Source organism: Dipodomys spectabilis, unplaced genomic scaffold, assembly GCF_019054845.1.
Source record: "Dipodomys spectabilis isolate Male_0828 unplaced genomic scaffold, ASM1905484v1 ptg000017l, whole genome shotgun sequence".
In the NCBI taxonomy this organism is placed as follows: domain Eukaryota; kingdom Metazoa; phylum Chordata; class Mammalia; order Rodentia; family Heteromyidae; genus Dipodomys; species Dipodomys spectabilis.
Window position 1 is genome coordinate 20,909,254 of NW_024870694.1, and position 104,849 is coordinate 21,014,102.

Here is a 104,849-nt window from a genome sequence, read left to right on the forward strand (position 1 = left end):
CACAGTCCTGTTCCGAGGACAGCAATCAAAGAAGACGTAGCTCCAGACAGCTTCAGCCTCCTAGATCCAAACTCAGAAGCCAACTGCCCCTAATGTTCACGAAACCCTTCCCATCCTCCAAATAGATTCTGTTTTTGGCTAACCTTACTAGGGATGCTGTGTTACTTATGACCCAAAGAGCAAGATAACTGCAATCACTAGCTGTAACAGCTAGGAAAAAGCCTAAATATTTTAATTACATGATGACCTTAATAGTAGCCATTTCTGGGTATTGAGATTTTAGATTCCTTCTTTGCATGTTTTTAAATTGTTCACCTAGGGGCTGGGAAGGTGGCTCAGTGGGAGAGCGCTTGCCTTGCATGCATGAGGCCCTGGGTTCGATTCCTCAGCACCACATAAGCAAAAAGAAGCCAGAAGTGGCTCTGTGGCTCAAGTGGTAGAGCGTGAGCCTTGAGCTGAAGAGCTGAGGGACAGCGCTCAGGCACAGAGTTCAGGCCCCACGACCGGACCCAAAAAAAATTAAATAAATAAATAAATAAATTGTTCACCTAAGTTATATTTTCAATAAACATACTTTATTGATATACATAGATATGTTTATAAGCAAATACCAAATATTTGATATAACAAAGTCTGTTCAGAAAAACTACAAAAGTTTTTCAGCAAGAATCCTGTACTCAGGGCTGGGAAGGTGGCTCAGTGGTAGAGCGCTTGCCTTGCATTTATGAGGCCCTGTGTTTGATTCCTCAGCACCACTTAAGCAGAAAAAGCTGGAAGTGGTACTGTAGCTTAAGTGGTAGAGCTCAGAGTTCAGGCCCCACAACCAACAAGAAAAAAGAATCCTGTACTCAGGGTTTATGGTTATTAACCATTTGGCTTGTTACATTTAATGAACACACATACACACCCACATACACGTGCGCACACACACACACACACACACACACACACACATGCATACATACACTGTGCCCTTTGAAATTTTGAGTTATACCACCTTGAACAAATTGTCTAATTAGTAAAAGGTGATATCATTCAAAAGATGTGGTTTCTTATTAGTATAATTTATGATGGGGGAGGTCTTTCTTCTTTTTGCTCTTCCTTATTTATTTGTTTGTTTAATTATTTATTTTGGCCAGTCCTGGGATTTGAACTCAGTGCCTCATGCTTGGGTGGCTTGCTTGACTATAGCTGGCATACTACCACTTGAACTACACCTCTGGCCTAATTTGTTGCTGGCTAATTAGAGATGGACTTTTCTGCCCAGGCTTCAAACCACAATCCCCCAGATCTCAGCCTCTTGAGTAGATTATAGGTGTGAACTACTGACTATCACAGGGGTTCATTGTAAATTTTCCATACATTCATACAACGTGTCCCCATCAAACTCACCCCTCTACCTCCTTCCCCTACCTCCTACTTCCTAAAACCTCCTCCACTTCCTAGTTCCTAAAACAATTTCAACAGGTTTCATTGTTCTGTTTTTTGTTGTTACTGTTGTTGTTTTGTGCCAGTCCTGAGGACTTGAAATCAGGGCCTGAGCTGTCCCTGAGTTTTTGTGTTCAAGGCTTAGGCTCTATCACTTGAGCCACAGCTCCACTTCTAGCTTTCTGGTGGTTAATTTAGAAATTAGACTCATGGACTTTGCTGCTCTGGCTGGCTTCAAATCACAATCCTCAGATCTCAGCCTCCTGAATAGCGAGGATTATAGTACCTTGCTCATTGTTCTGCTTTCATACATGCAAATAAATTCTTCATCCTCATTCTTACCCTCTGTTGCTCCCATTGGCATCCACTCCCCAACTGAACCTATTTTACTATCTTGTCATTCTTTTTCTTCAGTGTATATTAATTACACCAATAGATTTCACAATGGTATTTAAGACATGCATATTTTATACTTTAATTAGATAACTTTTTTTTTTTTTGGTCATGGGGCCTGCACTCTGGGCCTGGGCGCTGTCCCTCAGCTCTTCAGCTCAAGGCTTGCGCTCTACCACTTGAGTCGCAGCACCACTTCCACCTTTTCCTGCTTATGTGGTGCTGAGGAATCGAACCCAGGGCCTCATGCATGCAAGGCAAGCACTCTACCACTGAGCCACCTTCCCAGGCCCTAGATAACTTTCTTTATTGCTTTCTCTTTCTCTGTGCCCCCAACTCCCTGATGATCAACAGCTTTCACTGAGATTCCTTACACACAGTTGCACCATAATTTGAAATTATTCACTATCTTTCTTTTTTTTTTGGTCGGTCGTGGGGCTTGAACTCTGGGCCTGGGCGCTGTCCCTCAGCTCTTCAGCTCAAGGCGAGCGCTCTACCACTTGAGCTACAGTACCACTTCCGGTTTTCTGGTGGTTTATTGGAGATAGGAGTCTCACGGTCTCTCATGCCCGGGTTGGCTTTGAACCGCGATCCTCAGATCTCAGTCTCCTGAGTAGCTAGGATTACAGGCGTGAACCACCAGCACCCGGCTATTCACTATCTTTCTTTTTTTTTTTTTTTTGGGTCCAGTCATGGGGCCTGAACTCTGGGCCTGGGCGCTGTCCCTCAGCTCTTCAGCTCAAGGCTAGCGCTCTACCACTTGAGCCACAGCACCACTTCCGGCTTTTTTCTTTTTGCTTATGTGGTGCTGAGGAATCGAACCCAGGGCCTTGAGCATGCAAGGCAAGTGCTCTGCCACTGAGCCACCTTCCCAGCCCCTCACTATCTTTCTAAAAGATATGTTTTGCACCCATGAAAAATAATGTGAACATTAATCCCATTTGAGATCACACAGACATACAACAATAATACATTATTGAAAGCCAGGCACCAATAGAGACCTGGGGATTAAGGTTCATAGCCAGCACAAGCAGAAAAGTCTGTGAGACTCCATTTAACCACCAGAAAAAGCCACAAGTGGAGCTGTGGCTCAAATGATAGATCACTAGCTTTGAGCAAAAAGCCTCAAGGACAGCGCCCCATCACTGAGTTCAAGCCCAGGATCGGCCCCAAAACAACAACAACAATGATAACAATAGTAGTAATAATAATAATACATTAAAGCCGGGCACTGGTGGCTCATGCCTGTAATCCTAGCTACTCAGGAGGCTGAGATCATGGTTGAAAGCCAGCCTGGGCAGTAAAGTTTGTGAGACTCTTATCTCCAATTAACCACCAGAAAACCAGAAGTGGCACTGTAGCTCAAGTGGTAGAGTGCTTGCCTTGAGCTGAAGAGCTCAGGGACAGCGCTCAGGCCCAGAGTTCAAGTCCTGAGACCAACAAAATAATAATAATAATAATAATGATGATGATGATGATGATACTTTATTGGGTAGATGTGGGGATGAAGCGGCTCAGTGAAAGCTCATAGCAAAAGCAGTAACTGGAACTCCACTGTGAATGAGGAAATAGGTGAAATTCTGCTACAGTTGAAGGTCGGGGCAAGCAGTGAAATCAAGATGGCTTGTGAGAATGCTCTCAGACACTTCAAACTTACTTCCTGGCTGGAATACTGATCTCTGAGGTTAAAGGGCATGGGGAAGCCAGCACCAAAAGCCTGACTGACAGGTGTTGGCTGAGAGGGCAGGAATTAGCCAAAGACTGACAGTCAGAGATGACCAGCAAATATCAGGAACAGAGGACCATGCAGGGAACTGGGAGATAGCAGAAGATGGAGCAATGTTCTTATGGACTATTCCTGTCAAAGATTCAAAGTAAGATGGGCACCAGTGGCTCATGCCTATAATCCTAGTTACTCAGGAGGCTGAGATCTGAGAATCATGGTTCAAAGCCAGACACTGAAAAGTCATGAGACTCTTAACTCCAATTAATCAGCAAAAAGCCCAAAGTGGAGCTGTGTCTCAAAAGGTAGAGCTCTAGCCTTGAGCAAAAGAGCTAAAATGCAGAGTCTAAGTCCCTGAGTTTAAGCTCGAGTATCTGCTCGCTCTCTCCCTCTCTCTCTCTCCCTCTCTCCCTCCCTCTCTCTCTCTGCCTCTCTCTCTCCCTCTCTCTCCTCAAACTAAAAGATAATCAAGATCAACCAAGTGTGGTAGTAGATACCTGTAATCCTAGCACATAGGAGCCAAGGCAGGAGGAAGAAAAAGCCAAATTCGGGCTGGGAAGGTGGCTCAGTGGTAGAGCACTTGCCTTGCATGCATAAGGCCCTGGGTTCGATTCCTCAGCACCACATAAGCAAAAAGGAAAAAAGCCAGAAGTGGTGCTGTGGCTCAAGTGGTAGAGCGTTAGCCTTGAGCTGAAGAGCTGAGGGACAGCGCCCAGGCCCAGAGTTCAGGCCCACAACCGGACCCAAAAAAAAAGAAAGAAAGAAAAGAAAAAGCCAAATTCCAGACCATCCTGGGCTACATAGCATGATCCTATCTCAAAAAGAAAACTACAATAAAAAATAAAAATAAAAAGCTATACTTAGCTTTCAGAAAGCTAAATTAAATGTCACTATAAGTAGGCAACAAATAAATCTAGATTGTGAATCATTCTCTAGAGACAAATAATCCAACAATTTCTCTGCCAAATTAATAGCATTAAATACAGTCTGAAGGGACTGCCAGGCTCCAGTTGCTCCTACTTAAAATCCTAGTTATTCAGGATTATAAGATCTGAGAATCAAAGAGACATTTCAGGCAGACAAATCTGAGACTCTAGCTCTAATTAGCCAGCAAAAGCTGTAACTTGAGGCTGGCTCAAGTGGTAAAGTGCCAGCCATGAGTGAAAAAAGCTGAGAGTAGGAGACGCTGAGTACAAGCCCCAGTCTATCACACACACACACACACACACACACACACACAGAGTGAAGGGACTATGACAGAATAAAATTATTTAAGAAACATGAACAAAAGATGTTGTTTGACATCCAGAGTATTCCTTTTTTATTATTTTTTTTATTGGTCATGGGGCCTGAACTCTAGGCCTGGACACTGTCCCTCAGCTCTTCAGCTCAAGGCTAGTGCTCTATCACTTGAGCCACAGCACCACTTCCAGCTTTTTCTGCTTATGATGCTGAAGAATCGAACCCAGGGCCTCATGTATGTAAGGCAAGCATTCTACTACTGAGCCACCTTCCCAGCACTAGAGTATTCTTAAAGGTAGTTAAAGAGCAATTCCAAAATTAATTATAGCAATTTTACTAATAGATGTATACCCAAAGAATTAGATGCAAGAACTTGTGTGTGTGTGTGTGTGTGTGTGTGTGTGTGTGTGTGTGTGTGTACTGGTCCTAGAGCTTGAATTCAGGACCTGAGCTTTTTTGAGCAAGCCTGGTACTCTAACACCTGAGCTTTTTGGTGATTAATTAGAGAGAGGAGTCTCACAGGGTTTCCTGCCTGGGTTGGCTTCAAACCACAGTTCTCAGATCTCAGCCTTCTAAGTAGCTTGTATTCCAGGTATGAGCCACTGGCATCTGGCTTATAGCACCATTATTAGTAATAGTCAAAAAGTAGAAACAATACAAATGTCCATCAAAAGATATATGGGTAAAAAAATACGGCATATGTAAGACAGACAGACATGTATATAACAGAAAACTACCCAGCCTTTAGAAGAAATGAACTCTGATGCATACTACTGCATGGGGAAACTTGCAAAGATTATGCTACATGAAATGAGCCTAACACAAAAGACCAAGAGTATACAATTCTTTTTTTCTTTTTCTTTTCTTTCTTTTTTTTTTTTTTTTGTCAGTCATGGAGCCTGAACTCTGGGCCTAGGCGCTGTTCCTCAGCTCTTCAGTTCAAGGCTAGCGCTCTATCACTTGAGCCACAGGGCCACATCTGGCTTTCTCTGATTATGTGGTGCTGAGGAATCGAACCTAGGACCTCATGCATGCAAGGCAAGCACTCTACCACTGAGCCACCTTCCCAGCCCACAATTCTACTTATATAAGTGTGTAGAGTATAGAATGCCTAAACTCCTGAGACAGAAAATGAAATAAAGAGTGGGGTACTGGTGGCTCATGCCTGTAATCCTAGCTATAATGGAAGCTCAGATCTGAAGATCGCAGTTCCAAGCCAACCTGAGCAGAAAAATCCCTGAGACTATTATATCCAATTAGCCAACAAAAAGCTAGAAATGGAGCTAAGACTCAAGTGGTAGAGCACTAGCTTTGAGTGAAACAGCTAAGTGGAAACACAAAGCCCAGAATTCAAGCCCCAGTACTGGCACACAAGCAAAAAGAAAGAAGTGGGAAAGGTTACCTTGGGGAAGTTACACAGGTCAGTTATTGTTTAATACTGCAAGGTTCTGTCTGGTAACATGAGAGTCCTCATAATAGACAATGGGGGTGGTTGTACAACATTGTGAATATAATATACTTTTTTTTATTATTTCATGCTGCATTGTGCTTATTAGTGGCTTAAAAGACTCCACAGAACCAAGGGTGCAAATCAATCCTTCCATTGTCTCTGTCTGAGATATCCAGGAGAAAAAGGTGTGATGGAGTTATAGGGATTCCATTTGCTCTGGACCTTTTCCCTAGCCTTTCTGTACAGTTGTTGCTGACAACAACAACAAAAAAAGGGCAAATGCCAGTGGCTCATGCCCACAATTCTAGCTATTTAGGAGGCTGAGATCTAAGGATCCTGGTTCAAAACCCGTCTGAGCAGGAAAGTCCATAGAGTCTTGTCTCCACTTAACTACCCCAAAAGCTGGAAGTGGAGCTGTGGCTCAAATGGTAGAGCACTAGCAGGCCCTAAGTTCAAGCTTCAGGACCAACACACACACACATACACACACACACACATACACACACACAAGCAGGCAAACCAAGGACAAATCCACACCTATGACAGTCCCTTCTAATCTCCAGAATCAGAGGTGTTCCATTAGAGCTGAGCTTTCCTTAGATAAACCTGAGTGTGACTTTTCTCCACAGACCCTGTGGAGCCATCTATGGGTGGCTTTAGCCTAGAAGCTAGAACATGGCTTTATGGGGAAACCCCCAAGACTGCCTTCAAAGCCTCATATGCATTGGTAGCTAGAAACAAATGAGGGACCCCAGGGTGCTGGAGGAAAGTCCCCCACCCTCTCTCCCTTCCACGGTGAATGTAATGGATGTCACTAAATTATACAGTTAAATATGGTTTAAAGGTAAATTTTTCTATTGTGTTATAAATTTTGCTACAAGAAAAAGGAATTCCATTTTTTATTCATCTCCTGAAAGATATTGAGGGACCATGAACATAAGCTATAGAATCTCTGTTCTCAGCCCCCAGAAACCTGGCCATACTTCCCCCAGACTCCTCCAGCTCCAGATCCTTCACTCGGGCACAGGCTCTCCCTTTCCCCTCCCTCACCTTCTCTCTTCTCCTCTCTCTCCCTGTCTCTCTACTTCCTTCTTCCTTCCCTCCCTCTCTCTCCCTCTTCCTTTGCATCTTTCCCCTCTCTCTCTCTTCTTCTCTTCCTCCTTCCTCTCTCTCCTTTCTCCTTACCCATTCTCCCGCTCCTTGTTGATTTCTTTCTCTCTCTTTCTCCTCTCTCTCTTCCTCTCTCTCTCTCCTGCACATAGCTCCTTTTCACTATTCTCAGGGTGGTAAAGGAGGGCCAAGGATTATCCGGCAACAGAGGATTCTCCTTCACAGAACGTACAAACTAGAATAGAGAGCTATGGTCCCAGCCACAGAAGTAATGTTTGCTCTTTCCATCTCCTTCCCTACCCAGAGTACTTCACACCTCCCTAAGGGTTCTCACAGCCTTCCTCAGACCCAGTTACAGTCAGAACATCGCTAAGGAGTGCCAACTATATGCCAGGCACCTTACATACCGTCCTTGCAACCACCATGCAGGTGGCTACCATTTTCACCATTTTGCCAAGCTAACCAATCAGATCTTGGATTCAGATCTCTCTATTAAGCTGCTGCCTGTTCCAGGCTCACCATATTTCTAAGAAGTTTTCACAAGTAGGTAAACTGAGGTCAAGTGATCTAAAGGATCACTAGCAAAGTCGGATTTTCAGGAGGCTTCTGAGCCCCCAGATGCCTCTTCCGGGTACACAACGTCAGTGTTCTGAGACCAAATCCACTCAGCTGTGTCTTCTTGGCAACCAGAATGAATACACATGTTGCAAACTATTAAGGTAACCACAGCTATGTGGGGAGAGAGTGCTTCAGGGGTTTGGACTGAGCTCCAGGCAGCCTTCGGCCCCCCTCTGGCTACAGCCACCTCTTGGAAAACCAACCAGCCCTTGCCTGCTCCTCCTGATGGTTTGTGCGGCTCCAACTGTGGTTCATTTTGGGTGTCCAAAGTCCTTTCTCCTTTACTCGAAATGTGGTGGCCAAGTATCTGCTCTGTGGTCAAGGAGAAAGCCGAGTCGGTCCCAGCAGGAAGGCGCCCTGCTGCAGGGCCGGCTTCCTCCAGATGTTCAAAACCAGCAGCACCCCACCCCCATCACTCACAGCCATGGCGAAAGCTAGGAACCATGGAGTAGTAGGGCCATGCTGAGAAAACAGGGTAAACTCAACAAAACATGGAGAAGAAAGAAAACATTTCAAAAGACCTGTATTCTCTAAAAAGAATTTTTCCTGGTTTTGTTTTGCTTTGTTGTATTCTTTGTTTGAAAAACTTTTAGGCAGTTTTTTTTTTTTTTTTACTTCAAGCAAACATCTTTATAATTAAGAAGGTGATTCAGCCAGGCATGATGGCAGATTCCTAAAATCCCAGCAATGAGGCTGAGACTGGAGGATCCAGAGTTCATGGCCAGCTTAGCCACATTTGAAGATACTGTCTTCAGGAAAAATGCCATTTAAAACTTTGAGAGAAAGGCAAGCACGTGGCTCATGCCTGTAATCCTAGCTACTAAGGAGGCTGTAATCTGAGGATTGTGATTCCAAACCCACTCAGGCAGAAAAATCTGTGAGAGTCTATCTCCAATTAACCAGGAAAAAAAAAAAAAAGCTAGAATTGGAGATGTGGCTCAAGTGGTAGAGTGCTAGCCTTAAGCAAAAAAGCCAAGTGAGGGGCTGGGAAGGTGACTCAGTGGTAGAGTGCTTACCTTGCGTGCACGAGGCCCTGGGTTCAATTCCTCAGCACCACATAAGCAGAAAAAGCTGGAAGTGGCTCAAGTGGTAGAGCACTAGCCTTGAGCTGAAAAGCTGAGGGACAGCGCCCAGGCCCAGAGTTCTGGCCCCATGACCAAAAAAAAAAAAAAAGCCAAGTGAGAGTGTGAGGTCCTGAATTCAAGCTTTAGTACCAGCACAAAAAAAATTTTGAGATAAATCATAATGCATTGGATATAGGTGTATATTGTATATGTATATTTTCCCATATATATATATATATATATATATATATATATATATATATATATATGGAGACAAAAAATCAACAGTAAAACTCAGGATGACTAGATCACTCTAAGTTGTAGTTTTAATTTTTATTAAGTAATTAACTTAAATTTTTCTCCATTTTATACGGCTGTTTTCCAGAACTTGTTTTCTCAAAGTGAAAGATCTTTACATTTTTTATCAAATAAAAATAAAACACTATTTGTTTTATCCCTGTCAAAAAAATTCCCTTGCTCACCTATCACTGGGAGTTGGTAGGGAGGGGGGAGAGGTTAAGCTACTTCTGAAGAATTTTTTGGTGCCACTTCCAATGATGCCTTGGTTAGAACCTATAAGAAAAAATTTCCTTCACAATGATGTCAGCCTTGCTTTAAAAAAAAAAAAAAGTCTCTAAAACTTATGAAAAACACAGTTGATGTGAATCATATGTCTGAGTGGCAGAGTTCCCGCTAAGCTGGGCGAGTGCGCAGATGTGCAAGGCAGAAATTCTTCTACACCCAGTGACTATTGCTCCTTGGAGCTGTCAAAGGTAAATAGCCTGACCCTTGTCAATGTCAAGCCTGCAAGCTGGCTGTGAGTCCCATGTCCCTGCCTCCTCCCCCCCACCAGTCACCAGTCTTTCTCTAACCTCTTTGCAAAACAAAAAACAAAACAAAATTCGGACAATAATTATGCCCACTAACTGATTATACTTTCACTGATGATGGCATATCATAACCAGTCATTAGCACTTCCAAACTCCCATCTACTGGTTTCAGAAGGTAATAAATACATTTACTGAAGAATCTCTGACATCAGCACAGCACTGATGAGTCACACCTGTAATCCTAGTTACTCGGGAAACTGAGATCTGAGGATCTCCGGGTAGAAAAGCCTGTGAGATTCTTATATCCAATTAACTAGCTAAAAGCTGGAAGTGAAGATGTGGCTCAAGTGTCAGGGTGGCAGCCTTAAGAACCAAGAGAAAGTGTAAGGCTAGAGTTCAAGTCCCCAGTACCACCAGCAGCAGCAGAAGAGGAAGAGGGGGGAGGAAGAGGAAAAGGGAGAGGAAGGGGAAGGAGGGAAGGAGGGGGGCGGGAGAGGGGAGGATAAGGGAGAGGGACAGGGAAAGGGAGGAAGATGATCAGTTAGCAGGAGCAGTAATGCTTTGGCCAAAGTTGGGTAGTCCTGGAATCCAGGCAGAGTGGAGGGAGGAATGAGAAAGAAAAAGGAGTGCCAAGTCTCTTCCTAGGTGAGTTGTTTGGTTTTCTTGGGCTGGTCTAGATCAGCTCCTGGGGAAGAATGAGGCATCTTTGGTCTTCCAGGGCCTGGGGTCTTTCCTTCCAGGTATTTCCCCTCTCTGTCTTTCCTTTCTTCCTCGCTCACCCCTTCCTCAGAGTTTGCAGGGATTTGCTCGTGTCTCCTGGCATGGTGCTTGCTTCTGTAGTATTCAGCCAGGTTTTCAAACTGCACCCTGCCCTGTCGGCCAGCCTGGAATCTCCTTATGCTTTCTGTGGCATGTCAGCCTCTAACATTGCAGACTGCCTAAATACATGCTTGAATTACAACTCTTCCTTAGTGGAGATTTTATGATAGGTTCCTTCCTTAGTTCTGAATAATTCTGCCTTCTTTTTCTGCCTTTTCCAGACTCCCAAATGCCTAGGTGGGTTGTGTCTTGTAAGCAAACTCATGCAAGCAGACTGACATATTCATGTATGTGACCTAGTTTTGCCAGATAATGGTATTTCTTCCTCCCTCCCTCCCACCTTCTCCCTCCCCCTCACCTTTGTGCTAGTAGTATTCAGGGGCCTGGGTACTGTCCCTTAGCCTTGTGCTCCACCACTTGAGCCACAGCTCCATTTAAGCTTTTTGGTAGTTAATTGGAGATAAGAGTCTGGCAGACTTTTCTTCCCAGGCTGGCTTTGAACATTGATCCTCAGATTTCAGCCTCCTAAGTAGCTAGAATTGCAAATGTAAGTCACTGGTACCCATCTTCTGATAATAGTTTTTCTTTCTTTCTCTTTCTGTGTATGTGTATGTCGGTTGTGGGGCCTGAACTCTGTACCTGGGCGCTATCCCTCAGCTCCTCAGCTCAAGGCTAGTGCTCTACCACTTAAGCTACAGCACCACTTCCAGCTTTATCTGCTTATGTGGTGCTGAGGAATCAAACCCAGGGCCTCATGCATGTGAAGCAAGCACTCTACCACTGAGCCATCTTCCCAGCCCTAGTTTTTCTTTCTTTAACTCCCTCTGGAGTCATAGTTCATCTTTCTAGGTTGTACAATTTATTTTTTTTTGTCAATATAAAAAGTTTGGGGGCTGGGAAGTTGGCTCAGTGGTAGAGCACTCGCCTTGCATGCTTAAGGCCCTGGGTTCGATTCCTCAGCACCACATAAGCAGAAAAAAAAAAGCCAGAAGTGGCGCTGTGGCTCAAGTGGTAGAGCGCTAGCCTTGAGCTGAAGAGCTGAGGGACAGCGCCCAGGCCAAGGGTTCAGGCCCCACGACTGGACCCCAAAAAAAAAAAAAAAAAGAGTTATGGGCTGGGAAGGTGGCTCAGTGGTAGCGCGCTTGCCTTGCATGCCTGAGGCCCTGGGTTCGATTTCTCAGCACCAGATAAGCAGAAAAAATAAAAAAGCCAGAAGTGGCGCTGTGGCTCAAGTGGTAGAGTGCTAGCCTTGAGCTGAAGAGCTGAGGGACAGTGCCCAGGCCCACAGTTCAGGCCCCACGACCGGATCCAAAAAAAGTTTGAACTCAGGGACTTGAGCTTGCTCAGCTGGTACTGTACCACTTGAGCTACACTTCTAGTCTGTCTTTTTGCTGACTATTTTGAAGATTGAGTCCCTCAGACTTGCATGTATATGTGTATTACTAAAGTTTGAACTCAGTATCTCAAGCTTGCTAAGCAGGACTCTACCACCTAAACCATGCCCCGTCTCTCAGACGTTTTGGCTCAGGCTGACTTTGAATTTCAATCCTCTGAATTTCAGCCTTCTGAGTAACAAAGATTACTCATGTGAGCTATCATTGCCTGGCTACAGTTTAAATGTTTGATGAGATACAATGTCTCTGAGATTTGTATACAACTGGATGAAGATTTTTGTCATATGAATCTCACAACTATAATAGTACCCTTCCTTCATTTCTCCTGACAAGGAACTTGGCCACATTTTGAAATGTATGTGTGTGTGTGTGTGTGTGTGTGTGTGTGTGTGTGTGTGTGTGTGTATGTAAATATGTATATATATGCATATATACATATATGTATAGATATATGTATGCATATATACATATATATGTGTGTGTGTGTGTGTATATATATATATATATATATATATATATATATATATATATGCCAGATACTGGTGGCTCATGCCTGTAATTCTAGCTACTTACTCAGGAGGCTGAGATATGAAGGATCAACACTCAAGGCCAGCCCAGGCAGAAAAATTTGCTATATTCTATCTCCAAAATAACCAGCAAAATAACCAGGCTAGAGGTATGGCTCAAGTGATAGTGTCAACCTAGCAAGCAGTAAAGCCCTACATTCAAACCCTTGTACTGAAGGAAAAAAAAGAAAGAAAAAACCTTGTTACATACTCCCAAGGCTCATTTCCTCCCATTCTGAGTCTTTAATCAAATGTTACCTTCCTGTGGTATTTTTTAACTATTCTGTCTGTCTGTCTGTCTGTCTATTTATCTAACTTCTATCTATCTATCTATCTATCTATCTATCTATCTATCTATCTATCTATCTATCTATCTATCTATCTGTCTATCTATGGAATGATAAGTGGTGACTATGTAGTCCAGCCTGGTCTCAAAATATAGATCCTCCTGTTTCAGGTTCCCAAGTACTGGGACAACAGGAATATACTACCATACACAGCCAGGCCATCTTCTGTGTGTGTGTGTGTGTGTGTGTGTGTGTGTTCTTTGTACAAAGCCTTGTGTGTGAAAGACTTGGTCCCAAGCCTATGGAGCTATTAGGTAATGCTGGAGCCTTCAAGAGGTGGGGCCTAATGGGAGGAAGTTAGGTCATTGGTGGAGTGTGCCTTTAAAGAGCGGCTGGGACCTCATTTCCTTCATGTCTCTCTCTTTGTTTGCTGGCTGACATAGACAGGCCTCCTCTACCCTGTTCTCACACATGATATATACTTGGCCACCACAGACCCAAAGCAACAGGGACAAGTTCATGGACTTTGGCTCTGAAACCATGAATCAAAATAAACCTTTCTCTTTTTGGGGGGGGGGGGGAGCGGATCCGGTCGTGGGGCCTGAACTCTGGGCCTGGGCGCTGTCCCTCAGCTCTTCAGCTCAAGGTTAGCGCTCTACCACTTGAGCCACAGCGCCACTTCCAGCTTTTTTCTTTTTGCTTATGTGGTGCTGAGGAATCGAACCCAGGGCCTCAAGCATGCAAGGCAAGCACTCTACCACTGAGCCACCTGCCCAGCCCAAACCTTTCTTTTTTTTTTTTTGTCGGTCGTGGGGCTTGAACTCTGGGCCTGGGCGCTGTCCCTCAGCTCTTCAGCTCAAGGCGAGCGCTCTACCACTTGAGCTACAGCGCCACTTCCGGTTTTCTGGTGTTTTATTGGAGATAGGAGTCTCACAGTCTCTCCTGCCCGGGCTGGCTTTGAACCGCCATCCTCAGATCTCAGCCTCCTGCGTAGCTAGGATTACAGGCGTGAGCCACCAGCGCCCGGCTAATCTTTCTTTTTTTTAAAGTAACCCCAGCTATTTTGTTACAGTGACAGAATGCTAACACATTTAGTGACTATCTTCTTCCACAAATTATATATTTCTCAGGAAGGGGTGTCAGGCATGGTGGCACATGCCTGTAATCTCAGTACTCTAGGGGCTGAGGCAGGAGAATCTTGAGTTCAAGATGAGCCTAGGCTATATAGGGAGAATCTCTCAAAAGTTCTATATGAGCAGAGTTTTTGTTTTGCTTTGTTTTTGACATTATAAATCACTCCCCAGCACCTAGAACAGTGCCTGGCACAAAGTAGACACTAAATAATTATTTGTTGAGTGAATAAATTTACATGACCTTGGTGGTGTGGCAGACATTACTGAAAATATGAGGTTGGGGACAGTGAATCCCTGTACTCAGTATGTCAGTGGACCAGTAGAATCTGGTCCACCCCAGACCCTCTGATCTACACCTGCATTTCACCCAGGCATGCCCTTCATTAAAGCGGTCTGTATCACAACAAACTGGGCAACTTAGATTTTGATCTTAGACTCTTCTCTAAAGGTTTTTCTTTTATGTGAGAAATTAGCAACAGTGTTCTGTTTTTCCAGTGGATCTAAATGTCTGAAGGTTGGCCTGGGAGGAGAAAAAAGATGCTCTAAATCTCATTTTGCACCTGTGGCATGAAATTACTAGATTTTGATTAAGTTGGTAAAGTATAAGATAGTTAAAAATCCCTCCAGCTACTTTTCTGTGGGATGCTCCTCCCTGACTTTCTTTCTTAGCAGCCTCCTGTCTTCCTGTCTAGCTGCTTCTTAGCCCCAGTGCACCTCCCTCCAGAAGTGTGGAAAGCAGAAAATACTATTGAAGTTTTGAGTTTTAAAGAATAAGTTCTAGTTAGGCATTGGTGGCTTATGCCTGTAATCCTAGCTACTCAGGGGTTTGAGATCTGAGGATTGCCAGCCCAAGCAGAAAAATTCCTGAGACTCTTATCTCTAATTAACTACAAAAATAAATAAATAAACAAATAAATAAAATTTAGAAGTGGAGTTGTGGCTAGTTCAGGAACAGTACTCAGGTTCTGAGTGCAAGTCCCAGGATGGGCACCAAGAAGAAGGAGGAGGAGGAATGGGGGGAGAGCAGAGGGAGAAAGAAGAGGAAGCAGGAGGAGGAGAAGGAAAGAAGAAGGAGGAGGAAAAGGAGGAAGAGGAGGAGGAGGAGGAGGAGGAGGAGGAGGAGGAGGAGGAGGAAGAGGAGGAGATGGAAGAAGAGGAGGAGGAGGAGGAGGAGGCGGCAGCGGCAGCAAAAGAAGGAGAAGAAAGAAGATGTTGTTGCTCATGGCCAGGTGTTGTCATGACACCTGTAATCAGAGCTACTCAGAGCTACAGGAGGATCTAAAGTTCCAGGTCAGCCTGAACAAAGTTAGTGGGAACCAATCTTAAAAGCAAAATAAAACAAATGGGATAGTCTAGAATCAGGGCTCAAGAGATAGAATGATTGCATAGCATATGAAAAGCCCTAGGTTCAAATTCCCAGTACCCCCCCCCCAAAAATTTAAAGCTCTTTACTTTTTTAATTAATATAAAAGAAAATACCCTAGCCAGGCACCAGTGGCTCAGGCCTGTAATCCTAGCTACTCAGGAGGCTGAGATCTGAGGATCATGGTTCAAACCAGTCCAGGCAGGAAAGTTCATGAGACTCTCATCTCCAATTAACCATCAGAAAACTGAAGTGGTGCTGTGGCTCAAGTGGTAGAGTGCTAGCCTTGAGCTGAAGCGCTCAGGGACAGCGCCCAGGCCCAGAGTTCAAGCCCCATGACCAAAAAAATAAATAAATAAGAATACCCTGACCTTGCTTCTCAGGCCTTCATGTCCAACATCCCAAGCCACCAGCAGGAGCAGGAGCAGGATCAGGCTGTGCGTACCATCTCTGGACCTCCCCCCAAAAAAAATAAAGCCCAGGGACAGTACCCCAGTCCCAAGTTCAAGCCCTGGGACTGGCACCTGCACACATGCACATGTGCATGTGCACACACACACATGTACACATGCACATGCACACACAGAGTGAGCCTCTGTCCCTAAAGTGCAGCAAGGGACCTCCACAGAGTATGAGAAGCTTCAAAATAGGAGAAACCATGCTGGTGGGTCAGGCCTGCAATCCTAGCTATTCAGGAGGCTGAGAGCTGAGGCCACAATTTGAAGCCATTCTGGGGGGCTGGGAAGGTGGCTCAGCGGTAGAGTGCTTGCCTTGCATGCATGAGGCCCTGGGTTCGATTCCTCAGCACCACATAAGCAAAAAGAAAAAAGCCGGAAGTGGCGCTGTGGCTCAAGTGGTAGAGTACTAGCCTTGAGCTGAAGAGCTGAGGGACAGTGCCCAGGCCCAGAGTTCAGGCCCCACGACCGGGACCCAAAAAAAAAACAAACAATTTGAAGCCATTCTGGGCAAAAAAAAAAAAAGTCCATGATCCATGAGACTCTTATCTACAATTAGCCAGCAAAAAGCCTGAAATGGAGCTGTAGCTCAAGTGGTAGAACATCAGCCTTGAGTGAAAAAAGCCAAGCAAGAGTGTGAGGCCTTGAGTTCAAGCCCCAGTAAGGGGGAAGGGGGAGGGAGGAGAGAAAGAGAGAGTCTCATAAGAAAGTTGTGGCTCACCAGCCTGGCGGAGGGAAGAAGGGAAGAAAATACATGTCCCTAACTGTCCCCTCCCCATACACAAAGCAGGGGCCCTGGCTGCCAAGAGACACCCCCACTCAGCTACCTCTGCTACCTCTGTAAGCATAACCCCTAGACTCACTCCACATCCAGCTAGGACCCCATTTTTAGTTCTAGTCGATTTGCTGAAAAATCACATCACTGAATGCCAATTTACCAAATTCCCTAAGCTGTTGAGTATTTTTCCAGCTTTCAGTTTCCGTGCCTCTCCAGCCATATTTCAATGCCAGAGAGTTCTCTTAAATGTCCTCCCCAGACTGGGAATCTGGCTTAGTGGTAGAGTGGTTGTCTAGCATGCATGAAGCCCTGAATTCAATTCCTCAGCACCACATAAACAGGAAATGCTGGAAGCGGTACTGAGGTTCAAGTGGTAGAGCACTAGCCTTGAGCAAAAGCAGCTCAGGAACAGTGCCCAGACCCTGAGTTCAAGCCCCGGGCCTGGCTAAATAAATAAATATGCTCCCCTGCTGTCCCTCTCAGATCTGCTCTAGCTCCAGAGCCCAAATGGGGACATGACAGCTACTTCATAGGTGAAGTGAGGATGGGGGTACTAACTGAATGAGGCAGAAGGCAGGGCCAGCAACTAACTGCTTAACTAGTTGAAACTTTAAAAACTACTCTGATTTTTCTCTTTTTTAGTCATTGTCAGTGTTTAGAGAAACAGGTGAATTTTTCTTTCTCACACACTTGTATATTACCATAATTATTCACAAATGATTTGTGTGTGTGTTGATTTTGGGGCTTGAACTCAGGGTCTGAGCCCTCACTGTACTTTGAGCTTTTTTGCTCAAGGCGAGTTAGTACTCTACTACTTGAGCCACAGCTCCACTTCCAGCTTTTTTTGGTAATTAATTGGAGATGAGAGAGTCTCACAGACTTTCCTGCCCAAATAGTTCTAAACTCAATCCTCACATCTCAGCCTCCTGGGTAACTAGGATTATAGGCATACCCATAGGCACCGAGGTATTTCAGTTTGCATCCCAGCTAGCCTATCTTCCCGGGTGTGTGGGCCTTGAACTCTGGACCTGGGCGCTGTCCCTCAGCTCTTCAGCTCAACGCTAGAGCGCTATCACTTGAGCCACAGTGCCAATTCCAGTTTTCTGAGTGGTTTATTGGAGAGTAGAGTCTCATGGACTTTCTTGCCCGGGCTGCCTTTGTAACCATGATCCTCAGACCTCAGCCTCCTGAGTATCCAGGATTACAGGCCTGAGTCAGCGGGGCCCTGCTTAGCCTATCTTTTTTTCCAGCTTAAAAATTCATCCTCTGACAAAGGCTTTACTGACAACTTTCCATGCAGTCACAAAATTAAAAATTTAAAAATGCAGCAGACAGAATCTCATATACTAGAAGCCAGGGTCACAGAAATCCCTTCTCGTTGTTGTTAAAAAAAAAATCCCACAAGTCTAGGGTCTTCTCATCTTTAGTGGTAGACGGGACCTTCACATGAACCAAAATACCTCAGAAAGGGGAGGGTTCAAACCAAGTGTTGGGTAGAGCAGTGATCAGATGTGGAAAGACTGCTCTGGCGACACACAGCTGGAAAGGACAGGTGTGGACCAGGTGGTGTCTCTCACTATCACTATCACCATGTGTTCTTCTTCTAGCTTGCCTAACATCCTCAGTGCTGACTGCAAGTTAGCCTTTAACTCTTCCTAGATCAGCCTCCCCAGTGCTGGGATTACAGGCATGCACCACCACACTTAGCCATGATGGCTTACTTTAATGATGAGCCATTTTGGCACTCCCCTTTGTGTGAAACATGTAGCAAAAGTAAACATTGGGTATTCCAATGCCCACACAGGTATTGCTCTGGTGACTTGACCAAAAGTGAACTGGTGGCTATGGGCATTCCCACCATGACATAGTTCTAAACTGGTGGCTGTTTGTACTCTGACATGCCAAAACCTGGACTGGACTAGCAAATAAAACATGGTAGGAATGTCACCAGGAATACAAGTGGAACATGGCAAAGTAGAACACTGTATGCAATGTTGTCCCTTTGAAAAGCAGGTGTATTAGAACCACCTCATTTGCCCAGATACCCAGCTTCTATGTTCCATCTTCCTGCCAAAGATACCCATCGATCCTGCCAAGCCCTCTACAGTGTAGAATGCTTGCTTGGCCCTGGGAATACAGACCAAGATTTGTGGTTTGGTTTGTTGTTGTTGTTTGTGGTTTGTGTTTTGCAGCACTGGGGTTTGAACTCAGTGTCCCCACACTTGCTAGGTAGATGCTCTTACAAGACATAGGTCTGTTTCCTGCCTGGTTGTAATCCATCTGTTAGATTTCCTGTCATAGCTAGAATAACTGGGTCTTACTCTCCATTGGGGGGGGGGGGCTCGATAATTTTTCTGCTTTGACTGGCCTCAAAACCACAGTCTACCCAATCTTAGCCTCCCAAGTAGTAAGAATTACAGGGGTGAGCCACCAGTGTCTGACTTAGAAACCAAATTCTAAATCCTACTAGTAACGGTTTTTTGAAACACTGAAATACTCTACCCAGGAAAACTGGACCTCTCCTTGGCTTTTGTTGTTTGGGTGGGGGTTTTGATGTATTTCCTTGCTTATTTGGCTTGGTTTCTTTAAGGAAGGGAAAGAACCCTCTGATGTCTTGCAGTCACTTGCTTAAAGACGGATGGCTGGGGTGCCCTCTGGAGGTTTCTACATGCCAGGCTTTGACGTACCTCTCACAGAGTTCACCAAGTCCCTTGCCCAGGTGTGTACCTCTGAGATTCCTGGATACCCTACCTCCCTGAGGCTGGCATAGGCCCAGAACTGTCAGCTTTAGTTAGAATGCAGGCTACGGAAGGGAGGCAGTCTGAGAACCTTTGTCTAAAGAAGACCTTGCTCTGCCTGGACCTAGTCAGTTCATACCCACTGAGGCCTGCTCTGAAACCTTGCTGTGTACCTCAGCATGGGAACTATGGGAGGAGCAGCTGCCAAGCCATCCTGTGAGGGACTTGTCAAACCAAGTCCCTGATCCTTCCCAGGGGAGAACAGTACCACCAACACATCCATTCTGAACCAAATGTTCTATCATACCACACCTGGTGCTGTGCTTAGTTCTCTGCACTTAGCTCCACATGGAATCTTACTGCTTTTTGGTCCCTCTCTGGTCCTCCTGATCCTTGTACTGTGGCTCTGGCCCTGGTCAAGTTTTATGAATGTTCTGTCAAATGTAATGGATGCCCATGTTCACCCCACCCCCCTCCCTGCCTTTCTCACTGCTTCTCATTTCAAACCAGTTCCGGAAATCCCACCACAGCTAGACGGCCTTTTCCAACAAATGCATGCCCAGCACTGAGCAACATAATGCAGCCTGATTGTGTCCTATGAGAGAGATATCTGTCATATAGAAAGGAATGGGGCTCATCAAAGTGAGATAATTCAGCCAGTTAGCAGCAGGACTCAAACTTGATTCTTTAACAGGCTAAGCAGTAAGTGCTAACCACACAGAGTAGGCCTAATGCTAAATCCAAAGGCTGATTTCTCTTCCCCCTGGCCTACCAGGTGATAAAATCCCAGATTCATTTTGCCCTGCATCGTTTATATAAAACAGGACTGCAGGTGCATAGATTTTCTGGTAACCTTATTTCCCTGGAGCCTGTGGGATCCATAAGAAGGCCCAGGACTTGATGGCAGGAATGAGGGGTGGGGGAAGGGTTCTCATCCTATTCTGTCTATCCCATCACGAGATCTCAAGATGAGTTCAGTCAAGAACCCAACATCAGCTGGTTCTAACCCACTCTGACCAGGACTTGCACCCCAACTGGTTCAGAATACAACTCATTTCCAGAAAAGAACAACAGGAAGAAAAAAAAAAGGCCAATGACTCACTTTAGAAAAGGACAGTAAAGGCTGGAGACACTTTCATTTCCCTTTTTGGAGCAAGTTCAAAATATGGAGTCAGCAGAAACACCAGCCCTGTTTGACTGAACTTGAGTCTAAATCCTGCTTTGAGTCGCAGGGCCCAGGAGCTCCAGTTTGTCTGAAGGAGAATCCCAATTCTCTCTGTGGAACACAGACATTGATGCCAGCCAGCGATTGTGCCATCCTGCAACCTTCCCAAGAGTCCTCCGCTCCCCACGGGTGAGCGGGGAAACTCCTGAGCCAGAACTCTTTCCTGTCACCTCCTACTCTCAGTCCCTTCTCCACCGGAGATCATTTAACTTCTTTGTCACACAGATGCTGGAGGCATGGCTCAAATGGTAGAGTGCTAGCTGTGAGAAAAAAAAAAAGCTGAACAAGAGTGTGAGGCCCTGGGTACAAATCTCAGTACCAGCACAATATAAGTAAATAAAATAATTGTGTGTGTGCTTTTTTTTTTTATAAGAGCCCACCTTGAGCCCAGAGACCAAAAAAAAAAGTTTTAATAAATACAAAATTTTCCAATAATGACTCTGCTCAGCTCAGGGGCAGCAGGAATGGTATCAGGGAACCCTTGGCGCTGAGTGAGGATAAATTAAAAATCACAATAAGCCAGTGATACTATGTACAAAATGAAGGGATTTGGGCTTCCAGGGCAGAGGCCAGAGGGTAGCAGGGCAGAGTTGGAGCGGATCTGGCCTTGCTGTGGCTGGACCACCCCTTCCCCTTGTGAAGTTCTGCTTCCCAGAGGTAGTGGGGAAGGGAAAAGAGGCAGAATAGAGGAGCCAAAGGCACAGAGTTTTCCCACTGGAGGATGCAGGGTCCTCAAAGCCACCTCTTCCCCCAGCTCAGGCCCTTCCTCTTGGTCGTGAGGCCTTCTGGCTGCTCCCTAGGAGCCTTCCGCTTCTTTCTCTAGCTGTGGAATCATCCTGGTCTCAAGTCCTGCTGGAGACAGAAGGGAGTGATAGTTGTAGGAGTAGAGACAGAGTGTCATGGAGGGAGATACAAGCCAAGCCTCTCCACTCTAGCTCCAGAAAGGCCCGACTTTTCCAAACAAGGTGAGTTCCACCAGCTACGTAACCTCCATCTGGATTCTTAAATGTTCTGAGCTTCAGGCATCTCATTTGTAAAGAATTGAAATTAAGTGAAAACCCTGCCAGAGTGGACTAGAAAAGCACGATGAGGCAGACTGCATGATTCCTAGAGGGAAGGGGCTCCCTCCCTCCAGGCATCCCACAGCCAGCCCACGGCTGCTGCCCCTGGCCTCCCTCACTTACGCCGCCGTGGTGTGCAGTGGGAACAGCATTGACCCTCCTTCCCTGAGCCACAGGACAGTGGTAGTGAACAGTCATTGCGCTCACAGTGGGGCACCCCTGCCTGGTGCAGAATAGAGCAGATGGTAAGAGTTCCCAGAGACACCTGGGCAAGGTGGCCCTTAGCCTCTTCAGAGAAGTTTCACCCACCTGTCTGGAAAGGTCTTTCCCTGGAAAGGTCTCACCACCCTGATGACAGGCCCCCTTACTTATCTCAGACAGTCCCTCACTTACTTACCCCACATCTACAGGTGATACAGCTCATCTCCCCAAAGGGGGGCACTGATGGATGCCAGCTCTGGCTCTCTGGGAACCACTGTCCAGCAAAACGGCAGCCCCGGGGCCCATCAGCCTGCATGGGGTCCCCCAGCTGGGGGTGGGCCACTGACCCTACTGCTGGGAAGGAAGTGACAGGAGTCAGCCTTAGAGAGTCCATTGGCTTTGATTTCTCTTTGAATCCCCAGAATCTAGCAGTTCCTAATACTTAGTGAATGGATGATGATGGATAGATAGGGATGGATGGGTAGATGGATGAATGGATGATGAGTGGATAAGCAGAAACCTTGATGGATGGATAAATGGAAGCATCTGGCAGGATGGATGATGGATGATCGATAGATGGAATAATGTGTGGATGGATTGTAAATGGGTGTATGAATAGATGATAGATGGATGTGTGGGCAGTTAGATGGACAGACAGATGATGGACAGATGAGTGGATAAATGAATGGATGTACAGAAGCATGTGTGGGTGATGTGGGAATGGATGGATGGATGAGTAGATGCATGGATGGAAATATGTGTATGGACAGATGGGTAAATAGATAAATGAGCGAATGGATATGTGATGGATGGATGGATGGATGAGTAGATGCATGGGTGGGAGGATGTGTAGACAGATGAGTAGGAATATAAATAAATGGGTGAATGGTGAATGAAGGGATGGGTGAGTAGATAGATGGATAGAAGGATGCGTGGAAAGATGTGTGGTGGGACAGGAACTACACCTATTTCACCCCACTATACATATGCATTCTTTCCACTGTATTTAGAGTGCTGGCTCCAGGCTATGCCCAGTGCAATACTCAGTAAATGCTGAATTGTTGAGAAGACCCTCTCTCATCCTCATCTTGTATGCCTTCACCTGCCCCAACTCCAAGGGTGAGTACCTCTTACCTGGACACTGCTTGCAGCAGTCAGTGGGGTTGGCACGGACAGGATGGGCACAGGCCAGCCGGGGGCATTGCACCTTCTCACAGTGCACCTCTCCAGTGCCCCCCTGTGGGGAGTCAAGTGAGGTGTCAGAAAGGAGGAGGACATGGTAAGCCTCCTACTCCTCCTTCAACTTCCCTCAGCCTCAGGTGAAATATATTTGTGACTTTTAACTCTGAGGCCTGGGCTTCGCTTACATAACTGAAGTCAGCCCTCATTATGCCCTGCAAGGTAGACAGATGCACCCTGTTTGCTCACAGGAGGAAAGGGGGGCTCAGAGAGGTTCAGAAAGTGTTCAGGGTCACATGGAGCCAGTCAGATGGCAGAGCAACAATTTACCACCACATCAAGTCCTCTCCCCACTCCTATAGGAAAGTGGGCTCCCAAATCCTGAGGGACTTTCTCTGTTCTCTCCCTGTGTCTCTCTCTTCTCTCTCTCCTCTCTCTCTCTCTCTTTTGGTTCCAACCTTGAGCCCTTCTCAGCTAGAATGGGCTTTGCTCTCCAGGCAGCCCCCTCCCCGTCTCTGCAGACCCCGCTGGGTGATGGCACCAGAGAAAATTGGCCAGCCATACCTTGCAGGTGCAGACAGCACACTTAATTAGGCCAAAGGGGGGTACCACGGGGTGCCACCGGGTACCTGCAGCCCGCCAGCTCCGGTCACCATCAAAATAGCAGCCTGGTGGGGGACAGCGCCCAGTTGCCATTAGTACCCAGCTCCTCTGCCAGGCCCACAACTAAGGCTTGAACCTCAGGCCAGCCCCACCCTGGCCTAAGCCCAGGGCCCACTCATGGGCCAGCAACACTAATGAGGCCTGCCAAGGGTAATGCAGACCCCGGGCAGCTCAGCCTCCCCACCACACTCTGGTCCCCCGCCTGGCTTCCTCCTGGAGGCACTCTTCCAACTCACCCTCTCCAGGGTCCCGGCTCCTTGGCAGCCCTGGCAGGTCTCTGCCATCTTGTTTCTCTGTGGAGCCAAAGAAATAGCGAGGTGGATGCCGACCCTGTGCCCCTCGAGCCCCGCCCCCGTGCCCCTTGCCCCGCCCTCCCACGGGAACTCACGAGGACACGTGGGGCAGCACTGGTTCTGCGCCTGCACCGGGTGCGGGCAGCTGGGCGGGGGGCACACCACTGGGTCACATATCACCGTTCGTCTCTGTAGAGTGGGGTGAGAGCTTTGACAGGGTGCCAGCCCGGCGCCCCAGACCCAGGACCCACGGGCACCGGCCCTTCCCAGGTCTCCTACCTGACAGGTGCAGAGTGAGCAGAGCGGGTCATAGTTGGGGGCCCAGCGAGCCCCATGGGGGCGCTGCTGCCCCTCGAAGAAGCACATATTGGGGTCTCGGGGCCGCCCAAGGCCTCCAGGTTTGGGTGGTGCTGGAGCCTCAGGAGCTGGGCCGGCGGGCAATGCTGGTAGCACGACTGCCACTGCATCCGGAGCCCCGGGCACCCGCGCCCGCGCCCCCTCGGCCCCGACCGCCGCCAGACGCAGGCCACCCACCTCGCATTGGTTGGCGATGTGCACCTGGGAGGAGAGGCTGAGGCTTCGGTCTCCACCAGCCCGCAGAAGCCGCCGCCACCCTCCTGAGTGCCCCAGCCCAGGTCATCAGCCACCTCGCTCATCCCAGCCTCCGGGCCTGGGTGGTGAGCTGCCAGCCTCCTTAAGCACCTGGATGGCCTCTTCCTCGCCACCCGCCAGAGTTGGAGATTCTGCGGATGAGGGCGCCATCCCCACTGCCCACGGCCCACCTACCTGCCCTCTGAGCTCCCCGCGGGGGCTACCCTTGGTAGTGATCAGCAAGGAAGCGGTGCCCTGAGCCAGGTGCCGCAGCAGCTCCGGCTCCAGATCCTTCACCACACCCTGGGCCTGAGGAGAAGCAAGACAAAGGATGAAAACAAGGCACTTCAGCGTGAAGCCTATTGCCCCCAATTTGCAGATAAAGAAACTGAGACCCAAATAAGGTCTGTAGGATAGCAGAGTCCCTTTGGCAGCTCTTTGGTGTGGAGCTTAGAAGCCAGATCTCTCTGCCTCTAAGTCCATGAGAGTCTGCGCTGCTTCAGGGGTCTACCCCACCTACCTCTCTAGGGACTCATTATCTTATATAGTATCCACTGAGGATGCAAAGCTGAGAATGCATAATAAAAGCCTGACTCAGGTTCATACCCACGCCTATCTGAACCCCAAGCCCATGCTGGCTCTGTGATACCACCACGCTGCCCGCCTTCTGCTTCCCCAACCACAGCCCCACACAACCCTTCCAATGTAAAAGCAGAGTGCTGGTGGCTCAGGTGATGGTCATCAGGTCATCAGAGTTCAAAGCCTGACCAGACAGAAAAATCTGTGAGACCCTTATCTTCAACTAACCAGCAAAAAGCCGAAAGCACATGTGTGGCTCAGGTGGGAGAATCCAAGCTTTGAGTGAAAAAAAAAGCCAAGCAAGTGCATAAGGCCCTGAGTTCAAGCCCCCAAGCAACTCTTCCCCCCCAAAAAAGGAGAGATTTTCCAAGTGCCGCCTACCATCACATCCTTACCTCTGAGCCATAGAATCCTTTCAACAGCCGCCGGGGTGATGGCATCCCAGGAGGCCCAAGGAGGTGAGCAGTGACAGTGCCCTGTTCTGAGCCTCCAAGGCCAGCCAGCAGCACTTCGTAGTGTAAGTGGCAGTGTGTATCCAGGGACAGCCAGGCGTGCCCCGCTGCCTGGCTCTGCACACGAGGCAGCACAAGGGCTCCAGCCAGGGGCACAGGCAATGCTAGGTCCATAGAAAAGGAAAGATGAGACAATGGTCTTGAGCAGCCCTAAAACTCAACAGCTTCCCATCCCCACCCCCGTCATCCCCAACAGAGACTGAGACAGAGGCCCAGGGTGGAGACAGAGGGAGGCTTTCGGCCTTGAACCATGCAACCAGGTTGAGTTAGCTATCAGGACCACTCTATCTACCCCATCTTCCCCAACCAGTAGGAAGAAGACAGCAGGACTGCCCTCTGGTACCATCCCTCCCATGCTTGAGTCACAGGTCAGAGGACACTGAAGGGCAGGCAGACTGTGGGGCACTCACTATCATGGCGGGCACTGTGCCCACTATAGGGTAGGGCAGACACATGTCCCCGCAGCTCTCCTTCTGGGAAGTCCTTGGTGCCCACATTCAGGAACAGCTCATTCTGCAGCAACATATGCACCCCGCGGGCACCTATTCCTGAGCAGACACCCACAGTCTGGGGGACAGCAAAGGATTTCACACAAGCCCAGATGTTAAGGCTTTTCCAGGGTTCACATCTCACCCCCCCCCACACACACACACCATCACGACCACACACACCCTTCTCCACAACACTAACACTGGGCTTGGCAGGACCTCTTCTGCTACTTCCTTGACACATGACAACCTTAGAGAGATACTTATCCTCTCTGAGCCTTCAATTCCCTATCTACAAAATGTATACTATGAAGAAAAAAAAAGATGTACCTAAAGCAACCAATGCAATACCTGATGCATACAAAGGCCCAGGCGGTAGCAGTCATCTGACATTACTTTTTTTTTTTTTTTTTTTGTCGGTTATAGAACTTGAACTTGGGGTCTGGGCACTGTCCCTGAGCCTCTTTGTGCTCAAGTCTGGTGCTCTACCACTTGAGACACAGTGCCACTTCTGGTTTTGAATGGTTAATTGGAGATAAGAGTCTCACAGGGACTTTTCTGCCTGGGCTAGCTTCAAACCATGATCCTCAGATCTCAGCCTCCTGGGTAGCAAGGATTATAGATAGGTGTGAGCCATTGGTGCTGGGCACTCTGATATTTCTTATATGGCCTATTGCACTATTTTTCTTAATACCTTCCACTGTCCCTAGCCTGAGGTTCACTAAGAGTGTCGTATGAATAAAGGAATCAATGAACGAGCCTGTGAATGATACTTTATTTCCCTGTTCAACCCCCCTCACTTCCCACAATGCACACATTGGCAGTTCTGGCACATGGATCCCAGAGTTCTCACCGTGTGTCCTCCAGTCTGGAGTCCAGCCAGGTGGCACAGGACCGTGCGCTGGTCCCTTCGCTGAGGCTTGGTCTCCAGTGTCATAGCTACCACCTCACTGCTCGTACCTACAACTTGTATCTGGACAGCAAGTTAGACAAGGGCAAATTGGAGTGGCAGCCAAGGTGTGAGGCTTGAATCACTGTACAGCAAGGCCCTGAGCTGCAGCCTTTCCCACCTCCCACAGGCTTGACTCTTACCTGGTAAATCAGGGAGCCATTTCCTAGCAGTGTGAGGCTGGCAGAACCAGCTGCACCCGTCTGGACTGGAATCAGGGCATCAGCCCCACAAAGGACACTTTGCAGGACTGCAGGGGGCAAGACACGTGGTGACAGGATCACCCAGCACCCTTAGCCCCCAGGATCTCTCTTCCTCCCTCCCATTCCCACTTTGGCCTCTTCCCTGGCACAAGCCTGTGCCTCAGTTGTATGTACCCAAGGTGCCAGGCCAGGCCCCTTCCTGCCTCACCATCACAGCTCTGCCTGGCAGCCATGTGTCCACTAATGCGCAGCTCTGGCCCACCTGCCCTTTCCAGGGCAATCTGCAACTCCCCCAGTGCCAGCCAGTCCATCTCCTGGACTGTCAAGTGGGGCAGCACCTCAGCAAATCCTGGCTCCTGATGACAGAACAGAGTGTGGTGGGCAACAGCAAGAGGCCAGAGCAGGTGGTAGCAAGAACCAGACCCTCCCTCACCTGGGCTGAGACATTGGCCTGGAGCTCTCGAAGTAGCTGCCCGTGGTGGAGAATCTGGAGCCTCACAGGAACTTGGGCTGGTGCTGGAATGGCCACATACGTGGGCATTTGAGAAACAGGCACCCTCCCTGCCCTCTCACAGGCTTCCCCCCACTACTTACCCCCATTCCTGGGTTCCAGCAGCCCCCGGAAGAGTAGTAAAAAATGCAGAGAGTCCTCTGTGTCACTAAGGGTGAGCAAGGCAATACCCCCTATACCCTGCTGCTGTGAGCCTTCCAGAGTCAGAATGGCACTGAATGTCTCTGGGAAAAGGAGAACCATGAGAAAATCCATCAGAAAATCCTCTCCTGGGCCAACCCCACTCCCAGGAAAGAGAAAGCTCAGATCTTCATGCCTGGGGAAAGGGAGCTGCTGGCCCCCTTTACCTGCAGCCAGGGCCCGGTGCCGGATGAGAGGACCCCAGACCTCCCCTGAAGGGTGTGTGGGTGTCACTAATGCCACATGCAGCTGTTCTGCCCTAAGAAAGCGCAGAGATAATCGAGGCACCGCCCGCCATACCCCACAGACCTGGAGCAGAGAAAAAAGAAAGTCCACAATCAGATAGCACGAAGGACAGTCCAGCTAAGAGATCCAGAACTGATGAGAAGGGAATATGGAAGAGAAACAAACTCCAAGCCAAATGTTTGGGTTCAAATCCTAGCTTTACCACCTATTAGCTGTGTGACCTTGAACAAATCAGATTCTGCTCCTGAGTCTCAGTTTCCTCATCTGTAAAATGGGCATCATAATGACAGAGCCATCCTCTCACTGCTCTGATTTGAAGACCAAAACAGGCAACACAGAGCATGCTCTCTGTACAGTACCCTTACTTAATAAGCACTCATAAATGGCATCATCTCACCAGGCCATCTTGGGCAGGGGCTGCAGGGTGTTCAAACAGGACACTACCGGTGGAGTCTGAGAATCGGACCCTACTGGGGCGGTCCAGTCTGTGAATGAGAAAGTCTGGTGAAATTGGATCCAGAACCCTGACTGGAAGCAACAAGCTCCCTCTTCCCGTTTCTCTTCCCGAGCCTCCGGCTGGCTGCTCCTCCCTCCTTCCCTTTCCTCACCGCTGGTAGGAGATGGAGAACCGTAGGCTGGAGCGACGCAGCGAAACGCGGGCACGTGCCACAGCCTGCGACCTCGGCCCTGTCAGCAGCGCCACGAAGTCTGCAAGGAGAGGAAGATGACCTGAACTCCATCAACGCGCTGCTGACGGCCCGCCCCGACGAAGATCCGACCCGCGTCCCCGCCTACCCGTGTGGCCGTCAGCGCGGGCCCGATCCTCAGCCCCTGGCTCCCCGCGGTTGCTATAACTGCGGTGCTCCGGGTCCCTCGGATACTCGAAGGACAGGCCTGGCGTCTGCTGCTCCGGATTGCTGCTCTCTGTGCCCGGGGGGGGGTGGGGGGGGGTAAGAGGCACTGGCTTCAGCTGACCACGTGGAGGGCCAGCCTCCTCCCCAAACAAGTGGCCCAGGACCTGTTGGTGCTGCCCTGCCACCCTGCCCTCCCCTCGCCTCGCCGTGCCTCGCCTCGGAGCGGGCCTTACCCGGGGGGCAGGTCTGGCAGCAGTGTCCCGGCAGCTGGAGTGGCTGCCCACAGGCCAGGGCTGGGCACTCTGGTTTGATGTTCTTGCAGCTGACCCTGCCAGGGCCCCTCCCACGGCGACCCCACTGAGGCTGATCGCAGAGCACAAGGGAAAATCAAGTGCGTGCAAGATGGCAAACGGGTCAGACTGCGGGGTCGGGGGGGTTAAGGAGGCAGCGTCTAAGGACCAGGGTAAGATCTTCAGCTGGCATCAGACAGCTCTGGCACTTAAAAGCTGCAAGGCTCTAGACACGTTTCCTAACTTCTCTGTTCCTTGGGATCCCTGTCTGGAAACGCGGGTTACTTGCTCTGTCTCTTAGCAAGGTTGCAGCGGGAGTTAAGTGAGAGACGACGAAAGGCAGTTGGCCCCACGGTGGGCGATCAATAATTGTCAGCACCTGACACTTGAAAAGGGGCTATCCCCCCTACCTCCACCGCAAAAATATCCCAAGTATCTTTCTCCCCGGCAGATCCCAGGACCCCGGCGCTGCCCTGTCCTCAACAGCCCGGCCCGCGACCGTGGGCTCCACTCACCGCCTCGCAGGCGCACAGCACGCAGCGCATCACCCCGAAGGGCTCCCCCAAGTCGGGGTGCCACGTCTCGTCCAAGGCATAGACCTTCCCGCCGAAGGAGCAGCCTGCAGGGATGGGCTTGGCTGGCGGCCGCTGTCCCGCTCGTGCGGCATGCCAGCCCTGGGCGCTGCCCCCGGGCCCCGGGGCCCCCGGCCCCGCGCACCCCTCCAGCCCGCGCGCGGCGCCCAGCCACCTGCGCCCGGGGCCCCCTCTGGCGGGCGCAGACTTGCCGAGAGCCGGACTCCCCGCCCGCACGTCCCCTCGCCAGGCGCCCACCTACCTGCCGCTCCCCGAACCGGCAGCGGCTCCTTTTCGGAACGGATGGGCAGCGCGGGGAGCTCGGGGCCGGCGCCGCGGGCCGACCGGGAGCCGAGCAGCAGCAGCAGCCCGAGGACCAGCAGCGGGGCCGGCGGGGCCGGGAGGCTCGGCATGACGCGAGCGGGACAGCTGGGGAGGCGGGCGGGGAGGGGGAGGCGCGGAGGAGGGAGGCGGGCCGGGCCGGGGGCGGTCCAGCGGGAGGGGGCCGGAGCCGGGGCCCGGGCTGTGCGGCCAGGGGCTCGTCGGGCGGCCGCGGAGTCGGCGCCGGGCCGGGCCGGGCGGGGCAAGAGGAGCGACCGGGAGGGGCGCGCGGGCGGGCGGGCGGGCGCTGACCCGGGCCGTACGCGGCACTCGTGCCTCGGGCGCCGGCGCCGGCTCGTTTTATGCCCCTCGCCCGACGCCCCGGCCGGGGGCCTCCTCCTCAGCAAACGGGGCGGCGGCGGCGGCGGCTCCGTGAGGGGCCGGGCTGAGCCCGGGGGGTCCGGCCCAGCCGCGGCGGCCCGGATCGCGAATGGGGGGAGGGGAGGGAGGGGCTGGGACCGGGCAGGGGAGGAGGGAGGGGCTGGAGGGACAGGGGGAGGGGAGGAGAGGCGGGCCTGGAGGCCCCCCCCCCCCCGCCACACACACCCCTCCCGCACTGCCCGTGGCCACCGGGCAGCTGGACCAAGAGGTGCGCGTCTGGGACCAGGGAGAGGCAGAGCCGGGCCCTAGGCCTGGACCAGTCACTGGGCGAAAACCGCTGGAAGGATGAGGATGGCTTTAGGATGACTAGACTCTGGGCCCGCAGCACCCCTCTCTCTTCCTTGTGTGTTTCTACCTGCACTCTCAGGTCTCTCTCATGCTGGAGTTCTCCAGGTCAAGGACCTAGCCAGAAACAGGCCGTGTACCCCCTTCTGTGGTGTGACGACGGTTTCCTCTCCACTGTAACCTGTGCTCAAGCCTATCCAACCGTTACTCTCGCGTTCCCACCCTCTTCCCTCATCCAAGGGACCCATTTCCTCTCCAGCCCATCCTCAACCTCCTTTGTCTTGGCCTTCTGGTCGTGCCTCCCTGTCCCCTCCCACCCCTACCTCCCCCCCCCCCCCCATCCTCCCAGCTATCCCAGCACCCTCCTTTCCTAATCTTGGGAGGCATCTCTTCTGACTGAACTGGAGAATTCCGGGATCTAGGCCATACTCCTTAACAGGGCCCATCCTTGCAAGAAGGCACAGGAGAGTGCCTAAGGAAGAACAAGGGGAGGGGGAGGGGACAAGGTCAGTCCAGGAGGCCCAAGGACAGACTGTGGGGAGACTGGGACCAAGGGGAAAGCAAAGGAGCTAGGGCCAGGGCCAGAAGAAGAGGGGGGCCGGCAGGGAGGTATTTGCGGGGGAGGCTCAGCAGCTGTCTTTCCTAAGACAGGGACACATGGGCCTGGTTATTGCTCTTGTCATGGAGAGTGGTAAGAATGAAAGAGGGCAAAAGACAGGGCAAGCAAAGGAAGGTACTGGCACAGAGGTTAAGTAGGCTTAGCTGTCCAAGCCCCTGGACCCTAGCACAAAAGCTTGTGTTAAATCAGCACACAGCCAGCATCTTCCAGTCCCCTCAAACTATCTGTACCTTTTCCCCATAACAGGATCCCTAACAAGATCTTTTTCTAACATAGACAATACCAGATTTCCACTTGAAAGAGGGAAATGGCAGGAAAAGGATTCCCCGGAGTACCAGAAAATAGAGTCTTGTGGGGTTTCTACAACAGGTGTGGTGTCCAGGGAAAAGAAATTTGGATAGCCAGGAACTGAAAAATCACACCTGTCTAATATAGGACCTCTGTATCTCTTCTCCAGCAAACATGCCTTGACGGATTTTCCCTCTGATTCTCTCCCATCTGTCCTCCAGCTAGGTCCCAGGTTCCCATCTCCTAGAAAGAGAGATCCCTATGTAAATCCTCCCGGTGGTATGTGTGGGTGGAGGATCAGGGCTCTGTTAATGGACCATGGTCCAGGCAGGGGCTCTAGGTCCAGCACCCGTAGGAAAAATCGTCACTTCCGGGGGCCTTTGCTAGTGTCTAGTGGCTCTCTGCTTTCTGATTGGGCAAAAGTGGCCTGGGCAGGCGTTTTGATCCCACTGCAGTGGAGGGGCTGTGCCCCAACGCATGTCTTCCTACTCATCTGCCCCCCAGAGTGCTGTCTGCTGTGCACCTGGGTGCTGGAGCCCTTCTCCACCGGGTGAGCAAGTGGCAAGCAGGGTCGGGGGTTAAGTGAGGGTATGGTATGAAGGACAGGAGAGAAGGGTTAGACTCTCCGCGGGGGGAGGGGAAGAAAACTGGAACCTACAGGCACTGACCTTTGTCGAGAAAAGTGGAGCCTTCCCAGAATGGGAGGAGCAGGACAGAGCAGGGGTAGGGGGTTGGGTGCTGGTTTCTGAGCTACTGATCACAGACTTGGTGGAATACAACACAGTCCTGGCTGGCCCTAGGAAAGGGGACGTGGGCCCAGGGAGAAAATAAGAAAGGAGGTGTGTAGCGAGTTTGATCATCCGGTACCAAGATGGACATAGCCCTAATTTCTAGTCTCACCTGGTCATTCCTTGCTAGTTTAAGGTTCTGAATCCTGGGACTTGGGAAGCTGGGTTAGGCAAGCTAGGACACAAGGAGCGGGTGGTGGGAGGAGGGCTCATGTATGTTGACAGACCTACAGGAAATCCCAATATTGAATCAGGTGCAGGCTCTTTGCACAACTTGTGAAAGGAGGAGGAAGCCATGTGGGGGGTCCTGGGAAGGGACCGGAAGGGGTCTGCAGAGGAGGTGGGGAAGCAGGTGCAGCTATGAGATAGTTATGTTGGTGGGTGTCTGAAGTGAAGTAAACTTTGGAAAGTGGGCATCACCTTGCACAGCAGGTGCCCAATCCTGGGCCATTTACCTCAGGAAGGAAGTCCTAGGACAGTTAGGCCATCTTTTTTACTTGGATTACAGGGCATCTCAGAATTTGGAGTACAAAGAAAAACTCTAGGGGGCTTTATATGTAGAGTAAAAAGGGAAGGAATGAGAAGCTGATGTCTTTCACACTAAATGTTAATCCCTGCCCCTCTGCTGGTCCCATTTATATCTTAGCCCAAGTTGTCTCCTCCACTCCACTCCCCAACACTGAAGCTACACCTCAATACTTTATGCATGCCCTGCATGTTCCATCTCCATTTTCCACTCTCATCTTCAGGCTTGAACCATACATTACTTCCCTTCCCTATACCTACCCCAGATTTTCTCCCACCTAACAACCAAAATTTGGGGCCAATTAAGATGTGTATGCATGCTTGTCTTGTTCAGCTCCTCTCAGCAGGGTGGAGAGAGTATGAGAGTCACTAAAGAGCTCTAACAAATAGGAGACACCATATGCCATAGGCCCAGGGAAACATGGGAGCAGTCAGAGCTTCAGTAGCTCTGGGTTGGTCAGCAGCTCAAGGCCTGTTAGCATCTGTTCTCCTTCTGCCAGGCGTCTTTTTATCTTAAGAACATGATGAAATGTTCACTATTCATGTCACTTTCAGGATAAACTCCAGATCCTCTTCCTTGGCCCACCTGTGCCCCACCCCACTCTGCCCAGAAGCCTAAGGGCCAAGCCGCCTCCATGGCCCCAGGAAGGATTCAGGGGAGAGGCCCCACACAGGGAGCCACTCCAGTCAGACATCCCGGCCAGAATGGGGCTGACTGGTAATAAAACACTTGAGGGACTAGGGCCAGGAATATGGAGGGGAGGGGGGGCGGGGAGGCTTGCTGGGGTAGGGGGAGGAATAACCCAATCCCAATCTCCCAGGAATACAGGGTCCGTCTGAACAGCAATCCCTCCTCCCATTTCAGTGGGATTTTCTGGATCATTACCTGATCATTTCTTCTTCTTTGTCCACCCCTGTCATCCTCACCTGTTCTCACCTAAGAATTGCTCCTCATGGTCATGCTTCTCCTTACTGCAAGACTAACTCTATCCAGCCCAGCTCCTCCTGCCTGTGATCTCCGACTGCTAAATAAACTGCTTCGTGACTCCTATGTCCTTCACAGCAAACTGGTGAGATTTCCCAAGCACTGCCCCTCGCAATCCACCTAACTGGTAAGGGACCCTCCTATCACTTCCTCTCATTCCCCAAACAATGACTAGTCTTCAGTATGGTCTCCTGATGTCCTCTCCCTAGCAAGAATTATGATTTGCACTAGTGAGTCTTTTATAAGCTCTAGTCTGAATATAGTGCTCACAGATTATCCCAGTCACAATCACCTGCCCAAATTGACCCAGATATTTCATGGCTGGGAGTTTAAGTTACTCAAGTTCAGTCTGTACTTGAAATGTTAGAAGCTACCTTATTCCCTTCTATTTCAGCTCCTTTCTTCCCTTACCCATCTTTCTCAACAGAGCCAGTGCCCAGACGTCAATCCCTTGTCCACACCTGTCCTATTGCCTGCTGTAGACTTTAGCCTGGGAGAATGGAAAACCCAGATGGTAAGAAAGCCATCCTATCTGGGCACTGGTGGCTCATGCCTATTATCCTAGCTACTCAGGAGGCTGAGATTTGAGAATCAGTTACAGGCCATCCCCAGGTAGACAAATCCATGAGACTCTTATGTCCAATTAATCAGCAAAAAGCCAAAAGTGGAGGCATAACTCAAGTGGTAGGGCAAAAAGGCCCACCAAGGAAGTGGCACTATAGCTCAAGTGGTAGAGCTCAGGGACAGTGCCCAAGCCCTGAGTTCAAGCCCCATGACCTAAAAAACAACAACAAAAACAAAAAGGCCCAGCAAATGTGTGAGGCTCTAGTGTGTGCACGCACTCACGCATGCACACACACACACACACACACACACACACACACAAATGTACATAAAATACCTCAGTAGAGAAAGCACTTGACTAACATTTTTTTTCTTTTTTTTGGTCGGTCGTGGGACTTGAACTCTGGGCCTGGGTGCTGTCCCTGCACTCTTCAGCTCAAGGTGAGCACTCTACCTCTTGAGCCACAGCACCACTTCCGGTTTTCTAGTGATTTATTGGAGATAAGAGTCTCACGGACTTTCCTGCCCTAGCTGGCTTTGAACCGCAATCTGAAGATCTCAGCCTCCTGAGTAGGTAGGATTACAGGCGTGAGTCACTGGCGCTGGGCTATTGCCTAACATTTTCAAAAGGATATGTTTGATCTACAGCACTACAAAAATAATTTTTTTTTAAAAAAAGGAGCTGGGCACCGGTGACTCACACCTGTAAGCCTAGCTACTCAGGAGGTTGAGATCTAAGGATCACAGTTCAAAGCCAGCCTGGGCAGGAATGTCTGTGAGACTCTTATCTCTAATAAACCACTAGAAAACCGGAAGTGGCGCTGTGGCTCAAGCGGTAGAGCGCTTGCCTTGAGCTGAAGAGCTAAGGGACAGAGCCCAGGCCCAGAGTTCAAGCCCCACGACCGACAAAAAAAAAAAAAAGAAGAGGAAGAGAGAAGAGAGGAGAAAAAAAGGGAAGAGGAAGAGAGAAGAGGGGAGAGAAGGAAAAAGAGGACAGATAGACAGACAGACAAAGATTTATGCTTCCCCAAAATCCTTCAAAATTGTATAACTCCCTAAAAATCTTACTTTTACTTTGGCTTTGCTAATCCAATCTATGATGATATTTTATTGACAAGATGATAGCTTTCAGGGTCACTATTTCAAATAAACGCTAGGCTAAAACCATGAAAAGCTGAATAGAAACTTTTGACATTTCATGCCAACTTCTAATCTGCTATCTATAGATGACCCAAATCTAGGAAGTATCACTAGAATGACAAAAGCCAGAATCAAGATTCAGATCACTACTGGTCATTGTGTCACATGCCTGTAGTCCCAGAACTATGGAAGCTAAAGCAGGGGATGACAAATTCAAGGCCAGCCTAAGCTGCATTGCAAGTTCAAGGCCAATCTGAGCTATAGCCCCCCTACCACCAAAAAAGTATATATAGCAAGGGCTGGGGATATAACTCCATGGTAAAATAGTTGCCAGACATAAGCAAGTCCATGGCTTCCATCCCAGCACCATATGACAAAAACAAAAGCTAAGGTGAAATTTAAGAGAGCTGTATATATAATTCTACACGTGTAATTCCTATTCCAGCTTTTAAATCATGGCATATTAATTCCCTCATTTAAACATCTAGCTCTAGTACTTCCTACCAAAAAAGATTTGAGTATTAAATAGACCCCAAAGTAGCTACTTTTATTCATTCTCTTCCCTCACCTCTTTCTCTTTCTCTCCCTGCATTTTTGTGGTGTAAGGACAGAACTCAGGGTGTTACACATGCCAGGCAAATTCTCTACCCATGAGATACACACCCAGTCCAAAAGAAACTAGTTTTAAATCTAGTAACTGCTTTGACTGCTTTGGATGTTTAGCATCCACATTACAGAAACATCCCTATAGAACTCTATAAAATTATTGACCTGAATACTAGACATCTCATTCCTCTGAGACATATGTTAATTTATTAAGAGGAATCATATTCAACTAACATGTGTTCAGAAGCAAGCAGCAAGAAGCTAGAAAATGTTATACAAGCAATGGTTGAGAAAACAAAACCACAAAATTGTCTGATTGGCTTAGAGAAAAGAGGTAGACAAGAACTTGGGACCCAGAAGAAACTACTAGAAGGAAGCATTCTCCTACCTCTAAGATCCCTGGAATCCATTTCTTTCCTCAAGTTCTGCTAGGGACACTGGCCCAGGGGAGAAAGGCAGTTCCTATGAATTGCTTTTATTTCTAGCCCTTCCATTCATTTTTATGATCACTTCACTTTTATGATCATTCCCTTCACTTTTATTATCATTATAGTAGTTTTGTCTTTACATTTAACTTTTAAAATGCCACAGTACTAAGACTCTGTAGCACTAGAACCTAGAACTACAAACTAATAGGGCAGGACTTTCTGACTCAAAGTCAGTGTGAGACCAGGCTGGGTTGGCTCTACACTGGAGTTATTGAAGCAGAGGCCGATGACCAATTGTCGGAAGACTGTGAAAGAATTCCTGTGCTGGGTGGGACCGTGGTCCTGTCCAATTCTCAGCTCCTATGATTCATCCTGTTGGCTACTCCTGAGGGCACCCCACCCACTATTAGCACACCCTTTGAAGCAGATTCTCTCTTCATCCATCTCTTCCAGGAGCAGAGCAAGGCACAGGACATTCTGGGAGCTGTGACCCTTCTGCTGGAGGGAGTGATGGCTGCACGTGGACAACTTGGTCCCACTTGCCTCTCGTCTCTTCTGGGACAGCTTTCTGGACAGGTCCGTCTCCTCCTTGGGGCTCTGCAAGGCCTCCTTGGGACCCAGGTAAGTCCTTAGTGAAGGATCTAGAGAAACTGAACTTCTTTGACTCAGTCTCTAAAGTCTCTTCTTGAGGGAAGAAAGAAGATCCTGGGATATCTTTGGGGTACATGAGCTGGCCTAAGTCATAATGCCTGGGTGCTGAAACCATTTTTTTGTAGTCAAGGAAGGGCTGATGTGTGGGCCTGCTCTCTGGCCTCAGGCCCATCCTCTGCCTACAGCTTCCTCCACAGGGCAGGACCACAGCTCACAAGGATCCCAATGCCATCTTCCTGAGCTTCCAGCAACTGCTCCGAGGAAAGGTGCGTTTCCTGCTGCTTGTAGGAGGGCCCTCTCTCTGCATCAGGCGGTCCCTACCTGCCACAACTGTCCTGAACAGTACCTCTCTACCCCCCACACTGCACAAGCTCTCAAACAGGACTTTTGGATTGCTGGAGACAAATATCAGTGTCTCTGCCAGAACTACTGGCTCCGGACTTCTAAACAAGCTGCAAGGATTCAGAGCCAAGATTCCTGGTCTGCTGAACCAAACCTCCAGGTCCCCAGACCAAATCCTGAACAAGACACATGGACCTCTGAATGGATCTCATGGACTCTTTCCTGGAGCCTCACCCAGGACTGGAGAGGTGCCAGATGGTCTACCTGGAGCTTTGGATACAGGCTCCCTGTCCCCCACCCTCCAGACTGAATATTCTACTTTCCCAACACATCCTCCTACTGGACAGTATATACTCTTCTCTCCTCCGCCCACCCCAGCTTCACCCCAGCTCCACCCCATGTTTCCTGACTCTTCTGCTATCGTACCCAACTCTCCCAGCTCTCTCCCAGTATCAGCCCACCCTCACTCCCAGAATCTGTCCCAGGAAGGATGAAGTCGTCCAGTCCTGCCAGCATCAGCAGTGTCTCTCATGTTCTTTTTCTGAGAGACAATTGCTGCTACACCAGACATCCTGCTTTCACTTGAAACCTAAAGCCTTGTAGAGAAACACAAGAAAGAAAAAAGGAATATTTTTCACTGTACATCATAAAACTTCAGAAGCTATTTTAAAAAAAAACTATCTCCAATATTTGGTCTATTTTCTGCACAAATATGCAGTGATCTCACTAATTTTCTATATGTTCTTATTCATATGATTGTTCAGCAAAGTCCTGGCCTGGCCTTTGAATAGAGGAAGGGTCGTTTGCTTCACTTCACGTTTAAGTCCTTCCACTGTTTCCACCCTGTTTACTATCGTTCTGTGAGAGTCTGTTTGGTCCTCTATTCTGAAGATATCCTTATTCTTGATAAATGAGTAACAAGGGTCTCTTTAAAAGGCTGTTCCTAGAGCTCCTTGTATTGGTGCATGCCCAGTAATCTTCAGACTCAGGAGGCTGACAGGAGGCTGACAGGAGTCTGAGGCCAGTCTAGGCTACATAGCAAAATCCTAGAAAGAAGAGAGGCTCCACATAATAGGCAAATGAAACTGTGAAAGAATGAGAATGCCCAAAGCAAGCTAGAAAGCCAGAAAAAGATGTTCTTCATAGGGGCAATAGACACCCCCCTCTCCCCATCCAAGAAAGCTAACAGGAAGCCTCACACCCCAGGTAAGGCTGTGTAATACAGTTCAGTGAAGACCTAGATGTGACAGCTGAGCAAACAGCTAACACATCAGCAACTCAGCAGGAAACTTCACCAGGCCTGGGCTCCTGCCTCCCTCCTGTGGAGGTCAGGGGGAAGTGCAGGAAGTGGCATGAATCGGGCTCCTTGAGCCCACACAGCAGGAGGACAAGCCAAAGAGCAAGTTGAAGGCTCATTTCCCATCCCCACAAGTGCATCTGAAAAACAGCCCTGTGTAACTACCATTAGCTCTGCTATGAGAGCCCTAAAATGAAGCCAGCTTCTAAGACTTTGCAAATATTGTCAAAGTGCTAACTCCATAGGTTGCTGCATGAATATTAGTGGAAACTTTTTCCTCTCTTCCAATACAAAGCGGAAAGGCTATCATATAGGTAGAGAGGATCCCAGAGTTCATACACTACCACAAATAGCCCAAGGTCCTCAAAGGCAACAGGGTGAAAGCTAGGAGTTTTATATTAACTTTTATTTTTAATGCTGACACAATTCTATAAGATAGGTACTATCCATCTGTATTTTGCAAATGAAGCAACTAAAGCTCAGAGAAGCCAGGTGAATTCCTAGTGGTCCCATAGCCTGTGCAGGAAAAGAAACACCTTAGTGAGACTCACTCTGAAACCCATAATCTCCCCAGTGTGATGCATCGTCTAGCATATTGTTCACTGATTCTACTTACTGTGAAAGACCTCTTAAGCCCTGAGGGCTTAAATACGTAAACTACTAAAAAGCTTTGAGTAGAAAAACCAAACATGTTGGTAGGAGGTGACCAATTTGGACATCTCCATGTGTTGCTCTCTCCTTATTATAGAGGAAGAAATCAACAAATGCACAAAGCTCAAGAACTTCATATGTCCAAATCTCAGATAGGAAAGAATTAGATCATCCACACTAAATTTCTGGATGAAGCTAAGGGAGGGAATAACAAGTGGAATTTATAATTTATTCAAATAATAAGTAGGTTAAAGCCAAGCCCTGGTGGCCCATGCCAGTAATCCTACTCAGGAGGCTGAGATCTGAGGATGACAATTTGAAGTCAGCTGAGGCAGAAGTCTGTGAACTGTTACCTCCAGTTAACCATCAAAAAGACTAGAAGTGGAGCAGTGATTTAAGTGATAGAGCACCAGCTTAACCAAAGAACTAAAGAACAGTGCCTAGGCCCTGAGTTAAAACCCCAGGTTTGGCACCAAAAAAAAAAAAAATTTAATGATCAAATACCTGTGGGCACATGAAGAACCAGTATCCATGACAAAACATACCAAAGAGCCAAAGAATAATAGGTTCTCAACAAAGTCACACAAGTGGTAAGGATGGTAAAATTGCAAAGGTAGCCAGAAAGTTCCAGAATACTGGCATCTGAACCTACTACAGGTTCAGAGCAAATCCAAGTAACTCATGATCTTCTCCCAAATGAACTAATCTTCCCTTCTTAAAACTCTAATCCAGGGATGTAGCTCAAGTGGTAGGGCCTGAGTTCAAACCTCATCTCACACACACACACCTAACACACACACACCTAACACACACACACCTAACACACACACACACACACACACACACACACACCTAAATTAAGGTTGAATATGGAGAAGTAGAATTCCAAGTATGAAGCCAGCCTAGGCTGTACAGTGAGACCTTAAGTGTTTTGGGGGGGGGGGGGGGGGTTGTTTTGTTTTGTCCATTGTGGGCTTGAACTCGGGGCCTGGGCACTGTCCCTGACCTCTTTTTGCATAAGGCTAACACTCTACCACTTTGAGCCACAGCACCACTTTCACAGCCTCTCCCGCCTGGGCTGGCTTGGAACTTTAGCCTCCTGAGTAGCTAGGATTACAGGCCACCAGAGCCTGGTTGAGACAAGAAGGAAGAAAGAAAACGATGAAAGAAGGCAGAAGAAAGAATTCAACCCACTCTCAAATTATTTTGCTTGATTCTATCCCACTTCCCTTTGACACACAAAAAAAGCACAAAACCTTAAGTGAGGCATAGTAGTCTTTATAATTCTAGCATCCCTGAGACTGAGGTAGGATCTTGAGTTCAAGACCAGTGTAAGCTACATAACAAGTTCCAGGCCAAACTGGGTAAACCAACAAGCCTATCAAAAAAGCAAAAACAAGTTCAGTGTGATGGTCCATGCCTATAATCTCAGCACTTGGGAAGTTAAGGAAGGACTATAATATTGAGGACAGCCAGGACTATATTGTGGGACTCAAAAAACAAACCTCCCTAGGGCCAGAAGTATGGCTTAATGGTAGAGCACCTGCCTTAGGAAGACCCTAACCCCAGTATAGGCAAAAACAGAACATTTTTACAACCACAACACTCATGCCTATTCAGCTAGTTAGGTATTTTGTTTTGTTTTGCCATCTGGTCTACTATGACAGCCTAGACACTGTTAGCTCTCCTACTCTAAACTCACCTTTGTCTAATCCCTCAAGAAATCTGACCCTATTAAAAAAAAGTACTAAGAAAAAAAGTGCTATGATTCCATAAAATTACATCCCAATTCTCAATACAACCCCTCAAGGTGAAGAAACACGTTTTCCTCCTCCCTGCTGAGGGCCATTTTCAACACATTTCTCTAAATACTATTTCTACACCTCATGTAAAGACCTGAAAATTATGGGGAAGGAAACACTCCAGGCATGCCAGCAGGGGGACCAGCATCTGTGACAAAATCAGGACATTAAAACAAACAGTTTAAAACACAGAAAGATACAGCACTGTCTTCCCTGGGGAAAACAGAGTCCCATACACTTTCCCAGAGACCTCCAAGGGCAAGAGGAAGACCTAGCTCACATGCTGAAGACTGGGTAATCATCACTATTTCCTTAGCCTTTTTCTTCCCCCACGAGTGACTTGAGTCAGGCTACTGTGTTGTTCTCACTGGCACTGGATCACCAACCTCATTGGTATTGGTGCCTTGTCCACATCACTGGTCTGTGCAGCAGCTTCCTGTTTAGTGTCACTGGTGAAAGCTACCACTTACCCTCCCTCTCAAGTTACCACCAGAATAGAGAGCAGCCATTTCCCCTACCTGCTTCCATAACCACCAACTCCCCTCTTCTGTCATAGTCCTACCCAAGGGCTATGTCTAAAAGCCTTCACCCCAAGCTTCCACAGAAGTGAGCATTTCCAGGCTATGCAAACGACTCATTCAAGTCAACGTGAACTGACTTTCTAAGAGACTGCGGGAGTTGGAAGAACACGAGCAGGGCTCCTTGCCAATTCAAAATTCTATGCCAAATGGGTGGTATCTTCCGGGCCTGGGGTTCTACCCTCAAGAGCCAAAGCACAACACTTTCTCCCAGAGAGAAGACCACATTGAGGAATAAATACTGGAACAGCCAAGAAACTGAGCCAACTCAAGCCAGATAGCAAAAGACTGGGGAAGATCCTATATTGATAGGGGTTGGCTTTGGGCCAGAAACACAGCACAGATAAATTGGGGGTGGGGGGGGGGGAAAGAATCACAACAAAGAAACCAGTTGAATTTGTTTTAAGAAGGGGGGAATAAGCCGGGCGCTGGTGGCTCACGCCTGTAATCCTAGCTACTCAGGAGGCTGAGATCTGAGGATCGCGGTTCAAAGCCAGCCCGGGCAGGAGAGACCGTGAGACTCCTATCTCCAATAAACCACCAAAAAACCGGAAGTGGCGCTGTAGCTCAAGTGGTAGCGCACTCGCCTTGAGCTGAAGAGCTGAGGTACAACGCCCAGGCCCAGAGTTCAAGCCCCACGACCGACAAAAAAAAAAAGAAGGGGGGAATAAGGATAAGGGAAAGTGATTTTTTAAAAAAGTATATTGTATGTGTGTATGTATGTATGAAAATGACCCCTCCCCCAGGTAAAAACTAATGTCTAACAAAAAATCTTCCCCCCAAAAATTAGATTTTAAAAACAATGAAATTTCCTTAAAGGGAGAAGGAAAACTGGGCATAGTGATGCAGGACTATAACCCCAGCACTAGGAGGCAGAGGATCTTCAGTTTAAAGTCAGCCTGTGTTGGGCTGGGAAGATAGCTCAGTGGTAGAGTGCCTGCCTTGCATGCATGAGGCCCTGGGTTCGATTCCTCAGTACCACATAAGCAGAGACGTGGAGCTGTGCCTTAAGTGGTACAGCACTAGCCTTGAGCTGAAGAGCTGAGGGATAGCGCCCAGGCCCAGAGTCCAGGCCCCATGACTGACCAAAAAGAAAAGAAAAAAAAGAAAATCAGCCTGTGCTACACAGTAAAACTGAAACAATGGAAACAGTGTCTCAAAAATAAAAATAAAAACAAACAACAAAAACCTACCAAGGGTGGGAAAGGAATCTGAAAAAGTAAAGTTTAATTTTTTAAAAAATCATATACATAAAAAACAACTCTGGTTCATTTTAAGCTCTCCCATAGGGTCTTTCACAGTCAAGTGTCAGTTTCCCATTGAATCCAGACTACCTAAAGTTTCACCCAAGGTGGACATGAGTCAAACTCTCCTTAACAGGTGAACAACAGCAACTTTTCTTCAGACTTGAATGGTGTCCATGATATGGCTGATGAGCAGTGTGGCTGGCTTCCCAGGACATTCAGAAGGCCAATTTCTTCATCAGCAGATAGACTCTGGAATCCACCTCAAATCCATGCAGATTGTTGGCATCCCCCTGTAGCCTCATGAGTAGGCCCCCATAGGACACATAGGCAGAGCTGAAACAGAAGGTCCCCATCCTGAGTATGAGCTCTGGAGCAGCTGCTACCAAGCTCTCCATCCCAGCATGTGGTAGACAAGAGGCACCCCTTAGTATTCTGTCATTAGAAACCAAAAATTCAAAGCTGATGCAAAGCAGTGTATTCTGCTTTGTTTTATTTTTTTTGTGCCAGTCCTAGGACTTGAATTCAGGGCCGGGGCACTGTCCCTGAGGTTTGTTGCTGTTGTTTTGGCTCAAAGCTGGTGTTCTACAACTTTCTTGAGCCAAAGCTTAACTTCTGGCATTTTTTTTTTTTCTAACCAGAACTTTATGGAGTTTCTTGCCCAGGCTGTCTTCTGCAACCCTCAGATCTCAGCTGCCTCAGTAGCTAGGATTAATGTGAGCCACCGGTGCCTGACAAAGCAGTGTATTTTTTTATCAGCAAAGATGAAAAAGGGAAGGGGTGACATTATCTTAAAAGAAATGTATTCTTGTTTTTTTTTGGGTCCGGTTGTGGGGCCTGAACTCTGGGCCTGGGCGCTGTCCCTCAGCTCTTCAGCTCAAGGCTAGCGCTCTACCACTTGAGCCACAGCGCCACTTGCGGCTTTTTTCTTTTTTGCTTATGTGGTGCTGAGGAATCAAACCCAGGGCCTCAGGCACGCAAGGCAAGCGCTCTACCACTGAGCCACCTTCCCAGCCCAAGAAATGTATTCTTTACCTGATATATTTAACTGTAATCCTTCTGTACATCACCTTTATAATAACAATTTTAAAAAATTTAAGGAGAAAAATATCTATGTGCCCAAAATTAGAGAAATAGGCAATAAATTAAGGCATAGTCACTAGAATGTTAAACAGCTATTAAACATTTAGGAAACATTTTCATCTAACATAGAAAAGAGATTAGAAAGCTTTATCATGAAGAACATTATCTCAAATTCTTAAAATTCTCAACATTAATGACAGGAAAGTAAAAGAAGTTCTGTTGGAGGATAGGTACTGAAGGAAGGGGGAGAGCTAGCAAAGAAGATGAATAAAGATGAATATGATCCAAGGCATTTATTTTTTTCATGCATGAAAACTGAACAATAAAGCCTGCTGAAATTGTTTTAAGGGTGAAGGGGAGAAAGAAAAGTGATAAGGGGGGAGGGGAGGAGTAAAGTTGACTGGATACAATGTATACACATATGTCACAGTGAAACTCACCTCACACAACTAATGTATGCTAATAAAACTTAAAGTAACATCCAGATGCTAGAGGCTCATGCTTATAATCCTAGCTACTCAGGAGGTTGAGATCTGAGGATCCAGATTAGAAACCTGCCCAGGCAGACAAATCTTGAGAGATACTTGCTTCCAACTAACCAGCAAAAAGCTGGAAGTGGAGGTGGTGTGGCTCAAGTAGTAGAGCGCCATTCTTAAGCAAAAAAACTACAGAAGGCCCCGGCTCAGTTCAAGCCCTAGTACTGGCACATGATAAAGAACATCTCAAAAAAATTAAAGGGGCTGGGAATGTGGCTTAGTGGTTGAGTGCTAGCCTAGCATGCATGAAGCCCTGGGTTCGACTCCTCAGTACCACCGAAAAAGCCAGAAGTGGCATTGTAGCTCTAATAGTAGAGTGCTAGCCTTCAGCAAAAGAAGCTGAGGGACAGTGACCAGGCCCTGAGTTCAAGGCCCCGAATGGCAAAAAAATAAAATAAAATAAAATAAAATGTACACATTAAAAAAAAAACCATAGGTTGGGCACTGGTGGCTCACACCTGTAATCCTAGCTACTCAGAAGGCTGAGATTTGAGGATCACAGTTCAAAGCCAGCCCAGGCAGCAAAGTCTGTGAGACTCTTATCTCCAATAATCCACCAGAAAACCAGAAGTGGCACTGTGGCTCAAGTGGTAGAGGGACAGTAAAAACTGAGGGACAGTACCCAGGCCCAGAGTTCAAGCCTCAAGACTAACAAACAAAACAAAGCACAACAAAACAAACAGCAACAACAAAACCCCATAGAATATTAAAAAATGTTTATACAAAAGGTTTCCTCTTAGTGAGGCTGTGGTTCAAGTGGTAGAGCTTTTGCCTTGAGCTGAAGAACTGAGGGACAGCGCCCAGGCCGAGTTCAATCTCCACCACTGACAAAAAAAAAAAAGAAAAAAAAAGTTTCCTCTTCCTCTGGATATACATGTATAGGTAACACATTTTCTTTCTTTCTTTCTTTTTTTTGGTCAGTCGTGGGGCTTGAACTCTGGGCCTGAGCACTGTCCCTCAGCTCTTCAGCTCAAGGTGAGTACTCTACCACTTGAGCTACAGCGCCACTTCCAGTTTTCTGGTGATTTATTAGAGATAAGAGTCTCTCGGAGTTTCCTTCCCGGGCTGGCTTTGAACCACGATCCTCAGATCTCAGCCTCCTGAGTAGCTAGGATTACAGGCGTGAGCCACTGGCACCCAGCTACAATTTTCTTATAAACATATCTTATTTTAATTCAATTTGTAAATGAAAAGAGTAGGCAGACAAACTAAAGAACTAAAGATTGGGTTAGAGTAGTAGAACACACTCATATACACAAAAACGACAAAAGCCTAACAGTTTAGTCACTTAATGCTGCCAGTAATTCCACTCTCCTTTGCATTTCATAAAGCAAGATTACCAATTTCTCATCTGGATCACTAACTATTGGCAATGAGTTCTCAATATTGCAGGATGGAGACTATTCACAGATTTCTTTCTCTTTTTATTTTGTTGGTCATGTGGCTTGAACCTAGAGCTTGAGCACTGTCCCTGAGCTTGAGCTTTTTCACTCAAGGCTAGCACTCTACCACTTTGAGCTACAATGTCACTTCCAGTTTCCTGATGGTTAATTGGAGATAACAGTCTCACTGACTTTCCTGCGGACGGGCTTCAAACTGCAATCCTCAGATCTCAGTTTCCTGAGTAGCTAAGATTACAGGCGTGAGCCACCAGCACCTGGCTCTCCCAGATTTCTTTATCTCTAGGTCTGAGGTGATTGAGAAAGACCAGCACAGGAGTCAAAAGCATGGTCCAAATTCTCAGAACAGGAAGTGTGAAAAGGTAGGAAGTTGGCTGGGAAGGTGGCTCAGTGGTGGAGTGTTTGCCTTGCATGCATGAGGCCCTGGGTTCGATTCCTCAGCACCACATAAGCAGAAAAGGCTGGAAGTGGCACTGTGGCTCAAGTGGTGGGGCGCTAGCCTTGAGCTGAAGAGCTGAGGGACAGCGTCCAGGCCCAGAGTTCAGGCCAACTGACAGAAAATAATAATTCTCACCAGAATATAGAACTTACAGGCGTGTTGCTGCTTCAGTAGAAGTTTCATCTCCCTCAATCCTGTACACTTTCCCATACATGACATATTCAAACTGGTCAGCCCTGTGAAACAAGTGTGGCAAAGTTATTTCTCCATGATAATTAACTACATATGAGGTCCTTTTAAAATGGCAGCTGATGGGGCTGGGAAGGTGGCTCAGTGGTAGAGCGCTTGCCTTGCATGCATGAGTCCCTGGGTTCAATTCCTCAGCACCACAAAAACAGAAAAAGCTGGAAGTGGGGCTGACGCTCAAGTGGTAGAGTGCTAGCCTTCAGCTGAAGAGCTGAGCAACAGTGCCCAGGCCCAGAGTTCAAGCCCCATGACCAACCAAAAAAAAAAGGCAGCTGGTTACTAAATACCAGCATTATAACCAAACACCTTAGAAACATGAAGTCATTTAGTTTTCACAGCAATTCTGTGAGCTAGGCATGATCTGCTCTACTCTCCTGATGAGGAAATGGAGGCTGAGGTAACTGAGGTTACAGGTACTCAGCAAATAAGTAGAGCTGAGAATTGTACTCAGTAGGCTCCAAAGCTTTTCCATCACAAGACACAAGGCCTATATAGCCAAGGTCACTCAATAGTCATTTCTTTAGCCTTTAAAAAGCTGCATCGCACTGGGCACCAGTGGCTCATGCCTGTAATCCTAACTACTCATGAGGCTGAGATCTGAGGATCACGGTTCAAAGCCAGCCCAGGCAGAAAAGGCCCTATGAGACTTTTATCTCTAATTAATAACTAAAAAACTGGAAGTGACACTATGGCTAAAAGTGGTAGAGTGCTAGCCTTAGCAAAAGAGCTCAGGGACAACACCCAGGCCCTGAGTTCAAGCCCCACAACCAACAAAGAAAAAGCCACATCTCAAACACACAATCAACCATTTCTTCAATATATAATAAGCCCGTTTGTTGTTCAAATTCCTTTTTGTAACTAAGATATTTATTAGCAAACAGAACAATAAAACCTGTTGAAATTGTTTTGGGAAGAAGGAGGGAGAGTGGAGGGACTAAGATTGATAAGAATATATTGTAGGGGGCTGGGAAGGTGGCTCAGTGGTAGAGTGCTTGCCTTGCATGCACGAGGCCCTGGGTTCGATTCCTCAGTACTACATAAGCAGAAAAAGCCAGAAGTGGCCCTGTGGCTCAAGTGGTAGAGCTGTAGCCTTGAGTTAAAGAACTGAGGGACAGCACCTAGGCCCAGAGTTCAGGCCCCACAACCAAAAACAAAAAAAGAATATATTGTAAACATGTGGAAATCTCCAATGAAATCCTCCGTGTAATGTCAAATTTTTAAAAAGATCTCTATTAGAGAGAGAGATCTTTCCTGTGATTGTTTCTAACATATTTATAAGATTATGTCTTTGTTGCCTTGTATGTCCCTCCCCCATGGTACAACCCCTGCTTTCACTATATATGATGTTGGTATATGTGGAGGGGAAGGGAAAAAACAAATTGTTAAAACAGCAATACAGGAGGACCCATTGCAACAATGAGATGTACAAGTCGTTATGTCGAAAAACGAACTTTACAACTTTGGTGGGGGGAATGGGGAGGGGGGAAGGGGGGAGGATATGAAGGGATGGGAAGGGGAAACAAAGCAGGAGGCTACAATGCTTGATAAGAAATGTGCTCATTATCTTACCCATGTAATTGTAACCCCTCTGTACAGTATTTTCACAATAAAAATTAAAAAAAAAAAGATCTCTATTACTAAACACAATATATCCCCTATCAACCTCATCCCCACCTTTCACTTTTCCTAATCTCCTTCTTAAAAACAATTTTAACAGGTTTCATTGTTCCATAGAACAATGAACAGAAAGTACTTCAACCACATTCTCACTTCCACATTCTCAACAATACTCACACCTCCAACTAAGCTGTTTTACTTTCCTGTCATTCATTTTTTAATTGTACTAGGGATTTTCACCATGACGGTTATGAAATTATTTTCGTTTTTTTTTTATTATCTTTAGGTAATTGTACAAAGAATTTTCAGTCCAACATACCAATTTATGTTGGTTATAAAATTCCTTTTTTTTTTTTTTTTTGGCACTGGTCCTAGGGCTTGAACCTCGGCCTGGGCATTGTGCTCTACTTCTGGGTTTTTTCTGGTTAATTGGCTATAATCAGGTTAATTGGCTAATCTCAGGGATTTTCTACTCAGGCTGGCTTGGAACTTTGACCTTCAGACCTCAGCCTCTTGATTAGCTATAATTACAGGCGTGAAATATCCATGCCTAAAGGCTGTAAAATTCTTAAGTGTGCCAACTTTCTTCCCGTTACTCAGATTCTGTTGATCATCATTTATTCCAGGAATAAAATAAGTCAATCTATAACAGTTATCTACTTAGCCCCTTCTCTCACCTGGAAGGTCTGTCATCTGTGGGGTTATATTCACCATCATCCAGGGTACCATCTTCATATAAGGTACTAGCTATGACCAATCTGAACTTGTCACCTGAAAAAAGAATATCTAAGAGTGAAGAATAGCTGAAACAAGACACCCAAAAATTTATTACCTGTGATCATCTGTGTTCAATACTTACCCAAGTCTACAGGGTAAATCTGAATGTTTACATCCAAGATGAGGTCCATCTTGAAAGACTCACTCTCACAATGTAGTCGAGATACTGGGGAAAAGTTTAAAAAAAAAAAAAATGAGGCAGATGTTAGAGGCTCACACCTATAATCCTAATCCTAGCTACTCAGGAGGCTGAGGTCTGAGACTCAAGGTTCAAAGTCACCAAGTAAATAAATCCAATGGGCTCTTATCTCCAATTAACCAGCAAAATGCAGGAATCGTAGAGGCATGACTCAAGTGGTAGAGTGCCAGCTGTAAGTGAATAGAGACCTTGCATCCACATACCAGCTCCAGCAAAACAAAACAAGACAGAAAAAAATCTCAGTTGGGGATTAAATGCTACAGAACATTTAATCTACCCCCATGTATACCCATGGGATCTGTTTTGCTTTCACAGGAGCACAGGATCAGGGGCTGGAAGGTGGCTCAGTGGTAGAGTTCTTGTCTCACATGTATAAAACCCTAGGTTAGATTCCTCAGCACCACAGAAGCAGAAAAAGCCAAAAGTGGCGCTGTGGCTCAAGTGGTAGAGGGCTAGCCTTGGGCTGAAGAGCTAAGGGACAGTGCCCTGGCTCTGAGTTCAGGCCCCACGGCCGACAAAAAAGAAAAAGAAAGAAAAAGGAACACAGGCTGAATCAAAACAAGAAATGCAAAGAAAATATGGCAAGTGATCAGGATCTCCAAGAATTGAAGCTCTGGGAGCAAATAACATCTAGGTTCTAGCCCTGTATGAATGATTTAGAACCTAACTCTGGGCACCTCATTCATCCATCCAATCGTTTCTTTTTTCCTGTGTGAGACACTATGCTGAGGGAATTATCAGGATATATAAAAACTGGTATCTAGGCTGGATGATATAGCTCATGCCTGTAATCCTACCTACTCAGGAGACTAAGACCCAGAGGACCATAATTCAAAGCTACTAGCCTGGTCAGCAAAGTTATCTCCAATTAACCACTACATCCAGCCTGGAGGTGTGGCTCAAGTGGTTGAGCAAGCAAGTTGAGCAAGTGGGAGGATCTGAGTTTGAACCCAGATACCAGCCCCTCACTCAAAAGAAAGAAACTTGTGGGCCGGGAAGGTGACTCAGTGGTAGAGTGCTTGCCTTGCATGCATGAGGCCCTGGGTTCGATTCCTCAGCACCACATAAGCAGAAAAAGCCGGAAGTGCCCTGTGGCTCAAGTGGTAGAGTGCTAGCCTTGATCTAAAGAGCTGAGGGACAGCTCCCAGGCCCCACACTGGCCCCCCAAAAAAGTAACTCATTTCTTTACTGAAAATCATCTCAGTCTCTAGGCAAAGAAAGCCAAGGAGAAACAATTACTCATCAAAGGCACTGCAGAGGTGTGAGTCAAGCTGTTAGCTTTAACTTAGAGAACTTCACAAAACGCTAGGATTCCAAGAGCAACACAAGGATGTTAGATTTGGGAGCCAGTGGCTCACACTGGTAATCTTACCTACTCAAATGGCTGAGATTTCCAGGGTTAGAAGTCAGCCTGGGCAGAAAACTCTGAGCCTCCATCTCCAAAATAACCAGCAAAAAGTCAGGCTGGAGGCGTGGCTCAAGCAGTAGAGCAAGCCCAAGGACCCGAATATTAACCCTAATACGGTTAATAACAATTATAACAACAACAACAATAATATAGCCCAGGAGGTCAGATAACTTGCTGCGCAGCTTTGGGCAGGTTATTTCATCAGGAAGGAGGTACCACCACCTACCGCACTCACTCCTAGAAGAACAGGGCACAGTGTGGGGCATGCGCACGGCCCGGCGCGTGATACAAAGCAGGCAGCGACAACAATGATGCCCAGGAGTTTGCCAGCATGCTGGGTAAGGGCCGCCCGCGTGAAGCCAGGGAACGCTGTTTCAGTCTTCCCAGCCTTGAGATGTTTCCCGAACCTGCTGGCTTCGGCCGGCCAAGAGCCGAGCGCGGGCAGGCAGCAACCCAGCAGCGAGCCCGCAAGCTCGCCTCTCCCCGAATGCTCCCCGCGCCAGGCACATCTTACTTACCACGGTCAAACTTTTTACCCTCGGGGTCAATGTCTTTCACATCAAAAATATCCTCAAACAGGATGCCCGCCATCGTGAGGGGGCCACAAGAGCAGCAGAAGAGATAAGCCCGCCGACACACCTAGGGGTCCGAGCACCTCATCGCGTGGAGCACAAGAAGACGAGGGGGGAAAAAAGTAAATTCAAGAAAGCGTCTAGGAGGGAGGATGGCGCGTGCGCACGGACTGGCCGTGACGCAGCCACTTCCGCCGCCTCCCTCTCAGGGCGTCTTAACTTCCGCTCCCAAAGGCTGCTTCGGATTGGCTAAGAGATGGAGGGTGGGTCTCGGATCCAGGTGACTCCGCCCAGGGCGGGGACACGGTAGGCTCCACCTCCGCCGCCGGCGGCCGCGCGGCGCGGGTTGTGGCTCTCTGCCGGGGCTCCACTGCGCCCTCTTCAGAGCCCGGGTTCTGAACAGTGGAATGCGTAGCGGCCTAACCCAGGCAAGGACCTTGATCCTTGGCCCACAAAAGCCCAGCCCTACCCTGCTGGTCCGCGTGCCCTCCGGGCACAGTCCGCTCCGGGGACGGGTGAAGCAGAACCCCGCCTCCAGAGAGCTGGCGGCGCAGGACGCCAGCTGGCATCGCGCCTCCCCCCCCCCACCCCCCCCACCCCCGCTCCCCAGCGCGGGCCCGGCCCAGCCCCGTCCGGCCAGGCTCTGCAGGTCGTTACCCGAGCCGGGTCCGTCGGGTTTGGGAATTTGCCATGATGTCACCTCGAAGAAGAGGAAAAGGAAAGGCTGCACTGTCTCCGCCCCTGGTGCTGGACCCTTCCCACCACGGCGCTCTTCCCCGGGGCCCAGTGGTCTTCCCCCACACTGCACCTTCAGCCTGGCACTGAGCTCCGCACACCGCGCTCCCCCTCGGCATTGCTCCCCTCCACTTGGTACTGTCCTCTCCTTCTGGACACTGATCTACGTGTACCTTGATCCTGACATTGTCCTCCCTGTCGGGGAGCAGAGGGCAGGCCTTCGCTCATCCCGGCTCCTCTCTCTTACGGCACCCTTTCTGGGCACTGCCTCTCCCAAGTGCGCCTTCATTCCTGCACTGCGTCTTCCTACACGCGCTGTCCATTTCCTGGACACTGACTGCTCTGTGTCCCGTGCCACTCTCTGTGGTCACCCCATCCTGTTTTCTCCTTCCAAGGACCCTGATAGAGAACGCGGAGCCCCAGCAGGCCATTTTCCCAAAGCGGCGAGACGTCAGCAGCTACTCGGGTTTCTCCTTGGGCCCTGCCAGGGAAATGCGACCTCTGCTCCCCCCCACCCCACCCCACACCCGCCTCCCAGGAGTGGCCTCCCCAGCACCAAGAGCTCCCTTCCCTCGGGCCTCACCTCTTCCCCGCCCCTCCCATCGCCACCCCTTGCACACCCGGGCAGGTCGACCAACTCCAGGTGCACCTCCCTGGGGGAACCTGGAGGAAAGGGTGGGGATGTGGAAGACCGCCCACAGTCCCTCTCTGAGTCGCCCCCAGCCTTGCTCCGCATTCCCGGGCCGATAGCGGAGCCTCCTGCCCCCTCCCCGAGGGCCGCCTGAGCCTCTCGTTCCTCAAGGGATGCCGAGAAGGGGCAGTTCCTGACAGGTTGGGCCAGAACAGCTTGATTGAGACAGTTCTGCAGCCCCAAGCGAATACCACCTAGTCCCGGCATCTCCTGGCTCTCCCCGCCCCGCGCGGGGAGCCTGGGGCCGGGCCCGGCCCATCCACGTGCCAGCCAGACCCGCCCTCCCCCGGACCCGGGTGCCTCCGCCTCTGCCCCCCGGCCTCCACGGCCAGTGGGCACGGGCTCGCGCGTTCCAAGCGCCCCCTGCAGCTTCTCCCGAGCCCGGAAGGCGGCCCCAATGCGGACCCTGGCGAGGCTGGGCCGGCCCCTCCGCGCGGGCCGGCAGGCGGAGCGGCGCAGAGGGTCCCGCCCTCGGCCCGCCCGCCGAGGAGGGGACGCGAGCGGGAGGCTGCGCCTGCAGCGCCCGCCCGGGACCCGCGGCACTCTGCACTCGGCCGTCCCGGCTACGGGGACCGGACGGGTGCCGGTGCGGGCTCTGCGGGCCGGGAGCCGAATCCGAGGCAGAACCCCGGCGACCGAGAGAGGCGAGAAGGCAGTGTGCGGAGATGGCGGCCGCGGCGGCCACGGCGGCGGGGGAAGGGATGGAGCCTCGGGCGCTGCAGTACGAGCAGACCCTGGTAAGGGAAGCCGGTCTGAGCCCCCAAAGGGTGCGCTCGGGCACCGCTGCTCCAGGTGCCCCGGAAAGCGAGAGGATCGAGGGCTACCCTAGCCCTCCCTCGGCCTTCTGAACTGGGGAAACTGAGGCTTGGAAGTCTGAGAGGCTGCAGGGCCAAAGGGTTGGAAAGCTGCTTGCTGGTTTCTAGCACAGCCTGGGGGTCTGAGGAGGACAATGACACCAAGTGCTTGTCCCAGGTGTCCTTCCTTGGCTGCCCCCAACACACGTTTTCTTCTCAGCACCTCACTACCCCCATTCACACCCGTGAACTTTCTTCACACTCCAGTCTCCACCATTCAAGACATTCCGTGTCTGCCTTGTCCACAGCACTGGGGTAGGCATAGGAGTCAAGAGTGTGTAGTCAGACAGATGATCAGATCCAAACCCAGCCCCAACCCCTTGTCTTTGGGGGCTTAAAATCGAGCATTGGCAAGAACCCCTCAGTTGATCCTTTGAGGGGAAAGGTGACCTACCACCCTGGGGGACCGAAGCTTTAAGGAGGATGGGTGAAGCAGGACTGGGTGTGGGAATTGGGACCTTTGTTCATGCTGGGTCTGGGCAGGCAGCTCCACCTGCCTTAGGGGTGTCCCTTGACCCCATTAGAAGCAGGGGTCCTATGCTCAGAGCTGACTCAGAGCCATTACAGTTACTTAGTATTTAATAATCCATTTGGCCCTTCTTAATGTGTGGGGTGGGGGACACAAGTAAAAGCAATGGGTCCTGTGGCTCCTTTTTATCAGCTTGGTCTGGAATTTGCCCCTTCAGGAAGGTGGCAGGGAGGAACCACTCTAGGAGAGGGCCTGGGTTGTAACTGAGGGAGGGAGGTGCCCAATTACCAGAGAGAGTGACTCTGAAACTGGATGACGGTAGAGGTGGTAGACGTGAGCGTAGAGCCAAGGGTAGAGGGGCAAGCCCTTGGACTCATGCGGGGGATAGCTGTCAGACTGCAGAGGCCTAGAAGAGGGCCATTGTCCACTGGAGGAAGCCAGGCCACCTGTGTTCCGAAATGGTGTCTCTCCACCAGCAATATCTCCATCGCCTTCCCTGTGTCTCTATCTCTGGAATGAGCTTTCAGGGTCAAGCTCTCTTCTGGCAAAGCGCTCTGCTCCAGCCTCTCCCTCTTACCCCTTTGTCTCTCCCTCACCCCTCCCACTTACTGTGTCTCTTTACTCCCTACTCTCTTCCTTCTCCCGGCGCCACCATTCATCTCCCTCCTATGTTTTGCTTTCTCGTACCTCTTTTCTCTGTTACCCTCCCTCCTCTCTAGTTCCTTTCCCCTCTGCCTCTCCCATTCTCACTATCTGTCACCCTCTCTGTGTTTCTCTATCTTTCCCTCCCCCCCCCACACCCTAGGCCCAACAGGAGCCCTTTGTGTCCTGAAGCTCTGCGGGTGGCAGCCGGAATCTACTCCTCCCCACCCCCCAACACATGCCCAGCTTGGCAGGTCTAGCCTTAGCTTTGCGACTCTCCCATCCCATCACCCCACCATCCCCAGTCCCAGCCTTGCCATCAGCAGCCTGTGCTGCCCCTGGGCCTGGGGCAGTATAGCTAAAGCCACTACCACATACTCTCCACTCATGCAGAGAGGCTTTCCACTCCCAGCTGGGCTGGCAGGCTAGTGGGGGGGGGGGGGAGGTTAAGGGTGGAGAATGGGGACAAGGGGATTAGGGTGGGTAGGAGGAGTGCAGCTGAGTTGGTCACAGGCCAGAGGCCCAGCAGGAACGTGATAAGGATTGGGGCCCCGCCTGCTCCTAGGCCCATCTTGGCTGCCCTCAGCTCTACCAGGCTCTTATTGTTGCCCATATGCCCTTGACCATCCCTCATTCTCTGACCTTTCCTCCTCCCACCTTCTGTCTGTGCCTTAGGTTTTTCCATCCTCGGGGCTTTACCTCCCACTTCTCCTCAGGGCCCCTCTCCCTCGCCTGGGAGAAGACTGATTATTCCGCCACCCCCAGAGCTGTGGCCCTGTACCTTGGCTGTCTCCATCCCTCTGACCAGGACAGCCCCCACAGTCTGCAATGTGCATTGTTCCCACACTCTCAGGCAGAGTGGGAACTGTGGGTTCAACAGGGGGTTTACAGAGTGGAAGCTGGGAGAAGGGGATGCCCAGGCCCCAGGAGTCCTCTCTGTGTTCCCACTGAATCCTGCACACTGATGCCAACATCCTCCCCCTTGCTCCAGATGTATGGCCGGTATACTCAAGAACTCGGGGCCTTTGCCAAAGAAGAAGCTGCTCGAATTCGCCTGGGAGGACCTGAGCCCTGGAAAGGGCCCACTTCCACTCGGACTCCCCCAGAGCTCCTGGAATATGGACAGAGCCGATGTGCTCCGTGCCGCAGTGAGACTTGAATTGGGGCAGAGGACTTGGCTGTGCTGTGCTGAGTGGGGCACAGACCCTTAGAGCTGCTGATGGGGGAGGGGGCGAGTCAGAGAAAGGGATAGGAGAATTTTGGTGCCACCCTCCCCATGGCTCTTCCCTTTCCTGCCCTAGTCTGTTCCGTACGCTGCCACAAGTTCTTAGCGTCCAGGGTTGGTGAAGACTGGATCTTCCTGGTCCTGCTGGGACTCCTTATGGCTTTGGTCAGCTGGGCCATGGACTATGCCATTGCTGTCTGTCTACAGGGTGAGGGAGCCAGGGCTGGTGTGGGGGAGGGGAGGCCTGGGATGGGGGCCTAGTCTGCTTCCTCCATACCACAGTTCTTGGGGTGTCTTGGTTGCTTGGCTGCTGAGCACTTTCCCTAGCCAGGCGTAATCAACTGCTACTCCCATGGATCACCACTTCTTGCCTCTCCTGTCCAGCTGCCCCTTTTACTTATGGTGGGCTTCGTCCCAGGGAATGCCCTTTAGGGCCCTTATCTGGCCATCTGCGTCCAGGCTCTGTGCCTGGAGAGAGCTTGTCTTGTCAATGTGTCCTGGGGGCCGGGCAGGGAGTGGGTGTGGATTGGGGGTCCAGCAGCATGTTGTCTTCCCACAGCTCAGCAGTGGATGTCCCGGGGCTTGAACACCAGCATCTTACTCCAATACCTGGCCTGGGTCACCTACCCAGTTGTGCTTATCACTTTCTCAGCCGGATTCACACAGATCCTGGCCCCTCAGGCTGTCGGTATGATAGGGGAGGAAGGCAGGGGTGGAACCTCATAAACAGTACATCGAATGACTGTTCTGGGCATGTACCTCCTGCAGGATCGGGCATCCCTGAGATGAAGACCATCCTTCGGGGAGTGGTGCTAAAAGAATACCTCACCCTCAAGACCTTTGTTGCTAAGGTCATTGGGCTGACCTGTGCCCTGGGCAGTGGGATGCCCCTTGGCAAAGAGGTAACTCAAGGAGTCCCTTGAAGTGGAGGAAGAGGCCAGGCTAAAGTCGGGGCAGGCCACATCCCCACTTACCATGCATCCTCACCCTCCAGGGCCCTTTTGTGCATATTGCAAGCATGTGTGCTGCTCTGCTCAGCAAGTTCCTCTCCCTCTTTGGGGGTATCTATGAGGTAAGGGAACCCAGAGGGAGGGGAAAAGGGTGGGTTGCTGAGTCCGGGCTGATGTCTCCCTGCCCCCACTCTTGGCAGAATGAATCTCGGAACACAGAGATGCTGGCGGCTGCCTGTGCTGTGGGAGTGGGCTGCTGCTTTGCCGCACCTATCGGAGGTAGGCAGGGCTCTGTGGTCAGTGCCACTCCCGACCCGCCCTTGGCCTCTCCTCCCTCCTCTTGCTGTTCTCTGGGTCTGAGTTCTTTGGCCAGGTCCAGGCCCACACCCAGGTCCAGGCCTCCAGCCCAGCTCTCCCTTGCTCCTTGTAGGCGTGCTATTCAGCATAGAGGTCACCTCTACCTTTTTCGCTGTGCGCAACTACTGGCGGGGCTTCTTTGCAGCCACCTTCAGTGCCTTCATCTTCCGGGTCTTAGCAGTCTGGAACAGGGATGAAGGTAGGGACACCTGTAGGATGGGGGAGGGGGGGCAGAGGTCGTTCAGCTGGGGGACCCATGAGGCTAGACCTGCCTCCCCTCTATTCTTCCCTTCAGAGACCATTACTGCTCTCTTCAAAACTCGGTTCAGGCTGGACTTCCCCTTTGACCTGCAGGAACTGCCAGCCTTTGCTGTCATTGGGTGAGGAGCTAAGGGGTGGGTGACAGGTGGAAAAGAAGTTTCCTTGAGAAGACTCCCCCCTCAATACCCTGATATTTCCCCCCCTCTCCAGTATTGCTAGTGGCTTTGGAGGAGCCCTCTTTGTCTACCTGAACCGGAAGATTGTCCAGGTGATGCGGAAGCAGAAGACCATCAACCGCTTCCTCATGAGGAAGTGAGTTAGCCATAGACTCTTCTCCAGGACACACTGGGCTGTGTGAGGGCTTCCCAGGGTGTGGGTCAGTGAGGGGCCAGACAGGAGGCCAGGCACTTCACTGCGAAATCAGCCAGTGGTGTCTTTGGGCTGACTGTACATTATGATGTATATGTGAATTACCTGAAGATGGACACTTGAGATTTTAGTCAATAACAGAGGGCATTTTGTGATGAAAGAATGCAGCTTTCTCCAACTTGAACCAGATAGCAGTGCTTCCCTGAAGAGTGTTTGAGCCTCAGTTTACCCTGTGGTCTGTGAGATAGATGTACTTTTTTTTAATCCTTGGAAACATAGTTCTCTTACTTGTGACCTAAGGGTTGTGAGGAGAAAAGCCCAAGATGTGACTTCTGTTGGGACTGAAATCCTGAAGAGGGGGTGGGGGTAGGAGTCAACTGCTGTGACCCCAGATGCCTCCACACTGATCTTCACTCTAAGTGACACTCTGAGTGACACAGAGACACACAGAGAGGTGGAAATATCTCTATCCCTCACACAACCTGCTCTTCAGCAAGGGCTCTTTGAGGGCAGAGGTGGAGTCACAATTCAGAAAGGACTGCTGCTGCTACCTGCTATGGAGTCAGGAGAGACAGAAAGACCTTTGGGTCAGATCTCACACACACACACACACACACTTATATCTCCCCATTCCCCATCTACCATTGTCTTTGGCACTGCCATGTCATAAGTAGCAAAAGGGAATTTCGCCTGGGACTGTGTGCTTCATGTAAGAGCCCAGACTCTGCTCTGGCCTTGGCCCTGAGATATGTGCCTACAGGTGCCCAACCCTCCATACAAGGGAGCCACCCATGTCTGATACTGTGAAATGTACACCTCTAGGCGCCTGCTCTTCCCAGCACTGGTGACCCTGCTCATCTCCACTCTGACCTTTCCCCCTGGCTTTGGACAGTTCATGGCCGGACAGGTAACCTTAGGCAGAACAAAAACGTGTTTTTTCCCAAAGCCAACTGCCCCAGCATGGCCATGAATTCTTGTGGGCCCCTTCCCAACATTCTGTCTGAGCCCTGGCCTGATATACACCTGTTTGCTTTAGCTGTCACAGAAAGAGACACTGGTCACCCTGTTTGACAACCGGACATGGGTCCGCCAGGGCCTGGTGGAGGATCTAGAACTTCCCAGCACCTCACAGGCCTGGAGCCCACCGCGCGCCAATGTCTTCCTCACTCTGGTCATCTTTATTCTCATGAAGGTAGAGCTTCTTATATATTCATTCAAATATTGATGGCATCTGCCTAGGTCACTAGGTAGGGGTTCTGTTTGAAGGACTTGCCATGTATTAAGTCCTGTGAGCCTCACAGCAAAGCTTCAAGAGAGGCATTTTCCCTGTCTTAAAGGTAGGGAGTCAAAGCACAAGAGGTTAATTGGCCTCAAATCACACATCTAGGTGGTGTGAGGATTTAAGCCCAGGCTATCTGGTTCTAGAGTCCTGCTCCTTCCTTTTACCTCTTGGGATTAGGGGATATGAGGGAAGACTCTATCTGTCAATGCCAAGTATGGTGGCATCTGCCTGTAATCTCAGTGCTCAGGAGGCAGAGGAAGGAGGATTGTGAATTTGAGGCCAGTCTTGACTAGGACTATATAGCAAGACCCTGTCTCAAAACACACACACACACACGCAAAACCCAGCCAAGTGCTGGTGGCTCACACCTGTATATAATCCTAGCTATTCAGGAGACTGAGGTCTGAGGATGGAGGTTCAAAGCCAGCCTGGGCAGGAAAGTCCATGGTACATGATAACTTGTTTCTCCAATTAACCACCTAAAACCTGGGAGTACAGCTGTGGTTTAAGGTGGTAGAGTACTAGCCTTGAGCAAAAAAATCTCAGGGACAGTGTCCAGGCCCTGCGTTCAAGCCCCATGACCAGCAAAAAAAAAAAAAAAAATTAAGACGAAATTGTAACTGCAGTTCTGGATGTCTGCACTGGCTACCACCATCCCAGTGCCCTGTGGGGCCTTCATGCCTGTCTTTGTCATTGGTGAGTCTGGGGCTTCTCTGGGGCGACCTGTCCACCCAGCCTGCACCCTCCCTACCCTCTGGCCATCCTTTGGCTGTCCCCTCTATGCCCAGGAGTGGGTTTTGGTCCAGCCCTAGCCCAAACCCCCACCCTTGCAGGGCTGACCCCTGCACTGAGTGACCCCCTGGCCCCTCCCCTCCCCTACCCTCTGACCCTCTCTCTTCCTAGTGCCCCCTGCCCTCCCCCTCCACTACCTCTTTCTCTTCCCACCCCCCTCCCTGAAGGAGCAGCATTTGGACGCCTGGTGGGTGAAAGCATGGCTGCCTGGTTCCCAGATGGCATTCACACAGACAGTAGCACCTACCGAATTGTGCCTGGAGGCTATGCAGTGGTTGGTGAGTGCCTGGGTCTGTCTATTGGTTTGTTTTGCAGGTCTTGCTCATGCTCAGCAAGTACCTACCCCTTCGACAATGACCCTAGTCTGCCCCTGCCTTCAAAGCCTCCTGACCTAATCAGAGTCTAGGGCTCTGGTGCCCCCTGCTGGCAGATGCAGACACCCCATACAAAGGACTACACAGGACAGTGTGGGGTGGGGGTGGGGGGCTACCTGGGGAAAGGAAGGTCTTCTAAAGGCTGGGCCCTGAAGACTGAGTGTGGCTGTTCCCAGGGGCTGCTGCACTGGCAGGAGCAGTGACACACACAGTGTCCACGGCCGTGATCGTGTTCGAGCTCACAGGCCAGATCGCCCACATTCTACCTGTCATGATTGCTGTCATCCTGGCCAATGCCGTTGCCCAGAGCCTGCAGCCCTCCCTCTACGACAGCATCATCAGGATCAAAAAGCTGCCCTACCTGCCTGAGCTGGGCTGGGGCCGCCACCAGTATGGAGGGCTGGGTGCCAAGGGGGTATGGGAGTGAGGGGCAAAAGGCCTCCCAGGACCCCTCAAAACCACTTGGATCCAATAAGGCTGGGAGACTGGCCACCTTGCTCCCTCCCTCTTCTGAGAATCCCTCATCCTGGGAGCACAGTAGCTGGCCCTCACTGATGGGAAAGACGGGTGGAGAGCACCATTAATCCCTGTCCTACTGGGGCCCTGGGTTCTTCCTCAGTGGTGCTCTGGGTGATCTTCCCCATGCCAACCTCAAACTCTACTCTGCCCCCAGGCAATACCGGGTGCGAGTGGAGGACATCATGGTTCGGGACGTTCCCCATGTGGCCCTCAGCTGCACCTTCCGGGACCTGCGGGTAGCACTGCACAGGACCAAGGGCCGTATGTTGGCCTTAGTGGAGTCCCCTGGTAAGGCCAGGAGGCATCCCAGGGGCCCTGCCCAGCAAAGGACAGGCAGCTCAGGACCAGACTACTTGGTCCAAAAGGGGTGACACTTGTCAAGCTGGGGTCCCCCTATGGTGTGTGGGTATGAGAGTACATGGGTGGGAAGGCTTCACCCCTACTCCTGAGTCCTCTACTTGCTCTGTCCAGAGTCCATGATCCTGCTTGGTTCCATCGAGCGCTCACAGGTAGTGGCATTACTGGGGGCCCAGCTGAGCCCAGCTCGGCGGCGGCAGTACATGCAGGAACGGCGGAAGGTCCAGACATCCCCGCCCTCTGACCAGGAGAGTCCTCCCAGCCCTGAGTCCTCTGTCCGCTTTCAGGTGAGGGAAAATAGCTCCGCAGCCACACACACCTGTCACTAATTATTAAAGGGTGTCTCTGGGCCACAGCCTCCTCAGCTCCTCCCTGCCCCCAGGTGAACACAGAGGACTCCCGTGGGGAGATACACAAACCCCTGAAGCCTGCTCTCAAGAGGGGGCCCAGCAACACCTCAAACCACAAGGAAAGTCCCACAGGTGAGCCACTCCCTCCACCTCAGACACAGCCAGAGCCAGGCCACCACAGTCCCTTGGCCCCTTCCCAATTCCTTTTTGCTGGAGCTCATCCCAGCTGGAAAACTCTGCCCAGGTGGGAAAACTGGGATGCCTCCTCCCACCTCTTGCCTTCTCCTTGGTCCTATTCCCAAACTTGATGTGGCTCTTCCTGGGCCTTGTGTTTGGGAACACAGGCAGTGGGGAGTCTACAGGCATTGCCCTCAGAAGCCTCTTCTGTGGCAGTCCACCTCCGGAGGCTGCTTCCGAGGTGAGTGGTTGGAAGGACTCCTCCTGATTACCTTTTTTTGGGGGGAGGCGGGGGGATATAGTATTGGTGCTTGAACTCAGGGCCATCTACTCACTTGTTCATGGTTGTTGCTCTACCATTTGAGCCACACCTCCAGCCTGGCATTTTGCTGATTAGAGTTGGACTCTCTCAGACCTTTTCTGCCCAGGCTGTCTTCGAACCATGATTGTCAGATCTCAATCTCCAGAGTAGCTAGGAGTACAGGTGTGAGCCATCTATACCCAGCTCCAGCTTGCCTTCTACTAGTTCTGTTTGATTCAAGAGACCCTTTCTATTAATCCCGTGGTGCCTCCCGTTCTCAGCTTTCCTAGATGTCTGTTCTGGCCTTGCATGTTTCCTTTCCCCGTGGACTCCACCACTTCTTTTGCCTGTCATCTCCCTTTAACCTAAACTCCTCTCTGCCTTGGCTCTGACAAAGCTGGAGAAATCTGAATCCTGTGACAAGCGCAAGCTGAAGCGGGTCCGAATCTCCCTGGCGGTACGTGTCCCCTCTCTCCTTGCAGTCAGGAACAGTGGGTAGGGAAGGCCCCATCTAAATGAGGAAAGCCTCGTAGAGCTAGTTCACCTTATTTCTTCCTTCTTCCCTTTCTCCCTCCCTCCCTCCCAGAGTGACTCCGGCCTGGAAGGAGAGATGAGCCCTGAGGAGGTAGGTGCCACTGGACTCTGGACCCTGTTTCTTCCTAGGTGTGGTCAGTCACCATTTGGTGATGGGAGGAACCACAGGGTGAGGGAAAGGAACCGGCCAACTTTCAGGGAAGTGAGGGTCACTTCCTCCCTGACTCTTAGTCTCTTCCCCTCAGATTCTGGAGTGGGAAGAACAGCAGTTAGATGAACCTGTCAATTTCAGTGACTGCAAGATTGATCCCGCCCCCTTCCAGCTGGTAGAACGGACCTCTTTGCACAAGGTACCTGCACCCCCATCCCCACCCCACACACGTTTGGACTCAGGCCAGTGGGCAAGGAATGGGGAGAGAGTAGGCTCTGTCTGTACAGAGATGTTTTTTCAGACACATTGCTTTAGACAACAGGGAGACTGGCCCTTAGCCTTGTCCTGCTCCGTGGTGGAGCCACGAATCACATCGTTTTTCCTCTGCTCAGCCTCGCCCCCAGGGAACTGTCGACCAAAGCAACAACAAAGACAGAGATTGAGCTGGGTACAAGCCAAAAGGCCAGGCCACGGTCAGAGCTAGGCAGGAGGCTGCCAGAGCCCCACGAGGCTGATACACCCACGCTGAAAAAAATGGGTGAGAAACAGGCGGGATAAGAAAATCTAACAAACAAGCTAGCAAACAGCCAAGCAGGGGTGGGGAGACTGCAGGGAAGAGATAAACAAAGGAGAGGAACGCCCGGTGGGGGGCTTGGAATGTCAGACCCCAGAAAGTCTGATTTCATGTAGGTCAAAGGAACACTGGTAGGGACTCAGGAAGATAGCTCAGCAGAAGGGCAGAAGGGCCCACAACTGCTGCAGAAGTGCAGCACTAACAGACCGGGATGGGGGAGGCACACATTGGAAGTTGGGGGGAGGGGGAGCTCTAGAGAGCACTGCAGGTCAGGTGAAGGCATAAGCTGATGTATGGGAGAGCTGCCTTTCCGACAGTGTACATACAAGCCTCCATTGGAGGGAGAGGGGCTGGGCAATGAGTAAATACTCCCAGGGCCTGTAGCCTTAGTAGCTTAGACACAAGTTTTACCAAAGAGCGAGAATAATGCACACAAGCAGAGGGTGAGGCAGGAAGGACAGAGGACAAGATAGAAACAAAAAACAAAGGATAATAAAGGAACTTGTAGCCTTTAGATAAAGACTTCAGATCAAAGTGAGTGGAGAAAAGGAGATGGGCCTGAAGACAATATGTTTGCTTTTCTCTAAAGCCTTTCTTTCTAAGATCTCTTAACGATTTTTCCACAGTAGTCAATCTTATCTTAGTCCTCAGACAGCCATACTTGGTGATGCTCACGATACTGACTTTTTTCTGTGTGTGTGCTTATAATGTTCCAAAGCTCTTCATGTGTAATTTAATTATTACAACCACATAGGAAAATAGATATTATGATACCCCAATTTTTATAGACGATTCAGAGCGATCAAGCAAGTTGCCCAAAGTCACACAGCTAGTAACAGAACTGGGCCTGGAATGGTAGATAGTCTGAATCAACACACAATGGGCAGCTGAGTGCCAGTAGCTCACCTGTGAGCTATTCAGGAAGTTGAGATCTAGAGAATTGCAGTCCAAAGTCAGCCAAATCAGAAAAGTCCACAAGACTCGATATCCAAAATAACCATCAGAAACCCAGGCTGGCGGGAGGTGTGGCTCAAGTGGTAGCGTGCCAGTGGAGCAAGCAAAGCCCTGAGTTTAAAGAAAAAAAAAAAAAAAGCCAGTGGCCTAAACCATTTTACTACCTAGGGAAACTGAGGCATGCAATGAGGAGGTCATTTGCTTGAGTCAGTTTAGCAGTCAAACCCAGATCTCCTGGCCCTGCTCCCAGGATTCTTTCAGAAGGCCATGTTGTCCCTTTCCCTGTGAGTTCACTGTTCCCAGGCTCAAGAAATTTGGGCCTTCCAGTAGGCTCCCTGGTGTCTAATTAAATTAAAATGAAAAAGAACAAAGTAAGCATTTGTTACAAACTTAAAAATCAAAGGAAGGAGAAGAAGCCTTTGAGGGACTGACTTATACAAGTACAGAGAACTAGAATGATAAGAACATAAAAGATTAGAATTTAAAATGTTGTTACAAGCCTGAGAAACCAGTAAGTGGTAGCCCAACTCAGTTCAGAGGGGAGCTTTGGAGAGGAGGGAGAGTACACGGAGACCATTTAGAAACTGTGCAGCCACTGGCCACCATGCCAGCTAGCTACCTCATTTATTAAAGGTGAAGAGCGTCAGTTGGGGGGCCAGACTTGTCCAGCCAGTGACTTCACTGGGTAACCTCATCAATACCTTAGCTGCTTGCTTTCAGCTTCACCTCCTTATCTGTAGTTGTGATCATGCCTCATTGAAGAGCTCAGACGTGTGAAGGATTTATAACAGTGCCTGACACATAGCAAATATTCAATGTTAGGAACTACCACTCCACTTAGACTGAAATGAACAGTGGAGGGCGTATAACAAGGGAAGGATGGAAGTGTGGGAAAAGATAGGTATTTTAAGGAAAAAAATGAGAAATTATGTAAGACTGGAAGCTGTGGTTCAGGGCAGAATCTAAGACTGGAAAGCCAGCCTGGGGTTGGCTTTGGGAAGATTCCAGGGGCTATCCTAAGGAGCCTTGGTGTTCCTCAAGTTTGAGAAAGTCCACAGGACGGCAGAGTCTACCTGGAGAGAAGGGAAGCAGAAAGTAGGAGAACCATTGTTGATGGTTTTTGTTTTTGTTTTTTTTGACATTGTAGCCCAGTCCTGGGGAACACATTGAGGGAAGCTGTCGGGGACAATGCTAGAAACGCAACTAGTGGATTGGCAAACTGGCAAAGTGCCACAGACAAGTGGGGTGGAAACCTACAATGCACCTGCCAGAGTTCACTGATTAAGATTGTAGAGAAAAGGCTGAGCACCGATGGCCTGTAATCCCAGTTTCTCAGGAAGCTAAAATCTAAGGATCATGGTGTGAAGCCATCTGGGTCAGTAAAGTCCATGAGGCTCTTATCTCCAATTAGACACCAAAAAACCAGAAGTGGAGCTATGGCTCAAGTAGTAGAGCCCCAGCCTTGAGCACAAGGGCTCAAGGACAGCACCCAGCCCCTGAGACCTAGGACTGGCACCCAAAAAAAAAAAAAAGATTGTAGAGGAAAAAAGTCCAAGGAAATTATTTTTTAATAGGCTTTTTGAGAGAAGATGAGAAGAACAATTTGACCATAAAAAGACATGGCTAGGGCTGGGAATGTGGCTTAGTGGTAGAGTGCTTGCCTAGAATACATGAAACCCTGGGTTTGATTCCTCAGTACCACATAAACAGAAAACGCTGGAAGTGGCACTGAGGCTTAAGTGGTAGAGCACTAGCCTTGAGCAAAAGCAGCTCAGGGACAGTGTTCAGGCCCTGAGTTCAAGCCCCAGGAGTACCAAAAAAAAAAAGGGGGGGGGAGGTAATAAATCATGTTTTTACAACCCTTACAATAAAGATTTCCTTCTAGAACAGACAAGGAAATGAAGGCTAACTATAGTATGTAGATATGATTCTAACTAATGGATAACTATGGGAATTAAAGGAACACAGAAGAACCTAAGTTCAAAACATAACTTCTTGTCTAGGTACTGGTGGATCATACCTGTAATCCTAACTACTTGAGAGACTGAGAAATTGGGATGATTATGGTTTTAGGCCAGCCCATTCAAAAAAAAACTGCAAGCTGGGCACTAGTGGCTCACACTTGTAATCCTAGCTACTCAGGAGGATGAGATCTGAGGATCACAGTTCAAAGCCAGCCTGGGCAGGAAAGTTTGTGAGACTCTTATCTCCAATTAACCACCAGAAAGCTGGAAGTGGCACTGTGGCTCCAGTGGTAGAGTGTTTGCCTTGAGTTGAAGAGCTGAAGGACAGCACCCAGGCCCAGAGTTCAAGCCCCACAATAACAACAACAAAAGTTTGCAATACTCATTCTTTATTTTGTTGCTGTGGTGGTGGTGGATCTTGAACTCTGGGCCTGGGCGCCGTCCCTGAGCCTATCAGCTCTTGAGCCACTTGAGCCACAACACCACTTCCAGTTTTCTGTAAGACTCATTCTTAACTGAGATCTGGGTTCAGTGGTCCATGTCTGTTATCCTAACTATGAGACATAAATCATGGCCCAGACAGGGAGACCCCATCTCAAAAAACCACCAGTGCGACAAAGGGCTATAGATACGGTTCAGTGATTGAGTGCTGCCTATCTAGCAAACGCAAGGCCCCTGAGTTCAAACTGCAGTAACACCCCTTCCCCTCTACGTTTTGACTCTTTTCATAAGTGCAGTCATGCCTTAGATGGAGAAAGTTAGAACATTCTGGAATTCCCTTCCTATTTAATTTCAGAGTATAAGAAAAAGTTTCAAGTTCTAAGACAATTTAAGTGAGTTCAAGAGCCAAAGACCTGAGCTGTTTACATATAGAATGCTTGTGCCCAATGGCTCTTGTTCTTACCTTGGGTCCTCTTATCTGCCAAAGCCTACAGGCTTCTAATTCTGCAGCCTCGTACCCTCCCCACAGCTAGTGATTCATCCTTTACATGAAGAGGCTGCTTACAAGCACTCGGAATGCTGAGATAAATGATAGGCCAAAATTCCAGGAACTGCTGAGTCAGGAGACACATTTTGAAGCCATCTGGCCCAGGAAAAGCCACTCCTCAACAGGGGGCCTGACCATGTCTAGAGCTTTAGTGGTCACATTTCATTATCTGAGAGGGGCCCAGGGAAAGGAAAATAGGGGAATGGGAAGGCCCCACTACAGCAGCAGAAGGATTTTGGCTTACAGGTTTCTGAAGCCCAGGGACACAGTAGCGTTCCCACGCTAAATTTCCCTTCGGCTATCCTGTCCCTTCTCACCACATCTGTAGAACCCCTCCACCACACCCTTTTGGCCTGTGATTCTGAGACACCCCACCTTTCCTCCCGGAACTTCCAAGCCCAGTGCATTTTCTCTCCACCCGCAGACTCATACCATCTTCTCACTGCTGGGGGTGGACCACGCTTATGTCACCAGCATTGGCAGACTCATTGGAATCGTCACCCTAAAGGAGGTGAGGTGACAAGACCACCAGAGCTACTTCCAAAAGGGCATGGAGTCTTCTGCATGGCTCTCCTGGGGAGCAGTCTGAGCAGGGAGCTCCGAGTCCAAGCATCTCCCTCTCACTTTTCCAGCTCCGGAAGGCTATTGAGGGCTCTGTCACGGCCCAGGGTGTGAAAGTCCGGCCACCTCTTGCCAGCTTCCGAGACAGTGCCACCAGCAGCAGTGACACAGAGACCACCGAGGTGCATGCACTCTGGGGACCCCGCTCTCGCCACGGCCTTCCCCGAGAAGGCAGCCCTTCGGACAGCGATGACAAGTGCCAGTGAACCCCTTGATGAGTAGCCTAGCAAAATAGTGGCCGTATTCCTTCTGCCTTGTAGGAGGCAGCGGCAGCCAGAGCCTGGAACCCCAGGTGCCAACTGCTCCCATGCCATCCTACCTACAATCTGACTCAGCACCCACTGCAGCAGGAAGTACTGTCCCGGAAGGGTGGGTTGGTATCATGTGACCCTTGTTTCCCTTTTGATGGGGAAAGGGGCAGAACTAAGATGGGTTTATACTGGAACCTACAATGACCAGATGTATATAGAGATTTACAAAGATTTTTATATTAATTTAATAAAACAAATTCTTAAATAGAACAAAATAAACACCTAATGAGCCACTTATATATAGAATGCTTGTGCCCATTGGCTCTTGTTCTTACCTTGGGTCCTCTTACCTGCCAAAGCCTATAAGGCTTCTATTTCTGCAGCCACATACCCTCCCCACAGCCATAAAAATCCAGAGTCCAGTATCCTTGGAATGTAGATGTCCCACAGGGCTCCACTGCCTGGCCATTAACACCCTAGCTGGGGCAGGGGCCCTAGTACTGCGGCTGTGGCTTTCCATTAAGTCAAGAAAGGCACTACCTTCTCTCCCTAAGGACAGGCACTCCCTCCTCTGACTATATCACTCATTGGCACAATTCTGGCCAGACACAGACATCCATTGACAGCTTCCTGGCCATTTCTGAGGCCCCCTTGTGGCCTTCTCTAGAAGAACACCAAAGCCGCAGCTCTAAGCAATCAGAGCCATCCCTTCTTCCAGCTGCACACTCAAGAGAACTCTGCATGCACCCACACATCCTTGGAGGGCTGGGGAGGGGCCCCAGGCCTCAGGTGGGGGATCAGGAGAAAGGTGGAGGGTACTCTCTTTCCTCATTCCAATGCCTCCTAGAGAATGTCTGACTGAAAAAACGGACCAGAAACTCTCTGTCTTTACAAAACAAAAAGAAGAAGATTTAGAGATGATGGAGAAGTGAAGCACAGCACAAGCCCAGCTGGGCTAGGGGCCCTTAGGGGGTGACTCAATCCAGAGGCTCCTCAAGGGCAGGAGCCAGCCCCCTCCCCCCCAGGTGGAGGTGGTTCTATTAAGCACTGTACATGGACTTGAAGGTGAGGAGAGAAGCAGAGGAGAGGGGCTGAGGGGCTGGGGGGAAGAGGAGGTGGCCCAGCTCCCTCCCACTCCACCTCCCCCAGCCAGTCACAATGAAGCCCACCCCCCCCCCAAGAGTTCACATCATCCAGGAGGAAATGTGGCATTTTAGATTTAAGAACATGAACATCACTGCCTGCCACAGCTGTAGCCATGCCCCAGGGGCCCCGGGCAACCCCCGGCAAACCCCAGGAGTGGGGGCAGGACATGCGCCCCCAGCTCGGCCCCTGCCTCCTCTCCAAACACTTTCATGCAAAACACACAACGGAGAAGTGAGTGCTCCCAGGAGCCCTCTAGGCTTCGGAGCTCACTGAGAGCCTTGAGCCCATATGTGGACACAGAGGCTCTGCCCCCAGCAGCAGCCAGGGGACGCATGCCACCACCAGGCGTGATTTGGGTCACTGTTCTTCGTGCTCCACCTCATCCTCATCTAAGGACACCACCCCAGAAGAGGCCACATCAGAAGCTTGCCGCTGCCGTTCCCAGCTTCCCACTGGTGGTAGACAGAGTGGCTGGCAGTCCTTGCAAGGGTCAGGCTCCTCCTCAGCAGGGGAAAGGCAGGATTCTGTGAGGGGCGAGTTGTACAGTGAGTCCTGGGCCTCTAATGGACCCAGGTTGCGGAAGGCACTTTCCCGGCTGGGGGGCAGTTTGGCAAGAAGCAGCTCATCACCCAGCAGCTGAGAGGTCAGCCGGGCCGGGGAGCCCAGCAACCCATCCTCCAGGCTACACAGACTAGAGCACAGGGTGTCTGGAGACACGGTTTGGGAGCAGTCGCTCTCAGGCTCCACCGAGCCCTGGCGTACAGGCCGAGAGAATCGGCGCCCAGTGAAGAGGTCCTGGATGTGGGACCCCAGAGACAGCTGCCCAGACATGTCTGTGAGGGAGAGAGAAAAGAAGACAACAGCTCATCTCAACTGAAATGCTGGCTACCCTAGAAGCCACAAAGTCACTTCCCTGAGCCCCAGCCATTTCTGTCTTAGCTGGGGGGAGGACACGGATAGGAGCTGGGTAACCGCAGACAAGTCACAGTTTTTGAAGCCTTAGTTCCTTCCATGGCGAATTAGGGATTCTACTCATACCTACCTTATAGGGTTGAGAACAAATCTGGCACATAGGAAACAACAAATACAGGGACACCACATAAGGTCTTCCAGGTTGTCCACTGCACAAGCAGTGAGTAAGGGTTCAAATGTAAGTCACACTCTGATCACCAAGCAGCATGTCCTGGCATGGGGATATGTCCACCAGAAAGGGGATGCCCTTTAAAAACTTGCTGAAGTGCTAGGCTGCCAGCCAGTGGCTCACACCTATAATCCTAGCTACTCAGAAGGCTGAGATCTGAGCATCAAAGTTCAAAGCCAGCCCAAGCAGGAAAGCCCATGAGATTTATCTCCAATTAACTACCAAAAAAGCTGGAAGTGAAGCTGTGGCTCAAGTGGGAGAATGCTAGCCGTGAGCAAATGTTGTTCAGAGATAGTACCCAGGCCCTGAGTTCAATCCCCAGGACCTGCACCAAAAATCAAACAAAAAAACCGTGCTGAAGTTCAACACTAGTGACTCATGTCTATAATCCAGATACTCAGGAGATTAAGACCTGGAGGATTGAAGTTCAAAGCCAATCTGGAGTCTGTAAGACTCCATCCCCAATTAACTAGCAAAATGCTGAACTGGAAGCATAGCTCAAGTAATAGAGCACCTGCAAGCACAAAATCCTGAGTTTAAATAATAATACCACCAGGGGAAGAAAAAAGATGTTGAAGAAAAAAAATAACAAAAAAACTTGTTCAAAGTTTCCACATAGGCTGGTAGCAGCCCTGGATCAAGTTATCCCAAGATCCAAAGCAGTGAATCAAGTGAAAATATTTGTGGGTGAGGGTTCCATTTGGGCCTAGGCATCCACAACAGCAGCCTCTGGCCTTGTTTAAGGTAGAGTATGTCATCTTGGAGAACTTGTTAATTAGGTAGAGAGTTGGAGATTGATAGAAGCCATCTTCAATGGCAAAGAAGAGGAAGTAGGGATGAAGATTCTGTGAGGCCCAAGCCCAGAAATTGCAGAGAAAGTCAGTCTAGGGAAAGAAAGATGAAAGGAAAGCTGTGCGCAGCTGCACAGCCCCCAGGGTCCCCTCTGCAAGGGCTGGCCCAGAGCACAGCCCACAGGCTGGAATGCAAGGATACTGAGTTAGAGCCAGAGCCATGTGGAGTCCAAGCCCAGCATGTCTTCCTGTTTGCCTAGGAGCAGCTGCCCAGTGAGGTGCTAGGCACTGCACTGAGGCTCATGTGTCCTGCCACAGAGGCTGCCTCAATAAAGGGTAAAGGGACCCCAGACTCTCTCCTGGACACAGGGCTACACAGGCATCACTAAGGTCTCTAACTTGGTGTGTGTGTGTGTGTGTGTGTGTGTGTGTGTGTGTGTGTGTGTGTGTGTGTGTGTGTGTGTGTGTGTGTGTGTGTGTGTGTGTGTGTGTGTGTGTGTGTGTGTGTGTGTGTGTGTGTGTGTGTGTGTGTGTGTGTGTGTGTGGTTTTTTTTTTTGTCGGTCGTGGGGCTTGAACTCTGGGCCTGGGCGCTGTCCCTCAGCTCTTCAGCTCAAGGCGAGCGCTCTACCACTTGAGCTACAGCGCCACTTCTGGTTTTCTGGTGGTTTATTGGAGATAGGAGTCTCATGGTCTCTCCTGCCCGGGCTGGCTTTGAACCGCGATCCTCAGATCTCAGCCTCCTGAGTAGCTAGGATGAGCCACCAGCGCCCGGCTTTCCAGCTTTTTCTGAGTTGTTTATTGGAACTAAGAGTTTCTAATTTTTCTGCCCTGGGTGGCTCAGAACCATGATCCTTAGATCTCAGCCTCCTGACTAACTAGGGTTACAGGCATGATCCACCAGTACCCAGCAGGTCTCTGATCTATCTATCTATCTATCTATCTATCTATCTATCTATCTATCTATCTATCTATCATTCTGAGAACTGCACAAGGCACAACTGCACACATGGAAGAAAAATAGCTACTCCATTTCCACCTGCTAATTTCCTACATATGACAGTGGCCAGCCCTCCTGCCTCTGAGCTGTCTGTATAGAGCCTACCCTCCTCTCTCTGGAAAAGCTGAGGGTGCCCTGGGTGTGACTCCGAGAGAATGACAACGTCTATCAGGCAGGTCCACCTCAGACTGCAGCACTTGCCCAGCCCACCCCTCACCTGTGTCAGTTCCCCCAGCAAAGTCCTCATCATAGGAATCATCGGTGGAATCATCACCGTCCATCGAAGACCAGGCCCGGAGTTTGGCTTCTGCAATAGCAAACTGCTCAGCTACTCCTATCAGGCGGGGAGACAGGGAACTGATCAGCATAGGAACAAGTGGGTTAGGCAGAGAGACAGTTATGGAAGTCTCCAACCCCCATGCCAGGGGCCCTATGACAAGTGAGAACTGACTCCCTTTGGGCCACCCACCTGCTGCAAAGCGGGCCTCTTGTTCGCCCTCACTGAGGTCCGAATAGGAAGAAAAGGCTGATTCCAGGGCAGCAGGAGAGTCACTGGGCTTGCTCCAGCCCTTCCATTCAATGAGGTGAGCCACTCGGCCCTGAGCCATGGCTGTAGGCTTAGTCACATGGTCTTTCACCACCTGAGAAATACCTGGATAGGGAAAAGGGTGGACTCTGGTAAGGGCACATGCCTGGGAACACCTGGCAGGAAAGTGGAAGGTGGTGGTAGTTAGGATCCCTGTGTGCCTTTGGGTGAAGTACTAGGGTTCTATTAGAAAAGAGATAGCCCCGCAATGCTCAAAAGAAATAGTCCCAAAAGACAGAGGCAACTGGGAAGAGAAAGGACAAAGTAGGCAGCACATGAGAGAGGGTGCATACCATGCAGGGAAGATCTGGCCAGAGCAGCAATCTCCTGGATGGTTAGGGCTCTCCGGGACTTGGGCAGCATCGCGACTGTGTCTCCAACATTCACCTTGAGTGATACATCAAAAGGTCAGTGCCTTCTGACAGCAGTGACCTTCCCTCAACCTGCCCACATCCCATCCAAGGGATCAGAGGGAGCTGGGTGCTGGTAAGAATACCAAGGCAGCACAGATGCCCTAGTGGCTGCTGGGGTAGAAGCTAGGACTAGCAAACTCTCCTCCCAGGAATCAATGGGCGATAAGGCAGGCTCAAGGGAATAGAACTGTAGCTAAGCCTCCATCTTTCCAGCTCCCAGACAGGAAGCAGGCAGGTCAGGAAGTGAAGAATCATGGAGTGGGACCTCTGAGGAGAGGGAAGGGAGAAACAGAGAATGTTATGGTATTGGGAACTTCCTTATGGTTCCTTCCCCTCCCCTCTCCTCCCAGCCTTCAGATTCATGTTGTAACTATTCCTAGATTTCCTACCACAGCCATACTCTCAGTACAACCAAAGCCAAATGGAAACCTTCCTCCCCATATCTAGCCTTGCTTCCCAACTTCCTTACTTTGCAGTCACTCTACTGTCCTCCCACCCAATACGGTTCCCAACTTAGCATTACCATCAATTCTCCCTTAAAGCTTTGCCTGTCCATATCTGTTACGAAGACCTGGGGATTCCAACTCTAAGATACCCCTGATACTACCCTCATCCTTTCTATCCCCATTGCCACTGTCCTTCTCCAAGTCCTCGTAGCCATTGCCTGCATTAGCACACTCACAGTCCCCCAACCTCTGCAACTCCCCACTAAAACTTTCCCAGCCTAGAACACTGTGTATGTAAGCATTCCCTCCCTTCCTCTTTCCATGGCTGGCTAGCTTTCTCATTCTTCCAGGTTTGGCTGAAACACCCTCTCAGAGGCGTTTTCCTGGCCACCCTGCCAGTGGTCTGCCCTCACTCTGTAGTCTCCAACAGATCACTATCCTTTATTGATGTATCTTATTTGTGGCCCTTAATCTCAGTGTGTGATTATAGCCTGTTTCGTTTATTTCTTGTTGGTCTCCCTCGCTGTTGTGGTAACTGTTGCACCCCAGTATTTAGCACACTGCTCAATACAGAGTAATCTCTCAAAATGCATAAACTGAATGAATAAGGCAAAGTATAAATGTAAACAAATAATTTTCCTCAATGTGTGGCTGGTCATAGCATTGTCTCTTCTTGAAATCTTCACTGGGCTCCTCCACTGTTGGGTGACATTACTGCAGCCTTCCTACCTAGGCACTAAAAGAACCCCACTATGTGAGGTCCCTGCTTTTTCCTTGACCTCCTTAGAACCCAGCACTGATCTCTGCCCAAAATAACCCCACTCTTCTACCTTTCCTGTCAGTAGGCAGTCTGCTCACCTCCAGGAAAAGTAAACTTTTATTTTTTTTTTATTTTTTTTTGGGGGGGTCTGGTCGTGGGGCCTGAACTCTGGGCCTGGGCGCTGTCCCTCAGCTCTTCAGCTCAAGGCTAGCGCTCTACCACTTGAGCCACAGCACCACTTCCGGCTTTTTTCTTTTTGCTTATGTGGTGCTGAGGAATCGAACCCAGGGCCTCATGCATGCAAGGCAAGTACTCTACCACTGAGCCACCTTCCCAGCCCCGAAAAAGTAAACTTTTAATAATCAAGAAAGCCATCATCGCCTGACCAAATATTCTCTACCACTGAAGACCTGCCTAGAGCCACTTCCTAATAATGCTTGCAGTTCACACACTGACTCTCCTCTCTGACAGCCTCCTCCAGCACTGCCCTTACATGGCTTGAGGCAGCAGTGGGTGGATGACAGGGCTGGGTCTAATCCACCTGGTTCCTAACTCCATCCTGCGCCCAGCTCAGTGATCCTTGACAAGCCCCAGTTAAACTTTCCTTCCACGGAAAGAGTGGAGGCACATCCCCATCCCTCTCAAGAAGTTACCTCCTCTTGCCCCTTTGACCTCAAGCCCACCTTCTTTCCCTCCTCTTGAGAATCTGGCTAATAGGACCCACAGGGTAGGGTCTGTAGCCTCTGGCCAGACCTGGCACAGAAGCACCCCCGCACCTTAGGGGTTCTTCTTTGGTTTGTTCTCCCTTCCTCCCCTAACACACCCAGCATCATCGATGCCTGGCATTCTGCGCAGATGCAGCCCAGACCCAGAGAATAGGTGTATGTCTCCCTGGCAACCCATCACCATGCAACAGGGTCTCCTGGGATACGGCCAGGGATGCGCTGACGTCAGCGCCTAAGGCCTAAGCAGGCCCACCCACTGCTGGCACCAAGCCAGGCGGAGCAGACCGGCGCGGAGGCGGCCTTTCGGTCTGCCGGCCGGATAGCGCCTCCGCCTGCAGGAAAAGGGAGCCTGGAGCAGGATGGCAAGGCGGGGGCGGGGAATACAGATCTCCTAAATGTGGATGCCGTCCTTCTCCTCCCACCATCATAAGGAGCCCAGCACCTCCGGCAAGTCCTGGCTGTCCACAGAGGAAGGACGGGAGGACCGGCTCCAGCCTCGGAGGGTCTGAGAAGATCCCAAGGAGGACAGCGAGAGGCCACGAGGAAGTTCGATCCACTCCACAGCCCACGCGGGGTCCGAGGCCACTGAGTAGGGGAAAGGCTGTTCAGCTGGTTTCCACTTCTGCCAGTATCCTCCCTTTCATCCGGCGCTGTGCTATCTATCGTTTCTTGCCGTCCCCTCCCCCATCTCCCAGAATACCAGTGGACCACCTGGTGCCATCCACAACTCTGAAAGCCCCTGGTCCTACAGCTCTGACTGGGGCCATTTTGTCGCAACCCATGGGGCCTCTTCTACAAACATTTTGCCATCAAAACTCTAGAGTGAAACCCAAAGGTAGCGCAAATCTAAACCTCCCAGTTTCTCAGCCTCCTTACCCCTCTTGGAAGGCACACCGAACTCTCCCACCACTCCCTTCCCCTCACCCTTCCACCCCACTACCAGTCTGGGACCCTTTGCAGGCTTGCTGCCCTTCCTTTTCTCCTGCTGCCTTGGCTTTTCTCACCAGCCTCAGCTGGTCCAAAGCTCTTCAATCTTTCTTGAAAAATCCATGAATCCCCCCCCCATCCCCAGCCGTCCAGAAAGCTTTTTCTGGATGCCCCCTCTGGCCCCAGGCAGGCTCTCCTTGTTTCTGCTCCTAATACCTAAGCCAGAGTAATTTTCCTCTTGCCATCTGAGCACATTACTCCTCAGCTCCCCTTCACCTCCCAGATCACATCAACGGTCTCTGGTCTCACCTCTGCGACTTGTCTGACAAGTCCATCTTCCTCCAGGCCCTTCTCGCTGCCACACAAACATTTTCCCCAGCACAGAAATCATAGGCATGCTGGCTGTGTTGATGCGGAGAACCAAAAGCCCAGAACTGCTCCAGGCTCAGCTCCCAGTTCTATTCCTGTTTTGGCTCCGGATGCTGAGCCAGTCCCCTCCCCACTTGGAACTTGTGCCTAGTCACATAAGGAGAACACTCCTGCCTCGTGGCTCTGAGAAGGTGGGAGTACCAGGGCCCTAGCCAAGCTCTCTGGGATTGGGGAGCTGAGGCCCATCCCCTAGACAGTGCCAACAGGCCATAGACATCACAACTGACCTTTAGCTGGAGCAGCCGTCTCTGTCCCTGAGCCTCAGCCAGCTGGTGGTCCCCAGAAATGCTACCAACCAGAAGGAAGACAGGTTATAGGCTGTTCCTGGTCCACAGCCAATACCAAATTAGGACTCTTTAGACCAGTCCTGAGGTCAGCCACACTCCCCACTACAGGAAGGGATGACTTCCTGAACTCCAAGCAGGCCAGAGGGATCAGGCCAGAGGAATCCAAGTAGCCAGAATTCCTCATGCCTGTAATCCTAACTACTCAAGAGGCTGGGACAGGTAAGTCCATGAGACTCCAATTAAGAACCAAAAAGCCAGAAATGGAGTTGTGGCTCAAGTGTTAGAGCCACAGCCTTGAGCATAAAAAGCTCAGGCACAGTGCCTAGGCCCTGAGTTCAAGCCCCAAGACTGGCACACAAACACATGCAAACATGCAAACATACACACACACAAGCTAGAATTCCTCAAGGAAAGTGCAAATCTCAGTAAGAGTTTATAAACTCTAAAGAACCTCAAGAACCAATCACACTAAGATCAGATCTGTGTTAACCGACCACTTTCCCTAAAGGTCCAAGGACCCATTCCAAACCCAGTCTTCGATGTCACAAGTCCCTGCCTGGCTTTGGAGAAATCCTTAACACTGAAATCAAGTAGGCTAGAAGACCCACAAAACATACGCCTCTGCATGTATCACAATTCGTGAAAATCAAGACCCATACAGGGCCCAGAAGCTTGGGGAAGGAAGCTCTCATCTCTTTCTTGGCTCCCTTTTTTCTTCCCGAAGTTAAAATGATTTGTTTTGTCTTTGGTGGGGAGGGGGGAGGAAATTGAGACAGTTGTATGCTGACAGGTGCCCCACATGGGGCCTCAGTCCTCCTTATCAACCAGCTGACTCAGAAGGGGGGGCAAATGTTAGGCACAAACTCTGGCCAGGATGCTAGGCCAGGTTTGCGGGCTGACTCCTAAGAGGACAGCAGCCCAGCAGGGAGAGGAAGGTTCCCAGCAGAGCCACTCCCGAGACACTGAGAGCTATAGGCAGAAGGGAGTGTGTGGGTGTGCAAGGCCAACTGCCAGTGGCCAGACATGTAGGGGCCTCAGGTTGCCAGCCTCTCCCAAGACCGTGCCTCTCGGTCCACCCCCAGCAGTGGGCACACAGGAGGATGGCGGCGAGACCACGCGTCTGCTCTGCAATGCTCAGGAGGCAGGCCACGGAGCAAACCCAGTCCGTTAGCCCCCTCCTCTTCCCCTCCCCTGGCCTGGCCCGCCTTCCCGTGCAGGCTCCTCCCTCTCCCGACACCGGCCCCCTCCTCAAGGCCCCCACCCACCCACAGCCCGCAAACCAGGCGCCGCAGCCCAGTCCCCAGCCGTGCCGGGCCTCCGCTCCTTACCCTCACCCGTCGGGCTCCGGGAGCCAATACAGCCCATGGCGGGACACCCAAGCACGCTAGCCCGCGCTCGGAGGCCGGGCCATCGCCTTGCAGAGGGTCGGGCCGCGGCCACCACCGGGGAGGGGACTGCCCGCGAGGGGGGTGGGGGAAGCCGCGCATCCGCCGCCGCTCCCGGGAGAGGGAGCCGGGCCGGTGACGTAAGCGCGGGGGCGTGGCCGCCCGCGTCTCCACCCCGAGCGGGCGGCACAGGCCCACGTCATGGGCACGCCGGGCCGGCCTGAGGCCGAGCTGGAAACCGCTGTTGGTCTGCCCAGGCCCCTGCGGAGCCTCGCGGAAGGCAGGGAGGGAAGTAGAAACTCGCTGGCCCTCACAGTGGTCCATCGCTAAAGAGGATTACAAGGCGGCTGCATCCAGCCCCCTCATTTTAGAGAGTATCTTGAAGCCAGAGCTTCCCTGGCTACATAGGAGAGCCAGAGTGGCTAAGTGTCTCCTCATCAAGACAGCACCCCCTTCGCCCACTGCTATCCCCAAGCGGCTCCTCAGACCCACCGAAATCACCAACAGGGAGAGGCAAGGAGTGGCAGGTAGCCGGAATCGTGCTCCAGTGCCAACTACCCATCCATCCATTTCTCCAGAGGGAGCAGGTCATAAAGCAGAGGCAATGAGCTTAATTGAATTCATGTTTAATAATTACAGGCACCGTGCCCCCCTTCCCCCTGCCCAGGCAGCAGCAGGGGTGGTGCAGGGGCTGGGGCATTTGCCCCCAGCAGCGAGGACGGCAGTCCCAAGAGTGATTTTCAGAAAATAAAAAAGGACCCCCAGGGGCAGGTGGTGGTGCCCCCCCCCCAAGACACACCAAATTTTCAAGACTTTATATATAATATATCTCTGTGCCCCGGGGGAGGAAGGGGACACCTGACAGCATCCTGGAGGGGGGGGCCCCAGGCAGCCCTAAGCCATCCTGCCTCATCAGCCACTTTATTAGCTCAGACACATCGCACTACAGGCACCCACCGCCACTGCCGCCGCCGCTGCTACCCCCCTGCAGTCCAGACGGCTGGCCGGGCCATCCTTGTGTCCATGGGGCTCCAAGTCCCCAACCCCACCCGCCCTCAGTTGTGGTCAGACTCTTCCTCCTCTGCCTCACGAAGCCAATTGAAGAAGGCTGTGACAGACTTAAGGGCCACGCCCTTGCCCTGCTGCTCAGCAGGGTCCTTGCTGCTCTCCCAGCTGTAGAAAGCATCCTCCTTCACCACGTCCTCGTCATATAGCGCATCAAAGAACGTCCGAAGCAGGTCTGCAAGTCATCAGGACAAAAATTAGAGGTGACTGGACATAGCTCTTGCCAGACTGTCCCTAGGGATCCCTTTTCAAGCTTCACTGTTAAAAAACAAGACCCTGACCTACCATCTTGAAATCTGTGCCTGGCCATTCCAGAGTGACTAGGCCTCTGACAGGATGCCAATCATATGATCTAAGAGACTGTGCATAGAAATGAGTCAGTTGGCCATAAAAAACAAACCAGGCTTAGTGGTTCACACCTGTAATCTCTGTACTCAGGAGACCGAGGCAGATGGGGAGTCTGCATGCTGCTTCGGCTACAACCTTGCAAGCTTACCCTTCATCACTTTTAGTAGCTTCAAATTTCTCCACTTGTGTTACATTTAATGGTAGGAAATTATATATAGGGTATTCCTGAATTTAGGAAACTCAGACGTCCCAGTTATATTACTCACAAATGTAGCCGGAAAGTCCACTGGCCCCTGAACAGGTCCCCTCTCTGGCCTCCATACTTCTAAAGGTGCTACATCCTTTGCCATGAACACTCCTTTTGCCACCCGAAGGGAATTCATGAATGAACTTAAAGCATCCCCTTACTCTTTTTTCTTCACCACTGGTCACTAAGGGACTAGGTTTCGAGGCTTTGTTTTGTAATTCCCCAAACTCTCTCTCATTCTTCACATTGCACTACTAATCCTTCCAAACCTAACTTCATGCTCCTAAAAAGAGAGGCAGAAGCTGGGCACCAGTGGCTCACGCCTGTAATCCTAGTCACTCAGGAGGCTGAGAGCTGAGGATCTTGGTTCAAATCTAGCACATCTCCAATTAACTACCAGAAAACTGGAAGTGGCCCTGTGGCTCTAGTGGTAGAGCATTCACCTTGAGCTGAAGAGTTCAGGGACAACTCCCAAGTCCAGGGTTCAAGCCCCACAATGGACAACCGCTCCCCTCCTCCCACCAAAAAAAAAGAGGCAGAATAAATGAAATGAATAAACTACTGGATCTCAAGTCCTTATCAGGTGAAAATCCTAAACCATAAGCTGCAAGCCAGGACATTTCTCAGGGCATTCCACCTTAAGTCCACAAACACTGCTTGTGGCTGCCTCACACAGCAATGGCAAGCATATTCTTTTCCCATACTGGTGCTTAGACATTAGGTGTACCCATCCAGAGAACCCTATACACTCAATTATCCACTTGCCCTACATATGCAAGCCCAAGATTTTCCATCTACACAATTTTATCTAGTTTTTTTTTTTGGTTGTTGTTGTTTTAAATCCCCTTCTTGTCTCAGTCAAGTATTCCAGTCCTTTCCAATTCAGATTGACCTTGACTTTATTTAATTGGTCCAATACCAGGACTGTAAATCAAGGCCTGGGTGCTGTCCCTGAGCTCTTTTTGCTCAAGGCTAGCAGGGAGTCACAGCTCCATTTCCAGCATTTTTTTTTTTTTAGGGGGGAGAGGTGACTAACTGGAGTTGAAGAGTCTCATGGACTTTCCTGCCCTCACTGGCTTCAAACCTTGATCACTGCAATCCTCTCATCTCAACCTCCTCTGTAGCTAAGGTTGCAAGTATGAAAAACTGGTGCCTGTCCCTAGCCTTGACATTTTCTATTTCAAAAGCCAATTTTCACATCTGCTTCTACCATTCTGTAGCAGTCAACCATTTTTTCTGGCCTTCTAATCTCCCATGGGGCTCCCTCTCTTCAAGTCTGTGTGACTAAAAGCTGTCCAACTTCATTTCTTAAATATCTCTTAAATCTGCTCTTTTTCCCCATCTCTCTCCACTGTCACCAGGAAGGCCAAACTACTAGTATAGATCTCACTGAATTCAGTCATTCCCTACCCCTACTGTAGCCAAGCAATTCCTTCATTCCAACCCCTAAGTCCTTATCCTACCCCTAAGGTCAAAGTTCAGAACTCCTGATATGGACCTGAACAACCCAGCCCAGTCTCCTTCCAGCCTATGACCTCAATCACAACTGGTCACTGCTTTCCTCACAATGGCCTTCCCTCAATAGCTCTTTTCCAGCATTGTATTTCTTACAACGCAGGACAGTGCCCTCATTTTCAGAGCTCCCCTTCCCCTCTCACTTAGCTAATTCCTACCCATCACCCACCAGACCCACGTCCCAGCACTGATCACTCAAAGTCTCTGACTGCAGCACAGCACAGAAACTGCTACACTTCCTTGCTTTAACTCAACATCTGGATACATACCTAACTGTTCACCTAAGCCTCATTGTGGAAAAAATGAGAATAATACCATCTATTCTAAACAACCTCTATAAAAGAAACAAGAGGCAAGGTGAGCAGATCATTTCAGCCTTGTGCCAGGCAGAGAGGCACATGATATGAAAAGATGCTATACTTAATCTTGGGCACCTAACAGATGGCTAGGCACAAAGCAGGCAGTAAATCTGCCTTTAAGGTTGTGACTAACTCCTTCCACGTATAGGCAAGGAAACAAGATGAAGGAATCAACCAAGGGATTCTGTTTTCCAATGACTACCCATTTTTGCACTGAACACCTTTCATGACTGCCCCTCTGCTGTCTGGCATCCCCTCAACCCCACCTCCATCCCTGTAGCCTGGCTCTTACTGGCAGGCTGTTCTAAGGTCACTACAAGGGCCTGGAGGGCATAGAGCGCTTGCAGCTCCTTCTGTTCATCACACAGGTATTTCTGTAGCAGTCTCGCTCGCGCTTTCAGCACTGCAACATCCACTCGGAGAGGAGTCTCAACTGTAGGAAAGAAGACAGGAGTAAAATGGAGTAACGCAAACTTAGCCTGGTTCAGTCCTAGGAAGACAAGACCTCTTTCCCTCCATTATTCTATTGGGCCCAACTCTGCCCCTTCCCATCTCCCTGGCTTCTCTTACAGATAATTGCAGAATAGCAGACAGTTGTCATGAGAGCTCGAACTAATGTATTGGATGCTATCTGTTGCTCATTTAGGTTGGCCTGTACAAGAGAAATAAACAGCCCGTAAGTTCTGAATCATGTCCAGTATGTTTCCACTCTTTTAACACCGACTTATCCCAAGAAATACCTTTCCTTTACCCTTCCCAACCTCCAGGAGAACTGTACCTCTATCCAGTCGAACACCCGCTGGTTACCGTTGCCCTCCTTCAGCAGCTTCTCCAGCTGCCTTCTGAGTTCCTCGAAAGCAAGTGCCCTCTGCCCAGGAATTTCAGGCTCCTCTCCCAGGGTATACTCTACCTTCTGCAATCAAAAGGGCCCCCCCAGTGAGAGGTCAAGTGCTTGGTGTGAAAGATAAGGGAAGTAGCCAGCCTCAAATGTTAGAATTAAACAAATCCTAGCCTCAAACCTGTTCAGCAATGAATGCACCAACGTCCTGGCCTTCAGGTAGAAATTCCTTCCAGCTGAGCCCAGCCTCTCGCCACAGCATCCCCACCTTTTTGGGACCCTGGGAAACACAAGATTCAAGAAATATTTTTCTCCAAAACTCCAACATTTTCAGAATAGTCATCCACCATACATTTTCCAGTGAAAGCCCACCAGTATAATTAAGAATGCTACATAGATACCAGACAGGCTGAGGGACTGTGCCTTGCCTAGTGCACAGCATTCACTAAGAACTCATCCAGTACACAACAGTGCTGACACAGGGTTAAGGAGATGACCTAGAGGCCACTAGGGAAAATGTCAATTAGCTTTGTAAAACTCTCAATACTCAAATCCAAGTTTTTAATCCTGTCTTCCAATCTCATCTACAGTTCTTTTCTAAAACAGCTTTGTTTTTCATTTATCTTTGGTACAAATGTTTATTGGGTAAAAAATGACTGTAACAAGTATGCTTGTTTCCTAAGTTGAGAAAATCTTAGAAGCAGTACCACCTCAATGCTAACACAATCCAGAACAGTAGTCTCAATCCAAAGTTTCATTCCTCCATGTTCCAGGTAACTGAACTCTTCTGAAACTACACGTCCATCTTCTAATTACCACTATGTACCACACACCCAAATTGCCTTTCTCCATCTTTCCACCATTTATTTTATACTCATCAGACATGAATTAACTTTCTGTTTTATTTTGAAGTAATAGGGTTTGAACTCAGTCATTTCTTTCTCTACCAACTTGTTTCATGACTATATTTTATTCACCATTGTATTCCCAACATTCAGTATATTCAATGTTCAAAGAAACACTACTCCAACGAGTAAATTAATCATAGGTCTAGGATCTTACATTGTCATAGTTTATAATTGTCCAATTACATTGGAACTGTCTGAAGCAGACTGTTTCTTAATGTTCCTTCTATCAGGTGCCAACACAATTCTGCCACCACCAATACTCCAAGACACCAACGCAGAGAAGGAGCCTTCACTTACTGCCACCAGAAGCAGCCAAATCACACGAAAGTATGAACATTATGTCCTGAAGGGCTCACTCACCATGCTTTTGCACAGCAGACCCAGGATCTCTAGCAACAAGGAAGCAGCTTTGCCCATGGGTATCAGTGGCTTTGTAATCTCTCTAAAAGATAAAGTCCCAATGTAGATGACCTCCAGAATCTAACACTACTCCATCCCTTTCCAAACCCAGGCATTCAATCTTCCCACCATCTAGCCTTCACTTCCTCTCTCAATTCCACCAAGGGGGGGACTTACCTGAACAGTTCTCCCATGGGAACCCCACCTTCCTGTAGCATGGGTGTTACCAGTTCTGCCAGGTAAAGCCACACATGGGGGATGTCAATTTCCATGTCCTCAGCCAATTCCAGAGTTTCATAGAGCCTGCATAGGGAATTCAAAGTCAGAGCATTCTAGGGAAAATGGGTCAGGCCTCAACCCTGCTGGTATATTTAGCTAAGGATCAACTGTGGAACCCTTCAGAAACATTTCCTAGACATGGTGTAATCTTCAAGCTAAGGCCACCTTTTCTTTTTTTCTTTTTTTTTTTTGGGTAGGTCGTGGGGCCTGAACTCAGGACCTGGGTGCTGTCCCTGAGCTCTTCAGCTCAAGGCTAGCACTCTACCACTTGAGCCACAGCAACACTTACGGCTTTTTCTGTTTATGTGGTGTTGAGGAATCGAACCCAGGGCTTCATGTATGTGAGGCAAGCATTCTACCACTGAGCCACCTTCCCAGCCCCACCTTTTCTTTTCTTTTTTTTTTTGGTCCGGTAGTGGGGCCTGAACTCTGTCTGGGCCTGGGCACTGTCCCTCAGCTCTTCAGCTCAAGGCTAGTGCTCTACCACTCGAGCCACTTCCAGCTTCTTTTCTATTTGCTTATGTGGTGCTGAGGAATCGAACCCAGGGCCTCATGCATGCAAGGCAAGTGCTCTACCACTGAGCCACCTTCCCAGCCCTCCCCCCCTTTCTTATCCTTGGATGTTTCACATCCCCTAAAAGTTATGTTGACCAAGACAGATGAACACACACACACTTTAAAAAAACAAAAGTCAGTCTTCATTATGTAATATTGGCTGGCCTTGAACTCATGATCTTCCTGCCTTAGCCTAAGATTACAGATATGGGTCCCCATACTCAACAAGGAAAGGATTTTTCTTTTTGTTTTTGTGCCAGTCCTGTAGCTTGAACTTAGAGCCTAAGTACTGTCCTTGAGCTTTTTTGCTCAAGGCTAGCACTCTATCACTTGATCAACATTTCTACTTTGGGCCTTTTGACAGTTAATCAGAGATGAGTCTCATGACCTTTCCTACCTGGGCTGGCTTTAAACCATTATCCTCAGATCTCAGCCTCCTGAGTAGCAAGAATTGTAGACAGCGCAATTTGTAGGTTTCCCCCCCTGGTCCTGGGGCACAAACTCTAGAGCCTAGGCACTGTTCCTGAGCTCCTGTTGCTCAAGGCTAGCACTCTACCACTTGAGCTACAGCCTCAATTCTGGCTTTTTCTGTGATTAATTGGAGAGAAGTCTCATAAACTCTGCTGTCCAGGCTAGCTTCAAACCACAATCCTCAGATCTCAGCATCTTAAGTAGGTAGGATTACAGGCACAAGCCACCAGCGACCAGCTTAGAATGATTTCTTAATGTACAAAATGATTACTACAGGGGGGAAAAAAAAAAAGATAAAACTTGAACTCATCCACAGACTGAAAGACTAAAATATTGTAAAAGGAAAGTACCCAATTATAAAGAGACAAAGACATGATTCCCATGTCTTTTTTTGGCAGTACTGACTGAACTTGGAGCTTTGCATTTGCTAAGTAAGTACTTAACCATATCTTACCTCTAGCCCTTTCTGCTGTAGGTTATTTTTTAGAGGGTTCTGCACTTCTGCCCAGGCGTGCCATCCTACCTATGCCTCTCATGTAGATGCGTACTACAACACTAGGCTTACTTGAGATGGGGGTCTTGATAAATAACTTTTTGTCTAATCTAGCCCTAAACTGAAATCCTCCCCCATCTATGCCCCTGAGTGGCTGGGATTGAACAGCACTCAGCCTCCCAACCATTTCTTTTAAGATATGAATCTTCCCATGAGCTGACCATAAACACCATACACAGAATCAGATCATACCCATAATTGAAAAAAAAAAACTGAAAATGGGGATGAAATTATCCTTAAACCACCCAGGAAGCTTTAATAGTGTAGGCTCAGTGGTGGAACACCAGTTTATAGCATGTGAAAAGTCCCCAGGTCCAATCCCCAAAACCTAACATGCATGAAGAGAGGGCAAAAGGAAAAAACACTTAGGAAGTAGGAATGGAGTTACTGAGATAGCTACAAAGATGGCTGCTTCATCAATATCAGAAATCAAGAAAGGAGAAGGAAAGGAAGGAGAAATGTATATTCTTAATTCACATTTCCAGGGCTCCCACAAAGGGTATGTAAATGTGAGGCCTAATGAAGTTGGTCATACCCTTGGTAGTACTGGGCAGTGGAGAGGTGCCCAGTGCAGAGCAGCTGGTGCAACAGCCGCCCCATATGCTCTCGAGCGATGGTGCTACGTTCCAGTGTGGACTCGATGCCATGCCGCACAAAAATGAAGAGCAAGGAAGGTGAAGCCAGCTCCTGCACACACTGTACTGCCTCCTGATGGGGTAGAGAGCAGAGAAGGGAGAAAGCTGTCACCTACCTAGCCCATGCCTGTTAACATAGCTCCCTCCCTATCCACCTGGAATCCACAATCACTCAGCCCCTGCACTGCTGACCTTCATGTCATTGAGATGGAGGTATTCCTCAATGATGGCCTTGGATTTCTTCCCCAGCTCCTCCTCAGTAAGTGCAGCCTTCGGGGGATTTACTGGAGGCAGGGCAGCTTCTCGCTTCACTGCAGGGGAGGGAGCAGAGAGAACAGACCCCAAATAATCTTCAGTTCCAGGCTTCTCTTAGCAAAGAGGATCTGGAATTCCCAAGAGACCTGAGGCCAGTTAGTCAAACCAGCCAATAAATACCCTTCTCCTCCACCATTCCTCTCCTAGCTTCTCACCAGTATCTCGTCCGCGATCCTCTGTGAGGCTAGCTGCCTTGCGCAGTCCCTCAGGCTGGGAGGAACGTTCTCTACTCCGCTCCTCCACCTCCTTGCTGAAGCTGCGCTTGGTGGCAGGTGTTCTTGCACGGTCAAGCCGGTCCCCACGGTCACCTCCGCGTTCACTCCTCTCTAGTCGGTCTCCCCGGTCCCCAGCTTTCTCACCTCGTTCCCTGCTCAAGCTACTCCTGGAAGATAGACACATTGTTTCTCAACTGTACACAGTTCATACCTACATCAGACTGCCTGGGGAACTACTCAGGTCTCATTCTTGGCAACAAGAATGTGCCCATACTTTAAGGTAAGAGAAATTCTCATGACAAGGCAACAACCAAATAATAGTACTTTTAGTATGAAAATAAAACCTCTAGGAGCCTTACCTCTGTACAACCCGTCGGTTATCTGTGCTTTCTGTGGGTACTGCTTGTTGAAGGGCTGAGAAGCGATTCAAGGTACTAGTAGCTGGACGAGCAGCTTCTGATGCTGGGAAAGCAAACAACCAATTTTTTAAAGTTTCTTAATGGGCTGGGAGGGTGGCTCAGTGGTATAGTGCTTGCCTTGCATGCATGAGACTCTGGGTTCCATTTCTCAGCACCACATAAGCAGAAAAAGCCAGAAGTGGCGCTGTGGCTCAAGTGGTAGGGCGCTAGCCTTGAGCTGAAGAGCTGAGGGACAGTGCCCAGGCCCAGAGGTCAGGCCTCACGATCAAAAAAAAAAAAAAGTGGAAAAAGAAAAAAATTTTTCTTAAGCCAGGAATTGGTGGGTCATATCTGTAAACCTAAGACTAAGGAGAATCAAGCAAGGTTAGAAATCAGCCTGGATAGAAAACTTTGAAATTTATTACCAATTAATAGGTATCCAGAAGCCAGTGGTTCATGCCTATAGTCCTAGCTAATCAGGAGGCTGAGTTTTCAGTATCTCAGTTCAAAGCCAGCCTAGGCAGGAAAGTCTGGCCAGGCCCTGAGTTCAAGCCCAGGACCAGCACAAAAATAAGCAAAAATCCCATACAAGCAAAATCCTAGCCTGGAGGAGTGAAACATCTGAGGCTCTAAAGATAACTGACCCTCTAGTTATGAACAAAAAAGCTAAAATAAAATGCAAGGACCTGAGTTCAAGTCCCAGTACCAGCACCAAAAAACAAAAAACAAACCCTCTTTCTTATATTCTCTTAGCTTGCTAGTTTATGACACTTGGCCCATCACTAACAATAAAGTAGCATGGATGGTCCCTTGTACCACACATGTACTTCTGCTTTGGCTGCCCTCCTTGATGGGGCTCAGATTAAACAAACCGGTTCATACCTGCATCAGAGGTCTTAGCTCCTGAACCCCCACTACTGCCTTTGCCCCAGCTCAATCGTCCTCCAGGTGCAAAAAGCTGGTTGTTAGAATCAATGGAGCCAGGCTGTAGAAGAAAAGAATAAAAGCACATGTCCGTCCCAGCTAGAGCACTTACTCAGCACCACCACACACAGCCATACAAGTAGGGAGTAGCCAGATCAGGGAGGCATAATAAAATGTAATTTACTTTTTGAATTTTCTCAATCACTTAAGCCCTATGAAAAACTATTCTTGGCCCATACGATATACACAGCCATCCACTAGATTTGACCTGTATGTCAGCTTTCCCAGACCAATGTGAACAAACCTTACAGCTGACAGCATTCTCACAATCTAATCAAGCTTTAAGCAATCTAACCAGTTAGTCTAAGAATAAAAACTCAGCTGTTACCTCCCCAACTTTAGGGGCTAATGCTTTCTTGATCTTTTTACCCTATGCCTCACAAGCATTACCTCTTCCAAAATACACCTCTTACCTTTGTGATTTTGGTGAGTCGTGAGGTGTCAATGGGGCGGCTGCCTTTGCTGATGGGGACTGTGTTCCAGCCACCATCATCCACAAGTGGAAGGCCTCGGCCTGAGACAAAAAGGGGCCATACTGAAATAATGAGTAAATCCTAGCAGACCTTTCTTCAGTCCACTCTAAGCTCCATTCCTCAGATCCTCAGTTCCATCATGGGGTCTCAGTGGCCCAGACACGTGGCACTAACAGGAAGTCATCAGAGGAAATCACAACTTCTTAATCGCTTTCAATACCCCCTTCCTCCCTCAGTTTTAGCCTCAGACTTACTAATGGGTGGGCCTGGAGGACCACCCCGTCGCTTATCGCTGCCCTTGGCCATGAGCTGCTGCACTTTGATGTGTTCCCGATGCTCTTCCATCTCAGCTTCCTTGTGGATCTGGTCAATGGTCTTGGGACCCTGATCCCCTCGGCGTGGCACCCAATTGCTCTGTGTGAACAGGACAGTTGTAGTTCAAAAAATTTGATGGTGTCAGAACTGAGGGCAGCAGACACAGGAAAGACACATACCTGCCGCAGATCTAGCACATCCTGAAGCATAAAACGGATGCGAGATGAAGTCTTTTTTTCTTTAATGATTTTTTCCATCTGGTTGAAATACTGATCCATTCGGGGCTAGAAAGATACAAAGGGATCAGGAAACTCTAGCATTCCTCCAACCCTGGCTAAGCAGCTCTAGTTCATCAGTCTAAGAAGGATCTCATGTGCAGACAGGTGCTATTACCTAACATCCTAGGACCCCTACCTTGGCTTTTGCAAAGTCCAGGTCTTTGCCAATGGTAGTAAGCAGACGACAAAGGCACTCCAGGGACTCTTCATCATGGTTCTTAAGTAGTTTGACCACGCAGTCATGCATTATTGCCTCGGTTAACATCTTCAGTTTGAATAACTCCCCAATAAACTTGATATTTCCTAAAGAACGCCTCCGGGCTATGTCCCGCGCCTCTTCCAGCTCTTCCTTCAGGCGTCCCCGTTCTTCTGCCTGCCAGTCATAGGGCAGGAATCATGTCAAAAAGACACCTATTAGTAACCAGGTGCAGAAGCAGCTCAAGCCTGTAATTCTAGCTGCATGAAAGGTGACGACGATCAGGGGATCAAGATTTGAGGCCAGCCCAGACCAAAAAAAAAAGTTCACAAGACTCCACACCTCAATAGTTCCACCTATGGGGAAAGACCATGGCTGGGCACAGTAGATAGATGTAGATCTATCTACCATCCCAGTGATGTGAAGAAATCACCAATAGGAGGACCACAGCCCAAGCCAGCCTGGTCATAAACCAAGATTATTATTGCAAAATAAACCATCACAAAAAGAGCTAGCAGAACGATTCAAGTGGTAGAGTACCTGCATGGCCAGTGCAAGGCCCCAAGTTCAATCCCTAGGCCTTAAAAAAAAAAAGTCACCCAGCCACATGGCTAAAATCCTTCTTTCACTTTTCTATCTGGATATCCAGCCTAGCAGAAAACAATCATGTTCTGGGGGCAGAGAAAAAAATCCTCCCTAAGTTATCACAGTATCAGAAAACAATCATGCCTTCAAGAACCCCCTAAATCATCACTACCTCCATCCCATCTAGAGCTGAATATCACCTGGGCTGGGACAAAGGGAGTTGGTAGGGAGAAAGAATTAACAGTAGACTTGCTCACCGTAGCAGCTTCATCCATCTCTTTTTGCTTTTTTTCAAAGACTTCATCATCATCTTTGTCTTTTTCAAACTCTTTCTGACATCTATTCAACAAGAGTTTTCGGAAGTTGACAGTCACTGTTGGCTTTTCTGTAGTGGGCACTTTCAGCTACAGGTAAAGAAAAATGTCACATTCAGACTAGCTAGGAAAAGCCTTCCAAGTCTAACAAACTAACCTGAAGACCTCTGGCTATGGCTCTGCCCCCTACTGGCTACCAACAGCAAAGGCTGGAGGGGAAAGCCAAGAAGCTGCTTTGACTCCTGGAGCCATGGGAAGTTAAACTAAGAAATCTAAAAACAGTGGAAACTCACCGCCATGAGACAGCGGCACATGTTGGCATAGGCCACAGAGAAGTTAGGCTCTGAAATGGCCTTCTCAAAGATGAGGTCTATGACTCCTTTGAGGCGTTCCTCAGTATCAATGGCCAGCTGTGTCACCTGCTTCATCAGCTGCTGGAACATCTGGGGTGTCAGCTTATTCAGGATGGAACGTACCCTGCGGAACAGGTCCTGTAGGGATGAGGGGACAGAGAAGATGGAGGAACCAGTGAAGTTCTTATAAACAGAAGTTGCTGGAAATGGGCAATGCAGTAGGGCTGCGATATTACTAATAAAGATCGATAGGCACAAAAGAATATAACTAACATGAGCTTATGTTGCTGACCTTGAGGTATAGAAATAGAGACCAAAAGCAGGACTTGCCAGTACCTGGGTTTTGCTGCCATCAGCATCTTCTTCCCCTCGGTCTTTATCAGCTGCTGTCCGTTTGCTGCTGGGTTTCCAAGCCTTCTCTGCTTTGTTCAGTTTTATATCTTCAGTCATTAACACAGTGGCAATGATCTTGCGTGGTTCTTTTCGGAGGCCCTGCTGAGAGCGCCTGGGTCCCAGGCCAGCCTGCTAAGCAAAAGATGGGGACAAGTGAAGAGACAACCAATGAGCTTATGAAATTCCACTACCACCCATTTGATCTTCAAGGCATAGTTGTCCCCACCCTGCAAGACATCTTCAAGACCCCACTCCTTTACCCATCTACCCCTCCAGTAAATCCCACTCACCGGCCCTCGGGGAAGCTCCCCACCTGGCCCACCCCTTGGGGGCCCCCGGTTGCTAATAGTTGGTCGGCCAAGGTTGGCAAAGGATGGAGTGAAGTCTGGGCCACAGTTTATGCCAGGTAGTCTGGAGGGATCCAGTGGCCGCAATGGTGTTTTATTGGCCTGTAAAGAACACATGAATATCTTAGAAGCAGGGTACATCTACTAATGACTCTTCTTTCTTGACCTTGGGTTCCTTTGCAGTCCAAATTTACCTCCTTTCCCCACTAACCTTGTCCAGCACCACATCAGTGATATGAGGCAATCCCTCTGGCTTCTGCATACTGGCAAAGATGAACTGGAAGCCAAGCAGGAACTCTCGGTCGTAACGCTTCTTCTCCTCAAGGTTTAGAGGCTTCCACTGATCTGAAAGAGAAGATGCTTCAGTCATACCCATCTCCCAGGGTCTCGGGCATAATGTTCAACCATTTTGCCATTCCTTCAGCATACCTGACTTATATTCATACTTCTGTTCCCCAGGCTGGATATTCTCAGCATTATGAATTTTGTCTTCCTTGGAGTCCCAGGTCTCATCTGCTTCTTCAGGCCGTGGGGGCACACTGTTACCCTCAGACTCTGGGCCTGGGTTATTGCCTGCAGGAGGCTGATTCTCCACCTCTGGTACTGCTGGGTTCACCTATAATCATATAACACCAGTTTTGGTTGCAACATTACTACTATCCATACCCTAACTCTTTACCCTCTGACCTATTTGTTATTCCCTTACCTCCTTGAAGGCATCTAGAAGGTCTCCCACAGCCTCCTTCTTATTTAGGTCCTTAATTTTCCGTCTCCTCTTTGGCACAGATACTGCCACTAAAAGAGAAAAAGGAAGAAAAGAAAAAGGAACAATTTAAGGAATATCCTTCAAAGGAAAGATGCAAAGCAGCCAGAATATAGTACTTCAAAAGTAAAAAGTATAGTACAGGCTTTACAAGCCCTCACTCCAGCTCTTAGGTTTCACTATAAGGGATTCCACAACCCAGATGCAATGGCTCAAAATAGGAGATCAACAATGAAGAGAAGGAGAACAACTCATCTTCACCATCCAGCCATACTTCACCTTGGATGGCGGCGGCTGCTTCCAAATTCTGGGACAAATGTGCTGAGACAGGGGTGCTTTCCGAGGGGAGTTCCTCTTCTCCCTTCTCATTCTCCACTTCAGCTCCTCCTTCTTCTTCTTCTTCTTCTTCCTCCTCCTCCTCCTCCTCCTCCTCTTCCTCTATTTCCTCCTCCTGGGCAGGGGAAGTAGCTGGAGGAACTGGAGTGCCAGAGAGGATGGTGGGGGGAGCCACTGATGCGATAGCCTCTTTGGCCCGTTCCTCGGGCTCACTGACTGGGCTTAAGTCCACAGCTGGTGGTGAGGGGGCTCCATTGAGCAGTTCCTCAGGTTGGGCAGTGGGAGCAATAAGCACAGGGGATTCAGAAGGGCACGCAGGAAGAGGGGGAGGGGCAAGCTCTGGGCTTGACTCCGCCTCTGGTTCCAGATCCTCAGATGGGACCATGCCATTAGGCTCATGAATTTCCATCTTGTGAGATGCCAGAGGGGTAGGAACCTGGAGAGGACTGGAAGAGAACTCGGATTCTGGAATTGGTTTGCTGAGTGTCACTTCTACTTCCAGTATGGGTTCAGCAAGAGTTGGCTCTGGAGAGAGGCAATATGGCTCCCCAGTTTCACCAGAGATGGGGGTTGATTCTTCTACAGACATCTGTATCATCCCCGTTGTCATAGCGTCCCCAGGAATAGAGAGGACTCCGAGATTAGGCTCAGACCCCGGTTCTAAGATTGGGGGTGGTGATGGGGTTGGAGAAGGTGATGAAGGCTGGGATTCTGAAGGGCTGTGCTCTGGACCAGGCAGCCCTGGCCGGCCCCCAATGACTGTTCCCTGCGACCGGTCATCTGTACCACAGGAAGGAAGAGTGAGTACCCAAAGGCAAGCCCTCCATTGCTGCTATTCTTCTTCCTCCCTCCCCCGCCTCCCCCGCCCCCCCCCCCAGCACGCCCAAACTTAACACTGACACACTCCTTCCTAATCTCCTCCCACCAAAGCTATTTTCCCTTCTCATCCAAAACCCAGTCCACCTTCAAATCTACTGGAACCTAAGTCATTCTTCTCTGGCACACAGTTCAAAACCACCCCACCTTCTTGAACTTTGAATCAAGTTTACCCATAAAAGTTCTGTCTTGCTGGCTTTCTTACCTGGCCGGACAATGACAGCAACCTGGGGTGTCTCCCCATTAGGTTGAGGCTCCAGACCACCTCCAGTCTGTAGGACACAAAGGGTTACCAAGTTTGCACTCAAGAGTCCTACATCCCTTCTTTACTAGTCATTTATACTTTTACCTCTGCCTACAAATTCAGGAAAGCAAGGAAATAAATCCCTTAGATGAAAGAAAAGATCAAGGGACTTGGGAATCCTGGGCAAAACAACCATCCCAAACAAGGTATGGTTCAGAGAGGGGACAATACCTGTGGAGGGGTGGGTGTGGAGGCAGTACGAGCCCCAGACATGATCTCCTCTGTGATATCCTTCCCTCCTTGGTTTGGATCTCGAATTCGAATCTGGGGAAAGAAAACTATGGGATGAGTGGGAAGGAGGAGCCCACCTCTCCACCTTGCCTCACTCCTAAGACTCTGGGCCAACCCCCCACCCCCTACTGGGAAGCAGGTGGGTGGGTGCCAGAAACCCCATGAGTTCTGTCAACCCATCAGGCTGCTCTTGTAGTCACTGCACTAGCCCCCACCCTTAAAGAGACCCTTGACCTCACAGAGCAAATCTGTACATCACAATGCCCCCCCTCCCTCCCTCACCTCTGCCCCACCAGACATCCCCAAGTCAGTGGCTGCACACCCAGGGACCAAGGACCCCCACCTAGCACCCAGCTGGCTCATTTGTGGGCTCACTTGTGGCTAGTCGGTCTGATCTCTGGGGGCAGGGCCCAGATCCAGTGGGTGGAGCCAGGGTGACTCAGCGGCTTCCCCAGCCCTGGCACCCTATTCTGGGCACCACGCCTAAGGCTTGAGGACTGAGCAGAGGCGGAGGCCTCCTGAGCTTCCAGGACTAGGGGGGTGGAGGGGGTGGGGCCACAGAAAACAAACCATTTCCAAGGCAAGCTACCAGAAACCCAAAACCAAGCATAGTTCTTATGAATACCCAGAGCCCCGTTCTCTTGGTAAATTCCCTGCTAACCATTTTAGTCTTCCCATGAGCTGTTTCTACACTGAAATCTTAGTATCTTGCAAATAACCCAAATAATCCACAGACCTCATTCTCTGCCTACTCTCATCTATGAAGATCTTCAAGTTTTGCTCCTAAGGGCACACTGCCCAATTAATGCCACATCTGAATTCTCTATTCCCAGATATCCCAGAGCCCCTTGCTGCTACTCACTGTTTTACGCTCCCTCTTAGGAGCAATCTGGGGTGGCTGGTTCATCAAAACAGGGGCAGGGGCCACGCCAGCAGGAAACTGCTGCACACCTTGGGCTGGGTAGTAGGCGCCAGCTTTGGGGGAGGGAAGACAGAACAGAAGATGGGTGGCAGCGTCAGGGCCCAACCATAATACTAATGCCTGCTTGAACGCCTCCTACCTTAGAACCTCTCATCATATATAGCCAGCCCATTGCCCTGCCCCATCCTCCTCCTCCAGGGAATTAGATGTCTGTCAAAGCTGGAGAACCAGTCTGAACTGCGTTTACAAGAATTCCTGACACTGACAGACACACACACACACACCTTGTAGGCAGGCACTCCTACCCCACCACACCAGCCAGTAGGATGGCTTATATCTGTCTCTGACCCCATAAGGCACTCATATATCCACCCTTTCCCAGAAATAAGCACATATACTTTTAACCCAAAGCATACTCAGCTATTTGGCTGGGAATGGGAAAAAAATCCACCAACCTTGATACACTCAAACCTAAGTCTAGTCAGTATCTAGCCCTTTTCAAGGGGCAAGGAAACAAAATGTAACACTATGAACTGGGCCCATGATAAAGAAAAATGAATCCTTAAAGCAATTATCCCCAAAATGGAATATATTTGTATTCTTGTCCACAATTTACACTTGTTTCAGACAAGTGCTACAAATGGCACCAGCTTAAATCAGGCACACATATACACAAAACCATACCTGTATTAGATTCATGCTCAATTTTTTTTTTCTGATAGGACTAAACCTCCCAAATCCAGATAACACCCCCCAACCATGGAAAGAATATCACAGGGAAAAAGCCACTAACAGGCCCTCAAGCTGGAACCTGAGCCTACATTTCTTGTGTGGAGATGATTCCAGCTCTCTTGGCAGAAGAGCAAATCTTCTCCCCGACCAATGCCAGTTAAATATTAAGCACCAATCCCTACCACCGATTAACCCTATCATTTTTTTATTTGTTTTTGGTTGTGGGGCTTTAACTCTGGGCCTGGGCACTGTCCCTAAGCATTTCAGCTCAAGGCTAGCGCTCTACCACTTGGGCCAGAGCACCACTTCTGGTTTTAGGAGTGGTTTATTGGATTGGAGGTAAGAGTCTCATGGACTTTCCTGTCCAGGCTGGCTTTGAGGCTGGCTTTGAAAGGCGATCCTCAGATCTCAGCTTCCTGAATAGCTAGGATTATTTATAGGTGAGCAGCCGGCACCCAGCAACTATCATTTTTAGACCAAAGCCACACCTAGAAAGCAGATCAGTTTAGATGCTTCTTGGTTGTACTCTCACCTCTGACTCCCTCCCCCTGCTTACCGTAGGTCCCAAACTCAGTAGGGCTTGCACCCGGATAGAAGCCTGGGGCTCCTGGCTGCACAGGGTACTGCTGTGTCGGGACAACATATGTGGAACGCCCCTGGTGGGGGTTGAGGGGAGAAAGAAGGTAAGAGAAGGAGTTGAGGATAGCTATGAAAACCATACAAGTCTACAAAGGCAAAGTAGGGCAAGCTGAGTGTGGACCATGACCAGAAGGAAGCCAGCCTCACTTCTGGAGAAGAGATGGGACAGGTGGGAGAAGATGGGGGTATAAGGGATTATGACTTACAGCCCCTCAGCCTCACCTGTCCAGGGATATAGTAGGCCCCCTGGGAGGCTGAGTAGGAGATCTGGGAAGGGATCATCATTACTTGGGATCCAGCAGGGTAGACATGGGCAGCTGGACCAGGACGGGCGGGGGCTGCACTCTGCACTCGGGAGGCTGCACTGCTGGGGGGCTGGGCCCGGCTAGGGTAGAAATGCTGTCAAGAGGGAGGAAGGCAGTTGGCATCAGGAAAGAAAGTTGACAGCAAAATCAGCATTGAACAATGTCTCTACAGCCTGGAAACTATTGTGTGCTTCAGAGGATGGAGACCAATTCTGATAAGACCCACCTGAACAATGGTTAAGAGGCCTCTTGTACTCAGATATGCCTTCAGAACTCAGAAGAACACTTTGTATTCTATGTATATTTACTCTCTCACTGCCATGCACTCACAGTTATTTCCACTAGTCACTTCACCATTCTACCATTGCAGAGGCATCCTAATATCCAGATGCACCATGCCTATGTAAGGCCTTTTCAGGCAATATACTCCCCAGCATGCACTGCCCCACCTAAGTATGGAGGAGCTAGCTGCTAACATGCAACTATCTCCCAATTTCTGTATACTCTTCAAAAGTTCACCCCTAACATGCATCACAGCCTCACACTGAAGACTTAAACAGCAAACAAATGCCCACCCAGAAGACCCCCCAATTCCTTTGTCTAGCCCCCAATTAGGGTGGTAGGGGTGAGACCAGGAAATGGTCCAAGATTAGAAAAGAACATTACCTGCAGAGACCTGAATCCTCCCTGAGAGCAAATGGGGACAGGAAAGAAGAGAATTATCCCCAAGGTGATAAGGGATGGGGGATGAGGCAGGACAAGTATTCTCCCACTTAGGAAGAATGTAGTGAACAGAGAAAAGCAAAAAACAGCTGGAATGCTCATCTCACCACAGCCCAAAGAGAAAACAGAGAAGGGGAATGAAGTAATGGCAACCTCCCAGAGTAATAGAAAGAAATAGAAAAACAAGAGTTGGCAGCAGGGCCCATAGCACGGTCCTCAACTGTCAAAGGCATGAGAACCCCGGTGAGCCATCCTCACTGACTCCACACTCCCCAAGAGGCCAAGCACCATACAGAAGTAATCAACAGCACAAAGTGCAGAGCCGCATAAAGAACAGAGTAACCATCAGGAAATTGGGGCCAGAAAAACAGCCTCCATAGTTTCCATCCTAGGTCCAAACTGACAGAGCTTTCCACAGTTCCCACCCAGGCCCCCTACTCCCCTCCCCACAGCCCCTCACCTGGCGGGGCTGAGAAGGCGTGTTCATTTGTGTCGCTTGTGGCGTACTGAACACCACCGGTGCAGTCTGCCCCGGGGGAAACGCTGGCTGAAGGGGGAGGGGGGGGGGAGGGAGACCAGAGTTCAGCAACAGGGGAAGCCAGGGTGGGGCCAAAACCCAAGCTGGTGAAACAAGGGGAGCAGATCCACATACAGCAAGAGCCTTATCAGTCCACATGCCCCCTCCCCAGGACAGCCCCCAGGGATAGCCAGGGTCCCTGTCTCAATTTGGCAGCGTGCAGCTGCACTTTGCCCTGACAAGATAAGGGTGGGAAAATCCATTGATTGGAACGTGTTCCTGACCGCCTGCCTGGTCTCCCCCACCCCCATCCAGTCCTAATTCCTCCCTAATTACCTGTGGGAGTCCAGGGGATGGGGCGGGTGGGGGGCCTGTGGGCTGTGGAGCTTTGTTCATTTCATTTGGTGCCACATCAGGGTCCCCCCAGCACCTGTTGGGAAACAGTGGAACTCGGAAAGGCGAAGGGACCCAAGCTTAAGGCAAATGGGCTAGGGGAAGGACTGAAGCAAGGGCTGGGTCCAACACGGAGCCCAGGAGGTGCCAAAGGAATGAAGGAGCAGAAAAGATTCAGCCTGTGTCCCCCACCGACACATTGTCAAGCCCGCATCACCTCCAATCGCTCCCCTCTCCCGCCTGCTGAAATAGCCCCCTCACTCACCCCCTCGGTTAAGAATAAGTCCACGGTGCGGCCTACAGGTTCTGGGCATCCGAGGGCCTGGGGTTGGGAGGTGAGGGGTATCAACCTGGCTCCGCGGGGCCCAAGACCAACCAGACCGGAAATTCCAGGTCTTGCTGGCACCAGGCTCCCAGATCACAAACGAAGCAGGCAGCTTCAGCCGTGGTGTCCCCACCCCCCACCAGGGGACACCGGGTTCGGGGCCTGGCCCAGGGGCACACAAGGCACGCCTGCGGCGGGGGCACTCGCGCGGGGCCAGAGGCGAGGCCTGCCGCCGCCCTAGAGAGTAGGCCAGGAAGGGCGGGATTAAGGGCTCTAAGAGACCGGCGGGCGGCGGCCGCGGAGAAGCCGGCTCCAGGCTAGTGAGGGTCGGCCTGGAGGGCGGGCGGGGCTGGGGGCTCCTCCCTGCTCGCCGCCGCCACCTCCCTCCCCGACGCCCTCCCTGCGCGGCGCCGGCCAGTGCCAAAGAACAACGTGTCACTTCCCGGCGGCCCGGCCGCGAAGGGGGGAGGGGGCGGCGGGCCGGCAGCCGCCGGGTCCGTGCCGCGGGCCGCCGGGCCTTCTCCGTGACATCCCGCTGCCAGTGAGCCCGGCGCCCTCCCAGCCCGCGGGACCAGCCCGGCTCGGCCCCGCGCTCCCCCACCCCCACCCAGGCTGGGCCAGGCCCGGCACACGTGGGCCGGGGATCAGGGCCCGGCGGGCCGGGGCCCAGGCTCGGGCCTTGGGGCCGGGACGCCGGGGCAGCGGCGCAGGGTGGCGGGTCCCGGCTCGGATGGCGGCGGATGCGGGGGGAGGGGGTGGGGGGGCCGGGTCGAGCCCGGACATGGCGGCTTTACCTTCAGTCTCCTTCAGTCCGCGCGGCCGAGCCCCACGCAGCCGCACAGACGTAGTCCACAACCATTTCCGGCTCCCCGCACAGATCCCGCTCGGCGGCCACCGCTTCTCCGCAGGCGCAGCCGGCGCCCCCACGTGACCGGCGCAGAGGGCGGAGTCGCGCCGAACTCTCGGCGCCCGAGAGCACATGGGATTTGCTCCGCCCCATCACATGACAGCCACTGCCCGCCCTGTGTCCCCTCCCGAACTTTAGAACTCCCAGAGCGACCCCCCTTGAGTCGCAGGCAGTTCTTTAGTTCATTCATAGTTTGCTCAAGCATTTATTGAGTGCATACTAAGTGCTAGACAAGGTTGTTGACCTGGGGCTAAGAAAACTGAAATCTCAACCCTGCCTAAGTAAAGGATGGTAGGTAAAATACCAATAGGCAGCCTTCGAATAAATTTGATCTTTGAAAGGTAAACTAACAAAGGAAATTGTTACCTCGAAAGAGTTTAACCGGTAACTGGAAAAGTAGTTTAAGAAGATGTGTTTTTACAAACTTCAGCCATTCCTAGGGAGGGGCAAGTCAGTCATGAAATCTTGAGATTGTGAAGAGCAGCAGCAGAGAATGGAAACTAGGGAGAGTTATCTGGGGGGGGGGGGGGGGGGGGTGGAGGGTACGGGGGCGGGGTATTTGTTTTGGTTTTTTGAAACTAGGTTTCACTGGCTTAGAAAGCATGTCCTATCTCCCTCCACCTTTACAGTGCAGGGATCAGAAGTCCTGAACCACTATCTACTGTATTGAGGGTTTGAATCAAACCTCCACTGCTTATTATCTAGCTAGCTAAACAGCCTGTTATCTGCTATTTGTAAATGGGAAAATTTGAAAGCAGGCTCAAATAACTGTGCTTTTTCTTACACCCATTATATACACACTATTAGAATGTAACAATTAGTGTTAATCTCATGTGAAAGTCCTTAGAAGTGCCTAGGTAGCTAGCAAAGGATCCTTCCCTTCCACTGATCTCAGTACTGGTCATTTAGGTATGTGATCTCAATCCTCACAGCCTCCTACAAGCAGGCTACATTATTAGTCCCACTTTATATGAAGGGCCAAAGCTCAGAGGTGTCTGGAATTGATTCTTCAACTTTACTTCCTAGCTCTTTTCCTGCAATCATTGCCTCCTGACATGCAGGACACCACACGGATGAGGGTGGCAATAAAACAGGCTCAAGAATCCCCTCCTCAAATCACCTCTCTGATGAGATGCAGGGTAGCAGCTCTAAAGGAGAGTTTAGTAGGAACCACTAGTGAGAACGAAAATGCTGAGGTCTCTGTCATGTAGGGTTCCCTTCTCTGTGATTTCTCTACTCTGCCCCCTAAACAAACTGCATATAGGACAAGGGATTCCTTCCCAACAAATAGTAATAAAATTCCATTACTGTGTAGTAGCTAACAATGACCCATTAACTTAGAAACGACTAGAACTTGTCAGAACATAGGATTACCTAAAATATATCTTTACTTAATCCCCTCACAGACTACAGCAATCTCCCAATTGCATATACCTAGGTAAGAATTTTGAGTCCCTCACCTCCCCAACCTATACATACATAAACTATGGATGTATCCCTTGCAATGCATACATAGTGCCCAACCTGAAAATTAAGGATTTATCTTCACCTTAAATTCTTTTTCATTCACACACTACATCAGGCACCAGATCTCATTGGTAACTGGAGCAAATCAAGTCCTATTGATTTGATCTCAAACTCATCTCCCTTCTACTACCTTAGTTGGGGCATTCACATCTCTTGCCTGACCTAGCCTTCGCTCAGATAGATGTCACTTTCTTACTCTCATTCAGTGGTCCTCACTGAAAGGCCCTCCTCCCCCCCCCCCAATTTTTTTTTTTGGTGAGTCGTGGGGCTTGAACTCTGGGCTTGAACCCTGCGCTCTTCAGCTCAAGGCGAGCGCTCTACCGCTTGAGTCACAGCACCACTTCCGGCTTTCTGGTGGTTTTTATTGGAGATAAAGAGTCTCATGGTCTTTCCTGCCCCAGCTAGCTTTGAACCTCGATTCTCAGATCTTAGCCTCCTGAGTAGCTAGGATTACAGGAGTGAACCACCGACACCAGGCAAGAGTCATTAAATTTTTAACAAAACAAAACTCTTGTAAATTTGGCCTTAACTGTTGAACCACTAGCTTAATCTCCTTCCACATTTTCCCCTGGACAGAAACAAACCAAATGACCCATGGTTTCTGGAAACAAGTATATTTTGTTCCTTCCTGACTTCTCTATTCCCTGAACCATACCTTACCCTCCTTTCCTCTGTAAAAGCTCATCTTCCTCCAGGTCTGTTTCCCCAAAGCCTCATCTCCCCTGATTGACTCTCATCCAGGCTCTTAAGACTCTATTTCAATATCACAGGCCTCCCTGCATTCATATCTAGTATAGTGTTGATCACAAAATATCATAACTGATTGCTTTTTAATTGCTTCATGTTTGTTTTTTGTTGGTTATGGGGCTTGAACTCAGGGCCTGGGCACTGTTTCTGAGCTCTTTTGCTCAAGGCTAGCACTACCACTTTGAGCCACAGCTCCACTTAGTTTTCTGGTGCTTAATTGGAGATAAGAGTATCACAGATTTCCTGTCCAGGCTAGCTTTGAAGCACAATCCTCCGATCTCAGCCTCCTGAGTAACCAGGATTACAGGCATGAACCATCAGCACGCAGCCTGCTTCATGTTTTTTTTTTTGTTTTGTTTTTGGGTCCAGTCGTGGGGCCTGAACTCTGGGCCTGGGCACTGTCCCTCAGCTCTTCAGCTCAAGGCTAGCACTACCACTCGAGCCACAGCGCCACTTCCGGCTTTTCTTTTTGCTTATGTGGTGGTGAGGAATCGAACCCAGGGCCTCAGGCATGCAAGGCAAGCGTTCTACCACACTGAGCCAACTTCCCAGCCCGCTGCTTCATGTTTTAATAGGATTTTTCTGTCTCCAGGATTTTCTGTCTCCCTTCAAACTAGAATAATTTCTAAGACAAAATATAACTCCATTAACAATTGTTGCTGAATAAAATGACTGAAAAGAATCACTGTGAAAATTTCCCACTATAAAGCACAATCAACTTGAGATTTTTATTTTAGCTTATAATTTTTTTTTCTTTTTTTTTTTGTTGGTCGTGGGGCTTGAACTCTGGACCTGAGTGCTGTCCCTCAGCTCTTCAGCTCAAGGCAAGCACTCTACCACTTGAGGTACAACGCCACTTCCTAATTTTTTCTCTTTTTTTTTTTTTGGGGGGTGGGGTGGGGTTCTGGTCGTGGGGCCTGAACTCTGGGCCTGGGTGCTGTCCCTCAGCTCTTCAGCTCAAGCAAGGCTAGCGCTCTCCCACTTGAGCCATAGCACCACTTCTGGCTTTTTTCTTTTTTGTTTATGTGGTGCTGAGGAATCGAACCCAGGGCCTCAAGCATGCAAGGCAAGCACTCTACCATTGACCCACCTTCCCAGCCCCTCTAATTTTTTCTTTTTGAGGGGAATACTGAGTAACAAATCCAGGACCTCAAACATGCTAAGCATACACTGACCATGAGGAACATCTCCAGTCCAAATTTATCTTAACATAAGATCCACTGAAAATCAGGTAAGGCAATTAATTACCAGATCCTCATTATACATTAAGAGACAGTAGTTGCATTAAATAGATACAATTGACTTCTTAATGTCCAGAGCTTTGACTTTTCATGCATAATGCCCAGTGAGAAGACAAAGACAACAGAAACAGTCCAAATTTGCTGTTTCTCCAACAGAGACACTGAGTTATAATAGGACCCTAGAGTCTCTCAGGCTACAGAGATACATTAATATAATGAATATGGAAGGGCATGGACTTTAGAATCTGATGGACTTAAGATTCCCATTGAGGGGCTGGGAAGGTGGCTCAGTGGTAGAGCGCTTGCCTTGCATGCCTGAGGCCCTGGATTCAATTCCTCAGCACCACATAAGCAAAAAGAAAAAAGCCGGAAAGTGGAGCTGTGGCTCAAGTGGTAGAGCGCTGGCCTTGAGCTGAAGAGCTGAGGGAAAGTGCCCAGGCCAAGAGTTCAGGCCCCACGACCGGACCCCCCCCCCCCCAAAAAAAAAGATTCCCATTGAGGCCAGGCACCAGTGTCTCATGCCTATAATTCCTACTCAGGAGGTGGAAATCTGAGGATCAGTTTGAAGCCAGCCTGGCCAGGAAAGACTGAAACTCTTATCTTCAATTAACCAGCAAAATGCCAAAAGTGGGGGTATGGATCAAGTGGCAGAGAACTAGCCTTGAGTGAAAAAGCTAAGAGACAGTACCAGGCCCTGAGTTCAAGCCCCAATTGTTGGGGTGCCAATTGAGGCCTCTATTATTCAGGTGACTCTGGACAACTTACTGAACCTCTAAACATGGGAACGTACCTACCTCTGAAAGCTGTTGTAAAGTCTCAGAAGCATGAAGAACAGTTACTCCGTCGATATTTCTAGAAAACCTATTTATTGCCAGCCACTGTTCAGAGGTTAAACTCAGTTAAGTGTTGGGTAAATGTTAATTTTGATTATCTGGCAGGACCGTATGTTCCCACAGCATTCACGAAGGTTCACACCCTAGACAACAGTCCCATCAGGAAGGAACACTGAAGATGGAGAGTGATTACATTCCAGGAAGGTGACCACTCTTTTTTCCCATTGACTACACTTACAGAATAGTCAGAGTCAAGCTTTCTATCCAGTGTCAAGGACAGGCCAAGACTCAAATATAACAGCCTCCTAATGGGACAGAGGTTGGATCATAAGAGGTAAAGGTACACAGAGTAAATAACGTTAGAAAGGACTGAAGATGCCCATTGTTGGGCATTTCCAAGTCAGGAATGATAGGTGTGAGGGGGAATCCAAAAGCTCTCTGGAAAACTTTGTTTTGCTAGAAAGACCTATTACATTTATTAGTTTCTAAGGTTCTAAAAAAAGGTTCTAAGAATATGACTAAGGAGGGCTGGGAAGGTGGCTCAGTGGTAGAGCACTTGCCTTGCATGCATGAGGCCCTGGGTTTGATTCCTCA

General features: G+C 49.6%; 6 protein-coding genes and 1 non-coding gene across 15 annotated transcripts; 2 read left to right on the plus strand and 5 right to left on the minus strand.

The window, feature by feature from the left end:
• Positions 1–21,019: 21,019 nt before the first annotated feature.
• Chrd (chordin) lies at positions 21,020–30,401 on the minus strand. Of its 2 annotated transcripts, none has more exons than XM_042668753.1 (23): positions 30,251–30,401; positions 29,932–30,035; positions 29,360–29,489; positions 29,068–29,196; positions 28,881–28,980; positions 28,670–28,757; positions 28,194–28,335; positions 27,930–28,070; positions 27,769–27,851; positions 27,544–27,691; positions 27,276–27,382; positions 27,037–27,156; positions 26,106–26,262; positions 25,579–25,799; positions 24,800–24,913; positions 24,293–24,571; positions 24,109–24,202; positions 23,957–24,013; positions 23,622–23,725; positions 23,013–23,115; positions 22,075–22,229; positions 21,801–21,900; positions 21,020–21,465 (listed from the first exon to the last, which is right to left on the minus strand). In XM_042668753.1, the coding sequence occupies exons 1-23, from the start codon at positions 30,399–30,401 to the stop codon at positions 21,413–21,415; spliced, it is 2,880 nt and encodes a 959-aa protein (XP_042524687.1). In that variant the 3' UTR covers positions 21,020–21,412. The 2 variants fall into 2 exon arrangements, with proteins under 2 accessions (XP_042524687.1, XP_042524680.1); XM_042668746.1 differs by having other exon boundaries at positions 21,020–21,468.
• Positions 30,402–32,380: 1,979 nt separating this feature from the next.
• Positions 32,381–38,626, plus strand: Thpo (thrombopoietin). Of its 2 annotated transcripts, none has more exons than XM_042669174.1 (6): positions 32,381–32,492; positions 33,811–33,973; positions 34,198–34,325; positions 34,668–34,754; positions 37,432–37,599; positions 37,815–38,626. In XM_042669174.1, exons 2-6 carry the CDS (start codon positions 33,961–33,963, stop codon positions 38,463–38,465), a joined length of 1,047 nt encoding a protein of 348 aa, XP_042525108.1. In that variant the 5' UTR covers positions 32,381–32,492; positions 33,811–33,960; the 3' UTR covers positions 38,466–38,626. The 2 variants fall into 2 exon arrangements, with proteins under 2 accessions (XP_042525108.1, XP_042525114.1); XM_042669180.1 differs by having other exon boundaries at positions 37,827–38,626.
• A 4,883-nt stretch (positions 38,627–43,509) lies between these two features.
• Polr2h (RNA polymerase II, I and III subunit H) lies at positions 43,510–51,987 on the minus strand. Its single transcript, XM_042669181.1, has 5 exons — positions 51,767–51,987; positions 49,724–49,807; positions 49,542–49,635; positions 47,154–47,237; positions 43,510–43,879 (listed from the first exon to the last, which is right to left on the minus strand). The coding sequence occupies exons 1-5, from the start codon at positions 51,837–51,839 to the stop codon at positions 43,762–43,764; spliced, it is 453 nt and encodes a 150-aa protein (XP_042525115.1). The 5' UTR covers positions 51,840–51,987; the 3' UTR covers positions 43,510–43,761.
• Positions 51,988–53,752: 1,765 nt separating this feature from the next.
• On the plus strand, positions 53,753–68,868 carry Clcn2 (chloride voltage-gated channel 2). The gene is made up of 24 exons (XM_042667848.1): positions 53,753–53,983; positions 56,203–56,359; positions 56,513–56,644; positions 56,996–57,124; positions 57,205–57,338; positions 57,431–57,508; positions 57,587–57,665; positions 57,817–57,942; positions 58,039–58,123; positions 58,215–58,316; positions 59,196–59,280; positions 59,410–59,565; positions 60,282–60,351; positions 60,615–60,725; positions 60,998–61,211; positions 61,495–61,628; positions 61,812–61,984; positions 62,080–62,179; positions 62,392–62,465; positions 62,923–62,982; positions 63,112–63,150; positions 63,305–63,409; positions 68,115–68,201; positions 68,323–68,868. Exons 1-24 carry the CDS (start codon positions 53,912–53,914, stop codon positions 68,515–68,517), a joined length of 2,697 nt encoding a protein of 898 aa, XP_042523782.1. The 5' UTR covers positions 53,753–53,911; the 3' UTR covers positions 68,518–68,868.
• Fam131a (family with sequence similarity 131 member A) lies at positions 68,780–78,708 on the minus strand. Of its 5 annotated transcripts, XM_042667887.1 has the most exons (7): positions 78,540–78,627; positions 77,152–77,212; positions 76,011–76,153; positions 73,518–73,611; positions 73,108–73,290; positions 72,856–72,972; positions 68,780–70,541 (listed from the first exon to the last, which is right to left on the minus strand). In XM_042667887.1, the coding sequence occupies exons 4-7, from the start codon at positions 73,585–73,587 to the stop codon at positions 70,066–70,068; spliced, it is 846 nt and encodes a 281-aa protein (XP_042523821.1). In that variant the 5' UTR covers positions 73,588–73,611; positions 76,011–76,153; positions 77,152–77,212; positions 78,540–78,627; the 3' UTR covers positions 68,780–70,065. The 5 variants fall into 5 exon arrangements, with proteins under 5 accessions (XP_042523821.1, XP_042523830.1, XP_042523794.1 ...); XM_042667896.1 differs by lacking the exon at positions 76,011–76,153; XM_042667860.1 differs by lacking the exons at positions 77,152–77,212; positions 78,540–78,627 and adding an exon at positions 76,805–76,892.
• A 498-nt stretch (positions 78,709–79,206) lies between these two features.
• Eif4g1 (eukaryotic translation initiation factor 4 gamma 1) lies at positions 79,207–99,912 on the minus strand. Of its 3 annotated transcripts, none has more exons than XM_042667837.1 (33): positions 99,795–99,912; positions 98,941–98,997; positions 98,619–98,712; positions 98,226–98,312; positions 96,960–97,136; positions 96,655–96,754; positions 95,307–95,419; positions 94,385–94,477; positions 94,115–94,181; positions 92,977–93,813; positions 92,641–92,729; positions 92,364–92,550; positions 92,146–92,279; positions 91,878–92,036; positions 91,531–91,719; positions 91,135–91,332; positions 90,785–90,931; positions 89,883–90,119; positions 89,648–89,752; positions 89,408–89,567; positions 89,094–89,194; positions 88,585–88,681; positions 87,658–87,763; positions 87,239–87,465; positions 86,961–87,079; positions 86,669–86,841; positions 84,453–84,578; positions 84,237–84,318; positions 83,150–83,248; positions 82,909–83,043; positions 82,701–82,782; positions 82,423–82,563; positions 79,207–79,836 (listed from the first exon to the last, which is right to left on the minus strand). In XM_042667837.1, the coding sequence occupies exons 3-33, from the start codon at positions 98,676–98,678 to the stop codon at positions 79,652–79,654; spliced, it is 4,812 nt and encodes a 1,603-aa protein (XP_042523771.1). In that variant the 5' UTR covers positions 98,679–98,712; positions 98,941–98,997; positions 99,795–99,912; the 3' UTR covers positions 79,207–79,651. The 3 variants fall into 3 exon arrangements, with proteins under 3 accessions (XP_042523771.1, XP_042523764.1, XP_042523754.1); XM_042667830.1 differs by having other exon boundaries at positions 87,658–87,760; positions 88,579–88,681; positions 91,531–91,716; positions 99,795–99,911; XM_042667820.1 differs by having other exon boundaries at positions 87,658–87,760; positions 88,579–88,681; positions 99,795–99,911.
• LOC122100022 lies at positions 89,270–89,345 on the minus strand. The gene has a single exon (XR_006146069.1). It is a non-coding gene; the product is annotated as a small nucleolar RNA SNORD66 (small nucleolar RNA).
• Positions 99,913–104,849: the final 4,937 nt, after the last annotated feature.

Excerpts from the sequence above, each read along its gene's own strand:
- Chrd (XM_042668746.1), bottom strand. The coding sequence starts at position 30,401 with ATGCCGAGCCTCCCGGCCCCGCCGGCCCCGCTGCTGGTCCTCGGGCTG. Across the intron at positions 27,852-27,929 it reads GCTGGAACCCAGGAATGGGG|CACCAGCCCAAGTTCCTGTG; the intron begins GTAAGTAGTGGG and ends TGGCCATTCCAG. Across the intron at positions 22,230-23,012 it reads CTGCTGCAAGCAGTGTCCAG|TAGGGTCAGTGGCCCACCCC; the intron begins GTAAGAGGTACT and ends CCTTCCCAGCAG.
- Thpo (XM_042669174.1), top strand. Across the intron at positions 34,326-34,667 it reads ATGTCCTTCACAGCAAACTG|AGCCAGTGCCCAGACGTCAA; the intron begins GTGAGATTTCCC and ends CTTTCTCAACAG. Across the intron at positions 34,755-37,431 it reads GAGAATGGAAAACCCAGATG|GAGCAGAGCAAGGCACAGGA; the intron begins GTAAGAAAGCCA and ends CATCTCTTCCAG.
- Polr2h (XM_042669181.1), bottom strand. The coding sequence starts at position 51,839 with ATGGCGGGCATCCTGTTTGAGGATATTTTTGATGTGAAAGACATTGAC. Across the intron at positions 47,238-49,541 it reads ACAGATGACAGACCTTCCAG|GGCTGACCAGTTTGAATATG; the intron begins GTGAGAGAAGGG and ends CTTGTTTCACAG. Across the intron at positions 43,880-47,153 it reads ACTGAAGCAGCAACACGCCT|CTCTGCCTATGTGTCCTATG; the intron begins GTAAGTTCTATA and ends CTTCTGTTTCAG.
- Clcn2 (XM_042667848.1), top strand. The coding sequence starts at position 53,912 with ATGGCGGCCGCGGCGGCCACGGCGGCGGGGGAAGGGATGGAGCCTCGG. Across the intron at positions 57,339-57,430 it reads GGATGCCCCTTGGCAAAGAG|GGCCCTTTTGTGCATATTGC; the intron begins GTAACTCAAGGA and ends CTCACCCTCCAG. Across the intron at positions 57,509-57,586 it reads TCTTTGGGGGTATCTATGAG|AATGAATCTCGGAACACAGA; the intron begins GTAAGGGAACCC and ends CACTCTTGGCAG.
- Fam131a (XM_042667860.1), bottom strand. The coding sequence starts at position 76,892 with ATGCCTATGATTTCTGTGCTGGGGAAAATGTTTGTGTGGCAGCGAGAA. Across the intron at positions 73,612-76,010 it reads ACAGCCAGGACTTGCCGGAG|GTGAATGTTGGAGACACAGT; the intron begins GTGCTGGGCTCC and ends GTATCACTCAAG. Across the intron at positions 72,973-73,107 it reads AGAGGCCCGCTTTGCAGCAG|GAGTAGCTGAGCAGTTTGCT; the intron begins GTGGGTGGCCCA and ends CCCGCCTGATAG.
- Eif4g1 (XM_042667820.1), bottom strand. The coding sequence starts at position 98,678 with ATGAACAAAGCTCCACAGCCCACAGGCCCCCCACCCGCCCCATCCCCT. Across the intron at positions 94,182-94,384 it reads CCACACCCACCCCTCCACAG|ACTGGAGGTGGTCTGGAGCC; the intron begins GTATTGTCCCCT and ends TGTGTCCTACAG. Across the intron at positions 92,037-92,145 it reads CTGATGTGGTGCTGGACAAG|GCCAATAAAACACCATTGCG; the intron begins GTTAGTGGGGAA and ends TGTTCTTTACAG.